General features: G+C 35.8%; 1 protein-coding gene across 1 annotated transcript; it reads left to right on the top strand.

Moving 5' to 3' along the window:
- The first annotated feature begins 51,452 nt into the window (after positions 1 to 51,452).
- On the top strand, positions 51,453 to 98,036 carry LOC150100893 (glutamate receptor ionotropic, kainate 2-like). Its single transcript, XM_090401927.1, has 16 exons — positions 51,453 to 51,509; positions 79,349 to 79,504; positions 86,745 to 86,999; positions 87,100 to 87,278; positions 87,401 to 87,454; positions 87,560 to 87,715; positions 87,797 to 87,946; positions 88,211 to 88,315; positions 89,177 to 89,290; positions 89,641 to 89,844; positions 92,769 to 93,130; positions 93,210 to 93,408; positions 93,571 to 93,796; positions 94,735 to 95,003; positions 95,747 to 95,793; positions 97,712 to 98,036. Exons 2-15 carry the CDS (start codon positions 79,390 to 79,392, stop codon positions 95,768 to 95,770), a joined length of 2,412 nt encoding a protein of 803 aa, XP_090258053.1. The 5' UTR covers positions 51,453 to 51,509; positions 79,349 to 79,389; the 3' UTR covers positions 95,771 to 95,793; positions 97,712 to 98,036.
- The last annotated feature ends 46,143 nt before the right edge of the window (positions 98,037 to 144,179 follow it).

The raw sequence follows: 144,179 nt of genomic DNA, 5'->3' as shown, positions 1-144,179 counted from the left end.
ATAATCCCACAAATGCTCGATGGGATTCAAATCAGGAGAAGTAGGCTGCTGCCAAGGAAACACACAGAATGCTTGGATACGCTCTTTGAACTATTCGTGTACAATGCGAATCTGGTGACCCTTTAATGTTTTGACGTTGTCTTGTCGGAAGAGTCCAGCTCCATCAGGCCACATTGTCACAAAAAATAATTAATGATAATTATTTTTTTGCTGATTTTTCAATTGAATATCGTGAATGCTGAAAGCATCAGAAAATGAACGACATTTGACAAAACTGAAATTATTTCATGACACGTAGAGCACGCCGAGCTAGTAATAAATGTTCTCTACGTGAAACAAATCTTTTCTCCATAAAATACCCTACTTCTAAATAACGACAGTGTGATTGAACGAACCCGGAGAAAGAGTACGATAACCTATGTGTGTGTTCTCACACACACACACACACACACGCACGCACGCACAACACTGACCCACTTGGTTAATACTGAAGCGCCTACAGATCAAAGTTGCAAAGGAAAAAAAAAAAAGAAAATGCAACAAATCTTATTCAGTGCACGAGATTTCTTTATCGAAGACGTCTTTTGAAATGACGATCAAAAGACATGGCGAGCAGCTTTTGTGAAGGTCCCCCACTTCTCCGTGTAAGATTTATGTCCATTTCCGAACACTTGCGCGTTATTACCATGACGACATATTGGATCTCGTTTCTTGTCACCAACACCGTGTTCAGACACGCGCGCAACAATGGTTTTACACTCGTGGCTCGTGTCATTTGTTACTTTCTGGGGAGCTCAAAGGTAGAGAAAAAATGTTTTTGTATACTCTTTGAGAGAGAGAGAGAGAGAGAGAGATCATACATTGAGGTTACCAGTGTATGAAATGTAAGTCATTTTTTGGTTACGTTACGCATTCAGTGACTTTAAAATGTCCCACTTAAGGTATTTTCCTTTGAGGAAATGTTTAATGATAAGTAAGCAATCGAATGAACGAATGCCCATTGAAAAGATTGAATTTGAAGAACTAGAAATTTAAGCATTGAGAAAGTATGAGAGAATTCGTTCCATAATATCTCAGCGAACTGCAAAAGTCCTGGAAAATAAATATTTTAATTGGCTGAGAAAAATCGTCTATAACTCGAAATAAAGCTTGTACATCCGGAGACTAAGGGAGTGTGAAAGACTACACAGTAGATTGTGGGAGTTCTCTTCACGCATTGGTGTAGAAGATGACGTAACATTACTTTTGAGCCAAGTTTCATCTATAGATGATTATTACGACAATCTCATTAATCTATTTTCAAATCTCATATAACAAAACAAAAGTTAATGTAAGGTGATCGCCCATCTTTTTTTCAGGATCTATTAAAAAGGCTTTTTAACTCTTTTATACGAATCTTCTTAGACAAGATTGAATTAAATAGCTCAACTGACTTCGACAGATCTTTCCCTCAATGCTAGCGATCGCATTTAAAGTTTTAATCCCCATTTTAACAACGGCAGAGGATTTGTTTCCACTTGCAACACGTGCATGCATTTACCACAGTGACAGTTTTGATTGTCGTTTGTCTGTTCAAGGTCTCTAGATAGTCTAAACGAAGCTTTTGAAGTAACATCTCGAGCATCATTCTGTTGCTAGGCAACAGAAAAAAAAAAGAATTCATTTTGCTTGAAGTGAGAAGATGTCTGGCTAGTTGACAGTCTCGACTCAGTTAAGATATTTTATCGCTCGTTCGGTGAATTATTTATATCAAGGGTCCAGCAAAGGGATACTGAATTTAAGGTTTATTTTCAATAGACAATGCTAGATAATAAATAGATAATCCCTAGTGGAGAGATTACCTTTTGCTGTATAAGCGAGTCTAGATATAGCGACAATATAAAATATAGTCACGTGGCTCTCTGTAGGCACTTTATTTGATTTCATGAAGTTAATTTTCTGTAGAGGGCGCTCGCGTACTTATAAAGTTATACGCTCTCCTGTTAGATGCATCATCTCCGTCGTGATGGCAGTGGATCAGCAAAGTGAAAGCAGGACACGTGATTAAAAATAATTCGGTTTTCACTGTTTCAATCACAGCAACGGAAATTGAAATCCTTTCCATGTTTCCAAGCGTTATTTTTGAATTTCCGATAAGGCGTTTTTTTCCTACATGAAAGATAACATGTTTATGCCATCGATTTTTTTTTTTGCCCGTCAAGAAGGACGGTTTATGAAATGTAAAATTCCGAGTCGTTTGATCAAAGAAACGCTTGAAAATCCTTCTTAGGTAAACATATTTTTCAATCACATATTGCTGCCAAATGTGTTTACGTAAGAAGCAAGAAAGCATAAACAGCCCAATGCAATTTAACGAACACAGTTGCGAACTCGTGCTTGGCTATCGAGAGAACATCACAAATGCATCAAAACAGCGATCATTTTGAATTTCTGAGGCAATTTTTTGCGGTCTTTTTCTGTGCATTACCGGTAATAATCCAGACCACACAAGAAAATATTTTTCTCCTTAAAGTTACATCAACACCCACGATGAGTGCCTTCTCCTTTGATCAATTATTAATGCTGTAGTCCTCAAGAATCCTAGAATAATAGTCTCGCATCCGGGCTAGCATTCATAAACCTTTTTAAACTCATCAACTCTGCACAAAACAGAGTAATTAGGTAAATGTGTGACCAACCGCCCCGTTCTTTTCTCTAACTGATGGATTGCACTAAGCATCGGGGATGTGAACATCTATGGCATAATCATCACCGTAATGATCTTCACCAGAGTTTTACAGTGACTGTAAAACTGTATACAGTGATATTTTTACATTTTACAGTGGCCCTAGTCACTGTAAAAATTCTGTTTTAATTGCATCTGAGAATGTGACTGTAATGAATATGACCACGTTGCCACCTATTGGTGAGAGTGATCATAAGGTCTTGACCTGGGAGGTGGCTAAATGTGTGGAATTTTCAATTAAGAAAGGTGCATGCGGAATTATCGGGCTAGTAAGTATGACAAGCTTAGCAGAGTGCTTGGTTCAGTGCCATGGCATGTAAAACTGCAAGGGCTGGAGGTTGATAGTGCATGAGAAGTCCGAATAGTGAATCAGTGGGGGTTAAATGGATGAATTTAAATGGACACCATTAATCTTGAGCTGCAAAAAAGAAAAACAATTGTGGATGAAATTTAAGGAGAGAGGTGACCTGTAGGCACATGAACGGTATAAAGCCCAGGTCAGAAGGGTAACAAGTGCGGTAAGAAAAGCTAAAGCATTTTATGAAAGTAAATTAGAAATGAAAGCTAAAGTGAATTCCAAACAGTTCTTTCGATATGCTGCAAGGAAAAGAAAAAAACTGTACATGGCAGAATGATTTTAAGGAATGCCGACGGTAAGGAGGTCATTGAATCAGTCGATATAGTGGAATTACTGAGCGAGCACTTTGCAGGAGTATAGCATCCAGGTGGTGATATTGCAGGAATGAAGGAACCAATAGCTTATACGGGAATTGTAGTGAATGAAATGAAGGTGAATAGTCTATTACAAAACCTTAATATGAATTCATCTGTGGGATTGGATGGTATACCAGCTCGAGTCTTACGTGAAGCGGCTAAAGAATTGTCAGTGCCTTTAACCATTTTGTTTGGAGTCTCGGGTCTGGTTTAGTCCAGAAGGTGTGGAAAGAGGGGAAAATAGTTTCCACTGCATAAAGGTGGTTCCAAGACTGCTGTTGCAAATTACCGACCGATCAGCATATCAGGAGTCGTTGTCAAGGTTTTGGAGAAAGTAGTCAAGGAAAAAATACAGGAATGAATAGATGAAAATGGGATACTGTATGGAGGACAACATGGTTTTATGAAGGTTAGATCATGCCTCAGTAACCTGCTCACATATTATAACACAGTGACGGCTGAACTGGATAAGGGTAATGGGTTTACAGTGATACTGCTGGACCTTCCTAAGGCCTTTGATAGGATACCACATGGAATTCTAATCAGTAAACTGCAGCATATGGGGATGGATATAGGGTTGGTGAGATGGACAGGAGTGTTTGATGGAGAGATGGAGAGATATCAGAGAGTAGTTTATACGGGAGTAGAGTCCAAAAGACGGCCTGTGACTAGTGGCGTGCCGCTGGGTTCTGTTCTTGAACCACTACTATTTAATTTGTTCATTAACAATATAGGAAAGGATCTGAGAGGAACAGTTCATTTGTTTGCTGATGATGCAAAGTTGGATATAGCAATAGTGAATGCACATGATGTCAAAACTTTGAAGGATGATTTGGATAGACTGGAAGACTGGGTTAAGGAGAATGGATGTCAATCTAATGTGGAAAAGTGGAAGGTTATGCATTTTGGGGTGAAAATATTAGCAGCAATATACCACATTGGTGGAACCGTACTCCAGGAGATTGACGAGGTCAGGGATTTGGGAGTGTTGGTAGAAAGGGAGTCGAAGTTTAAGGGAGCATATTGCAAAAGTGGCTAAATCAGCTCATCAAATCACTTGGTTACTGAAGAATACTTTGACGTGCAGAGACAAGCAAGTTATTGTTCCTCTGTATCGAGCCTTGATAAGACCCCATCTAGAGTATTGTGCCCAAATTTGGGCGCCAGGGTTTCTTCTTGATGGGGAGGAAGTGGAGAGGATCCAGAGGCGAGTGACTAAGATGATAGCAGGTCTATGGAATGAACCTTATGAGAACAGGTTGAAGATTTGTGGGTTGCAGAAATTGGTTGATAGGCGGAGGAGGGAGATAGATTGAGACATTCAAATTACTGAAGGGTTTCTATAAGATTAATTCAGAAGATATTTTTGAGAACAGGACTGGTGGTGGGAGGACTAGGGACCATCCATGGAAACTGGGAAAGAGTGTGGTTAGCAAGGGTGTTAGAGCTAGGGTTTTTACTTGGAGAGTGGTGAATGAGTGGAATAAGTTGCCAGAGTCTGTTGTAGGTGCCATGACTGTGAATGAGTTCAAGGCGAAGTATGATATGTACTGTGTGAATGTGGAATGGTTGTGATGGACATAATGTTTAGGACCTCCCTTGATGAGTCTAAGGACTCCTTGGAGTTGCCCGTAATCATAATAATAATAATAATAATAATAATAACGAGAAAGAGTTTGAGAAAGAGTGATTATACATACAAATTTCTGCATTTGCTTATAAGGATTACTTGCAGATGAGTGAGGCAAGTTAATCCCACCTACTTCGAAGCTTGGGTTAGCGTTTATGAAAAGAGTGGGATTTAGCCTTCACTGTTTGTGTTGTTGCTACTGTTTATGTATGGGATGTAGGCATTGGATGCTAGTGATTTGTGATGTGTATATTAGTGTTAATGGTTTCTTAACTTTGCTGGTATATTTTCCAGAGTTCGTTTTTTAATGTTCTGTAGTTATCTACGGGTTTTAACTTTCTTGGTAGGTTGTTGAGTTGCGTGGGTATCTGATGTGATCTCACAAAAGAACTGTATGAGTTGTTGAAGGGTGTGGGGATGTAGAGAGCTGTTGTAGATCATGTTATACGATATGTGTCTCCGTTGTTTCGATAGGTGATGTTGAAGTAATTCCTTGTTAGTGTCATGTAGTGTTTCAGGTTTTTAATGCAAAGAATTCCGTGTATCGCCATGTGCTTGTCGGATATTGGTTGTTGCGTGTAATGTGTCCAGATCACTGTTAACACGATTTTCCTGTGTAATGTTTCTAATTTTGTTAGGTGGCTGTTTGATGTATTTGCATAGACTGTCATTCCGTATCTGAGTAGGGATTCGCAGATACCGTGATATAGGAGTTTTTTTTTTATGTTAGGTGGAATAATGTCTTTAATTTGGAAGAGTTTTGATGCGATGATCCGGAGTTTGGTGTGTAGGTATTCTATATGTTTTGTCCATTTAAGGTGGGAATCTCTATAGAGACCGAGGTATTTTGCGTGTGTTACAGGTTTGATTTCGGAACATTGGCAGGTATTTTTGTTGTTAATGCAGCGGTATGTGTGACAATGTATCGATAGTGATGCAGGGCGTATGATTCTTGGGTTGTGTATTATCAACATCTGTGTTTTGGTGCCGTTGATTAGAATTGCGTTTTGCGTTTTGGTGGAAGTATGTTGTGATTTCGTTTAGGTCTTGTTGTGCTTTGCAGAGAGCTGTGTTAATGTCAGTGTGGATTGCTAGTAGTGCAGTGTCATCTGCGTATTGAAATATTTGACTTCTTATGGATATGTTATGAACATCGTTAATGTATATGTTGAATAGAGTGGGTGATAATAATAATAATAATAATAATAATAATAATAATAATAATAATAATAATAATAATAATAATAATAATAATAATAATAATAATAATAATAATAATAATAATTATTATTATTATTATTATTATTATTATTATTATTATTATTATTATTATTATTATTAGAACGGCAAAAAGAAACTATTACAGCAACAAATTAACAACAGCGCAGAATGACATAAAGGAAACCTGGCACCTGATTAATGAAATGCTGGACAATATACACAGAACCACTGCCTCAGAAACAATAAAACACAGCTTTGCCTGCGACCCCAAATCCCTCAAACAGTTGGCAAACAATTTTAATCAGCACTTCGTGAACTCTGTCCAAAAGCTACAAGAAACAACCTTTCCTCACACAAATGAACATTCTCCACTAGGTCCACGAGCAACCCAGTCGATGTGGTTCCCTACAGTAACAAAAGAAGAACTATCACTGGCAATTCAACAAATTAATCCTAACAAAGGACCGGGAATAGACGGAATCAGACCAAAAGACATCAAGAAACACTCAACCGACCTACTTCCAGTTATACAAAAACTGTTAAATAAAATCTTCGAAACGGGACACATACCTGAAACACTGAAGACTGCATTAATCACGCCCATACACAAACAGGGAAAAAGAAACATAATAAGTAATTACAGACCTATCGCCACGCTGCCTGTAATCAACCAAATCATGGAGCGCATTGTACATCAGAAACTCTCCACATACGTTGAAAAATTTCAAATCATACCCAAAACACAATATGGCTTTCAAAAAAATAAAGGAACAGCAACACTCCTGGAAGATTTCACAGATCTAATAAACGCTGTATTGGATAAAAACAGAATAACATTAGTGGTCTTCATTGACCTAACAAAAGCATTTGACACACTAACACATAAAACCTTGTTAACGAAACTTACCCATATCGGAATTGGAGGTCGTCTACTCCAGTGGTTTAAAGCATACACGAAAAACAGAAAGCACATCACACGTATAGGATCAGCACACGGCAAAGAGGTACATGTAACCTGTGGAGTACCGGAAGGAGCTGTCCTATCTCCCATTCTATTTAACATATACACACACGACATAAGCCAACTCCTCCTAAAAAGTAAAATCTTCCAGTATGCAGACGACACGGCCATAGTATCCATTCACAACAATGCAAATATCGTTACACAAATATGCAACACGACATCAATCATATCACTAACTGGTTAACCGAAAACGGCATATATATAAACCCTGGAAAAACAAAGCTAATGATATTCAAAAACCCCCAAACCCTGCCCATAGAAACTAAACATCTCACAATCAAACATTCATCATCCTATACACAAAGTGCAGAACCTAAAGTCACAACCATCACACAGGTGAAAACAACACGCTATCTTGGACTTCACTTCGATGCTGATCAAAGTTGGAATAGCCATACAAACTACCTACATACCAAGCTTAGGATAATAGCAAGCAAACTATACAGATTAAAAGACATTGCCCCAACCCACATAAAAATACTAATCTATAAAGCATTATGGGAAAACATTTTAAGATATGCAATCACATCATACGCATTCTGCGCAGACTACAGACTTAACAGGCTACAATGGTTGCAAGATAAAATGATAAAACTGATATTCTGGGAACAACCCACTCTTATGCAGGAAGCACGGACAAAACACAAAATATTTAAGGTGAAACACATACGCCACTACACAGTCATGTTAAAACACTACTACAGCCCAACATATAGAGTAACCAGAACAACACATCAGATAACAAAACCACAGTCAACAAACTACATAACATATAAGTACAACAATCACCACGACAAAGCCACCCGAAACTTCTACGTACCTGACATGATAAACAAACTGCCGTTCGACAACAGAAACCTAGGAACATACAGAGAGCTGAAACAGGCACTATATAAATATTATAGCGAGAATGAAAATTAGAGCAATTCCTGTTTCTCTCTCCCCCACCACACATGCGCACGCACACACACACAAACCTATGACAACCCCCCTCTCAAAAACTATCACTACAAGAACACAAAGAAACAAACGCACCACGTTTAAATCCAACCCTATTTGCACAAAAATAAAAATTAAAAAAAAAAAAAGTTAAACTGTAATAGCAGTCGAAGTCTTACAAGCACGTACCAACAAACAGTAAAATCAACACCTGGCTTGTGACCAGTATAGGAACACAACCATGAAACCACCACCCTCTGTCATCTATTATCTTCCTCAGATAAGCTCTGCTAAGCTTCGAGGAAGAAAATTACCAACTTGCAAGAATCTGTTATACACACTTGTAATGCGTTATAAATATTATATATATATAATTACTACAGCAACTATGTATGCAATTCATCTGAGACATAAAAAATAAATAAATAAATAAATAAATAAATAATGATAATAATAAATAAATGAATAAAATAAATAGACTATTATTATTATTATTATTATTATTATTATTATTATTATTATTATTATTATTATGCATATGTATATTCTAAAATCAAAAATTCTGCATAATCCTTATAGTAATTACTGTAAATATTATTATTGTAAGTAACTTATACTGAGACATAATAAATTGTTGTTTTTTTTTAAATAAAAAAAAATTATTACTAATATACTCAAGATAACTATTGCATATATGTATGTGTAAATATTTTAGCAGTGAACAAAAATATTATTTATTTAAAAAAAATTATTATAATTTAAAAATAATATTAATAACTCGCCAGTATTTGTTATTTACAATTGTAATGTATTATAAATATTATGTATGTGTATATATATATATATATATATAATATATATACAGGTATATATATATATATATATATATATACCTGTATATAAAACTATTGTTGTATCTATGTATGTAATTTATCTGAGACAATAAAATGTTTAAAAAAAATTATTATTATTATTATTATTATTATTATTATTATTATTATTATTATTACAATTATATAATTGTAATTTTTAAAAATAATAAAAAAAATTATATACAAATATAATATTACAAATATTATATTTACAAACTACCTCCAAAATAGAAAGCATATCACACGTATCGGATCAAACCGAAGCAGAGAGCTACCAGTAACCTGTGGAGTGCCACAGGGAGCTGTACTCTCCCCAACTCTATTCAACATTTACACTCACGATATTAATCAGTTACCACTCAAAGGTAAGATATTCCAGTACGCAGACGATACAGCAATAATATCCATCCATAATAACGCAAGCATAGCCCAAACAAATATGCAACATGATATAAATCTGATCATAGACTGGCTCACGAAAAACTCCATACACCTAAACTCAGAAAAGACAAAATTAATGATATTCAGAAATCCACTGACTCGACCAGTTGATAACAAATATATAACCATCCAACATCCACTTTCCAACACAAAAAACACACAGAACAGCAAAACCATTACAATCACTCAGGTTGAAACAATACGATACCTTGGAATTTACTTCGATGCAGATATGAACTGGAATAGCTACATAAACCATCTACACAACAAACTCCGAACAATAAGTGGCAAACTCTACACGTTAAAAGACATAGTTCCCATACGCCTAAAAACACTAATATACAAAGCACTATGCCAAAATATACTAAGATACGCTATAACAACGTATGCTTTCTGTGCACCCTACAAATTAAATAGATTAATGTCGCTACAGTACAAAATGACAAAACTGATCTTTTGGGAACAAAGAGAAAATCACGACCTTATAAACATTGCAATGTCAGAACACAAAATACTGACAGCAAAACACTTATGTCACTATGCATCTTTGCTAAGACATTATTTCGATGCCAACTACAGGACAGTTAGAAATACATACAGTATAACAAGACCTCAGACTACTAATTATATCACATATAAATACAATAATCACTACGGAAAGCCCACGCGAAACTTTTACATCCCAGACACGATAAACAAATTACCTTTTGAATACAGAAACCTTACAAACTACAATAGCCTGAAAAGAGCCCTAAGGACATACTACGAACAAGAAACCCGCACCCAAAATACCATACAAACTTAATGAAACACAATATATTCGCTCAGGCTTCCAGTTCAGCGACGCATCAGTACATTCCAATTTATTGTGGGTGTGCGTGCGTGCCTGTGCGTGTGAGTGCGCGCGAGCGAATTTCTCAATCATAGATTCCGTAGCATCCTAACACAGCAAAAAAAAAAAAAACAATACATAATAAACAACTGGTGTCATCCTCAGATAAGCTTACATTTAAGCTTCGAGGATGAAAGGGAAAAAAAATTAATTCTCATCCAAGATGTATCATATGTAACGAAATGCATGTAATGTACGTATCACAAGAAAACCAATGTATATATTATATGTAAACCGATGTACGTACTGTAAATATCACATGTAAACAAATGAAAGTAATGTATATTATAACTGTATCAAATGTATGCAATGTAAAAAAAAATATTTTAAAAGTAAATCATGAGTTTACACCGTATGTTTGTGAAAATAAGGACACATAATATTCAGATTGCATATCTGTAAATACTGTTGTATAATCACACGTTTTAAACTTGAAAAAAAATAGTAGTAATTATTATTATTATTATTATTTTGACTGCATGCTTGACTCAATGTCTGATGTAAGATGATCGCTTTACACGAGGCATTCGTCTGACTCAAGTTCTGTCCGTTAGACATCTCACACAATGGAGAGAGAACCAACAAGAAGCAGAAACATTCTGATGCTAATGAGATATTAGAATAAAGCATCTCCAAGAACCAACTTCCTTATCTTTCATTCATCTTATAGAATTGTGATACAAAATAAACTGGATCAGCATTTTTAATGTCTTCGTTTATTAGTAATCTGTTGAGTACTGCGCACGACTAACAACTGAGCACAAATGTGCGAAAGAAGTATGACAACAAAGTAACGAGACTGATTTTGTTGTGGGGGTTTTTAAACCCCGATCATAGCCATTCTGTACGTAGACGTGTTGGAAAATGTTACAAATTGCAGTAGATATAACCACAAAATAATTAGATCCGTCTGCTGCCAAACCATAATGGAAAAAAAAGACATTATGGTTTATGGTGAATAAAATTATAATTAATTTTATTGATGTTCTAAATATTTTTAAATTTATTTTTATGTTCTAAGTAATTTGACTAATTCATTTGTCTGAAGTTGATCCCATCAAGCCTACGATGATGAAATAATGTCGCAAAATAGAGATTGGAATAAAAAGTGAACGATGGGAATAAATCAATGATCCACAGTCATCCAGCAATCTTAGAGGACCAGTCGAAATTGCTGAATTCAAATAAATTTAATTTATTTCGTTAGATGGTAAACTATACGATTGTCCATCATATTTTCCACTAAGAACACTGAACAGAATATTTCAACATAAAGATAATGCGGAAACCTCAAAGATGCGTGTTGTCTCTGAGGTTTCGATACATAAAACAGGTTTCATGTAGCTATTCTAGATTACTTTTAGAGCTTATCTAAACCTTCCAGAAGTCTTTAAAGGAAAATAGATTAATAAAATGATGGAAATTCCAAAGAAAGTGAATCAGACTTTCAAATAATAATAAATGAAGTGTTGAGAACTGTTTTCGGTCATCACTGGATTTAATGTAGTTTAAAAATAAAGTTGTTGACTATTTTGAAAGGACAAATCAGAAGGCATCAACGAAAACATGTTAACTCATTACTTTATAGCAACACTCTGTGCATATTCTCTCTCTAAATATGTACCTTGATTCGTAATATAACATCTGGTTTAAACTCCAGAATAAATTTCATTTTAAGCCCTGAAAAGCGAGCCTGTTACGTATCCTGAACCCAACAGATTCGGAATCATTTGCGGGTGGATGTGCTTCCCTGATGTAAGTTAAAGTAAATTGCATCTTTCTTTATCGCTGGCTAGCTATACACTGTCGCCACTGGCGCCGAATTTTTAATGTTATTCAGACAGACCTGAGGGAATGCGGATGCAAAGGAAGGAAGGAAGATTCTGTCATCCGATCAAGGAGTAATTTGAGTGAGTAGCAGACATGTGTGTGATTTATTCACCACGCATACGAAACCATCTATCTGAGAATGAGAAAAATCGATAAAATAAAAACATGTCTTTTACAGTTTAACAATAATGTCGTGGCCCGAGGGCCAGTTTGTCATACTGCTCTTGGAAGATAGATTATAGATTTCTTATCTGAAGTCTTCTCTCTTTTCCCGTTTTCGCAACCGTCTTCCTTTTTCTTCTGCCACTGCTGTGAGAACCCAAGAAGATTGATGAGTTCTCGTTGTGTTGGATGTTGGTCGAATCTTGACGTGTAAGCGACATTTAAAAATGATTCGCTTATAAAATTAACAGCCAAAATATTTCTCCGAAGAAGCCTTGATAATAATGAAAGAGTAATTATCAGTGGAAATTGAGATATTCTTTGGGGAATTCGTTTTAGGAATTGGCCAATAAGTTTGAGTCGAGATGTCATTCACTTTATCCACATTCAAGGCCCGAAATCTAATAAGAATTATTTCATTATCATTTCCCCAATGGTTTTAAACAACACCTAATTCTCCTTGCGAGACAGATAACTGCTCCTTAGTTTGTTCTCGAAAAATATCTATTTGCAAGCGAAACAATTTTGTAATTAAAAAAAATTAAGCTTTTGGACTTTTTAAAGAATCGAGTTTAAAAAAATCTAAGTAAATGTTTCAGAAAAAAATAAAAGATTTTTTAATAATCTTACTAAAAGAAGAAAACAAATTCATTAAAAATCGTTCTTCTTCGAAATGTTAGAAATGAGTGGAATATCCCTTGGTATAATCATTTTTCTTCCTATATTGATTATATATCACTTTTTATCATTACGAAATAACGAATATTTTATAAGACTTAAAGTAAACTAGGACTTTCAAGTGAAAATACAGAAACTCGCAGCCGATACATTTTACATTAGATGTAAACTAGAAAATTCTCCATTCTTTGGTAAATAAACTTAGCAACAATGCACCTCAGAAAAAGTTTAAAAAATATTTACTGAGATTGACGTCAGAGGTCGCTCGTATGCTCTTATAAACTCAGCCAACAGAAAGAAACATTTTTCTTTCATTTTGATTTGTGTTCCTCTCCGTGACAGAGGTGCGGAGATTGATGTCCTTGGAGTATTCACTCGCTCCCTTCTGGAATCTGCGAGTCGGTGGAAATTATCTGCAAAAAAGTCGATTTCTAAGGATAAAAAAAGCCCTTGTTGACAATAGGCTGTCATAAGTTTGTTTTTTGTATCCATTTAGTTGTCTGATTTAACAAGTCTTTGCGATGGTGTCAACATATCTTTTAAGATGTGACATTTTCTTGTTTTCAAAGCAACGTTTTCTTTTTGCGTCGAGTACACAGAAGCCAATTAAATTTTACGATTTGAAGAATTCTCCCACAAGACAAGAAAGAGTCGTTTATTTTTCGTTTTAGGTGGTCACTTTGGAAAATAAAGTATCAGCGTTTTCGTAATTCGTCTTTTCTGTTAGTTTTTTAAGCTGGTTCGGTTAACCGATTGTTAAAGTGAGTTAAATTAAAACTCATTAGAATTACGTCGCTTTATGTGTGTGTGTGTGTGTGTGTGTGTGTGTGTGTGTGTGTGTGTGTGTGTGGTTGCGCGCACATTTTTTTATTAAAACTAAATTGTTAAAAAATTCATTCGGCAATGTATATACACCACTGTCCAAAAAGAAACCGAACTTTTCGAAAATAGAAGACACTAGTGGCGCCACCTGTTGTATCTTTTTATAGTCGAAAGCGGCAACCTTCATTAGTATAGTGTCAGCTGTTGACATTTGTTTCAATAGAAGCCGAGTTATAGTGCCAAGAGTGACACTATTTGGTAAACGTTTTACCGAAACGCATTAAATGCTACAAAAAAACCATACGGTGATGAATGTTTATCCCGTACTCAAGTTTACGAGTGGTTCAAACAATTTCAAAGTGGTTGTGAGACGCTTGAGGACGACGAAAAGCCGCGCCGCCCAAAAACTAGACTGAGCGAAGTTAACATCCAAAAAGTGCGTGATTTCATCAAAGAAAATAAAACTCGAAATCGTCCGTGAGATTGATTGAAGATGAATTGGGGATTCAAAAATCAACTGTGCACAACATTTTGACCGAGAGTTTGGGCCTTCGTAAATTGAATTCGCGATTTGTTCCCCACAAGTTGACCGACGACCAAAAAATGTATCGAATTGAACACTGCAAGGACCTTATTAAAACCGCTCGTAAGGACTCAAACTTCCTTGAAAAGATCGTTACTGGTGACGAAACGTGTGTTTTGATTATGAGCCCGAAACAAAGCGCCAGAGTGCTGAGTAGAGACCACCAGAAGAGGGGCATCCGAGAAAAAAGTCGCTTGGAGAAGTCAAAAGTAAAGACAATGCTGATTTGTTTCTACGATTCCAAGGGCATTATCTACAAAAAATTCGTTCCGCCTGGCCAAGCGGTCAATGGCGAGTTTTATCTCGAAGTTTTGAAGCGATTGATAGCGAGAATTCGTCGCGCACGGCATGAATATCATGACGACCGACCGTTCGTCAAAACACACTGTCACTCTTGGCACTATAACTCGGTTTCTAATGAAACAAATGTCATAAACACTTGACACACAACACTAATGAAGGTTGCCGCTTTCGACAGCAAAACGATACAACAGATGGCGCCACTAATTTCTTCCAATTTCGAAAACGTTCGGTATCGTTTTGGACAGAGGGTGTAAATATATAATAGCTCTGCCTCCGTATTAGGCAGGTTAAGTTAACTAACATTTGAGTGAAGGGCGTGACAAAGGTTAGCGTCATGGTCCGGATTCGAATCCAGGTTGTGAATTTGTGAGAAAATACGAAGCTACACGGCAAAAATCTTATCCCATGAATAAAAGATTATTTCTGTATTTGAAAAATGACCATCGCTGAAGACATTATAGGGATTGACTCATTACTGATTGGAATCACGGCGAAGGAACCAAGGCCATGAACCTGGAATATTATAGCTGTTATTTTGCATTCATCGCCACTTAGTTACGAGACCAACCCATCCCTTCAAAACTGCGCACAATCGAATTCATCAACTGGAAATAGAATATTGTTTCGTAATGCTATTTATCGAGCAATTAGTATATTCTAGCATAATGTAACGTTGCCATGGAAACATAGATGCACCGTATTCATAGGTCTCAGTGTACGTCCAAAACAAACACCAACCACCTTACTTCCTGTTATATGCAAGTAGAATTTATTCCTGCTTTTTTTATTAGAGAAAATTCCAATCTATGAAGCTCACGATGCAACGATTCAAGAACGTACTTGTATGTAATTAGCGTAACTTAATGCGCATTTGTATTTCCCTCCTCTTAAGTCATGAGTACGCAATCTAATTTAGTATTTTCCTGATAAGAATAAAACTTTATCGCACGAACACTGTGTCCACTCGAGGTAATTCTTTTCGAAGCGAATTACCCAAGACATTGGAATCAGATTAGCCCTCTTCTCTTCTGTCTCTCACATTAAGCAGTAAAATGTTATCTGTAATGAAGACCTAAGACATTTTGTTACGCATCTAATACTTAAATTTAAAATTAAGTCGCATTATTAAACTGTGGGGGGAAAAAAGCCTCACACTTTCGTAATATGATAGAGCGATAAAAACAGATGTGCCTACAAGAAATAGTCGGGAACATTAACAAGAAGTTAATGTTCTCGCTTTGAGTCAAGTTCTCTATCTTCGAATAAAAAATCAACAAAAAAAAAACTAAGAAGATTTCGGGTCTTTCGCCCCATTAATCCACTTAAACGATTATCCAGGCTAATGATTTCATTAAAATTCTCAAAGACTGTTATCTCTTCATGGCAAAAACTGAAAGATTTAAAAAAAAAAAGAAGATTGAATGGTTCATCATTAAGTTCTTTGAATGAGTATCATTGGTAGCGAGAGTATCTATACGTTTATCTGCACTAAAAGACTATGCTATTACGATAAATACACTTTAAAGGCTTTGTGATGCGTGTGTTCGATGTATTTATGTAACGCAAAGACTTTTCCGTTTACTTTGGAATAAATCTATCTTCAACAATAAAAAAAAAAAGTTTTTAGATACAAAATCACCAAGGTGGAAGTCTTTGCAATCATTTGTATTCAAGCAAATTTCTTTCCGGTAGAAGAGCGCCATCTATTGAGAACTATCGAAACCTGTATTTTATAAAAATATTTTGCACTTATTAACGCAGAGAATACAATCTTCAAATAAATATTAAAAAAAAACAACAATAACTGAAATTAGAAACTTTATGGTGTTTTTATCATTAATGTGATACTTTTTTAAATAGCGCACAAATAAATGCATCTCACTTAGTCCGTATGGTGTCCCCGAGTAATAATTTTGAATCCATAAAATTATGTGGATATAATCGTGAACTTCGGGTCACTCTGAATAGTAGAGTGAAGTTACGGAGTTTATTTAATCCGTTTTAGGTTAAAATTAATACGGATTGTTTTAAGCAGGTTAAATGATTGAAGGTTAAGTAACACGGGGTTCGACCGAGGCGTCTCTTGCCACAAAATAAATGGAGCACAGGAAGTCAAAGACAAATAGCATCGCTCAACACATTATTCATTTCACTGAAACTGCCGACAACCGGGTCAAGATACGGAAGATGTGGACAGGTTGCTGCCATTTGTCCACCCTTATCTCCCATGATAGTATTGTGGGACGTAGACCTTAGGTCATTTATCTCCGGATCATGCTGCCGTGGTGTCCACCATACACTATATCCCGTTTGTCTTCATTTGTATCGTACAGAAAGTGGCTTCTGAAATGAGTTTCTTGCGATGATACAGTTAGGAAAGAAAGAAAGAGTAAAAAGAGCTTGATTAAATGGGAAGGAAAGATAGGGCGAAAACAGAGAATGAAAAGAATGAAATGCAAGGCCAGAGCGAGGCAGAAATTGGGATCAGGAGTCTCACCACTAACAACAATACAATCAGGTTTTGCTATCTTCCATTTTGTTCTTGACTGCCATCGCTACGGCGAAAGGTCTCAAGGGTCCTATTAAAACGACCCCAAACCCACTACTTATGATAATTGAAAATGCACACAGCACTGGTAACGTTCTTTCTATTGCAGTTATTATCAAGCGAAAGACGAGCCTGGAACGGCAGTGCCTTGCTTTTGTGTTTCTTCACGACTGTACTGTTGGATAAGAGGGAGCAGTTTATTGGTCATCAGGAAAAAATATTATCTCTTTTTTAATCTTTTTCTTTACTTTGCAATCATAGAAGGGTATAATAATCGGAAATGAAGGCATTTTTTCTATGAACATTATAATTACTTCTTTTCGATATTCTCTCTTTCTTTCTCTTTTGGTATTTACAATTTTTTCTCTTCTTTTAAGTCTTAAATAAGTGACCTTTGAACAAATCATTTTCATTTTATGCCACCCAATATCTTTTTCCCCAGATTTTTATGGCATTGTTCACATATTAAAAATAAACTTTATGCTGTACGTATTGCACACCTGCTTTTTTCCTATTTTCCTTTCTTGTTCACACTTTTCATCATAACGTACTAACATTGTTTATGAATCTCGACGCGTTTAGACATGTCTTTCCAATTTACGTGGAAAATAGGATTATAGATAATACCATGATATCTATTATCCCTACGCATAGTTTGCATTTATTTTTTCAATTTCTTTGTGTGCATGAAAACATGCTTATAGTTATTTACCAAGTTTTAATAACGATTCGATCAAAACTCAAACCCCGAACATTTTCAATGTGTGCTACGTGCATGAAAGCAACTCACAGGCAATTTACTATCGCGAAATATAAAGTAATTTTCTTTATTTGTTCTTAATTCTTAAATGTGTCCTAGGTTCGTGAATGGTCGATGAAGAAAACATTTTTCCCTTATAAACTGGAACGCTTCTATTGGCAAAACAGTTCGAAATTATGATTGGCTTGATAAAATTTTATGAACTTTTACTTACCAACTATTAAATGGGAAAGATAACAAAGCCCCTGTAAATATGTTTATACTGCAGTGCTTATCTGCAATCCCAGTATTGCGAATATACAGATATCTCCCATTGAAAGAGAGCAGGTTTCAATTTCCTGGTTTCGGTACTTGGACACTCTGGGTAACTCCCTCATCCCTATCACACAATTCATCCTATTTATACCATTTAAGCCTTATATTATGATAGCCACTGGGCAGATAGTGTATTATTATTATTATTATTATTATTATTATTATTATTATTATTATTATTATCATCATCATCATCATCATCATCATTCTGTGCACCCTACAAATTAAATAGATTAATGTCGCTACAGTACAAAATGATAAAACTGATCTTTTGGGAACAAAGAGAAAATCACGACCTTATAAACATTGCAATGGCAGAACACAAAATACTGACAGCAAAACATTTATGTCACTATGTTTATAATGAACATAGTTCATTATAAACATAGTGACATGTCCTGTAGTTGCCATCGAAATAATGTTTCAGCTTTGCTGAAACATTATTTCGATGGCAACTGCAGGACAGTCAGAAATACATACCGTATAACAAGACCTCAGACTACTAATTATATGACAAATAAATACAATAATCACTGCGGAAAGGCCACGCGAAACTTCTACATCCCAGACATGATAAACAAATTACCTTTTGAATACAGAAACCTTACAAACTACAATAGCCTGAAAAGAGCTCTAAGGACATACTACGAACAAGAAACACGCACCCAAAATACCATACAAGCTTAATGAAACACAATATATTCGCTCAGGCTTCCAGTTCAGCGACGCATCAGTACATTCCAAGTTACTGTGTGTGTGTGTGTGTGTGTGTGTGTGTGTGTGTGTGTGTGTGTGTGTGTGTGTGTGTGTGTGTGTGTGTGTGTGTGTGTGTGTGTGTGTGTGTGTGTGTGTGTGTGTGTGTGTGTGTGTGTGTGTGTGTGTGTGTGTGTGTGTGTGTGTGTGTGTGTGTGTGTGTGTGTGTGTGTGTGTGTGTGTGTGTGTGTGTGTGTGTGTGTGTGTGTGTGTGTGTGTGTGTGTGTGTGTGTGTGTTTAAGGCCTTCTTATTCAAAGTCTTAGGAGTCGACTAGTAAAATGCGTTTGTGGTTATATCTGGAAAACTCAGCGTTTTATCCTGTTTCATAAATTATTTTGGTATTTCTCCTACTGCTTATTGGTATTCAAAAATTCCAAAAAAAGGGCCTTTCAAGCATCAGATTATTACAAACGAAAATGGACATCGAATGGAACTATATAACATTTGTAACGTTTTCAATTTACAGAGCAAATTTTGAAATAAACCTATAAGAAAATGGACCTGAGAACATATAAATGGAACAAGACCACAAACCGATCCCATTTTAATCAATAGAGAAAATGAGTGAGATCAACTCACAATTGCACATCTTACAATAGCGCAGAACTACACTTTGACCACAGAACACTAAATGTATATATAGAACATTTCTAAACCTAAAACAAGAATAGCAAATAAATATTGTTGGAAAGATCAGCCTCTTCTTACTATACAAACCCAGTAAGAAGAGACATTGCAAAATAAACTAACTGATGGTTTCAATGCTTGAAGATCATGCAGAGATTCGTTTATATTGTACAATCAATCCACGAAGTAGGAGCAAAAACTTTGGTCACCAAGACCTCATCACCTTAAATGAGTGGTACCTACTACAGAAGAAACGGAAATGCCATACGATGGTTGTACGATATACATAATCAGCTGAATGAACTAAACGATCGACTATAAATGGCCTTTCCAAATGACAAAGAAAAACCATGCCAGACTATCTGTCAGAAATTAGAACTGCGTCGCAATACAATAAAACCAGGGAAATGTACTTGATAGATAATTCTTTATGGATCAAAAAAGGAAATCCAAAGACGAACTATTATTTTGCAATTATGCAAAAAATAATGTCGAATACGTCCTCTATCTTAGAGGTTTGTTGGAAGGAGCAAGAGAGATAAAAGAAGCCTTTAATTTAGTCTTAAATTTATAGATCTCTTATATCCAAAGGAGGTTAAAAATTCACATTATTACGTCATACGCTTGAAAACAATGAAATCAATAGCCTAACTATACTGGAATTACCACGTGAGAGTAATGGTTAACTAAACAGAGGGATGACTGAGAGCTTTGTTATTTTCACTGGAATTCTTCAAGGAGATTCTTTAGGTATATTTTTATTACTATCATTATCCTAATCCTCTAATACACAAACTGCTTTAACATACCTGGATAATGTACATAAAATGCAGCAGTAATTGGACGGAAGTCAAAAATATCGTAAAACCAAACCCCTAAAAACAGAATAGCAGGAAATATTAACCTAAATGACCATACACTTAAAGAAATAAAAGATTTCGTTCGTTCATCGATATTCCAACTAATATAGTGAAACAAAGAGCAAAGCGCTTCAGTTTTATAAAAGCCTAACTTCTTCTTATTCTTCTGGAGCTTTTCCCATTTAAGTAGGGTCGCTGTTTGTGGCGAGTCTCCTCCACAACCTCCTGTCTTGGGCTGTAGCCACATCGAAGTTATTCATCCTCAAGTCCTCCTCCACCATCTCTTCTTTCGCTGTCCGCGCTTCCTCTTCCCCTGCACATCCATCTGTATGACCTTTCTTCCCACATAATCTTCCTCCCTCCTCATTACATGACCAAACCATCTCAACCTTTCCTCCTGTATCTTTGCTCCTAAGTTCGTAACTTTCATTGTTCCCTTTACATAGTCATTTCTCAGACGATCCTTTCTGGTCACACCGCACATCCACCTAAGCATTTTCATCTCCGCTACCTCCATCCTGCTGATGTTATTTTTTCTCAGGACCACAGTTTCCATAGCATACGTCATAGCCGGTCTCACTACTGTCCTATAGATTTTGCCTTTTAGATTGATCGGCACCATCTTTTCGCACAGCACTCCAGCCATCTTGCTCTTCAGTTCCTCCATCCTGCTTGTATCCTCCTGCATCCCACTTCCTTCTCAGCCTCACCATCCTCTTTCTTTGTTGAACTAAGTATCTAAAGTGACCTTCCTGATGACATTTCCTTTTAGCTCCAGATCTGTCTCCTGGCTGCCATCCACTTTGCAACACAGATACTCGGTCTTACTTCTGCTCAGTCTCATACCATTCTCTTCCAGTACTTTCCTCCAACTGTCCAGTTTGGTTGCCACTTCGTCTCTTGATTCTGCACACAGCATGATGTCATCTGCATACAACATACTCCAAGGCGCGTCTTCTCTCACCTCCTCCGTCACAATATTAAACAGAAACGGACTGAATGCTGGCCCTTGATGCAAGCCAACTGTCACTAACTACTATCTGGAAATCCAAACTCATCACCACAAATATCAAAATCCGTCCTTGCAAAACCAAAATGGTTTCCATACATAGAACATCACCACTTGGCAAGCAGTTAATATCATCAATCGCTTTGGGACAACGTTTTTTCTTCGATCAATACTACGATATGCATGGCTGGCAAGATCACATTCCTAATACACTCGTTCTTAAAGAAAGCCAACAAATTGCTGAATTTTGGTAGAGAAGTAAAATATCTCTACTAAATACAGAATCTATAAAAAACATTGAAAAAAAAACACAAAAGACAAAATGCAGAAAAATTATGTTTATGGATATAAAATCATTCATTTATTATTATTACTATTAAACTATAAGTTGTATTACTGCATTGTATAGTCAACTGTATGCACTTCCGTGCCAATCCAAATGTAAATATGGAGGATAAATATTTAGTTAGTTTTAAAAATGTATATTTATATTTATAAAGAATTAAGAAGTCTGCATTTTTTGTACTGTACAGAAAATATCCCATTGGATACATGTGTCAATACTCTGTATGATAATAAACTTTGTAATTTTCATAAAATAAATTATATTCAAAAATCGAATCACGGCCATAACAACCAGCCAACAATTTGGTGATACAGTTCATGTCAGATTCTGCTGAAGAATCTTAGAATAGTTTACTGCCAGATGCAGTCTTAAAATGTGGACTGTTACAATAACGCCATTTTCGCAAAATGTGTTTAACTCGTTGATGTTTAATTCTTATAAATAGATAGTTTCTTTGAAATTGCACCAATAATAAATAGGGTTATCTTCATCTGTTTAAGCCACAGCAGCCAACTTCGATTGGTGCATTTCGATATTTAGTAATTTTTTCAAGTTCTGTGTTGTTGATGTTGTCGTCGCTGGGTACTGCATCGTCAGTAATCAAAAGCTATCGATATTAAATAATTTCGATGTTAGGTGTCTGTTGTGTTCTAAAGGTCGATCAGTTTGTATTCTAAAGTCCCAGAGAATTTCTGCTGTTTCGTTTCCCAATGCAGTCTCTATTTTATGCTGTCACCAGTTATCAGAAGTAGGAAAGCCATATGTTTTGCATACATGCCAATGAACTATTTTGGCCACTTGATCATGGCGGTATTTATAATCAGTTTGAGCTATCTTGCTGCAGGCACTGATTAGATGTTCTACAGTCTCATCTTTCTGATCACATATGCTGTTATTATTGGTTTTCGATTTTTTTTGCCTTATTTGCATCTGCAAACGTTTTCTCTTGGTAGATGGAGTTGGTTAATATTCCTCCTTGGATATAATGTCTGGTATGATGCATAATTATTAATTATTTAGTTATTCAATACAATTTGTCCAGATTTACTTTTTTTTCCAATTTATCATCTATCGTATAATTGGTACAGACCCAAGAGTTCATGGCTAGAATTCTTGCTTCATATTGTTAAAGTGTCTGTACGGTGACAGCAATACTTTCCTTTAATTCTCCAATGACTTCAGCTGTCCATTTTAAATTAAGTTGCTGAGGTCAACAAGAAGTTTGTTCACTTTTCAATACCACTGGATCTTTTATTGTCCATATTATTTCATGTTCTGCTTCTTAGCTTCAAATTTGCAATTATGCTTCATTGTAATGACCCCGGCGGTGCTATACAAAAGCTGTGCGTTTCCTCTAAACTTCCAGTTGTGATTATTTATTTCTATGCCTTTATTTATGTTGCATTTTTGTGGCTCATTTGTGTAGTTCATACATGGGCCAACTTCACTTCACACCGTAATTCTGTCAACACATCCTGAAGTGTGTCGTCAACTTGGTGATGTTGACTTGAATTTGGAAACTGGATGCAACTACGTCTAGATAATTTCTTGCTACTGGAGCTATTGATTTATTCTTTTGGTCTGTAAAGTTTCGTTTTGCTATTCCAGACTCTAAAACGTTTTGTTTCTAAATCAGGTGCATACGATTCCTAAAACTTCATTTTTTTCTGACTGACTTAAAATATTTCATAACTTCCTTTTTTAATGCAATCCGTCTTATAATATAATTTCTTCAAGCCAATTTTTATCTTCCTGTTCTGGTTGCCCATCAAAAAGAGATAGGACCTCTACCCCAAACGCCTGATGCACAAGAGCGATCATCTGATGATTTATTATGATTGTTGTGGTCGCTTACGAATTTTTCGAAGTAAGCTATTCACTGAATTTGTATTTCGTCAAATTGCTTATGTAATTATATGTAGTCAGTTAGAAAATCAAATTACTGTACCAATGAAGTCTTTTGCGAATCCATGTACTACATTTTTATTTGCATAATTTTTTCCAAGTCTGATTTCCTTATTATTTCAGCTGTTCTTATTATAGAGTAGATGTTTACCCCAAAATAACTTGAGTATCGATTCTGATTACTATCAGGTGCGAAGCAGGTTATTGAAATTCAGCAAAGGCAATCCTCAGTTGGATTAAACATTCAGTGGCCAGTGGCTATTGTTTTGTCTTTACTTTCTTTCACTTATTATGAAATCGATAATGAGTTGCACTAAATGAATCGTAAATGTTTCATAGCGAGTGATGTTTCTAACCTTTTGCGAATAAAATATAAAACCAATCACAGCTATAAGAAGTTATTTTTGTATAAACATTCAACAGTTTGATAATCATTTTTGGTTGAAATCCTCCGGTCTGTCTCCATTTTTCTCTGTTGATGGCTTCCGGATGCTAACATTCTGCGACATTCCAGACTAACTCATCTTTCCATCTTCTCTCTGATAGTCCACACAATCGTCTTACTTCACACGGTTGCCACTGAGTGATCGTCTTAACTCGCCAATCATTACTTTTCAGTGCAATGTGTCCTGCCCATTTCCATTTTAGTTTTAAAATCGCATCCACTATATCCACCACCTTTCTTTCTTTTCTTATTTATTTATTTTGGAGCGTAGTCTGGAGTTTAGCTGTCGTCACTTTTACTTCATATTCTCATTCTGTCCAGTATGTGTTTTGTCATTGGCTACGTCAGGACTGGAATGACTCAAAGGTTGAAACTTTGAATATTTTCAGGTCATAGTTTACTGCGCACAATATTTGTAAACTTGCTGATTAAAATACCAAAACATTAAGAATATTTTAGAGCTTTCTTAAATGACGAGCGATAGATGAACTTCCTATTAATAGCTGGATTTGAAAGATATAAAAAAGTAAGTTTTAATAAGACTAGAAAATGCATTTCAAGATGCTCTGTGAAACGATTTTCTTTACTTAAAAGCGCACAATGAAAAAGCCTTCAATAACTTTTGAAAGTTCTTTTATGATTTTAGAACAGTGCTTTTAAAAATGGAGGGGGATAATAAGTAGAACGCATAACACTTGATAAAAGGAAGAAAAAAAAGATATATGTTCTCCCCAAAGTCTTCTCTTTTAAAAGAAGGGAATGAAGCCTGATGTTTTAATCATATTTCAATAAAACGAAACGATAAATGTCTCAGAATAAGCAATTCTAATTCGAGATGAAACCGAATCTGTCCCAGAACCGAGTCAATGCAACGGAAATTTTTATAGTTCTGAAATGTGTCGTAAAAACCAAATGACGTCAACTGCAACGTACATAAAAAGTGATTTTAGTCCTCAGCAGTTTTGATGCCAAGTGTGCCGTCCACTTCCCTCTGTATGACGGTCGGTTGCTGTATTAAAATGATTGGGACTCATCAAACCGCATGAGAAATTAAACACACACACAAGAATTCCAATTAACGTCAAAGAAACTATCTCGTACTTAATTAAACACTCGTACACAATAATAATTTAGAATCTCGGTATTTATCACTCTTCTCTTCAAGTGAGTTTGGAGAGCTCTTTTTTTAGCTCCCTCACTGTAACGTGATTATTCCATTTGCTTCGGTCATGAGCTAAATGGGTTCATCACTTTTGATTTCATTTCTCATTTCGGTAATTAATTTTCCAGCTGTCATCGTGGGTCTGCCGATTATAATTTTATTTGAGTTTTAAGGCAGCGAATGTCCTTTCTCATGCCAATCACAAACGAGTGTAATTCGCAACATAAATCCTAATGTGCATACTCAACCTACTTTATTAATGATCACGTTGTCGTTGATGGATTCAATGAATATTTATCTCAAACGAGGAGGTATAATAAGCATATTATCAAAGAGAAAATTAGCTAGAATACATGGAGAACATACTCTAAGCAGGAATGGTAAAAATGTGATTGACTTTATAGTTTATAATAACCTAAAAATAATGACTTCCTTCTATAAACATAAAGACATACATAAATATACTTGGGCAGCAAGAGGATGGAAATCAGTATTAGATTACTTCATATTAAATGAAAAGACAATTTTCACTAGATGTTAGAGTTCACAGAGGATATGAAATAAGCAGTGACCACTTCCTTGTTAAAATAAAATTAAGATTACCACCTAAATGGCTACAAGTAACAAGAACAGAAAGAAAATTTAAAACATTTGTTTATAAAGCTAGACTATTCAATGACACAAATGTACAATGCCTATATGAACAAAGAATTAACCGGTATCTAGATAAAATAAAACAAAATGAAGAAATAGAAAGAGAATGGCTTAATATAAAAACGATACTAAATGCAGCAGCAAATGAAAGCTTAGGAAAGACCATAAAATTCAATAAAAGGAAACAACTGAAGATCTGGGATGATACAATCAAAGAAATAATCAGAAAGAAAAAAGAAGCCTATCACAAATGGTTAAGCAGTAAAAGATTAGAAGATGAAATAGAATATAAAAGAATAAGAGCCATAGCTCAAAGAGAAGTCAGAAAAAGACATAGAGAATCATGGAACAAATTTGTTTCTAATTTAGAACATGATTTATATAAAATAAGACCCAATGTATATAAGATTTTGAAACACTTAAATGCAGATACCAAAGAAAACATTAACAACGAATTGAAATTAGAAGAATTTCTAAATTACTTCACAGAATTGTGGACAGACAAATATTTTAAAAAAGACAACTAGCAAACAATTAACGAAAATGAAAAGGGAATAACTAAATAAGAATTAGAAATCAGCCTGAAAGAAACAAGAAACGGAACATCACATGGAGAAGATAAGCAGGGTTCAGAACTATATAAATACGCAGGAACAAGGTTCAAAGAAAGACTCTTATTATTTTTAAATAACATTTATTCAACTGGTGTCCCCCCAATAGAATGGAAAAAAAGCAATTGTGATTCCTATTTTTAAAAAAGGTAATAGAGATGACCCTAAAAATTATAGAGGTATCAGTATACCAAATTCCTGTTGCAAAATATATAGCAGAATCTTAAATAGCAAACTAATGAAATATTCCGAAAACTTTATTTTAGAAATACAGAATGGATTTAGAAAAGGACGATCATGTATAGACCCGGCCTTTTGCCTAAAAGTAATAATAGAGAAAAGAAGAGAATACAGTTTAGAAACACATATTGTATTTATTGACTTTGAAAAAGCATTTGACAAAGTTAAAAGAAACATATTATTTAACATATTAAAAGAAAGACAAATACCAAATAATATCCTAAAAGCTATCACAAGTATATAAGAAAATAATCAAATACAAATAAGATTAAAACACGAGAGAGATAAACCAAGGGGTCCGACAGGGATGTCCCCTCTCAGCAACTCTTTTTAATATCTACTTAAATGAAATAATAATAAAATGGAATAAAAATTTACATCAAGGAATTAAACTTTCTCCTACAGTTAACTTAAACACTCTCCTCTTTGCCGACGACCAAATAATAATTACAAATTCTGAAGATTACTTACAGAAAGCTATTTTAGATCTAAACGAGATATCCGAGGATTATGGTATGATAATATGAACGGAAAAATCAAAAACTATGGCCTTTAAAGGACAAGATCCAGCAAGAACTAAAATAGTAATAGATAACAAGATCTTAGAACAGGTGAATTCATTTAACTACCTAGGGTGTATGATCACATATGAAAATGAAAAAGATATAAACGTAAAAATTGCAGAATATTTAAAAATAACAGGTGTAATTAACTCTATATTTAAACCAAACCTAGTTCAAAAACAAACCAGGCTAAAAGTATACGATACATTAGCCCTACCAGTCTTGATGCATGGAAGCGAAATCTGGACAATAAAACAAAAAAACAAACAAAGATTAACAACAGCAGAAATGAAGTTTATGAGAAAAACTGCAAAGTATACCCTATTTGATCACAAAAGGAACGAAGAAATTATGAAAGAATTAAACGAAGAACCAGTAATTGAAAAAATTAAAAAATATAAACATAAATGGATGGAACACGTTCAAAGAATGAAAACAGAATGATTACCAAAACAAGCCTTAAAGTACAAGCCATTAGGAAAACGAAAACCAGGACGTCTTCTTAAACGATTCAACGATGACTTCTAAGGTCGGAACAGGCCATGCTAGGCCTAAATCCTGGATACGCATGATGGTGATGATGATCAAAGAGAAAATTAGCTTGTGAAGTGTTGATGCAGGTCAATAATGTGCTGAACCTCTGCTTTTTACCATAACGTGTATTTTCCGTAAAGGCACAATAGACAAATGAACCGTCTACGATTATTTATACTATAGCTCATTAGCTTTATATTTTTCATTATAATAATTAATGTAACTGAAAATAATAGATATTTTATGTTTTCCGTTCTTTTGTCAATACCATCCAATCTTTTAATTACATGTTTTTTTCCAATGTTTCTTAGTACTGCACATGCGCGACAATTCTGATGACGTAGTAGTTTCCCATTATATTCGAACATTTCCAGGTATGTCAGAAAGTCAACTAAGTGATTTCTCTCTCTCTCTCTCTGTTTAAGCTGCAAATTTCAACTGTCAAAAATTCAATTATTTTACTTGTAAGGAGTTCAAGACACTTGTCTTTCGACGGATATCATCTTAAGAAAAACACGCCAATCTGGGAGCATCACCAAATGTAATTTGCATTAAATCGCGTGTTTCGATTGATGTCATCCGGGACTTCGTAGTCAAAATTAATGAGGCGATATTCCTGATTCTTAGATCTCTCCAGATGGGAGCTACGATAATCACAGACTGACTTTGGATGCTGACCACGAACTGCTGAAGTAGTAGAGAGACTTTAACTGGCCATCAATAACAACTTGTCAGAAAGATCAATAATAACGCTATCAGGAAGTGTAGTTAACTGGCAGAAGGGAGTTCACCTAGAATTTTTTTTAATTACTGCTCGCATCTGTAGGAGCACAAAGAAACGTCTTTTTTATGACAAGTGTTTTTTTTTTTAATCTCTTTTGAGCCAAGAAGAGAAATATTATTTGCTTCTTGGCTATAAAACAACGACCATTTGTTATCCTTTCGTTTAAGTGTTATCAATGTCAAGATAAAAAAATATTTGAATTCTTTATTCGATACATCTCTGTATATTAAAGTGCTTATTTGAAAATTATCAAATGTTGCAATGTTTTATGTCTTGACTACAGAAAGAGTGTGTGTGTGGTTGTTATGGTTGCCTAAGATCTTTCCAGTCGATTTGGTAGTTCGTATCAACTCTCCTCTTTTTTTGTAGTTTCTGGTTAACCTCACTAGAGCAGCTGTTTAAAGTAGTCAATCGATACAAAATATTAAGATAAAAAAAACCACAATTACAACGACAAAATTAGTTCATTTATTAGATTTTCTTTTCAATTGGATACCTTGTAGATTCCCTCTTGTGACATTACTTAATTAGCACTGCAATGTTTGTAACTTCTCAAAAATCAGTTTGCAAACCGTGCCAGCGTTACACAAAAATGCACCGCTAATTCTTTGTTTTAAATAACGATCGATCATTTCACGATAGCGTAGAATACCCTTCTTTCCTTTTCATCAAATTACTTAGGTTACAAGCAGCAGATTGATCGCATTAATACAAGACAATTGATGGAGTAAAAAAAGCATTTAAGAATATGTTACAGAAACAATGTTTCTGATATGATAGTAAGCAACCTCTCTCTCTCTCTCTCTCTCTCTCTCTCTCTCTCTCTCTCTCTCTCTCTCTGTCTCTCTCTCTCTCTCTCTATGTGTATGTGTGTTTCTTTCAGTTTCTTTTTCCCTCTATTTTTTGTTTGTTTCTTGCCCTTCTTTCTTTTTTCAACAGCTCCATTCATTCTTTCTTTTTACTTATCTATTTTGATGTTTATGTTTCTTTTAGATTTTCATTTCTTCGTTTTCTCTCTCTCTCTCATTCCCATTTCACCTCTTTTAATTCCCAAGTTTGGCTCCTTTTATATGCACGCCCGTTTCTCTGTTTACATTTCCTCAACAACTTTCGCGTTAATCTGGAGGAGAAACAGAAATTCCTTTACAGCCCTCGCGAATACAATTACATAGATCTCCAATCGCGACTTCGTTCTCGGTGTTTATATTAACATGCACACGACATAGAGGAAGTACGAGATAATTAAATTTATACCAGGAACAACGCTTTGAAGATTTTCTCATATTTTCTCCTGGAAAGAAACATCTCGTCGAAGCACTTACCAGGTGTTGTGAAAAGCAACACAAAATTTCATCGATTAAACCTTAGAGAGCGCTGCTGGTAAATATAACCACTGCTAATAACTAAAAGAATAACCTCTCGAGCCTTATTAAAGAGATTTTTGATCAACAAGTCACGCGCACATGTTCTGAGTTACTTGTTACGTCACGTGAATGAAACGAAACAATAGAACTTTCTTCATATTGTTCTTTATCTCCTTCGATACTTTATTTTCAGTACTAAATTACTTCAATCCCGATGTGAATTCATGTTGATTTTTGTTTTAAAAAGTCGCTAGCAAGATAAACAAATAGATAAACAAATCGTCAACATAGCTTACTTAACCCGATTTTAAAATTGAACGTCAGAATACAAATGGTGGTCTCAAACAGAAATCATTCAGCTGGATTCTCTTACTCGTGGATACCCGCAATGCTTTGAAGATGTCTCGGAGGGGCAAGGCAATCAAGTATTTCCATCCAGCATTGAATTAAAAATTAAAAAAAAAAACTCAGTCTACAAAAATAAATTTGATAGTGTATCGAAGTTCTTATTCTATGTTTTAATAAACTTAGAGTTGACTCTGTCCGTGCTGATGGCGAATAGTTCTCAATTAATTTAGTATTCATCTCCATTGTGCACTCACAGTCTCTTTCGCGTTCTAACATCTCCACGATGATATTTTTGTTCTGATAATCATATTCGAATATGTCCTACATAGAAAGACTAGGATTGAATCCCATCCCATCTAGGATTATAAGGGTTTTTTTTTTTTTTAGTCGAAGGTGAACTATACTGTCTCAATCACACAGAGGTAGCAGGATTTTTTCGTGTCTGAAATTTTGCTTTTTTAATCCCGCAAAATAGACAAGCCGGATTGAAAAACACGAATAACAATGCAACAGACTATGCAGAGAGGGTTATGGAAACAAATTTCAATGCAGTCTGAAAACCGAATCTTAATGAATGAGTCACGTGTCCCACATCACACACACACACACACACACATTAACAATTTAAATTTAATTTGTTTGTCTCGTTTTGTTTTTCCAGATTATCTGTAATGATTCGCTTAGTTGAAAGTTTTACCGAAGTTCAAACGTTCTTGTCACTACGGAGCACTGCTATAAGATTAAAATAGCGAGAAAATGGGGAAAAGTAAGGAGAGAGAGATAAATAATTAACGAATCAATTAATACTAAGTAAGTGAGGGAATTAGAGACGCTTCGGTTAAAGTTGGAATAGAATGCTAAAGTGAAAAGGAAAGCTCAAGTCAGTTAGAGCAAGAGATAGGAAAAGTTAATCCCACAGTTAGAATATTTAGAGTAATTAAATTAATAATAAGAAAACGGGAAGTGAACATCATTCGGAGACATGTCCTAACCTGGCTGAAACAAGTTCGTTGGAATTAAATTATTTGGGATTTACTAAATGTTTTAAGAATTGGAAGGAACCTGGTTTTTTAAAGGGACAAAAAGACTACGACGGGTGAATAAACGAAAAGGTTGGATGAAGTAGCAGACGACTAAATGCGTTTACATCTTTTAGGTTCACCGTTCAACCTCAGCACGCATGCAACCTAATTCTCTAACGTCGACAAACTCGCAGGTTGTTCGTGTACCCCTGTACAGTTGACTTCCCCACATGACAGAGCAGTTATACACGCCTGCATATAACAGACGAAAACGAATGTGCAAGAGATGGGATGATTCTACCTACTTCTTTCTTAAATATTTTTCGTCGAAATTTTGTTAGGTTGTAAAGATTTGTCATCGTACTATTTTTTCACAAACTGAATAAAAAGTAGATGCGATACGCAGCAAGTTCAATGACGGAGTCATTTTACTCGGTGTCATCTGTTACTTCTTCGCTGAAGAGTTGATGGAGATTCGATCAATCATTGAACAAATTGCAGAGAAATATGATTTAATACTGTTGATAAAAATTCTCCACGCTTGAACTCATTGGGAAATGCTCGCTGTACTTATTTAAACCGTTATATAGTGTCCTCTCTCTCTCTCTCTCTCTCTCTCTCTCTCTGAGACTCCCCTGGTCGGATTATTGTGAGTATTTTGTTTCTGCTTTGATGTATTTTTTTTTACTTTTTCTTCCTTTCTTAATTTTTTTCTTCGCTTTCCACTGCGTGTGAGGGCATGGTCTACCGTTGGTAGGTATCTGTAAGAAGTTTGATTCATTCGATCTATCTTTCTTCTTTCTTCTCTGGAACAGTCTTCTTCGTACTATTTTCGTGAATGAGCACAACCCTCAGCTTTTCAAGAAAGTTGTTCGTTCTTTCTTTTTAAGCACTTTCCTATACATGGCAACGTTTTGGTAGTACAGGTTTTGTGACCACCTCGTGTGTGTGTGTGTGTGTGTGTGTGTGTGTGTGTGTGTGTGTGTGTGTGTGTGTGTGTGTGTGTGTGTGTGTGTGTGTGTGTGTGTGTGTGTGTGTGTGTGTGTGTGTGTGTGTGTGTGTGTGTGTGTGTGTGTGTGTGTGTGTGTGTGTGTGTGTGTGTGTGTGTGTGTGTGTGTGTGTGTGTGTGTGTGTGTGTGTGTGTGTGTGTGTGTGTGTGTGTGTGTGTGTGTGTTTTAAATTTATAAAAGTTTTAGAATTTAAAATAAACAAATTGTATTTTACCATCTATATAATTTGAACTTGCCAAAATCATTCTAATTTCTGTCGGAAGATGGCAGGACCTGTAACGACAGCAGCGGAAATCTATACTTGACGGCTGTGCTCCATATTCATAATATGTAACTGTGCATAATAATAATAATAATAATAATAATAATAATAATAATAATATAAAACATCTCTAAAAACAATTCAATCTCTTTCTTATTATTAATAAAAAGAATTGAATAAGTTGTGTAGAATATAAAAAAGGGGAGCAATTTATTTATTTAAATAGTCTTGAATCTCTGATTTAAAAAAAACGGTGATGACTTGCTCCGATTAATGTGTTTGAATTACAAAAATATTTGAAAAGTACAAGCCATCCATAGACAGAACATCTGAAAAAAGAAATTGGGATTTATCTTCCAAAATAGACATCTGCTTCATGTCTCTCAGCGGTAGTATGATGACATAACATTAGCACCTCAGACACGTGCATTGCTACACATCACTGGTTATTAGAGGCAGAAAACCCCAAGGGTGGAGGTTAGCAATGCGATACCTGCTGCAAAAATGAGAAAGTAAATCACACTGACAGTGAAGAATTTTCTTTTCCCATTAAATAAACGAATCTTAAAGAGATTTCGATCCTGGGAGACTTCTCTCGGCATCCGAATGCAGTAAAAGAGCAAATGCTTCCTTTTTTTCAAACAGGACACCTCCCAGATGGAGCCATTAACTTCTGTAATGTCCTTGGAAGCTTGTAGGAATCATTCTTGTTATTAACTATCATCTGAGTATATTACAACCGACAAGAGTGCGCGCAAACACATATTTTTAACATCTGCAGTCATCTGTTCTCATTTTGTTTCTTTTAATTACCTCTTTACTCTATGTTTTATTTTTTTGTTCAATTCTCTTATTCTTGTAGGCTTATTTTTTCCTCATTGTTACCATTATCCCTAAATCGAATGCTCAAATTAACCGTGCCTTTGTCAAACAATCGAATAGCTGACGCAACACACAGAATTCCAAATACTAATCATCATTCTGAAATGCCTTTGTCTGTGAAAAGACAAAGGCAATTTACATTCTCTAACTTCTGCCAATTCGCATAAATGGATTTAATAAAGCGTTGCTACGTAACCATTGTATTGTTAATATACTTTTCTGCCTTTCGCGTGCAGCAGCGTTTAATTCGAATATAATCACATTGTTGCTTACGTCAATAGAGGTGACACGTTCCGAGAACAAGCTTGCACGCTTGCAAAATTGGTTTCTTAATTGCGTATTTCTGCTACCGTCCTGACATCTGGTGGCTATTGTAAAGAAAGTTTTATTTGTGTTAAACTAATATTTGACCACCAAATACAGCAGCGAATATTTGAATGTGTTAATTGGAAAATTGTAAAGCTTCATGAAGAATTGAAAATAGGGAAAATTATTGTAACAAATGGGGAATAAAGTAATTCAAAATTTTAAAAGGTAAGTTTTATAATATTATAATATATTATGATCTTTACCTGGGCTTTTATTACACTTACTATTATTTTCATTTTCGCACGCACGCACGCACGCACGCACGCACGCACGCGCGCACACACACACACACACACACACACACACACACACACACACACACACACACACACACACACACACACACACACACACACACACACACACACACACACACACACACACGGAGAGAGAGAGAGAGAGAGAGAGATTGCCCTTCAGAATAAGAGGAAGTTCAAGAAACTTACCAGAATAAGAGAGTAAGCCCTCTCATTGCTATAATGAAAGATGAACGAAGTGTAAATACCTCACTCTGCGACAGAAAGAAAACTACTTGTCCAAATTATGACGATGTCCACACTGTGGAGTAGCCGGGAAGGCTTTTATCCATTAACTTACCTATTGGTGATGTGCGCTATTGGCTATTGCCAAAATAAACTGTGTTTCGTGACTCTGCAACTCTTTCCCCCTGGAAGTTGCGTGAGCGGAATGGGGGGATGAGTAAGATGTTGGATTTTTAACGAGTCGGAGAGGTGGATGGACTTGATGATTCTTTATAATCTACTTTGATGACCACCATGCCCTTTTCATCTTAATCTGGCATTATTACGGTAAGATATCCATTTAATTCCATTATCTGTTTCCTTTACAAGTAGTAAATAATGGTGTTTTATTTCTTCTCTGTTATACTCTCACGAGCGCATCCCCCTTCTCCGAATGATTTGATTTTTTTTACCACAATTAGATTTGGAAATATATATACAAGTCGTTTCTTGAAAAGTTATTTTAAAATATCTCGCGTTAAATTCATCTGATACTGATTCTTTTTTTTTTTTTTTTTGAAATGTGATGGATGAGCGATGACGTCACTGAAATTTATGGTCACGTTTTATTTTCACAAATGTCTCGCGACAAGCGTGGATTTAATTGTTGAAAGAATAACACGGTTTACGTAAAGAAATACAGCAAACTTCTGCTTACACAAAATAAAGAGAAAAACCGAATAAATTTAAAAGCAAACATAATTCAAGCAGATCTTAAACGCGAATAAGATAGGTTACACAGGCGTTTATAAATTTCTTAGAATATTAAAAGTAAACGAGCACTGAATGAGGGAGAATCAGAGCACTTGAATTGTCACTTCTCCCTTTGCATTCGTGCAAAGATTTTTAATCGAATTACGAACAGATTTGTATCCCTGAATTTGTCCAAGCATACAAATCCTACGAGAAATTTTTATTTCCTCCACAATAAAATAAGCAAACTGGAAGGAAACCCAATTTTCGACATTCTTCTAATGGTTTTAGCTACGATGGTGCATAACAGCAGAGTAGCTAAGTGAAGAACAGGGGAACAAATTGCACATAAGGGGGTGGGACAATTTATCGTCTTCCTTTGACTTCAGGATTTATTGTGTTTCCAAAAATAGCAAATGCGAGTAATATTCCCACGATAATTTGTGAAATTCACAAAGAAAATGGTTACACATTTATATCTAAGATAGCATTAATTGCCACCATAGATGGCCGAGTAGTTATCACTTCCCTTTTACAACCTAGAAGATGTGAGTTCGAATTTAAATATTTTTCGTTGACCACCTCGTTTGCCGGAGTCCTCAAGTGAATGGAAAAAAATGTTTCATTTTGGCTTCTGGAACAGGTTTACAGATTAAATAAAAATATAATTAACTCCGCTAATGCCTTTTATTCCTCAAAGGCAGTGGGAGAAGCCGTTGTGCCCTAACCTTTGGAGACTACCTGGTGGCTAACTCTACCCTTAGGTAATCAAAAGAAAGCTGATCCAAGTCTATCAATAAGTTTTTAATTAGCATCCAGAGAGAAGAGTATGGCGGACAACTGTCGCCATCTTGTGGTCTCTAACCCTAACACTGTATATGGTGTCAGTTCGACGGTAGATTTTCTTGAGTTTATGGTTTGAAACCCTACTTGCCCTTTCCGATGATCGACGTACCTTGGAACCGATCGAAGAAAGGCTTAGAAAAAGTTTGATAGTAGTCAGGTACTAGAACTCAACAGACCTACTAAATAAAATATATTAATAAAAAACAATAAACCATCCGCAGTACTAACGTGCTGTAGGTTTACAAAATTTCTTAGGTGGAAGTCACATAAAACAGTATGTGTAACTATGTGGTTAATGCACTCTCTCTCTCTCTCTCTCTCTCTCTCTCTCTCTTTCTATTTCAAAATGAAACGCGAATCTTAATCGCCAATGTGATTTGATCCACACTTCTTAACGCTACAACAATTGTTAGCGATGAAATAATGAAAACAAAAGAAGATAAAAAAAATAAAGACAGAACTTTAAACCACAAGAAGGATCGTGCTTTTATAATAAATGCAGTTATTGTTTGTTAAATCTTTATCACGAAGATTTTATGCAAAAGCATTCTTTAGCTTCGCAGTTTAAACACGGAATCTCTTAGATTCAGAAGTCCAAATACTTTTAGCAAAATCTGACGAAAAAATAGAAGAAAATATAGAAGAAAAAAAATTTAGACTAACTTTCTTTCACTGATCGTACGAGGGGGGGGGGGGAAGGTCTGGAACGTTCTAATACCTTGAACAAAAATGCTTTTTCATAAAAAAAATTTCTTTCATGTAAAATATATATATATATATCCATTTTTTATTTTATAGTCAGATTATATTTCGTTGAAAGCTTATAACCTTTAGCATGGGAGCTGCCTTTGTCTTTGCACTACTTAAAAGACATAAACCTGGCCCTCGAGTTCACATATTTGCCTTTTATTAGTGCACTTAAGCTTCACTGGCCTTACAGCCGTTTCGAATTGTTGGTTCTCATCAGAGAGCAGACAGAAACCTTAAGAAAGTAAAAAACTCTCTCAAATCATAGCAAGCATGTCATGTCAGAAAGTTATATCGTTCATAAATGAACTCACGTTAAGCGCATACAAAAATGAATTAAGCCTTTAGGCTCTTTATTTCAATAATTTTTTGGAATATTTTGTGAACAGGAAGTATTACATAACAATTGTCATTCATTTTTCCCCAGCCAACTACATATCTCATAGTTAATGTCTCCCTTCCAATATATAATAATCACTTCGTTTTATTTATTTTTAATATCTTTCTTTTTTTTTTTTTTTTTTGTAGAATTTCTCTTAATTTTTTACCTTAATTTAGCTAAAATGGATCATCAATTTTCAGTTGAGAAGTGATGAACAACGACTTGCAGTGGTGCTGCCCTCTACCGGGATAAAAACAAAGTACATTATTTGTAATAAAAGTTTATATCCAATAAAATATTTTCATTATTACTATTAACCTATTTAAATTATAAAAATAAACGATTGAGAATTCGCATTCCTGATAAAGTATTGTATATGTACTGAACAGTTAGCACTGGTTTTTGATTTCTTTCTTTCTAAATAAATAAATATCAGCGTGCTAATACTCCGTGTGTATGAATTTCACATCCGGAAAACTTGACAGTTTGCGAGTGGATTTCCGCTGTTTTGACAGAGCTCTGAGGCGCACATCCCCATGTTGTGTGCAGGTAATAAATTCGGCGGACTTCCTGTTTACACACAGCACGAGAGTTGGCCGATGCAATGTTGTCATGCGAGCAGTTGTCAGATGTTGACATATGCATTACCACAATGTCCCCCCCCCTCGCAATGTAAATACGGTGAGACCATAGCAGATGTCCGTAACAGCACACTCGGAGTAGAAAGATGTCGTTCACTCCGTCAGTTGCATTGGAATGTTTGCGATTCGTTGTTCGTAATGTTCGCTAAGTAATAGCTTTTAGTAGACATCCCTTCTGGCGTCAGCAACCAGAGAGAGTCGGTCGCACTTGACGGAAGCAAACGCTACCCGCTCACATGATTTGTAAAGAATTCGATGGAATGAAAAGTAAAGGAGAAATGCGCCCTTTAAGAAGACGAGCAACAACACACGCGCATCAAGGAAACTGGGGAAGTGTGATGTTTATTGTAAATAGCAAATAATATAGAGTTATTTACTATTTCCAGAATAAAGCACCATAAAAAGTTATTAATATTAATATACCGAGGAGGAATAATAGAATTTAGTGGTTTAAATGTGTGATAAATTTCTAACAAAGAAATTTAAAATGCTTATAATATATAATTTGTTTATAATAGAATATCAATGTCCTTCCGCTCCCATAAAGTTCATAGTCCTTATCCTTATAATTACTGGCTTAAAGGGACGAAGCAAGAATGCTTTTCATATTCCCCGTTATCTGTAGAGGACAGTGTAGGGATAAGGTGTTATTGAGCAATTAAAGCTCTGATCATGGCAGGAGGGTAACAGCAATAGCCGACCCTCAGTTAGAACTTCATTGGCTACAGCATTGCCATCCATTGCCCTCCAAGGGTATTGGATTGAATGAATCAATCCTCCAACTGTCAACCCAAAGTTCATAAATATATCGAATGTTGTATTTTGTATATTAAGTATGTGGGTAAATATTTGGTGTCTAAGATTGTGTTCCTAAAAAAAAGCAAATATTTTTGTAACTTTATATTTTTTAATTAATTAAAATAATTATTTTAGTTATAATTATTTTTTATTAATATATAAATGAATATTTTTATTTAAAATATTCACTTTTAAAATAAAATATCTTAAAGGAGACATGCTTGAGGATACTTGTTAAAAACGATTAATTTAACAAAATGGCAAAGCAAACTGGCTCTCATATTTGTTAGTTTAATCGAGTAAAACCTGCTATATTCTGTGGCATTTTTTCATAATATCTAATTAAAATAATGAACTTTAATTGATCAAGAGAGAGAGAAAGAAATACAAAAACAGGCAAGGAACCAGCTCCATGTAAACAATGTCTATATACTGCTGCCATCTAGTGAAAGAAATAATAACTTTTGATTTTGTCAGTAATGATATATAAAAAAAGGTTTGTTTATTTTTTAAACATAAAACCTCACAGAAAAGGAGGCAAGTAGTTAACTTTTATTAGTAACTATTTGGTTACCAATTTTTCCATATGCAAGAAATAGCAACCGTAATGACATAGTTCCGCTATTGTTTCGTGCAGATTATTCTTTATGCGTTGGCTTTTAACAGTTGTTATTACAATGCCGGCAGTCCCCATTATGTGTGAAATATTTGCAATAATTTATCAACAGGGTAATAGCAATTAATCTTGGAATTTTTATCCTTCCTTCCTTCCTTCCACCAAGCCTCGGAATGAAAGAAGGTAAGAATTGGTGAGTTTGGTATTTTGTGGCCAATAAAAATAAAACTTGGAAGGTCTTTTGCTAACTAATTAAGCCTCGATGCTTGAGTGAATAGCCGCAATGTGGCAAATCTAATTAACCTATAGTTTAAAGCATAGCCACGTGCAGGCGCATAACACACACATACTTAAACAAATTCCGAGACTCAATAGCCGATGAATTAAATAGAAGGTTTTTTTTTTTTTTTTTTTTTTTTTTTAGGGAACTACATACTTTGTTCGAAACATATGTCCGTTAATACACTATAGCTTTAGTATTTTAGTAATAAATATATTAAGATGAAATTTTTAAAATTATATTAAAATAATATTAACTGAATGAGCATCTAAAAATAAATAAATAAATAATAAAAAACAGAGACGTCGTGAGGAATTTTGGCGCCTATGGCCAGGAAAAAAAATTGCGCCGTTCTAAAAAAAAAAAAAAAAAAACTTTAAAAATCTCAATTTTTGCGCCTATGTAAAATTAGCGCCTATGACCGAGACCACATTGGCCATAGCCTCACTACGCCTCTGATAAAAACGTAAATAAATTGCGAAAGAAAATTCTGCAATAACTAGTCTAGAATTTTATATATTATTCTTAAATATATCTCAAAAATCAGTTTAGCTGGCTATGTTTATAATACACCAATTTATATAACTAAATAAATTTAATATTTATTAAATTTAACAATTAATATAACTAAATAAATAATTCACTAGTGCTATACAATCACTTCAGAATAATCTCGATAGATGGAGCCACACTATAAAACGTTCCCCTGCATGAATGTATGTCGATACTACACACGAGAAGCCTCCAAAACATTTCAACAAAGCAGTGTCGTGTATGGGAAAAATATTAAGAAGAAAGAATGAACTAGGGTTGTACTCCATTGGTAAGACAGTTTTGGGGAAGGCTGTATCAAACAGCAGAGAGAGAGAGGATCATTTTCTTACAAATAACACACACAGTACTCTACGTGAATTAAAAGTTAGATAATCTGAAAACCTGTTTTAGAAATATTTTTTATTAGAAATAATAATGCAAATTATATTCTACTGCTAATTTCTTTAAAAAAATAAAACTTTTTAATATAACTTTTTAAAATATATAAATTTTTAATACACCTTTATACTTTTCGTATCAGAGTAATATAATTTATAATGGTTTATTTATTTGTCAATTATGATGTAGTATTTGTTATATATCATAATTGCATATATTTTTTTACTGCTATTTTCTTTAAAAAAAATAATTTTTTTTAACGTGACTTTTTTTAAAAATTATATATATATTTTAATACACCTTTATACTTTTCGTATCACAGTAATATAATTTTTAATAGTTTAATTTTGTTGTATCATTTATTAGTCAATTATGATATAGTATTTGTTGTATCATTTATCAATTATGATGACATAGTATAGTATATAGTTTATCCTTTGCACGTGTGAAGTGTGGCTTATGTTTTATGTATAAAATAAATCAACATTGCAATTCCCAAAAAGTATTTCACATTTCAAGTCATGTTCCATTCCATTCCATTTCAATTAACAGTAAATATATTCTGGTCTAGAAAAGAGAGTTTAAAGAATTCAAATAAATACAGGAATTTATTTTATTTTTATTTTAAAGTTTTACAAACAGATTTTTTTAAAAAAAACTGCAGTTCTTACCAAGATGAACAATTGTAATATGGATTTATTATTATAAATCTATATAAATGAATATTTAGGGTAATTTTTGAATTAATCATTACGATTATTTTTTTGTTATTAAAATAGATTTAAATTGTTATTCCTGCAAACGAATTAATTATTTTAAATATTTTAGGCGCTTGAAACGTATTTGATCATTTGCATATAGTATTCTATGACTCGTTACAATCATTTTTAGAAGGGAAAAGGTGACCTTTAACATTAAAATGATTTCATTAACCAACTGTTTACAATGAAACTCCTTCGGAATAGAAACCAAATAAGGAATCTCGTAGTTTCAAGGCTATCTAAGTAATTCTGAATAAAAAAGACAGGTAATACTTAAGAAGGGTTGCTAAGCAACTAATGGACCGGTGAACATTACTACCAGTTGCAAAACAAACTACCGAATTTGTTTACTGCAAAATAGACGTTAGTACTCTGTGTGAGCTGAGAGTTAGATAATCTTAAAACCTGTTTTAGAAATATTTTTATTAGAAATAATAATGTAAATTATATTTTAATGCTAATTTCTTTAAAAATATAAAAAATTTTGATGTAACTTTTAAAAAAATATAAATTTTTAATACACCTTTATGCTTTTCATATCATAGTAGTATAATTTATAATGGTTTAATTTTGCTGAATGATTACCAGTTAATTATATGTTGCTCATCCTTGATCGTTTGATGTGTGGTTTATGTATAAAATGGATGCATATCATCTAGTCGCGTTGGTGTATCTGATTCTCCGCTGTTTAATTTTATGCAAATTTTTGTATAACAAAAGAAGAGAAATTGGATCTGCTAAGATGTGGAAATTTCACGAACTGTAGAACACGTGCATGTGTGCTTACGAAATATTTTTTTTAATAATTAGGAGTAGTTATCTGTTTATTTCTAATGTCTACTATAACAATGAGTTTCCCAGTTGGCACGCTGCCAATATATACGACTATGTAAGGTTTCTAACAGATACAGTGGCTTTTAAATTGTTTACCATATACCCTATTTGGACTTGTGTCATTAGGTTTATTAATAGCCAAACCATTCAGAAGCTGACGCTAACTAACGCTAGGCCAGCAAAAGTTAACCACCTGAGCTTCAGTCGTTATATCATTGCAGGTTGTTTATCGGCTATTAAGATAGAGCTGCGCTATGCAACTGTATCGTGTCATAAATCACGAGCTCTGTGGCATCACTGGCTTTGTAAAACGACTGTTCGCTATACTGGCTTCTCTGACTAGTAGCCGGCGTATGGTAATTAACTACATACAATATACAGGGTCATTAAGGGAAGGCTGGATTGAACTTTTGTACTCCAGAGTCATTTCTGAAGCGTTTAACCACTGTAAAATTAAACGAACAGACAGAGAATCACTAAAGTTGGCAGCTGTGCCTCCCTGGAGAACTAAACTGCAATCACATGGAGAAGCACTTGACACTATTGCACTTGAATATATAACTACAGACCGTCAGAGCGGTGATTTCTACTTGTAAAACAGATTATATGCATCTGAAGAGACGGATAATGCAGTTGGGAAGCCATGAGTGACGGAAATATTTGTGGGTTTGAATGTAATACACCCCCACGGATGGCACAGATGTGCTATACGTTCTTCTATCGCTCGTGTATGGGGTAAATATAAAAAATACTGCTAAAGCAGCTGTGGTTATGAGGTTCGTATTATGTCTGACAGTGGCGCACTCAGAAATTAATCTTGGGGGTGGGTGGGCCCGAGTTGAGTAGACGATTTGAGAATAGACACTGCACGATCTATGACTGAGCATCTGCAGTGATCGCCAATACATGATTCCCGAGCCGGCTCGGGCAAACGAAGTAGTGCTCGGTCCTGTCCGCCTGTGCACTACTTCGTTCGCCTTGCGTTCACAGCGGCCGTGATTTCCGAGAGCTATAGGGTATTCCCACTTTATGTGACCGCTAATTCATAAGTGGTAATAAAAATATAAGGCACAACATAAATAAATAAAAAAAAATGAATTTTAATTAAGAAAAAATTTTTGGAAAATTTTCTAGTGTTTTTTTTTTTTATTATTTTCTTTTGGGTTGCAAGGCGCAATGAGACTGGTCAACTCATCTCAAATGGCACGAAGACCTTGTAACTGATCAACGTAGGTGCTGTTTACATTGCAGGCGCTGGTTTATCTGAACTGGCAATCCACAAATAAATAGTGTGCTTTTTAAAATGGAGGATATTATGGATCCAATCACATTTTATACCCACAGTTGTTTTGAACTGTTGAGTTTCATCGAATACGTTAGATATCAACATAGATAAAGTGCAAAAATCCTCTCAATATAACAAATTTATATTCATCATATAAGTCAATTCTGGATGTTAAAAAGTTATATTCATCATAAGTCAATTCTTGATAGGTGTCTAATAAAATAAAATATGCTGTCAAATTGTTTTATTTTGGCATAAAGCATAATAAATAAATAATATTATTTTTCTCAATATTTTATTTAATATAAATTGAAGTCTTATAGCCCGTATTTCAGTAAAACAGGTTGTATTTCTGTTACTGTTCATATCCTAATAAAATATGAAATACATTTCATAATTTCAAATTGATCACAATTATGTTTAGACGAAATAGGAGAAAACAAAAATAATTCCTTTTTAGGCCTTAAAGGAGCTCGAGTAATTTTATTTAGTTATGCAATATGGTGATCGAGTAGTTCTTCCATGAGTATTGATTAAAATTATAAATATGTATCAGAGGTAATTTGTAATCTTCCTCTGAAAACGCTTTAAGCCTTTTTCGTGATCGATCATGAGGTTTTCTTCCTTCCATTTATAACCACGTGTTCATACAGAGCAAATAAAATGCTCGCTGAAGGGAAAAAAATTGTCCAGACACGTTTTCATCAGGGGATTCATATGAGTGATGAGACTTTTCCACAAGACATTTGCAGTCAACGAAGTTTTTTTTTTTTTTTTTTTTTTTTGTGAATTCGATGCAGAATTCACAAAAAAAAAAAAAAAAAAAATGCCTTCAGTTCATGCCAAATGTTGACATGAACTGAAGGCGAATATTTTCTGTTGGAATAATAATAATAATAATAATAATAATAATAAAACATTTTTCAAGAAGGCTGAACATAAATATTTCGCTTTTTTTCCATAAAAATTTTTCTCCGAGTAAAACCGATAGACAACACATAAAGGGGTTCGACTATAGCTAAGAGTGGATTTCAAAGAAAATTCTGAAATAAAGGCTGGATTCGAACCCACTTGTTTCCAACCCAAGGGAAACACATCATCATCTTCACCGATTGATCGATGGAGACTCCACAGTTTAAAGACACAATTCGGGCTTTGAACAACAGAGTCTTAACACAAAGCAGCAATGCTTAATACTTAAGCATTCCCTGCTTTGTTTTATTTATTTACTTTCTATTCTTATCTTTAAATCATTCCTTGTGTATGAATACACGCTATGTCTGCTTACGATATAATCTAAATGTCATTTCTTTCTTTCTTTTTTTTTTTTTAACCATGCCGAAATAAATGTTTCTTTTTGGAGCATGCGCAGACGTCGTACATAACAAGTGACTTCAGAGACGCAATTTGATTATCGTAATTCCAAGAGTTTCATTTTGAATTCTTCGAAGGAAAGCCATTAAACGTTCATGGGGCAAACGTCCCTTTTCAGTCTTCTTGAAGGAGCAATTAAAGAACGTCTTTTAGTTCCATTAAGGTTGACTAGTTCTATTAGGGAAAAGATCTTTTATAAGATGTAGTTAAATAAGATATTTCCGATGCATAGTAAATTGTTGTGGACCGGTGTCATCGGAAAGGAGATCTTTGTACTCTTTTTAAAAAATATGTTTGCATATGAAAGAATATTTATCGATCTTAATAGACGCATTTTGTTCGTTAGCAATCCTGGATTCGAATCTCATTAAAAACACATTTTTTTTCTAGACATTTCAATGGACTCTGAGTTACTTAGTCTCAGGCTTAGGATGTTAAACTTTTCATGTGTTAGTCGGGAGTATTTAAAACAATCCTTCCCTTCCGACTGTTCTGTAGAATTCATGAATATCACTTTACGAGATCTTAACTATAACGTATGAGTTACTTGAAATGATTTAGTTTGCGTTTCAAATAAACTACATTATTATAACTACTAAACAAAAAGTTAGTTAGGCCTAAGCTAAAAAAAGATTCACTTCGGCTTAAACTGTAATTATCTTTCTATTATCAGCAATGAATCCTACAATCTTCATCTATCTGAACTGATAACAGATATTTTTTTTTTTTCAAACGATTTCAATCCTGGATTATTATCACTGGAAATTGGCGAACAGTGCAGGAACATCCGATGAAGTACAGAAGTTGTTCATTTTATTGTCTGAGGTATACGATAACCAGAATCATCACAGCTGTGTCACTTTTTATTAATTGCTGACCACACGAATGAAAATCTGGTTCTATTTAAAGGTAGGACTTCTAATTAGAATCCCGCATTGAACGAACATACTTTTTAATGAGCATCGTTGTGAAACCTTCTGAGAACGAGTGTTGTGGGAAGCCTATTTTTCTTGGAAACCCATCTTAGAAGACTCCCATGACTTTATTAGATAATAACAAAATCCTTAAGAAACAAGACCGAAATAATAAAGTCCTTCAAAGGAAACTATCAACTCTCAGCAAGGTCTCTCAAAAGCCCAATAAATACTTCAGTGATAAAAAAATTATTTCAATTATTTGTGTGGCTGCTGTTGTCATCAATAATTTCAACTCCATTACTATAACAGACCGGGTATAATAAAAAAAGAAAAAAAATCTTACTGATAAAAAGAACCCTGATTTCTTGATATTTTAGGGACTATTGATTATTAGTCAGCAATTTTAAGTGGAAATTCAAGTGATCTAGAGAATGTACATGAAAATCAGTTGGTTCAATCACTACCGGGGCATGCGTGTGTCATTGCCAAGAAACAATAGGGAGAGGGGGGGGGGCTCAGTTATTAGATTCTACCCTTAACTAATTCTAAAAGTCCTTGGAATAACTGCCTCTATACTGCATCGAGGACTAGTTGTCACGTTAAACAGGAACGCCATCTAGAACCGACTTACCAAAACTTATAGATCGCTTTTCATACATACCACAGTTTTTAAACTTTTGGATGAGACTGCTATTACGTTCCTCTGAAGCCTTTTTTTCAATTACTGGCAGCAATTCTCATCCTTTAATACAGCGTGGACAGGCCAGCGCTCATCAAGTGGTGTTCAGTGGCAAACTGCAAGCCAGTCCTCACATCAACTGCCTGGACCAAAATATAATCGCTACAGCACCCTATTAACTCAGAGAAAAAAAATAAAAATAATAATATCAAAATAAAAATTTGGAATACGTCAAAAACATTTTTATAGCCCATCAAATTAGTATATCAATTTTTTTTTCTCTTCTTTCACTGTCAGGCCTAGTTGCTTGTAGTGTTGCTCTTTTTCAAACCATCTTCTCCGAAATCTCCTTCTACTCTTCTTTACTTGTTATACTTTACTTCGGTATTCAGTTCTTTACTTTCTTTAGTCAATGTGGTATTGATGAAAAATAGTGATGAAGAATTGATTGCATCAATCTTCCATCATTATTTTTCAGTGGATCGTTTCTTCAATGATTGGAGGAACTTCATCATTACACATTACACGATGAAGAAGTACTTCGCCAACTGGAGGTTCTTCATCACTGTTTATCATTAAGAGAACCCTTCGGTCACCTGATTTAGAAGAACTCCAAGTGCTCATCTCTTTGGATAAGTATTTGGAATATGTAAGAACATTCTCTTATGACGTCATGCGTGTTTGAGTGGATCCAAATCTTAGCAAATACTTCTTAACCGCTTGATCACTAGCCACGTAACACAAGAATATTGATGTCTTGAAGGTCGATTTGCGGTGACACTTCACTCACATCTACGAAAATGCAATCAATAAAATATTGAGCAGAATATTCAGCCACATTGAAGGCAGATTTAGCTTTACAAGCAACCGGATTACGAATAATCCGGTTGCTTGTTTAGGCGCAAAACGCCAACAGTAATCACAAAGCTGAGTGATGGGTAAAGAGGATGCTGGTGTGCTGACGTTAAACAAAGCAGAAGGTCAACGAATTACAGGGTCATTAGGTAAATGAAATCCATGATGCAGTGACTGATGGCAACAGAATTATACGGTAGATAAACGTGTACAAATATTGAACGTTTAAGGGGGAAATTAATTGTCTTGTCCCTGTCTAATACTCGGAGAAGAGAAGCGAAGCTAGTTAATAGCAAACAATTAAGCTAAGTTATAAATATCGCCGAGGTAATTGTTCTAATGAGAATTAATCTATTGCGGATATCTTCGGTTATAGTGAAGAGTAATTAATTTTCAGTGACAGAGAGAGAGAACGCATGAGTTTTTTTTTTTTTCTTTCCATAGATAAACTAAATTCTACAGCAACTCTGGGAAAAACAAATATTTCGCACGGGTTGTGTTTCCCACTACTTCCAACTAGTTGCTAGGCAACGCCTTCTAAAGAGATTTGCCGAATACGTAAAGATGTGCCTACATCGAGATTAAATATTTATGGGGATAATCCCATTGTCTCATATTCTATTCTGAAACTTCCTTTAGGGGAGGGGTGTATGTAGAGAACATGAGCGCCCTCTGGTCATATGCGTTCGTATATATCTTATAATGACATTACTTTATGGATCTAATTCTATAAACCTTGATTAAAACATAAGCCTAGTTGATATAAAGTCGTGAACAGCAAGATAAAGTTTATAAATAATTCAAGAATACTTTGGATTATAGACGGTAGAGGGCGCATCGGAAGATGCGTTTGCTTTCATACTGGGTATTTGATATTAAGAGGATTTTTTTTTCTTTCTTTTTTTTTTTTTTTTTTTTTTTGTTAAATCATACATTTTATCCTTTATTTGCATTTTATTATTTCTTTTCATGATTTTTCTCCTTTATTTCCAAATTAAATTAAAAATCGAAATAACAAAGCACTTGATTTTGATGAAGACTATCAGAGTATTGTCGAAACGTTTTCCTTTTAATTTTAAAGCTTCTTAAACAAGAGCCATGTGAAATTTCTTGCAAATGAAAGAACAGCCCCATAACGATGGGAGTGGGTGAGTCATACGAGGGGTCATTTCCTTTCGAAATTTATTATGATAACAGCATTTTGGCATGTTTGTTTCTGTTTAATTTCTCTCTCAAAAGGACGGTGTTTTACGGCACTCCGTAACGACCCCGGTGCTTGCTGCGCCGTGATTTAGTGTCTCAAGTCCACAGATTAGACACGCGGGAACAGCACATAAGTGGATGAGGAAGGAACAATATTTCAAACTAATTGTGCCGTATATGCGACGCCCATCTTCCCTGTTTTCCGACGGAGGGTGAGTAAAAATCGTTATCACTTTAGTCAGGGAGTTTCATCATGAGACGGAAGTTCATTTCACCAAATGCGAACTTATTACTTGGTTAAGACAAATTATCTTTTTAACGGGTGACGTCATCGCAATGGTTTGAACTGTTCGCACTAAAATATTTTAACTTCAATTTTTTCAGTTGCTACTGGGCCTTCTCCTCATAATAATCTATGCGGGTAGACTGAAATGAAATGTAGATTTCATGAGGCTTTTTTTTTTTTTTTTTTTTGTATGTAAACTGTGTGTGTACGCTAGCCAGTTACCTGTATATAGGATGAAAAAAAAATGTACTTTCCGGTAAAAAATGCCTGCTAAACCATAAAATTGAAAGTGGCGAATACAATTAATTTCTATAAAACTAGTGCTAAGCTGGAGATGACATTTACTTGAAGTTGGAATTCATGAGCCTATCATTGAAGCTGGACGTGATGAAAATTCCTGAAGTTCAGTTCCAGTCTTGATGAAGATGTTAATTTTTCCAATGATGATAATATATAATTACCACTAATCAATATGTTAATACTGTTTTTATTGTATACATGTGTAAAAAAGCTGAGTATCGAATGCGAGGAAGTTCATACCACCCTTTTTCAGGTCGTGAATTGAGAACGATTCTTACAGAGGATGTTTCTTCAGCCAGAATATGGTTCGACTATCGACATTATTGTCCTTGGTTTTCCTCTGACTACACTGCAGTTTCTCGCTGGAAAGTAATTAGCCCACAATAAAGGAACTGTGTTAATGGTGTTATCGCCTTCGATGGACTTTGGTTTCGTGGTGGAAGGCCGATAATAATAAAACGAAAAAGGGAGATGACGAACATTATCTTTGAAGATGGAAGACGAACGGTAATCGAGATACCAGAAAGATCTCAGGAGAGAGAGAGAGATAGATAGAGAGAGAGAGAGAGAGACCTTTACTAGTCACCGACCAGTAAAATGAAATCATCGGACATCCTGAAGACAGTAAAACAGAATAAGGAAGAGACGAAGGCAATAAATAAAGAAGCCAAAGGAAACGAGGTAAAGTAATAAATTAATATGAATGGAAAGAAGAGATAAGCATCAAAACAAAGAACAGAAACAAGGAGAAAAAGAAAGAGATACGTGGAAAGATTGGAATGGAAAAGAGGATGGAGAGAAGACAGAATCATTAATTAAACACGAAACATAATTCTACCCAACATTCTAGCATTACACACCAGTAATTAGCAGACAAAACAATCGATGACTAATTAAAGGGGGGACTCATTTAAGTTACTTTACCCCCTCTCTCTCTCTCTCTCTCTCTCTCTGAGCGTTTTCCCGTCGTTAGTCGCCTGTTACTCTTTCTTTTCATTAAGCAGTCTTCCGATTCACGTGTCGACTAGCAAGTGGCGCATTGTTGGCGAGGTAATTATAGAACTTTCTTATTTCGTTTTGAGTCTGATTTAAGCGAATCTCTCCTCAGGTGGCGCCCTCCTTATCGTCTATTATGCCTAATACAAGCACTCATTGATTTGACTTTTATTACTATAAATTCTCTCACGTGTGAGTTTTAAAACTAAATTGAAATGACATCCATACTTTGTCATTATTCACTTCTGCGTTGAACCTTTTCCATTTAAAAAAAAATTGCAATACCTTTGGTTTATTGGGTACACGATGTCTTTTTTCCTAAACTATACTAAAGCAATCCATTTTCCCTCCATCGGACTCAGAAATAATCCTCAAATGTGTTGGTTCTTGTGCGGTGAATTATGAAAGCCGAGCTAACCTCTCGAGACTTTCAGACGTAGCCAAAGCTCGGATAGAGTCAGCGGCCAATATATCTCAATGGATGAAGTGATAAAGATTTCATTGCACCACCAGAAGGAGAAAACGATTGGCGGAGGGATGTAGAAACCCACCATTCTAATCTAGTAACAATGTTTGTTATATTAATACATAAAATCAGTTCGCTGAGCGGATGTCCTCTCTTTTGTGCGAATATACGCTCCAGGAATCACGTGACCAGTTCCAGTATCCGTGTTCGCGCTTTCTACATAAAACAGATTAAAATTTAAGCTTCCGAAATCGCAACATACACCGTTATGTGTACCGAACGGTGCACGAGATTTGTCTCCGAGCGTCATGTCTTCTTCGGGATCTGACTCCAGCTGTTGCTCTCTTCTCATCCGACCTCTTCACTATAAAATCCTGATGTTTTAAGTCGGCTATCGCTCCGTAGCAGCTCACCACGCTCCTTACTGCTGTCAAAGTCGATCAAGTGCGCGCATGCGCACAACGGAACAATTCGGAGGCAGTCACCAGAGTGAGAGAGAGAGAGCTCTAGCCGAGGCTACTGCACGAGCCTAAGGAAAAGTCCTTCTGCATTGAACCTACCAAGGAGTGAAGTGTAACCGTTCGTGTCATTCGGGTGGTCATTTGGAACTACCCGTACACACAATCGCCACTGTTTGGTTCGTTTTTTATTTTTATTTTTTATTTTTTATATATTTCGGATGAGAAACGAAAAACGGTCGGAAAGGATATGACAACCCCTTTGCTTATTCCGGCAAGAAGATTTGGATGGAGATGACAGGACTGTGCTTCAGGCGCCAATATGAAATATCAATACCCGCGTCCCTGGGTCAACATCCTACTGGGAGCTATCCTGTGCTGCCACCTGGTGGCTATCCGGGCTCAATTACCAGACGTAGTCAAGATCGGTAAGTACAGTTTAATCTGACCTAAGCTTGTAGAGCTTTTAGGCCTACTGCCGCCGTGGTTGTGGGTTTCCTCCGATTTGCACATCGCAGCAAACTCACTGTTGAACACGCTTTTCTCTTGTTTCTCAAGAAGAGGAGGTTTAGATGACCGTAAAGATAATTGAAATGAATACAAATGCGGGCTTACGAAGGCCGTTTTCTTGTTGCTTAGATTCAGATTTGCCTTAAATGGTTCTAAATCGGTGGTCATCGCTTGTATTCCCATTAATCCCTTATCCGCCCTGACCTCATCTATTCCTCTATCCGTTTATAAGTATGGAGAGAAGATTATTAGGAACCCAAAACCGAATTTATGTGCTTTGGACATAGTTTATGCATTCACTAAATCTCCTTTCCAAAGTCTTCTTGTAGTTTTTACGATAAATGAGACTTTGTTTCCACCATTACGCTCATCCAAATCTTCCATCGGCTACTTCAGTCGTTTAATGCGAAGTCTGTCGATAGTCGTAAGTTATCGAACTCCCAATCGATTGGTTGCGCGACAACATAGCTTACACTAACACGTCGGAGCATCCGGAATACGAAGAAGAAAGAAGAAGAAGAAAAAAAAGATTAAAAGCATCCTGGGAGGTGCCAATAGTGTGGATTGCCGTTTCGTTGTAATCTCCTGTAAATCTCCTTCCCCTTGCATTTCCCGTTCGGAGTCGAGCGGTGGAAGGCACATCTGGGCGAGTAACACGAGTAATTGATTGCCCCTCATCTCATTCAACCCGTCCGTTGTCGTCGTGCTACGGACACTGAAAAGGTCAACTGAAGATAAACCGAGTTGAAAATAGTAGGCAGACTTGGATGGAAGCGAAAAAAATCCGACGATTCTTTCTTTTGGCGATAAAAGAGTCGGGTCAATCATCTTTCACTTCTCTCTTTATCTGTTTTCCTTTCTCGTGTCTTTTCAGCTTCTTACTACAAGGTTTATTCTGTTTATTTTTATCATACCGTCACCGGGGTTCTCATCTGTGTGTTCATTTTTTTCTTATTTTTTTATCGTTTGACCCGTTTTCTTCTTTCAGTGCGCTGTTTCTTTTCTTTTTAGAATTCAGTTTTCTTGCCAGCTTTGCTTCGTCTTTAGACACATGGCTTTTGCAAAGATTCGTAAATCCAGTTCAAAACGCGATGTTCTTAGTTGAAAATTTGAAGAAATTTTTGTCAACTTGAACTTAACTACGAAGTTTTCTTCAACAAGCAATAAACAGGAACAAGCATATAATAAAACTGTCTAAAAACTGAAAGAAGAACGAAATTATTGAATGCATTTGGAGATATTCATGATTCTCCGACTTCAGTATAGATTTCATACTTCTGAATGTGGATCGTTTAGGCTTTTCCTATCAACTATTAGATGGGTCATCAGTAGTGCGTGGGAAGCCTTGAAAATATGTGATATTTGAATGTGTCTCTAGAGTTCGAAGAACAAATAAAATACGAGTGAAAAACGTTTAAATATTTAGAATGTTTCAAATATTGACGGAGAAAAGATATTATTTTCTAACAGGATCTCTCTACACTTTATAGTATTTGACGTTGAACCAAATGGTAGACATTTCACATGAAGGTGGAGGAAATGAAACTACAAATTCGCATTAGCTTTGAAAGTAGTATAACATACATCATGACATCTTTCAAGATATAACACCAAGTTTAAACACTTAAAATTATTCTAAATTTAAATTCAATTGGCAACAGTAAAATCTTTTTATCTCATTTTACTGCTTTTGAGTGATAAAATACCAAACACTTTGAGCTGTTGAAGAAATTTCGTTAGTTCCTATTGATTCTTACGTGTTGTATCAGTCATTTTAAGAATTTAGAGCGAAGTATTTTAGTGGAGGAGATTGGGGGGGGGTGTATAAGCGTGACGTCACTTTATCAGCTTTATTTTTTCAATTTTATTTTAATTTTGAAATGTAATTGGCTAGATTTAATTACCCATTTTCCCTGTTTGTTAGATTATTTTTAATTGATTCTGGGAATGAAATTCTAATTCTATTTAAAAAAAAAAACAAAGGAACGTGATGAACTTACATTGTTCAAAAAAAAGAAAGAACATTATCAGGAATATTTGAACACGTGTTTTTTTTTTTTTTTTTTTTTTTTTTTTTTTTTTCATTGTTGTGGAAGAATGTTGGAACGACTGGCATCACGACCGAATTCGATTCGTCCATAACAAGTATAGAAAATAATTGTTTGACATATTAAAACCAAGAAATTCACAAATTCTGTTCATCATACCAACTATCACGTCTTAACAAACAAACAAACACATGAACATAAGTTAGGCGTTGGCCTAATTTTCAACACAAGAACCTTACGGTATGCAATGCCGTCATGGACCAACACAGTCCCTAAAACGATTCATATCGTTGTTTGCCTTAATTGGATGTGTTGTGGAGCACACAAACCATTTCAGAAAACTGGAAATCAATCTTAATTCAATTCCGCATTCATTCGATTCTACTTTTTTTCTTATCAATGTGCTAATGTTAGGGGAAATCTTTATCGTGTATACCGTTTATTAACAAAACGCCCCGTCATGTCTATTAAGTCTCTTCTTATCTGTTTCGGTCTCAGCGAGAAGGCCTTTCAAACAAACATCTGGTTTATGGCTATTGGTTGTCTTCTTTCTTTTCTGGGCTTATCGGAGATTAGCTGACCATGTTAATTTCATCTTTTGCTCCGTCTACATCTAATCTAGGCCGCGTATTTTTTTTTTAATTCTTAATCGCAGTAACAAAACATGAGCTGATTAAAAAACTAATTCTATAAAAAACCAAAAGGAACGTAATGAACTTACATTGTTCAAAAAAAGAACATTATTACGAATATTTGATCACGTGTTTTTATTTCATTTGTTGTGGAAGAATGTTCAACATTCACCAGAATTGTGTTAACATTTTTCTACTGCAGTTAAATATTTATTAGTGGTTTTCGACAACATTATAACACAATTAAAAGAATGGTTCTCCTTTAATGGGTACAGCTAGAATATTGCATGTCTGATTGCTCTTAATAAATGAATTATCAATGTTCTTATTTTTTATTTCACATGTTTCCTGTTTCCTCCACGGGATATTGCTCGAAAGCTTTATTCTTGCATATGATAATCGATCTTTGAAATTCCTTCATTTAATAAAAGAGAAAACGAATAGACGACCAATCGAAATGATTTTATTGCATACCTTTTCTACGTGCATTTTTCCCAAGAATCCCACAGAAGGGCCATTCTTTAAAGCAGGTGAAGTAAGTTTCCTATAGAGCTGACACCTCGTTAGGGATGACTTTTCTAAGTTGCTTGCGTGCAACTCTTTTAATGAAGGCAAAGAAAGTGGTCCCAAGAATAAAATATTCTATTGAAAGACATACAAGAAGAGCACTTTAAGTGTCTCGCAGTTACGTCGTAGGCCACATGAATTAAAGATTCGATGCAGCTTTTGTATGCACCGCAAAACAGAAAACGCTTTTCGGTTAAATTGAGGGGCGCTATATCACATTTAATAAATTAATGTGTGTTTATTAGACGTCTCATTTGTTTTTAGCCTTTGCATTTGTTCAACCTGAGTACGAATTTAATGTTCAATAGTCTTTGTCCTAAAATGGATTTATTTTTTACTCCTGCGTAGTGTGACTTTTGCTGATTTAATTTGTTAAACAAGTATTTAAATCGCTTGAAATAAGTAAGAATATTAAGAAAAATTACTTTAATAGGAGTGCACAATTTGCACAACTCTGTTTTTTTTTTTTTTTTTGGCAAATTGATTCAGAGCTATTAGTGAGATAACACACATCCTTACAATCGATTATAACCAACATTCTTTTATAAAACCTATTTTTTTGACTAGTAAATTCCTATCTTAACAGATTGCCGGACTTTATTTCTAGAGTGCACTTTAGTTTATCATAGTTCCGCAATCTTTTATCCCATGAACGGCGCCCATACGGAGAGATGAGATAGTGAAGGTTTTCCTATTTGATAAACGCACGAAAATGCTCAAGGGATGAGTGTTATATTAAAGTGCTGTTAGTGCTGATCTCAGCTACACCTGGGAATAGAGTTCAGCGCGAGTAGACCCTGCGGGGTACTACAAAAATATTCCGTGCTAATCCTAGCGTGATCAGCCAACTCCGCTCTTTGATTCAACTCAACAGAACTGCATTTATTAAGTGCACTTGTGGTCTGAATGGAGACTGCCCAATTCACTCTGAGATTTTAAGCTAAGATGGATAATTCTTCGTACAAATCAATCTTTATTTCACGTCCCTGCAAATAACCATCGCATCTGAAACGTATTGAAGAGAAGACGCGTAAAATATATAACAGTTTTGCAAAACATTTGCAAAACTTCCAACGTCACTAACAAGAACATTGAATGTTCTTGTTAGTTAAGTTCAGAAAACTCAGAAAGCTCAGAAAATATGACGAGTTCATCGTTATTTATATAACATGTTTTTTTTTTTTTTTTTTTTTTTTTTCGCGAATACGTTTGTTTTAGACTTCGGTTCGATTGTTATTCTGCGCAGCAAAATCTTCTGCAAAACGAACACAAAAGTCCAAGTAGGCGCTTGACAATACTTGCTTGCTTGTTCGCAACAATAAAAAATAACAAGATGCTAACAATTTGAAACACACACAAAAAAAACTAATAATAGCAGAGTAAATAGGAACATAACGGGATTACGAACAAGTCTGTTGATTGTGTGCGACTCTTAATAGCGTGGATAGATTGTGGGTTGGGAAGAAAGATGAAATTTAATAAATGTTTTGTATTCGCTTATTTATCAACCGATACCGAACTTTAGTTAAGAGGCAAGCAGGAAATTAATAAAAACGCAAAGTAACTCCGTCGTAAAAAAAAGGTTGACCATCCCCTGCTGGATGATATTAACTTTGACCTCTATTCTATCATCGTTTAATAGCCATTCCACAACACCCCATGAAAAGCAATATGCTCTTGAATGATTCAAACCTCACAGTGCCACCAGATGGTGCCCAGGTCGATGTGCAATCAATAAATAATTGTTATTTAGTGGATTTAACCTCTGAAGTTATTCTTTGTGAACTACTGTAGCAATGACAATAGTGATTTCAAATTATGAATGAAAACAGCAAAAACACAAAAAAAAAGAAATAAAAATAGTTTAATTAGACGCTAGATATATAGAGTTTGCTTTGAGAAAGACAGACGATGCTACTCCTCTATTTACGGGAGTTCTCCCACTATTCTACGCATTATCATAGAACAACCATTAGTCTCTGGTGAATGGATTATATCCTTGAGGCCAGTGCCTGCTGTTGTTGAAGGAAACAGAACATGTGCTTAGTCCCGCAGTGAATTCAACAACGTACACAGTGATTATCCCCAGAATGGAATGTGACGTATTACACATTGTTGACGTAATAACAATGTGTACGCTAAGTTAGCGGAAGATGAATAAAATAGCTTTATAGAACGACATTCAGTTAAACAATACACTTCTGTGTGTACATAGCATTGTTTGCATAGGTGCAACTTCCGGTAGTTTATTTATTTAATTCTCATACGCAAATTAGTTAATAAAATGTATATGTTAATCCACTAATGGGGGTGATTTATGTGAAAAAAAAAAGTAGAATATACTATTTTAGCAACTTAAGTATTTTTTCTGATTTTTCTAAGCACTTTCGCTTAGTGGTAGAGTTTTCTTTAGATGTAGGTTGGCTCATTGCGTGATACATAATGCACTAACCTCCTCTACCACCCAGATAACTCAATATATTACTCTCTGGTTGTAGCCTTTTTTTTATTGTACCTCAGATAGAACTTAGTCTTCGTTCTTTGTTAGTAAATTTGCGGCTTCGGAGCCGTCTGGTGCAGCTGTATTCCTCTAGCATCTGGCGACCTCCCAGATTATTTTCTTTTATTATGTTCCTATGTAGCGTAACAGTGGCCTTCATTGATCTTCATTTTCAGTTGGGAATTCCAACCGAAACGACTACACACAATTTTTTTTTTCTATTTCAACATTTCTTGCAAGATTTGTTAATGCATATTTAATATTTACATACCAATGTAAATATTTCATTTTCGGAATAATTTCTTGTAATAGAGGGCGCAAGGGAGCAGCAGTTGAAAAGAAATTTCCAGATAACTAGAATCGCCCAGGGAATGCGGAAACTTTGCACGTGTGTGTGTGTGTGTGTGTGTGGCAAGCTCGATTAAAGACATCGCGTTACGAATACCCAAGTTGCAGGGTGGAGGAGGTGCACGTGTTCATCTACATCTATTATACGGGACACATCACTTCGCTTATCACTCTCTCCTTTCTATTAGTTAGCCCACTCGGGCTTATCTAGAATCGTTCTCCTCCCCCTTCTCTCTTTTCTTCTTTAGCTTCTCTGATCTTGCTTCAGGCAAGAAACTAGTTCGTACCTTTTCTTCTCTCTCTCTCTCTCTCTCTTTCTTTCTTTCTTTCTTTCTTGTTTTAATTTTCATTACCATTTCTGACTTCGTTGTTAATATTGCATATTTTTACTTCCTTGTTATCCTGATTTGTAAAAGTGTTTTGAAGTTCTTTTGGTTGAAATCCAAATGACAAGGAAAAATGAGAGCTGCTAATAACGAAGTAAATTTCTGACTCAATTTATATCCCCAAATAATCAACTTAACTAATTTTAGCAACGTTTTTAGACCTACCGATAGCCCTTGAGTGTATTTTATCGTGTAAAGATATTGAAGGGTGTGTGAATGCAGAGTTACGATGTCTTCATACGGTTTAAAATTTATTTAATGCGTGTATTGTAAACGGCAAAAACAACACGGTTTACAACAGTTTTTTTTTTTTTTTGGTGCTCCTGAAATTCTTGTGTCTTGTTTGCTAAATTCGTCAATAAATTTAAAATCTAAAATCAACTAAAATAAAATTTAAAATGAACTTTTTCATTCGTCTACACTTCCATTGGAAGTGAAATTATCTCACTTTGCAACAATTCTGGGATTAAAATTACAAAAACATTTTCAGGATTCGAAACGGAAAATAATTCAACGCATTCACTGGAGGGGCAGTTTCTTGCTCTACTTAGCACAACATAAAATAAAACCCTCAGCCTACCGTGAACATAGCAAACAAGGAAACCCGATACCATTCACCCATTTATGGTAAGCACTTTAAAATTCTTGAATCCAGCAATGTTACGAACAACATTTCGCATGGGCGCAATGCATGCTATTATTAGGAGATCGCTAACTAGGTGGGGTTATTCGAGCTCACTAAAATCTTTAATTTATCTTCAAAAGTAGACATTCCATCTTTCGATAAGTATAGGGTTATTAAAAGGGCGATATACACTTCCTTAAAAGTCTATAATTTGCTGCAGTTTATGAAAGAAAAAAAATATGAAAAAGTCAAACAAATATCAATCTAACGTTCGGTGTCATGTAAAAAATGTTTGAAAAGAAGGACTGTGTTGATATTTTTCTTGAAAAGGTGAAGGTTGTTCGGGGACACTTCATAAAAAAGGCTGATTTCGAAAATGCACTTCTCGACAAAATTAATCCACCAAAATATTTTTCATGAATATTTTATTTTTAAAAGTGGGAGGTAAATGCCAGTTCAAGTAGATAGATCTGATCCTGTCTGGTGATTTGTGTATTGTCAAAGGCAACTGAAGATGAATTGAGTTCCCTGTTTTGAATGAAAAAGATATTACCTTATTCTGGAAGGATTGAAGATGAGGACGTTATTCTCGCATTGAAGAATGGCACGTCATTTGTTTAAGGCATTGTTTGTAAAAGAACTTAAATCTAGGGATGTTTGTGTAAAATTTATATGAAGATCATTCCAGTGAGAATAATTTCCGTAACATGTTCCGAGCAGTGTTGACATCAGAAGAGAAGAAACAGTAGATAGTTTGACAACAGAGAGGAATATTAAAAATCTCGCAGATCTCTTGGCACCCTTATGGTGGTGAGGAACACGAATTTCTGAATGATTGAGAGGAAAAATATTTTGCGGGTGTGGAAAGGCACAAGATTTCGGTCTCGGTTGCCGATGGTATCCGGAGAGTTCATCGAAAAACAGTTTACCGAAAGACAATTCATCGAAGGCAATTCATCGAACAACAATTCATCGAAAAGGCAATTCACCGAATAAACAATTCATCGAAAATCAATTTATCGAACAACAATTAATCGAAAAAGCAATTCATCGAAAGATAATTCCCCGAAAAAGCAATTCACCGATGAGCAGTTAATCGAAAAGACAATTCATCGAAACGCAATTGATCGAAAAACAACAATTCATCAAAAAATCACAATTCATCGAAAATACAGTTCACCGAAAAATTAATTATAAGGCGTGTGGGGATGAAGATGTGTGTGCAATTTTTTTTGGTTTGTTTTGGATTATTTTGAGAGGTATATATATGTTTTTATTATCCTACTATTTATAACTACTATTTACCCTACTTCGTTCGGAAAGCGATTTTTGGCGGGGCATATACTCGTTGCAGTGAATGATATCCATTGAGGCGGGTATAGTTGAGATGTTAAAAGAACATTTCATAAAGGGATTTCATCCTCGTGAAATTTTTTAGCTCATATTCTAACCGTTGATGAAACATGGCTTCGTCACTATGACCCAGAGAACAAACAACAGTCAATGGAGTGGAGACACAAAGGTTCTCCATGGCCAAAGAAGTTTCGAACCAAACAGTCAGCAAGGAAAGTTCTTGCCATTGTCTTTTAGGATATGGATGGTGTAATCCTTACCTTACCTCAAGAAAGGTGAAACTGTTACAGCAGCTCTGAAGGAATTGAAGGAGGTACTGAAGGAAAATCGGTTCGAGAAACTAAGCAGAGGCGTGTTGCTTTTGCATGACAATGCACCTGCTTATGAAATCCAACAGACAATATACGACTTGGGATTTCAATATCTACCTCAAACACCATATTCACCAGGACTGGCCCCAGGGCCGGCCCTAGAAATTTTGTCGCCACGTGCAGTAGCATATTTTTCCGCCCCTTCCCCTTAAAAAAACTCTTTTACTTAATTATTTATACACAAATATAAATATACGCAAAAGAAGAAATCCATCGGAATCAAATAGGGACTGCACGGTGGCCACAAGCAGTGGGATACGCGCAGTCGCCATAATGTGGAGTTGCTCCATCATGTTGGAAAATGAGGCCCTACACACATTCTCAATCTGGCGAAACACAGATTTCCCTAGCATATTTAGGTATGCCATTCTCGTAATCGTCTCCTCATGGAAAAAATGGCTCAACAATGCGATCATGCATGATCGCATTGTTGAGCCATTTTTTCGAACCAACTCGAAAATTCCAAAACAGAAAAATTAACTTTAAGAAACATCTCATCTCTGGAAAATGGAAGACTACAAAAAAACTTGGCGTGAATGTATAAAAAAATGTCCTCCATCCTAAACTTATTTTCTACAAAACTGCAGAAACCGAGAAGAGAAAAATTCTACAGCTCATTTAATGAAACTGCTGAAAAGGACTTCAGAAACCTATGTTTTTCAAGGATTCCAAGATCCTTTATCAGGGCATTTAACCTGAAGGTGAGTTAGCCTGTCTCATACGAGGATGAAAGGTTTTTCCTCTCTGAAACTTGTTTTTTTTTCTTGCCGAAAAACAAGCGAACCGAATTGGAAAAACACGCAGGGATTTAAGGCCAGTTGCTTCTTCCTTAATTCAAAACAACTCAACCCAATTCCAATTTCCTTTAGCACAGTGTTTTCTAACTGTGTTCTGCACCACTGGCATCCTTCTAAAGTCGAATAAAACTTCCAACCGCTGCTCATCTAAATATAACATCAGATGAGTATGCTTCTAAAAGGTTTACAGGTTTGTTTTTTAAGACTCTTTATTCATCATTCCTTATTTTATTATTTTCCTTTCCTAGAGAATATTTTAACCTTTTATTTATTTTTTAACAAACTGCACCGATCACCTCCTCAAAACCCAGAAATATACCCACACATATACTGATCAGTATTCTTAGCCTAATCCTCCCCTTATTAACTGCAATTACTTGCTTTCGAGGTTATTCGGGAGATAAGTGTATGTGGCACTCCTGTCGTTGAGGAATAACAGAAACAGGAGTAAATAAGTGAAATTCCAATATTTTTGCTCAGAATTCCTGTATATTTTATTATTATATTGTGAAAAATATTTACATCAAAGAATCAATTTATTATTATTAGTAGTAGTAGTTATAATATTAATGATTAATACTATTTTCCCTCATCCTCCTCAATATAATGATTGTTGGTATAGCAATGCTGCTTTACTAACGAATAATTACAGAACAATATCGATTCTCATTGTCTTTCTTGTCCGATTTGCCTATTTCCAGGAGGAAAAGCCTAGTCATCTCAGTATTAGGCCTACTAACTTACGTTCAGTAAATTTATTTGTTTATTACATTTATTAATGAAAAAATTTCATTTGGATTCCGTATTTGAAACTTTTACAAAAAATGTCGAACCCTTCCAGTTTTCAGTTCAGCTATAATCGGGGCTATAAGGAATAGTGTCGAATTATGTATACAATAACTCGCAGACTTAGCAGAATTCGCAGAAGTTTTCAGAACAAGAAGCTGAATGCACGGTTCAGTTTTAGTTCGTAATGGATCACTTTTATCATGACATTTCCGTAAAGAGGTTCCTAAATGATATTAGCAATTTCGCTCTGGATGGATGAAATTTAATGAAATTTTAATTTCAATCGACTAGACTTATTGTGACAAAATTTGGTAGAACGCATTTCTTAGCCTATTCCCCCCCCCCCTTATTAACTGCAATTACATGTTTTGGAGGTTATTCGGGAGATAAGTGCATGTGGTACTCCTGTCTTCTCTACAGATAAATCGCTAACTGTACAATGAAGCAGGATGTACACTTACATTAAATGCTCTAAAATGCAAGAAAATAATTATTATGTTTCAATGACCACTTAAATATGTTGTCTGTATCATGAGTAACGTTCCGCATTGTTATTGAAGATTTTTAAACAATACTTTGCAAGAAAAATGGCTTTTCGATGAATTATGAAAGAATTCATCGAAAAACAATTCATCGAAAATTTTTCGATGAATTGTTTTTTCGATGAATTGCATTTTCGATGAATTGTCGTTCGATGAATTGTCATTCGAGGAATTGGTCATTCGACGAATTGCCATTCGTTAAATTGTCGTTCGGCGAATTGCTTTTTCGATGAATTGCTATTCGATGAATTGTCTTTCGATTAACTGTTTTTCGATGAATTTGCCTGTAACCGTTGCCGATAGTAGCGGAGACTTTTGTGGTATTCTCTCCATTTATTGTAGGTTTGGTTAGTATTTTGGATGTACATGGGCAACTCTTAGGTCATTGCTATATCAAATGACTCTTGATTTCCTCCATATTGGTCGATGGAAGTGAAAATATGAAGCCAGAAGTGGGTGGAACCAAGGCCATGTAGGAAGATCGATTCACTGCTTGGATAGGTCCACTGCAAATAGTCAAGCTTCAAAGATAGAATGTTGAAACGTCAGAGTGGGTTATGGAAATTTGGGAGAGGTGAGTGCACCATATCTTACTTAGTGGAGCCAAGATCAGAAGGATTCTCAATTTGACATTATTTGGCGCAAGCAATGTCAGAGATTTATTAAAGGCACGGGAGTCAATATAGTGTCGAAAGAAATCAGATTTTAACAGGGGACTGTTGTTACCATAGCTAGAATCTGGGATTCAAGTTTCCAAACTGACCCAAGAAGACTGTAAATTTAAGTATAAGAAAAAAGCGAGGAGGTAACTTGTTGTGTCTATACTCAAATACCCAGGGCATTACAAACAAAATGGTTGAATTTGTCGCATAAGGAAAAGTACTATTAATGATATTCGATGAGTGAAATTAGGACAGAAACGCAAGAAAGCATTAATAATACTAATTTCCTGTATAGAATTGAGTTTCAAGCTAAATGGTGTGAAGTGGAGGCCAATAGGATGAAATAGATGGTAGGATGTTGCTACAGATCTGGAAGGTCAGTTGCCGAGGAAGAAGAAATGCACCGTCAAATTAATTTGATCAGTATTATTATGGGATCTTAAATTATCCGAATATTGATTGAGTAGCAGAGGAAATTCACGATAAGAAAGAAGAGGAATTTATTAAATTTGTTGCGAGAGAACTTTCTCAAGCAGCATATGAAAGAAGGAACTCGAAGAAAGAGTGTTAGATTTGCTCACAGCATCATAAGTAGTCTTAATTAAGAATATGACTATTTTACCACCGGTTGGTGACAGTGACCATTCCGTGCTTTCTTGGGAGATATCTAATTGTACTGATGCTCCGATTAAAGCAGGTTACATGCTGAATCACAAGGCTGGAACTAAGAAGAATGTTATCTTTGGTCCCATGGTATCAGTTACTGAATGGGAAAAATGTCAGCAATGCATGGGAATCTTTGAAAAAGTGCTTGAATGAGGCGGTATCTCAAGGTATCCCTAGCGTTCGAAGAATAAGTTGGGAGTGAAATGGATGTGCAGCCTTATTAAGCAAGAGATCCAAAAGAAGAAGATAATGTGGAAGGAATACCATGAGAATAAGAGTGAGAGGAGTTATGAAATATATGAAGCTCAAGTATTGTGAGAAAAGCTAAATCAGATTATGAAAAGAAATTGGCCATGCAAGCTAAAGGCAATCCAAAAGAATTTTATCGTTATGCAGCAAAAGAAAGAAAGAAAGAATGTAAAAGATGTGAACGAATAACTTTATTGAATGCAGACGATATATCAGTAGATCAGGCATTTCAAACAATGAATGCTGACTTCACCAAGATTTATAAACATGGAATGTGTAACGTGGTGCACAGTGCTACTGCTCCATTCAATGAAGAGTTAGGCGGTGAATGAAAATGAGGTTGAAGAGCTGTTGTTGCATAACCTGATTAAGAATTTGTCTAGAGGGACAGATGGAATATCAGCCCGTTTGCTAAAGGAAGGTTCAGCCGAATTGGCTACGCCTTTCACATATTTGTATAACTTGAATCTCAGCTCAGGAATGATACCACAGGAATGGAAGGAATGTATGAGAGTTCCATAGCACAAGGGTGGTGCAACAACTGATGTGTCTCACTACCGACCTATCAGTATCTCTGGTGTGGTAGTGAAGATTTTAGAGAAATTGGTAATAACTCGCATACAGAAATGGACGCCGCAAGGAACAGCACGGGTTTACTAAAGGAAGGTCATGTTTTAGCAATTGGCTCAGACATGCCTTTACCTAACCTAACCTTCCTTATTTACACTGTAATTCCGTTGGACTTTGATAAGGTATCTGATAGGATACCACATGAAAGGATGTTTCACAAACCAGAGAATATAAACTATTACGTTGGATAAGTGGGTGACTGACGGACAGATGTCAAAAAGTGTATACGGTGGATGTGGATCTTTCAGATTTAAGATGGCCAGTGGTGTTCCCTGGAGATCAGCCCTTGGCCTATTGTTTAATCCATGCTTTAAAGATATTGGAAAGGGACTGAAAGTTGTTTGATGATAATGATGACGATGCAAAGATAGGCAGCATAATCAGGATGCTAATAAAATACAGCATTTAGAAGGTGATTTGAATAGGCTGGAAGTGTGGGAACACGATTATGGTTATCAATTAAGTGTTAGTAAGTGTAAAGTTATGCACTTTGACGATGCGAATCCAGTGGCCTGTTATATTGGTGGGATTATGTTTAGAGTAACTGACGAGACTAGAGATCTTGGAGTTATGGCTGATAGAAAGTTGAAGTTCAAAGGTCATATAGCAACACTTGATACGACAGCACCTGAACTACTGTGTGTGAATTTGTTCTCCTTGGTTCCAAGAGGGATAACGAAGCTGTGGAAAGGTGCAAAGAAGAATTACAAAGATGATATTAGGATTATGGAATGTAGAATACGAGGATAGATTTCAAGTGTATTGATTACAGACACTGGTAGACAGAAGAAAGAAGGGAGATATGCTGGAGGTCTATAAACTTTTCAGAAGACATTATAGGATACCGGTTGATACAATTTTTCATTATACAGAAAGTGGGGAGAGAATACAGTGGCATTCATGGAAGTTAAGTTTCTTCGCAGTCAAGAAAGGGGTAAGAGCTAGGTTTGTTCTCCCAGAGAGCAGTGAGTGAGTGGAATAATTTGAAATTAGCGATAGTGAGTGCATATAGTGTGAAGAATTTAAGGGAAGGTATGATAACTGGGTTCGGTAAGTGAGAGCCTCCCTCGATGAATCCTGACTTCCTGGAGGTCTCAGATAATAATAATAATAATAATTTATGTAAGTGTTCATCACTTACATAAATTATTATTATTATTATTATACATAATTTATGTTAACTTCATGATGGTGCTAAAGCAAATGTGAAAGTGATATTTGGTAGGATTTTTCACATTTTTAGTTAGGATTTTTATTTTATAATTTTTATTTCCGTTAGGTTTTAGGGAGGCTTTTTTAATCTCAATGATGTTATGATCATTTGTAGATTTCTTGGTTCGTTATTGAGAATAGCTGAGTAGAGTATGGACATACGTTGAGAGTCGATAGACTCTTGGGCACGTTGTCAATACAGAGAGCGATCAATCTCGCCATCAGGTGCCTTAGAAGTGCCTCCCACATACTACTTAATTCCTTAGCATGAATTGGTTTCGTGTTAGTGTTCTGCACGTTTTTCTTCTCATTGTGTATTCGTTTGCGATCTTATACATTTTGAAATCTTCACGAGTGGCTCTTGAATGACATGCGGGATATTTTTTATGGGAAATTTGAAGCTTACTTTAAAATAAAAATTCACTTTGAAATTTTATCATCACTCGATGGTGGCGCTTTGATCTTATCGCTTTAAAAATGCTCCTTTGGCAGTCTATATTTTATTTCTTACCTCCCTCACACACATACACACGCTGGAAATTAAAAATAAATAAATTAGGACCCACTTTCTGGCTCTCAGTGTGTGTGTGTGTGTGTGTGTGTGTGTGTGTTTTCTGTTCTCTTAAAGTTAGTTATTAATTGAGCGTCCATTTTGCAGTATTAAATTCATTCATGCACATTAACAGTTGAAAATATTTTTTTCCCCTCGTGCTATTTGTATAGCCTCACTCATAATAAACATCGTCATAATTTATCTGAACGAAACGTACCGAACATAATGAATAAATTCAATCAAAGAATGAATCAGACCGATCGATCCAGATAATTTATTTAAGATAGTTTTGTTGCGTGTTATGATTTTCCAGTGGGAGGGGCCTTATACTGTAAAGGAAAGGTAAGTTTAAAATATTCATATCCTAAATTTATTTATTTATTTACTTAGAATGATTTTTCAATTGAAGGTGAGTTTATTGATCTCTTACGATGGCAGGGGAATGGTTTTCGTCCCTAAAACTTTGGAATTTTCATCCTGAGAGAAAATTGTCATGGCCTTAGTTGCGTTGGCGTATTTTCGAATCAACCTTAAATTACTTTATTCTTTCTGAATATTTTTTATCTTCTGCCTTTCGTGTAATATTTTTGGCAGATCCGAGGAAAAGATTAGACCAAACACGTACAAGACAGTATTTTCAATATTTTTTTTCATATTCTCTAAGCCTATTCCTATATGTTTTAAACGTATAGAATCTAGTGCACACATTGTTTTTGAACTAAGACAGATGTTTATCACCTCAACTGTCTGATATCTTCATACTTAATGACCGTTTTCCCCACACCTCTATACATGCTACATTCACCTTTTTCATTTCGACTGCTATCACAATTAAATCTTTTATTCTTTCAGCTCAGACAATCTTTTCCGCTAATATTTTTTCAATCCCTAAAAGACAGTCTCATTAGTTTTCGTTCGTGTTTTAACAGAAGCCCCTCATTGGAATTAATGTCATCTTGGTCAAACGATTTTGTTTTTTACGTATACAATTCTACTTTTCATTTTATTTCAAGTGATCACCTCTTTCTACTTCTTTTATATTAAAGCGTAAACGTCCTTTGATTTAAATATAGTCCTAAAATAAATAAAAAAAAAAGTGTACATAAGTTGATGGACATACTACATATCACTGTTTCATTCACAAAATTCTTATATGAATTTTTTTTTCGTTTTTTTTTTTTTTTTTTTTTTCCATTTGACTCATCACTCTCTGTACAATGAAAACATGAACGCTGACCTTTCTATTGGCGGAGCAGAAGAATGGATTAATATTATTTATAATTAATGGTCAGGTTTTCAAGGCTGTAAAGGAAGAGAATTTATCTCTCTCTACTGTGTGTTATCCATTTCCCTGAGCAAAAAAACTGAACTGGAGGAACGATCAAAACAGTCCACAGATGAAGATTGTTAAATACGAGCTAGAGCTAAGAAAAGCATACCTAAAAAAAAACAACACGGTTCTTATAAGGAGACTGGCTTAAAGGGGCGAAGCAAGAATGCTTTTCATCTTCCCCGTTATCTGTAGAGGTCAGTGTAGGGATAAAGTGTTATTGAGCTATTAAAGCTCTGATCATGGCAACAGGGTAATAGCAATATCCGAGCCTCAGTTATAGGGATAAGGTGTTATTGAGCTATTAAGGCTCTGATCATGGCAAGAGGGTAACAGCAATAGCTGAGCCTCAGTTAGAACTTTATTGGCTACAGCATTGCCATCCATTACCCTACAAGGGTGTTAATCTTTAATCACCGCATCTCGTGGCCTTCCTCAAACCAACAACACGGTTATCCTTAGTCCTTATAAGGACTGGCTTAAAGGGGCGAATCAAGAATGCTTTTCATCTTCCCCGTTATCTGTAGAGGACAGTGCAGGGATAAGGTGTTATTGAGCTATTAAAGCTCTGATCATGGCAGGAGGATAACAGCAACAGCCGAGCCTCAGTTAAACTTCATTGACTACAGCATTGCCATCCATTACCCTCCAAGGGTATTAATCACCGCATCTCACGGTCTATCTCCTTCCCTTCTTATCTTATAGTTCTTAAAAGAACTGGGCGATGGACTGAGTCACTGACTCTTTATTTATCCCGCATCTGAATGAAGTAAATCTGTGTGGATGGAGTGTTATTGAGCTAAAAAGCTCTAGTCATGGCTGGGTAACGGCAATAGCCGAGCCTCAGTTAAAACTTCATTGGCTACAGCATTGCCATTTGTTACCTTAGAAGTCTCTAAAAGGGACTTTTTTTCTCCCACTTCCTCTACCTCCTTCCCTTCTTATATCCTTATAAGGACCCACATACTTTCTATATACAAGAAATAAAACGGTGCATTATTATATTTTTAAAATATTCTAGAATAATTAAAACTAAAGAAAAATATTTAATCAGTTTTACATAAAATGATAACTGATAATGTTATATTCTTAATTTAATTTAATAATCAAAAATAAGTAAGTTTCCATTGGATGAATCTTCACGACTACTTATACACTGCATATCAATAGCTTTAGTATCCCATAATGCAAATCATACTGAGGCTTCCCTTCATATTATAATCCACAGATGTTCAATTTAGACTAATACGTTTCTTCTCTTATCTTCAATCCATCCTATACGTTAGAAAAATATAAACCCAACACTCCTACTTGTTTAGGTCTGTCATAAAAAGTGGATTTAAAAACAGCAAAATTCTCAAACTCCGGGAACTCGAAAGAAGCAGTTAAAGTGTCATTTGCTTTCAAGTCTCGCCAGAAACCAGTCAATAAAAATCGCAGAGCTGTAGACTGTCTTTTAAAGGGCGGACATTTCTTTGCAAAAAGCAAAAAAACATCTTGGATAAAAAAAAAATCTAACGGGCTTTGTCAACGTCATTCTGTTCATAAATTTTGCAATCTGCTATTCCTGAGATGAATAAAACGGATATTTGGAACAATTCTTACAATATTTTTTTTTTAATGTTTACTGTTGATTGGCAGTGTTATTGTCTTTTTATCGAGGATCATTTCAAGCCTAAATAATAACAATACAAGCCAGGAAGACCCATGCCTGCAATGCTTGGATAGCTTTCTTTAAGAAGTAATTTTTAATTATTTCTCTTTCTTTCTTTCTCTCATTAACAGAAAAAAAACTACTTCCGCATCATTCTTTACCACCGGAATTGTTTTGTTCTATTGCTTTTCATTTTAATGATGTTTCATTCCATGCTCTCTCTCTCTCTCTTTCCGTCTCTCTCTCTATCCGATTATGGAAGCAGTGTTGTGGAAGTTCCTCTAAAGAATTTTCAACGAACCAGAGAGACAGCAATTTTCTCTAACGTGAGGTAACAATATAAAGTCTGTACTATTAGCACTTCCGGTTATTGTTGTGCTTAATTTATTTTCATTATTACCACGAACTAATGATTTTTGGCTCTTTCTTCATCAGTTGAAGAACGTATCCGTTATGTTAATTTGTATTAGTAAAATTTAAAAATAAAAAAAAATTAAAATTATATCATTTATCATTTTTAAAAGCGGTAGTCAAACTTCAGATATTCGCAAATTTACATCATTTACATTTGAGGTAGATAAAAATCCGTTTTACAAGTAAAAATCAATTAATAAATTTGATCTTAAAAATAAACATCGAAATTGTATTTTCAGGCAGACTCACGTAAAAAAATGTTTGAATTTTTCTTTGTTTCATTTCAAATGTTGTCACCAGAGGTCGCTGTCATAGCAAGTGTAAACCGGAAATGACACATTTCTTTAAGATCAGAATTTAATTCATTTTATTTCAAGATTTCACTCTGATGACTGCCACCAGGTGGCATTACAAACGAATTCATTATTTTCCGAGTTCTTTTTTTAAAGTCTCATATCATGAAAAATTATATTTATTAGATTGAAGATTTATTGAAAGTTTAGATATCTAAAGTAATGAATAGAATCAATAACTTTTTAGTTTCGGCTTTTATCTGATTTCTGAGTGGATAGTGGGTAGCGTTAGTGTCTTGTGTAGCCAAAAAAAAAAAAAAAAAAAAAATCTTTCCTCTTAAGCATTTGAGGACATCTTGCTGATTTCTATTTAAATCGATCCGTAAAAAAAATCAGACATGGAATTTTTTTTTATCATCTTCTCTATTGAGTAACATACACTTGTAGTTAGTCGTGTGTGTGTGTGTGTGTGTGTGTGTGTGTGTGTGTGTGTGATTACTTATTTATAAAAGGGGTTCCTTTGAGAAAATTTGATTGGGCTGAAGTTCATCTATGCATGACAAGAAACGGAAACATACGAGATAAGCGAAAAGAGCTTAATGTCAAAATGGTTTTTTTTTTTTTTTTTTTTTTTTTAAATCTTTTCTCTTGAATCTCGCGTTTCTCCCATGAATGCTGATTAGGACGAACGCAGTGTTCTTCTAATATCTAAAAGAGAATCAAAAATTGCTATTTTTTTATTAAAAAAACGAAATAAACACATTTTTTTCTTCTACCGTCAGGAGTCATTTATTATGCTTTATTTGTATTTATTTATTTATTTTTTTTATCCAGAGATAAAAAAAATCATCTCACATGTTTTCATTTAAAAGAAATTTGTTTATCCAAACGATTAGCATGAGGACCTAATTAAGATAAAAAAAAAAGAAAAAGAAAAATGTTAATATAATTTCACTAAAGTTATTCGCTAAAACAACGAAAAACTTTATTTTATATGAGTATATTTATATTTATTGAAATATAAGCTATAATAATCTTCTATGAAGTCGACTGTTTAGTTTCATATATGGGAACTTTATTGTTAAATTTTATTTCCATTTTTGTTAGAATCGCAACAATAGCAAACAACTTATATTTATACTCGTCTATTATTTCAAAGGGGGGGGGATTAACTTGGCACTCTTCCTGGTTATATCTAAAAGCTTTGTATTCCTGCCTTTTTTTAGCATTCTGTATCAAATATATTGATATAAATATTTTAAGAAAATCGTCCAGTTACTAACATTTTTTTTGTCTATTTTATCGAACCAATTTATGCTGATGACATACAGAAACATGCGTTTTTCTCCAAATAAGGCGACACTATTTCAAACTCGATAATAAATAAGTTCTACAAGTATTATTTATTGATTCGATAAAATACAGTAACGTATTTTATCTCCTTCGCTTTCATCTGTTACGCAGCAATCAATTTATCAGAATGTCTGCTGGTAAATATTTATTTGAACTTAATGATAGAGGGCACAGACGTGCTAACTTGTGAAGTTAACAAACAATATGGAAATACGAATTTATTTAAACTGGAAATCGATTTTTCTATACGTTTACGTAATATGGAATCCACGTACCACACCAAAAATGCAAGTGAATATTAAAATTGATCATCTAATCAACTTTCGTATTGTCAACTTTCGTGTTGATTGGATTGTCATATTCTGCTATCCAAAATAAAAAAAGGTGTATTGCTGTTTAATGCATTAATAATGAAATTTTGAAAAAAAATGGCATATATTAAGTAAATAATTAGAAATATTAAGAAAACATATTTTTATATATTAATAATATTAAAATTATTATTATTATTAAATTTACTCATTACTCATGACGCTATCAGTAGATCTCAGAATACTTCTGGTAATCTAGGATAAAACGAGTTCGCAGTCTAATAGTAGAGTTGTTTTCATCTCCCAAAGCAGATAGAAAATTTCAAAACAACAGCAGCAATAACTGTTTTATTAATGGTTATCTTCTTTATATATATATATATATATATATATTTTTTTTTTTCCCGCCTAGAAAAGAAACACGGTAAGACTTGGAAAGCTGACTTGCAAGATGCCAGATATAAGGAGGGGGGGTTCACTAATCTGAAGGGAAGGTGGGGGTTATGACACAAAATCCAGATGATGTAAGGGATACGGGCGGCTCTATTACAGCAAGAAAAGCTCCGTCTTGGCAGCGAGTTAACGCAGAGGGTATAAATTCGATTGGAGTTGAACCAACGTGATCTGTAGGTGATTGATGATTCTCCGCGTGGAATGTAAGTTGCCGCACAAATAGGCTTACGGTTGCCCGAGGAAAAAGCGCTGGAAAAGTAACGCGGACGGACAGCAGACAAAAGTATTATGACAAAGACGAAACAGGTGGAAATGAAAGTTGACACGGAGGAAAACAAGAAGCGATCCTGGCACATCGAAAGTAATCTTATCGAGCCGGCTCGGAGTATAACACGGATACGATAAACAGAGTCAAGTTAGAGCAATTTTGAAAAGAGAACCTCCTACGAGCAATGATACTTAAGAAATGTGGGATTTCTCGCCATTCGCCAATAAACCATCCACAAAAGATATCATCCTGGGATCAATACGATGGGTAATGACCTCACATATGATTTGGGTGTTTTCTGTTGGCGCTTAGAGGGTGTTTGTTACGTTTTTTTCGTCTGTCCGTTATGTTTTCATCATTATCTTCACCACACTCTTCACTGTCATCGCCTATTTCCCGCCCATCATCAATATCTTTGTTTTTATCTTCACCACAATCTTTGATGCAATCTTTTTTCATTATCCACCTACTATTCTGATCACTATCTTTGTTGTTCTATCGTCACCACCTTCTTCAATATCGCTAGCGTGTCCCTATAGTCATCTACTCCTCTTACCATTGACTCATTACTAACATTAAACTTATTTGTTTTTTAATTCATTCGCTAAACATTTATAATCGAGGCACAGTTGTTGGATCTACCTTTATCATTACAGCGGGAGAGACCCAATGAATAATAATATCATTCTACATTAACAGATGGCAAATATATAGCGACCATTTATGTTACTTAAACCATTCCTCTGTGTATCAAATCCTGCATAATCTCTTCTACATTCTGAGAAGATTCTTGGATAGAGTTTAATAATACCGCGATGTTTGGGTAATTGTTGTGGATTAGCCCAAAGCTTTACTGCATTGTGTTTGCCATTGGAGTGTTATTACTTCAGAGTTTATGTTTAGAGTAAGGAAAACCCAGTTTTACACAAAAAAAAAAAGAAAAAAAAATGTTATTTTCGTCTAAAAATGGCTGACTCTTATCTGGTACATTTTTGTGGTTTTCGATGAGATTTTTTGCTAAAACTCTGTGACTTAGATATTGTTGGATTAATTAGATTACGCAACAATGCTTTGTGCATTTATTGTAGTAAGATGTCACGTGATTTTCCATTTTTCATTCGGTAATAATTGTTTTTTTTTTTTTTTTCCTTATTGCGATAATTTTAACGAATTCAGAAAAAATAAAATGATCTTTTAGGAAAGAAAACTACAAAAGGTAGCAGACATTGACTTAAAGCATCGAAACGGAAACTAAATTAGACCACTCGTGTTTAAAAGAGCTCAAATGGCCGACAATTTCTATTGGGGGGGGGGGGGGGAGTAGGCGAAGAGAGAAGACACAAAAGAAAGATGCTCACTCTCGAAGAAATAAAAGAAATAGCTCTAGAATTAATGCGCTTTAAAAGAAGGATGGGATAGTGTGTTAAAGATGGAGAGCAAAATATTCTCTCCTTTCCTTACACCATCTTTCTTTTGTCATCAAATGTATTTTTTTTTTATTTGTTGCTATTATTCTTAGCCATGCTGTGTGTTTTCCCTGATGGACGGTAATGGTGAGTACAGAAAATGGGAGGATCCTAGAAACTTGGCGAAATTCCAAAAAAAAAAATAAATAAAAAAAAATAAATAAATAAAATAAATAAATAAACAATAAAAACAGAACTATTGGGTATACCTTAGAAAAGGGTACTTTGTTCGTTTCGTGTTTAATCTCGCCTGATAAACAGAAAGTATTCGACCAAGTTTGAAGTATACGGTAGTAAATATTTGAAAGAAGGTCCTGCATTAGCAACGTGTCTTTTTATTGTCAATTTCATCTGTTTCCATGGGGATTTGGACGTAAGTAGTTTCCAAATTTCCTTCCTGTTAGGCTTAGGGTTTTTTGAGTGAGGGATTTCAGCAGCGCATCCAATGGTCGGATTATCATCTATTATTAAAACTAAAAAAACGTTTTTTTGTAGCCTACAGTTTGATTGGCTTTCTGTTAAGAGAAAAAAAAAGAAATTGTAGCAAACTTTTCAAAGTCTGTTTGGTGGATTTAGGTGATTAATTCTATTAAATAGTCATCACTCTAATGAGATTCTCAGTCGTTTATAATCCAAGGGCTCTTTTCATTCGTGGAGAAAGGACTCAAGGGATGTTTCTGCTCTAAAAATTAGTACGTGACGAGGTGATTTTCTTTCTTTTTAAAAAACAAGTGAGGAGGAAGAAGTAGTTTGTGCTTATACTAAAATATTCAATAGGATGTAAGGAATTATCTTAAGTAGATTTGATTAAAGGGATGGAATTTGTGATGACGATGTTGTTTTAGGTTCGCTAAACTCGAACGTTTTTTTTTCTCTTTTTGATTTACGTAAAAGATAAACTTCTCCAATGAACGGTGTTGCCTTTAACTTAATGATCTGATTGAATGATGAGTAGTTTTTTTTTTTTTTTTCCCTAGAAATTATTCGTCTATGAATAGAACATGTAAAGTGCTCGTAACGTTTTTCTTTTGATTGAGAATTCTAAATTTTACCGGTAATAGGAAATATCGCGTTGACCTTCAGGGATTCTTCCGTTTCCAACGTTACGAGAATAATTCTATTTCTGTCCCATTCTTACTGAAAATGTTTATTATTACAATTAGTATTGTTAATCAGATAGTATTTTGATAATGCACAGTGCTAAGCGGATACGACATCTTGTCATCTTAGAAGAATCACTTCACTTGCATGTCAGAACTAATCAATAAAAGAAAGAGAGAAAGAGAGAGAATGAGAGAGAGAATATTACAAACAAATTCCACTGTCGAACTTGGAAAAGTTCACTCTTCATGAGAAGAACACCGACTTGGCGACCCTTCTTCACTTGTCATGAATAAGCAGAAAAACGCATTCGTTGTGGTCGATGATTTCATCAATTAAATTTTTTAGCTGATCAAAATGCATTCACGTAAAAATATGCATACATAGCTTTACTTTCCATTCCATTACTCCGAATAAGTGCAAGTCCGCTCTGCAGATGAACAGTTTGGTGTCTCGAGGCTACACGGAAGCAATCGAAACGTTTCTAAGTAAAACGCGCTTGATTTCTGCGAGCTATTACAACCCTAATAATACGCGAAGAACGTGAGAGAGAGATAGCCTGGGGGGGGGGGGGGAAGAGAGCCTGTGAACGTCAACAGTTCGAAGATATACCTGCGTGTGTGTGAAGAAGATCCAGCAACCCGTAAACCTTGTTGATTCTCTAACTGGAACTTGAGCTTATTTCAATGGAAGCACGTTATTTTCATTGGCATCTTTTGCCTGAAGTAAATTCCTTCCACCTTATATCAATGTTTTGCTGATGTTTAAGAAGGGAATGTTCCGACTTACGTACCATCTCAGTCGTCAACACACGCACACACACACACACCAAGTTATCCTTCAAAAATATCGTCACACTACTAAAAAGTTTCGATCGCAATGTGTGTTTATTTATGCATTTAACAGATCTCCCCAATTCATCCCTCATTTGCAGCCTCTTGACGAAAACAGAGCACAAACAGGTCGTTGCTTTCATAGACTAATAAAGGAGATCTGTCACATGACCTGATTGATCTTTCATGTTACCAAACCTCATTATTGTTTTCCGTTTTAATCACAAGTCTTAAAGGCTAATAATCCAATAGAAGCATTCTCGAAATTTTCTCGTGTGTGTTTGAAGCACGCGGTGTTGGATAGACGTTGTCGTGCACTTTAAAGCGAAATGTTCTTGACTTAGAATATGTGAGGAAATTTTAATGGCCGGGAGACATACAGTGCGGTGATTGGGGGATGTGCCGTTAGTGATGTACATCGTGAAGCGAACGGTGTATTAAAGGCTTATTCCAGCGTGGATTTTCTATCTACGTGGGGGAGTTGAGCGAATGTGAATGACGAACGATTGCCAGTGGGTGTACGCTGTTATAACACATTCACGTAGATATTAGGGATCCGTGACCGAAGCATATCAGCCGAATCAAGTGAAATCCTAATATAATGGACTCCACTTAAATCAGTTCAGTTATATTATAGTCAATTATGGTCAATTATAGTCTGTGATTTTTCGTTCCACCTCATTTGTATTATATTTTCTTTTATTTATTTATTTTTTGTCATTTAAGACTTTTATACTTTCAAAACTCCGATAAAACGTCATCTGTGCTGCCGACTACGCTACTAAAGTTATCAATAAGTATTAATTATAAGAAAAAAATACTTGAAAATGATTATCAAACTATTATTTCGACTTAATCCCTCCATATAATCTTCAGGTGTCTTCTCAAGTGTCCAAACCAGCAAACGACTCCGTTAGCTCCAAACTTCTGCTAAGGCAGTGCATAATTATGGACTGTCCGTAGAAAAATTTATGAAGCACACTGGAGTTAGTAATCTTATTAAATATTAGTGCGTGTGTTGTCATTTTTTATAATCGTTTTTTTCCCGCTAGGAGGCACTGGCGCACAAGATTAAATTGGCACCGAGTGTGATAGGAAATTGCAGATAAATTATAATTACCCTCTAATATGCACATGGAAAGGGACGCAATTACTTTCAACTCGGGGACTCTGCAAAGTGGCAAAAAATATTTATTTTCAAAATCGATGGTGCCGAGCAACCAGCGTGATGACGTCAAACCACACACGGAGATCAACGAACTTGATCCCTTGTCAGCTTCACTTAATCCTTTTGCTTTGCTTGGAAGTTAGATGGTAGCAGAGAGAATGGAAAGAAATAACTTTAATTTATATTTCTTCTTCTTTCATTCTTTGAGTATAAAAGCATAATATTTTTGAGAGGTATATCCCTTGTGAAAAACAAGGCAATTTCTCTAAAACAATACTTTACGAGGGAAAAAAAAAGCTTTGTTATTTGTCGGTGAGTTGATACACGTGCTGAGATTTTTCTTGTGGAGAAGGTATTAAAGAAGAAGGCTTAGGAATAATTCATATATGTTTTAATATTTTAACTACTAAAAATAAACTATAATAGATCTTCCGAATGGAACTCCAAAATTACGTGGCTTTTTTTAAAAAAAAATTCCTGTAGATGGCGCTGTTCGGAGCAAATAGATAGCGCAAACTACGTCCATGATGGCAAACTAAGAAAATATTTTACCCCAGGAACCAGCGAGCCTCTGTAGCTCAGTCAATATAGACGAAGCTCTTTGATCGGAAAGACCCGGGTTCGATTCCCGCCAGTCACGTGAGGAACCTTTATCTGGTCTCTTTCGACTAAAGGTGAGTTAGCCGGTCTCATACAAAAGTAGGGTTATTTTTCACCCGGAAACTCGGGTTTTTCGTCCCCCCCCCCCATGAACAAGCAAACCAGACCCGTGAACACACACATGGATACAGTCATGAATACGTCTCAGCCCAATGCCGGCCCCAAGCCCGGATAAAATTGGGGGGATTGGGGAAAACAATGGTGAACTACCCTGTAAAAATCTCATCAGGAACACTTTGGGGTAGATATACATTGCAATCCAACTTCTGAGCATCTGGATATCAATAAAGAGTTTTTTTTTTTTTTTTAAATTAAAATTCGTTCCACCAATGATTCTAAAATTGCATCTTCAAAGCCCATGCATTGCATTTTAATACTAACTAATTCGACTGGATAAGTTTACTTTTCTTATAATTTCCTGTTATATTTGCACTCAAAGTGATATATTAGTTTTTTTTTAGTAAAATCCCAGTAATACGAATAGCGTGCCTCCGGAGTTCAGTTAGTATAGGCCAGACCTTAGGTTAAGAAAACCCGGGTTCGCATCCCTTCTGTGATGTTAGAAACATTTATCAGGCATGTGTGTATTTCCTCTCTATACATATACGAATTAAACACAGCAATCCAAATATCTTTTTTGTTCCCTCCTCAATTTATATATCGCATTTTTACAACACGGTAAAAAGCAACATTATCAGAATTAACAGATAATCAAATTTTGCGCTTCTACAAAAAAAAAAAAAAAAGAAGCCAACTCAAATCACGTCTGCTTTCTGCTTGAGTCTTTTGGCATTTTGCCAAACTTTTCCCTTAATGCACTTGATTGTTGCAACAATGGGAAATATTGTTCATTCCATTCTTATTCCAGATGATTTAGCATTCCGCCAATGTACAAGTAAAACATTTGAAAATAATATTTATTCGACATTTATTACTTTTCAGACATACATTTGTATGTATAAATTCAAATGTTTTGGGTTACAATCCGAACAGAACCCCCAAGTAGACGCCATTCGTTTTAAGGAACATCTTCGAGAAGATAGAAAGAAGAAAATCAAATATCACTTATGGAAATTAAAACAGATGAGAACGACGCGAAGTATATTTCTTTTTCTTGCCGTCTCTGTAAAGAAAACGTTGGCAGTCTCAAAAGATTTCCAAATTGCGCATTTCTGAAACGCAAAGGACAAAAACAGATCCAATCACACTTTTCTTTGAAGATGTGCGTGCCAAATTGCTGCATATATATATATATATATATATATATATATATATATATATATATATATATATATATTTTTTTTTTTTTTTTTTTTTTTTTAAATTTTTTATTTTATTTTTTTTTTATTTTTATATATATTAAAAAAATTTTTTTTATGATATATATATATATATATATGTATATATATCATAACAACCCCTTGTTATGAATTAGAAATTCATAACAAGGGGTTGTTGTTTCGTTAAGAGGCCCTCTTAACGCTCTCTTCTCTTTAATCTGCGTTCGTTGTGTTCCTTTGCAGGCGCCCTCGTGGAAAATAATCGCCACGAAGTGGAGGAGGAGATGCGTTCCACCATTGATCGCATCAACAGCGATGGTAGTCTTTTGCCTCGTATCCGTCTCGTGCCTAGCGTGCGCCAGGTCAATCCCCAAGATGTTTTCCATGCAATGAAATCAGGTATGTAAGATAGATTGCTTGAGAAATAAAGAAAGATAAATAGACAAAGATAGATGTTTTTATTTGAGTAATCAATAAACGTTTTTTTTTTTTTTTTTTTTTTTTTTTGTATTGGTATGGGACGTTTATTTTTCAATGTATTTGCATTAAAATGTCATTTATGAAGAGAAACAATTTTTAATTAAAATGTCAATTGGGTTTCATCATTGTTCGCATAGTGTTACTAATTTTCGTACAGAGAATTATTTATTAATTGGAAACACATTAATTGAGGAACACAAAGGTTCCTATTGCTGAGCGAGATTCTGCTGAGAATAAATCGGCCTCCTGCTGAGGATCTATCCTCTTACTGAAGATTCTATCACACTGCTCAGAATCATAGAATAACTCAACAATATTGCAACAATGATCATTACAGTTTGTTGCACGTTTCAAGAAGAAACTTATTTCAATGGAGAACAGTGATTGATGAGCATCAATCAGATTAGCCAGTAGTCGAACTAAAATTTACAGCCTCAGTTATGCTGGCGATGAAAATAGGGAAAATCTAAATAAATTTCTTGGCTGATAATTCCTGTTTTGACATCTTTTACTCTTTTATAAGATTAAATCTTTTAATTTTTTAATTTTTTAATTTTTTTTTTTTCTGTGTAAAAAAAAAAAAATCCTTACCAGTCTTTTACACTTAAGACATAATACCATGATTATGTTTATTTATCGCAGAAGCTTAAATTTAAGTGTAAAAGACTTAAAAAGGTTTTTTTTTTTACCCAGCAAAATGAAAATAAATAAAAAACACGAGAAAAAGCGGTTGTTTACACAAAATAATTTATATGCACCAACTCTGATTAACAGCGAAGAATTGTTTTACAACACTAACTCCGACAACAAGGGTATTCGCCGAAGAATCGAAGCAAGAATATACATCCTTTGGTGTGTATATTTAAGTTACGGATTTCATATTGTTCTGTGATGAAAAAAATGCAGACGGAAGATCAATGATGAAACATCCGGGCACATAATGGAAAAATTTCAGATAATAATTAAGCATCATTAAAGATGTTTTTAATACATATTGTCATTAAAATGCATCCAATAAATGATTAACAACTACTAGTAGTTGGATCTAAATCTAGAACATTTTTCAATACCGGAACCCGCTTTCTCTAAAAATCAGAATTTATTCTAACAAAATGCTATAATTCCTGTAACTTGGAAATATCCCAATTGTTAATCCTCTAATTAACTGGGTTTTGAGTTCAGATCGTGCACAGAATAATAGCAGGTTTCTTATACGTTGGATTCTTTTATGGAGATTCCGGTAATAAGAAGCGCTGTAAGCACTTGCGCGAGATGTTGGCTGCCGCACATTTTTAGAAATCTCTACATCGATTGGAGAGACAGACTGTGATCTCGAAGAGCTGGTAAAGAACTTATCCGTTGGGCGAAGTGAGTTATCGGTGTCCACCTAAAATAAGCGGTTTGTACCCCTGATGTCGGGAACTCTTATGGATGTTGTCAACGCTGATATGGTCACTTATCTTTCAAGGCACCAAATTAAGGAAATTATAAAAATCCTAACGTGAAGAGAACGAAGTAGCGCTAACTGGATTGAACAGCTTCTTCAGGAAGATCGGTGGCGTGGTACTTTGCCGGAATACTTCGAACAGGATCAGCGCTATGGGAACTCTGTTCATTAGTAAGTCTATTCTGGTGAGGATGGAAAAGGATGCAGTAGTGATCATGGGAAAATAAATCCCGTTTATCTTGGAGTTATAGGATAAATTACAGCTGAAGGAACTAAGGCTGTTGTCAGACTAGTTGGTCCGTTTCGCGGGATGAAAAACCAGACTTTCCAGGAGGAAGAATCCTATAACCTCCGTACGAGACCGGTTAATTCATCTAAAAAGTTCCTCGTGTCCTAGACGGAATTTGAACTACGGTATTTTCTGATCGAAGGAAAGATATTTTGCACGTGTTACGGAGGCACTAGTGAAGAAACCAGATTCAACAACTGACTACTGATTTTACTCATATGAACCGTGTGTGTGTGTGTGTGTGTGTGTGTGTGTGTGTGTGTGTGTGTGTGTGTGTGTGTGCAGTTTATCAATCGAATCTTTTACATCGAATATTACACACCTACGGAAATAATTCTGAATAGCATTGAAAAGTACCACCAGAGGGCAGGACCAGCACAATACTTTCTAATGTCCGCGTTAAAAAGCAGTTACTTGTATCACATTGCCTGTTTGTCGTTAGCTAAGATGGATGCAACACAGTGCTTTCATAACGTACTAATTCAATAACGAAATAGACAAATAAAATCCGTAAATAAAAGCGGTAAGAAGGTCGATGTTACTCGCAAATGCTCCAATCCAATCCTAGTTTCTACCACAATCTTTCTTTTAAAATGGAGGAAAAAGAAAAAAAGAAAAAATAGGTAGTATTTCAGCACGTCGATTGGCTACTGTTTTTGAATTACGTTTTAATGAAATTATACTCTTCATTCTCTCGAGAGTGGAACAAAATAACATTGTTGTTCGCTAACCACTCTGCCAACCTGTTTGGCCAAGTGGTTAGCGAACTATTCGGTTAAGAAACGATATGGGATGTAATATCCCTTAACTTAAACAAGTCATATGTCGCCGAATTGAAGCCTTTGGCTCTTCGTATATCTAATAATGAATGTTTGTGATTGTCTGTGAAAAAATACTGGTGGTGGGAGGTAGATGGCATTGGTCTAGTAGGTGGATTGAGTGGTGGAGACAAAGAGCTGTAGAGTAGGTGCCTTTCCTCGATGAGTCTTTGGACTCCCTAGAGGTGTCACGTAATAAGAATAATAATTTTGCTTTCTGTGTCCAACAATAAATACAGAACTATTACGAAACTGCACGTGGGGGAGAACTCTCTGAACTTTTTTTTTTTGTCGCTAAAAATTATACAAAGTAGAGAAGGTTACCAAGAAATTCGAAAAATATCGATCGGATCACCTTAATTTGCATTTTTATTCAGCTAAAGAACGAAGGTGCAGATTTCTTGGACGAACGGAAACATTCCAAGACAACTTGAAGAAATTATCGGCGTCATTTAATCCTTCTAAGAGGATTAAATCATAAACTCTCCGATTTAGAAGTCCTAAAGTGAGATTTAGCGCATGTCCGGGAGCACTGCAAGCTTCGCTATCCATTCTCGCAATACGGACTCGAAACCGACGTTTCGCAAGGCTTACGTCGTGCTAAGACACGAAGGCAAAGGATGAAATTCAAGCTGTTTTTAGCAGCTGTTTCCGCCCCCTCCGTTTGCTCCGACTAAAGTACGGCATTGTTCGGAAAGCACCGTGTCCGTTTCCGTTCTATTTGCCTTCGAACGTCGCCTTTTTACGACGGTTTCGGGGATCGCCTGCGGTCGAATGCCGGGCAGTGTTAGTGACGGAAGATCGTTCCACGGCTACAAATATGCGATTGCAAGTTTGGCGGTCTTCCTTTATGTGCGTGCCGAGATGGCCGTTAGAAAAGACGTCGCCACCGTTTGATCCTTCGGTTGACACAGCGTTCGTTGTAGGTGTGGTGAACGTTCGTAAACAGCATTACTCTGATAGCCGATGCAATGACGGGGTTAATGAAATTGACGGAAAGACTTTTGCTGTAAGTCAGGTAAATGCGTACGACGTAGGAAAGTGTGTGTGTGTGTGTGTGACCTCATCGGCTACGAGGTGATCTCGGATTAGTACGGCAAAAGGAGGGTAAACGTTGCTCTGTTAATAAAGGCATCGGATAATACTTGTATAATCCAACCATTGATTCCTCGTAGGTGAAAAAAAGGTAATTTCAAGAGTTCTACAAACTGCGCATGCGTATCCGGTGGGATGACGTAATACTTCCCACCTTCGCATCAACTGTAAGGCAGACTGCTTTTTTTATACGAAGCTCATGCAAGAAAAGTTTGCAAAACGTGCAAACACATCATCGACCGTCCGTAGGTGCGTGTGTATGACAGATGAAGGAGAAAAGATGGAATCTGTGGAGTGTTTGGAACAACCGGAGTTCGTAATCTTCGGGGAAACGACGTGTGGTTAGGGATGGATTGTTTTGCAAAACACAAAAAGAAATGCTGACTTTTCATAAAAAGAAAATCCGTTTTTATACTCTATTTGTTAATTATTATTATTATTATTATTATTTTAAATATGATAAATTTAGTTTTGGTTAACAGACAGATCAAAATGTTCGTTCTTATTTGACCACAATTGGTCAAGAATGAGCAGACTTGATTTGTAAAAAAAAAAAAAAAAAAAAAAAATGCAACAATGGACTTTGGATGAATTATTGTTAGTTATTTTAAATAATGAAATAGGAACTTGAAGTACGCCACCTATGGTTCATTTTATGACATTTAATAAACAAATAGGGTTAATTTATGAATTATTGAATAAAGTCGAATAGATAAGATTGGGGAAGTTTATCTTTGAAAACTAAATTGCAGTTTTGGATCTCTTATGCGGCTATTCCAAAGTTTGTGAAATAAAAAAAATCATTTTGACTCTATTTTTTAAAAAAATAAATTAGGTACATTTTTGAGGGGGGGAATGCGATCACTCAAGTTGCCAGCCCCCTATCGTTCTAGATAACTGACCTGTGAAATCAATACAGTTTTAGGAACGTAATTGAAAACAAAAAAAAATCCCTTGCCGAAACGCACAATAATCAAAGGCGACACAGATTTGCCGTTTTTTTCAATTACTTTTCGTCCACCCTTCAGTGAGGGAATTAGGCTGATGCGACAGAAGTTTAGTTTTGTCATCGGTCGAGAATTTTTGTGAAAGAAAGTTGTCATCTGAACTAAGTCCGGCGTGAAATCATTTTGATCCCACGACAACTTTAATTTGTTCCTGTCTCTGTGACAGTTCCGGCCAATGCCATCGAGTGCGTGTGCGTGTTCGCTGTTGAATATACATCGTGTTATTTGGAATTATGTGGGCTTTGTGATATAATTAAATTGGTTCCCCCAAACACTCCTTCAATCCTGAAGATTAAAAGAAAATTGTCAAAAGTTTCTTGTTTTTTTCTTCTGTAACCACAAAAAGGTATTAATTCTGAAAGATGAAAAAAAAAAAAGCTCCAAAATCAACGCTTGTACACTCTCTCCATCCCATTCCTTTGTCATTCACTGAACACTTCTAACAAGATTTACACTTCGGACTTTTTTTTTTTTGGCACGTGATATTTGTTTCTCAACTTTCTTTCCGAGTTTAATTAAAGCGAGGATATCCTAGCTTTGTTTACGTTAAATAGCAAAGAAAAAAATATATAAAATACAAAGAAGTGCTGGTTATCTCTGAATGAAATCTCCTTAATTTTCTACAAATAAGTCTTTTGAATTTGCATTTGTATTGACAAGTTGTTGGTCGCGTTTGTTCTTTGCACAAGATGCCTGATTTCTGTATGCATTGCTAATAGACTAAGGGATTCGTATGTACTTCTCCCTGTTTTAAATTTTAATTTAAACGAACTGCTTCTTACGGTTATTTTTCTTTGTATGCAGTGGAATAATAAATTGAAAATGGGAGGGGTTATTCTGTAGTCAAAACTTTAATCAGACATTTTGGGAAGATAGGAAGTGTTGTGGTCATACCATATAAGGTCATCCAAATCAAACGCTTCTACAAATTAACATGGACCATCTCCAACCATCAACGAGACGCTCTTGTAAAAAAAAAAAAATAAATAAGACATACCTACCCCCAGATACGTGTATTTGATGGCCATATGTCTTTCAACTTAAAGAGGAGGTAAACCACATTTTTTGGTTCCTTTCCTGTCCATTTGTTTCGCTTTATTCAAACCAGCAGAAGAACATGCGCAATTGATAGTCTTTCGTGATAGTAAAAACCCAATGATGTTGCACGAATGAAGTGTCAGTAGAGTATTGTTTGTAATCATGTGTTGACTGATATTGTTAAACCTGTTGGCATGGTTACTGAAATTGACTCTCGTTAACAATGCTAGCTATAGCAAAGTGTTAAGTGGCTTTGTTTATTGGCTAACAATATTAACAAATCTTTGGCTTTGTTAGCATTGTTGCACAAACGTAGCTGCTGATTTCAACACACAACAAAAATGCCTTTTAAAAAAAGGATAAAATCAATTATTTCGTCTGAGTTTAAATTGTGAGGCTACTTGTAAACATCCCCTCACATAATAAAAAGATAACCATAAAATGTGATGGGAAAGAAAGAATAAAATTATATTTTCCTCGAAATGTAACGCTGGATAAAAAGGAAAACATTTTAAATTCATTTACGTGTGGCCGTTGAATGGTCCAACGCGCATCCATCATGCCCCCAACGAAGGGTTGTACCAATTAACAGCGAATCTTGCATTGCTTGAAATTATTCTTTTCATCTAGGGAATACGTTCGAATATAAATAGCATTAAAATTTCATTTCTACTCGAATGAAGTAATAAGGTGTAAATAAGAGTCTGCGAAACGCGCGTGACTCTTAATTAGGAAGTTGATATCTTAGATTGGATGAGCTCACTACGTACCTACTCCTACTGCAGATAGCTATGCAGAGAGAGAAAGAGAGAGAGAGAGAGAGAGATGCACTTTGGTTATAGGAGTAATGAAAATAAATAGCAAACAACTATCTTAATTCCCTCGCCTCTTCGTTCAATAGCGAGCGAATGATATCATTGTGTCAGGTAATTTTAACATGACAAATGGGAGTTTAAAGAATGTTTCGTAAATGATTTACGACCTGCTAAAACAGAAGAAACGCAAGCTCTTATAAGATGTTACACCTTGTATTATATCGCCATATATTTTGCTTACTGTATGTCAAATTAAAAGCAATTGGCAAATTTATCTTCGTATGTTGTTCATATTGGATTAGTTACTGATTGTTTACCATATATCAATATATTTCAGCAACAATGTAGCGCCTTATATTGTTGCTTAGCACCAACAATGAATGAGAAGCACGTGTTTTTCACCAGATGTACATTATTACCTTAAAGCCGGACTCTCATTTTTTTTTTCAAACTATTATTAATTTTAAAATTATTCAGCTGGGCGGGGGCACCTCATCTTGATGAGGTTCCCTTCCTAAGTACACCAAGAAGTGTACTTAGGTAAGATTAGGGAAATTTTTGCAATCCAGTATGGAATGTATTAGTTATCTGTAGTAGTCTCAATGAGGTCATTTGTTTTCTTGTAATAATTATTAATATTTTTTGTGCAGTTTGTTCTTTGCTGGAAGAGGGTGTGGTAGCAATCCTTGGTCCACAGTCCCCGTCCACAGCAGCAGTCATCCGCTCCGCTAGCGAATCCCTCCACGTACCTCACATCCAGACCAGTTTCGACATGTGGCCATCCTCCACTCCCAACTACTCGGTCAACACATATCCCCATCAGAGCACGCTCAGTAAGGCCTACCTCGACTTAGTGACAGCACTCAACTGGAAATCGTTCACCTTAATTTATGAAAATAACGAAAGTAAGTTTGGCAAACTAAAAAAAAAGAAAGAAAGAAAACCCTCAATTGATGGTGTATCGAACCCATGCTTAACTGACGTTTTATCGATTTATTTTCACAGGTTTATTGCGCCATCAAAGTCTTCTGAAAAGTTCGGTGAACGAAAAAGTCAAAGTAACTCTCCGACAATTGACCGCAGGTCAGACGTACAAGCACGTGCTCAAAGATATTGGCGGAAAAGGAGAAACTAATATCGTCATGGATATTGGAATAGATAAACTACACAGCGTCCTGAAAGATGTAAGAATCAGTTGGTATTCCTAAGAATTTTTTTTTTTTTCGTTCTTTCTTTATTGTATTTCACGCACATCTAAAAGGTGAGCTGGGAATATCTTATAAGATTCGCTTGTTTCTCGCTTCAGGCTCAAGACGTAGGGATGTTAACTGAATATCATAACTACATCATCCTTAGCCTGGTGAGTAGGAAACTAAGTTGAATTTTTTTGTCACGTGATCCTTCGTATCGTTCACGATACATTAAGATAACCTTTCCATCACTTAAGATTGTTCTATTTTGTCAGGATCTGCACACCGTCAATCTTGGTTATTTTCAACACGGAAGAACGAATATTTCCGGACTGAGAATTGTGGATCCAACCCATTACCGCAGTGCCGATTTGGTAGAGGAAACATCCCCTCATTATAGAAGAGCTAGTCATAAATATGCGGTGATGAAGGTAAGTGATAATTAGAGGAAGAAATTATCATATATGCAAGTCTCATTTGACTCCCGACTCATCATCTGCTTTTAATTACAGACGCAGATAGCCTTACTACGTGATGCTCTTCATTTAGTGGCTCATGCGCTGCATAATATGATGGACACGCAAACAAAACCAGCGAAAACATCGTGCAGAAATCCCAAGCCTTCATCCGCAGGCATTTCGTTAGTCAATTACTTAAAAACGGTAAGCATATTGTTATAATAATGTAACAAACCTAATTGTTGACATCAGTCAATCTTAACAATTGTTTCCCGAACAATGACGTCATCATCTGACAGTTGTAAGTTTAATTGTTTATAACGATAGTTCAAAATGCTCTGTGTTACACAGAAAGGTACTTATTGAGTATTTGATTAAATGGATGATATCTATCCAAAAGCTTGCTATTTTAAGAAAATATATTCTAGTGCCTTATGGTGGACGACATATTTTTGTTTCGTTGTGTAGATTCACATTGGAGGAATGACTGGTAATGTTAAAATTGATCCTTGGGGGCATCGGACGGATTTCAAGTTGGACGTGATTGAACTAAAGAAAGAAGGATTTATCAAGGTAATTATTGTTCACTGATATTAACAATAGCCATAAAGAGACAGATAGCGTGATAATGCCTTCTGTCACTTTAACCGCGTGGCTAGCTCTTCTTATTCTTCTCATACTTAAACTTGCTACTATTTTCTTGTTTCTTACATTACGATATTATTATTATGACAAGTTGAAGACATCAAGTTAGGAAGGAAAACTTTGCTAGCTAAGATACTGTAATATTATTGTTTTGGGTAATACTATTTTATTTATTTATTTATTATTATTTTTTTTAAATTGGAAAGATGTCAGTGCAAGCCCTGACGCCAACTCATTCAGCATTGATGTCTTTTTTGGCCGTTCGTTCGGTCTAGGAAGCGAAGAACCTTTATCAGAGTGGACTTTTCAACTGAAGGTGAATTAGCCGGTCTCATACGAAGGTGGTAGTTTCTATTTTTCCCGCATGGAAAATCAGGATTGTATTTTTGTGCAACAGGTAAACCAGCCAAAAGGACAGAGAGATATCATTTTCACACGATACTTAACAGTAAGTCGATAAAGCCATCCAAAGTTCCATTTTGTTTTCTGGATAGAGTAATATACAAAACCATAAACACAAAAAAGGAACCTAGAAAAACTGTGCAGTAAGTTTCGTGATGTTATTACTTTCTTAACTTATTAGTAAGGTAGTGCTGCTAAGTTCCATAGTCAGCGTACTACAGTATTTCTATGGTTGCCATATTTGATATTTTTATTACAAACAGAAACACTCAAATCTCAAAAATGACAAAACTTATTTTATCAAGCTAACGATAAACCAAATTGGAGTTTGTTTATCCACTTTTAAAGAAATTTTTAAAAAATGCATTCTTTTTTTATTTTGTCCAGGTAGGTGTTTGGACCAAAGACACTGGAGTTTCGTTCATCAGAAACTACACCACAGTCTACCACGAAGTAATTGAGTCGATGAAAAATCGAACCCTCAGAGTGACAACCTTGTTGGTAAGAACAAACTCAATAATAATAATAACAACAACAACAACAACAGTGTTTTACTTTCTACATGTTAATGGCAGTTCGTTAATTGAATATAATAGTGAGTTTTACACATAACAATCAATACTATTTTCGCTTTCTCGTGACCTTTGACCTTGATGAATCGCGGACACTTTACTTGATTTCTTTCGCACCAAAATTTCAGTTCTTTTTTTCTTTTTTTTCCCCCCTCTTTTTTTGTTTCAAGTTCAAACACCACGAGAAAGAAAGATTAAAAACAAATCCTTGTCGATAATTGAATCAATGGCATCACGTCTTCTGAAAGTTATCTGAGATGACCTTTTATTATCTTCTAGAATCCTCCTTATTCGATGCTAAAAGCTTCGGCGGATAAACTCACAGGCAACGACAAATACGAAGGATTCTGCGTCGATCTGATTTATGAGATTTCCAAAGTGTTTGGGTTCCGATACGAGATTCGTCTGGTGCGCGACAGCTCCTATGGAAGCAAGAACGAACTTGGAGAGTGGAACGGACTGATCAGGGAACTGATCGACAGGGTGAGTGAAGCTTAAATGCTATCAGCAACTAGCAGTGTTAGTCATTGTACTAATCACCTGCTTCAGCGCAGCGAATTTTTGAAAATGTTCAGACACACTCGTGCGAGAGTTTAATATGCATCACAATACGCCTTCAGAGTGTCATTAACATAATATAATTAATACTCAAGTAGAATGGCCTATGATTTTCGTAAATAGTTTTAAAAATGGGTAAAACTTTTAGTTCTATAAAATGGCTTTCAACTCCACTTTTTCTCGTTTCTTGATGCAAGTTCTTCCAACTCTTTTTGGAGCAACAGAACTAAAACGAACGCGATGTAATACTCCTTTAGGCTACCCCGAAACCTCTCTCTAACAAAAATTTTAAACTTTTCAAGAAGAATACAAAAAAATAAAAGAAAATCGGAAGACTTTTTTTAAGAGCTAATGCAGCCACTGTTTTCGTCTATAGATACGAAGTGGAGTCTCCGACTTAGATGAAGTTAATGGAATAAAGGCATTAGCAGAGAAAACAGTGAAAGGCATCCTTCGAGAGAATAAAAAAATGGGAGGCTAAAAAATGGGTCTACGGTTTCGTAAAGAGATATCCTGTTTCTGTTTTTACTTTGAAGTAATTGGATGAAATTTTGGAAAGGAACTGACTGAACAAGATTGCCAACTAGATGTCTTTGAATTCTTGATGATACTGTAGACCAATGGCAGCTAATCCCGAGTGCAATGACTCGCATTTTTATTCCAAAGTTACGCAAGGAAAAATGACACTTCTTGTCTTGTATCATCGCATTAGGTGAGAACGGCCTACAAAAGTAAAAAAAAAAGGGGGGGTGTTGATGTTGCGATCAGGGGTATCTTCTTGGTCATGCTGCTCTACCTGACTCGTAGTATTATTACTACTCTTTCCCCCATCATAGAACTAATGGAGGTATTCGTTAAATATATGACAATCCATAACCACAATCGGAAGCTCTCGGGCATCCTCGGATCTAATCGAAGTGGCAAATTCCGCAACATCTGCCATGCTCTCTGGACATCATCTCATCTGTTGCTTCTCCACTAAATGAGATTCGTTATTATTACCAATAACTATTTTTTTTTCTCCAAACCATTTTTTTTAAAAGTAAACATGGGTGATTGCCCTCATCAAAAAGCTGCCTGTCAAAGGAGAATGTCTTCATGTTCTCTTATGATTGCATTTTCCCCATGTATTCATTATTTTCTCCTCCGTTTTGCTGTCGTTCTCTCTAGCAACGATGGAAGAAATTATTTTTATGGATGTACTACTGAATGTTATCACCCTAACGAGTGTAATAATCTTATTATATCAATAATTCATAACGCAGATCGTAAAACGTGATTAATTAATTCTCCTATCATCCAACTTTTTTACGTGTTACGAAAGAGCCTTTTAAAGAATGCGGTGTCATCGGCAAGTAAATTGCCTTTCACAACCCCACTTTCTCTAAGATAATCGGGCGGTTAATTCTTCCCCCGTATAATCCACCACATTTCGCAATGATGTTGGTGATTTAGGGATCGTTTAGGTGATTTTCGTCCGAAAATTTGTTTTTACAGTTAACCCATCTTCAGTCAGAAACTCTGTATAAAATATTCGAATATTTATTGTGTTTTAGAAGGGGTTCGAACCCAGAATGTTCGGAAGGCTTTCCTGTAATGCAGAAGGATTGGGTCTGCTTCTTTCGTGGTGATCCAATCCATCTTGGAAGAGTGCATTTTTAATGTACGTCGGACTTACATGTTCAATGCTGAATTCAAACCATTAGTTTATTGGCTGGATAGCGAATACACTTAACTATTTGGCCAACCAGACCGGGAAAAAATTCACGCACCCACACGCTTCCATGATGTAAGTTTTCCTTGTGCTATAGAGTAGATTCTATAAAGGTTCTGTTTAGGGAACCAAGCAGTCAGATAATCGGGGAACTGGACTCCAGAGATGAGGCGAATATCACACTAGGATGAAACATCATCTATCGACAAAAGAAATTCACAAATATTCATGGTCGACTAGAATTCGACATGTAGGCAATTAGGGTGAAAAAATGGAGATGCTATTCACTCAACCAACCATCACCAAGACGGTTGGTCAGTGTCAAATGTACAAGCGCGCGCTATGAGCGCCGAACTCTAGTCTAAATACGAATATACAATTCCATATATAAAATCTCTTGGCTTAATTTATATTTTTCGATTATGAATTCAACAGCGGCTATGTATTTATATCTAATATTGTGTTGGACTTGAGTTGCAGTTCTCATTATTACAAGGCAGAAGAATCTTAATTCGTTGACGATAATTTTCTGATCATTTTACCTGCTGAGTATGCAAATGAATCATTTTTCTGGGTGGTAACGAAGCTGATACTCGAGTGATTAGTTTCCAACCGCATTCGCTTTCCCCAGATAAAACGAATTAAATCTCGTAGTTAAATGAATTCTGGGATTGTTAAATCCCCTAATTAAAAGCTATAAAAGTATTATTAATCTGTTTGGAGACGTAAATATTAATAATGGCTGCAATCTGTTCCTCAGCGTCTCGGCTTTATTGTGTTAATACTCGTAATGCCAGCGAACAGATATTGAACTTCGTGGTTGTTCCGTCATGCGTCGATCACGTTGATATCTGCGTCCCTGTAGACGCTATTAAGTCGGCGATGATTACGACCGAATAGCCGATCGTTGCTTTATCGTTCTACATTTGCAGAAAGGCTTCCAAAGTTTATTTTAACCCCCCCCTTTCCCTATTTGATACTAGTGTTGCATTGAAATAACGATCGCCCACCCTGTTCCGTCGAAATAGGGTGGGTAATCGTTCCAATGTGCGCAGAGTATTGATGGGTCTAGCGTAAACGCAAAACAGATAGACGTTTATGCATTTAATTAATACGAGTTCAAACTTCTTTACAGGAAACTGATGTTGCCGTAGCTGACCTCACCGTCACGTACGAACGTGAAGAAGTTGTGGACTTCACCATGCCTTACATGAACCTTGGAATTAGCATTCTGTTCAAGAGACCAACGAAGAAAGTGCCCAAACTGTTTTCGTTCTTATCCCCGTTTTCATCAGAAATCTGGCTGTACACTGCAAGTGCCTACATTGGAATGAGTTTATCCCTATTTGTCCTGGCTCGTTTCTCCCCTTATGAATGGCTTAGCGCACATCCATGCAACCCCAATCCAGAAGTGCTGAAGAATAGATTTACCTTTTTCAACAGTCTGTGGTTTACCATCGGATCGCTAATGAAACAAGGCTCTGATATTTCTCCCAGGTAAGCGGTGTCTTTTATTCTTTATCCCAATCTTCTTTGGCATGACCTTCTATTGACGTTAACTTTTGTGTTGTTCAAGGGCCCTGTCTACTCGGGTGTTGGCCGGTGCTTGGGGTTTCTTCACACTCATCATGGTCTCATCGTACACCGCCAATCTAGCTGCCTTCCTTACGGCCGAAAGAATGAAATCTCCGATAGAGAGCGCTGATGATTTGGCTAAACAATCAGCCATTCGCTATGGTTGTGTTGCATCAGGTTCTACGAGGTTATTTTTCAAGGTACTGTGGAGAGATGAACATTACGTACTTCCCATCTCTTTTATAAACCACTTTTTGCTTTTAATTATTATAATTATTACATCAAATTTAAACAAAACAGAGAACTAAAATCTACTAGATTTTATTTCTTTCTCATCTTAACAACGCATTTTTCTTATTCAGGATTCAAAGATCCCGACTTATCGCAAAATGTGGGCCGTGATGGAAGCTTCTAAACCGGGGGTGTTTGTCTCTTCCATTGCCGAAGGGGTGGACAAAGTCAGAGAAGGAGATTATGCCTTCTTTATGGAATCCACCAGTATCGAATACGCTACAGAAAGAAACTGTGACTTAATGCAGATTGGCGGACTTCTTGACACTAAAGGTTATGGAATAGCGACACCTAGTGGTAAGAAATGGATTTACTTTTTTTTTTTTCTCAAACTTAAAATCATTTTATTCTTAAAGAGTTGTTTCGAGTCAAAGGCTACTGTGAAATAAAGAAAAAGTTCTTGCGAATACTAAGGGAAGGGTTGTAAGAAGATAACGCAAGAATGACATAAATCGAAGCCTTTTTTTTTATTTATTCGACACCGCAGTTCTCTCTCTTCTCGTTGATGTCCTGTAAAAAGAAATAGTAAAACAGTAATGACTATGCTCATTAATGTTTAAATCAATTAACTGCGAACTATCTGCTTTGATAACGAGAATAGACTGGATAAAAGGCCTAAAATGGGAATTACGATTCGTCATTGGAATTAATTTAGGTGGAAATTCCATTTAATAGTTCTTATCAGCAGTGGAAAACTCAACTTTTGGAGTCATTATGATGGCTAATGGATGTAGAACACAATTAACGACACTTCTTCAACAGAATCTGCAAATACGAAATGAGTTTGGCCAAGGAAACTTGTAACAAAAGGATAAAATACGCTCTCTGTTCCCTACTGGCTGTTGCATGGCTGCTAACATTGAGCAATGCACAGAAACGCCAAAAAAAAAAAAAAAAAAAAATCAACCACTGTTGCGATATCTGTTTGTGTTCTTTGTGACGTAGCAATGTCACATGACAGTAGAACGTTGTGTAACAGACTACTCAGCGCGTGCCTTACATTTCAATTGTTTCTCTTCGAGTTAATTTCAGGAGTTCTAAATTCATAACTAACAATACTGGAGTCACATGACTTAAATGTAACCATTGTTGATTTCAATTCAGCAATGTTCTTACTTTTCTAAAATTTAATTTATTGAAATTATTTTTGTGATTCTTTTTTTTTTTCTACTCGTATTCAGATTATTTGTTCTAATCGCTTTTATCGATATAATTACTGACATGTTCTCTTTTAGGGTCTCCGTACAGAACTCCGTTTTCTAGTGCAATGCTAAAACTACAAGAAAATGGAGTCCTTTATGAGCTCAAAGAAAGATGGTGGCGTAGGAAAAGCAGAGAGAATTGTCTTAAAGAAGACTTAAAAGTACAAATTTCCGTTAATGAATTGAATTTGACTAAAATAGGAGGTGTGTTTGTCTTACTTCTGGCAGGTTTGGGGATTGCTTGTGTGCTGGTTATTATCGAGTTTGTGTGGAAAACAAAGTCCGTTGCAGAGGAAAAAAGGGTGAGTGGAATGTGGACTCACGTTGTATTCAATATACAAAGTTACGTTACATTACGTACTGTAATATTTTAAAATTTTAATTTTATTTAAAAATTTTTAATATTTTAAAATTTTAAAATTACAATTAATTATAAAAGCACAGAATAAATTGCAATGAATACTTTGCATTCGCATTATTTATTATTGAACATCAAATAAATGAAAAAATAAAATAAAGCGAAGTTTCGGTTTATTATTTCAAATATTATTCCAAATGAATTTATTATGTTCGACAAGGATGTTATCCCCCCCCCCCCTCACTGCAACAATCATTACGCTAGCATTGTTCGAACTGAAATAGTAACACGTGGAACACATATTGTTGTACATTACATCAGAATCCTAGCATGTTCACCACGCATGTGCGTACAGGGTTAACAAGCTGTATCTGTTTTTATATTTCCTTTGTATGATGATTTGCCACCATCAAAAGGCGCAGACAAAAAAATTAAAAATATTTGTTTTCTTTTATTTTCTTTCATTATTTTAACACATTGTTAAATAAGTGAACTTTTAACTTATGGAAAATTCTTTCTCCAAATAGTGTCGTTTCCTTAATTTAGATTGCAATGTTTTGCTAACATCTCGATGTCAAGAAAATGTCACACAAAACTCCGTCATGCTCACCAGCAAATGCTTTAATATCTAATAACAACCTAACATGTTTTCTGTTAACTAACCCAATTTTTTTTTCTTCGTTGCAGCAACTTGAACCCGACCTGCGTTGAAAGGGAGAGGAACTATTTTAAAGGTAAGAATGATTCCTTTTTATTTTAGGATTAACTAAAACTGAAAAAAAAAACATAACTAAGTTGTGGACAGACAAACTAAATTCCAGAATATCAAGTATTATGCTGACATACCGCATTAGTGCCAAAGGTTAAAGGTTAGCTCAAGGAGAGAAATTTGATCGTGTCGAAAAACGTAAGGATTGCCAAAGATAAGAGGAGGGATCCTTTCCGAGAGAAATAAGGCAGTGCATATTGTCATTTTAATATCTGGTGTCAGACCGCCGGTGTGGAGGTCGGAAGTGGTTTGAACAAAGTTCCAAAGCTCCACTGCTGACCCTTAGACAGCACACGGGAATCTGATGTACTGTAGATTAATCTTCTCTCTCTCTCTCTCTCTCTCATAATTCAGAAAGGAGCAGTATAATGCCAATAAGGAAGATGATCTGACTTTGAAAGGAGAAAAAATATTAATAGAAATTACGACGATTGGCTCAATTGCAGTGGTGAATGGCACGAGGTCAAGAGTGGTAACAGAGCGGGAATGCTTCAGGAAAGGATACTTACATCACGTGATAGGTTTATTGTAATATTCCACTGCGGTACTCAGTGAGATGCATGTACAGGAAGAATAAAGTCTAATATGGAATTAATATAGAATAATATAAATTAATGTAGAATTAATGAAAAATTAATCCTGTGCAGAGAACAAAAGGACAAATATGACAAGAAGGAAAGTGAATAAACAGACCTTAGTGTTTAAGACATCAGCATTTTCTTCACACTGTTCATAACGAAAAGTCTTTCGGATCCAATAACTCATTTATCATTGTTATGGATCAGATGGAAGGAGGAGAATGGCAACAAGGAGAATGAGTTTGTTGAATTTCTGAGAGATACATTTCTTAAGCAGCATGTGGCCAACGCAACTAGAGGCTTTAGTGTGTTGGAATTGGTGATCACTTACAAGTTAGTTGTTAACGAGGTATTAACATTGTCGCCAGTTAGTGAGAGCGATTTTCTTAAAGGGGGGGAAATGAATGATCACACGTGAAATTGTCCCACCATACCCCGCTTCTAACGCTTTCGCTATCTGTCATGAAACAGAACAATCTTGGCCAATCTTAAGGCCCTTTGGGAAGGCAGCGAAGAAGAAGGGCCAAGCGTATTGAAGGTCGCTCTCTCCGAGTTCGAACTTGATAATCTTAAAGAGTAACAGGCCTTTCTTCCATCTTCAGAAATCGAGTAAGACCAGCATTGAACAGAATTTCAAATTTCAGCAATAGTCGAAAATTATTCGACACAAATTTTAAATAGCTGAAACAAACCACGAATGACACTTAAAATAAATGTCCAAACTTGTGAGAGATCCTCTCAGAGCCATGGGATAACAAAGCGACCCTGACAACTTGTTAAGCGAGTGCTGAGTAACGGAACTTCAATATCCACTTAGCCTAATCGATATTTCCAATATAAACCAGGCTGCTATTCAACAAATTCATCGGCTAGCTACTAGCATATCTGATGCATCCAACGACACCTTAGTCACATGTTACTAGTTGATTCCATTAAGCACGAGGATGTTAGTATTATTTTAACCAATGAGTGTATTGCCTAATAAGATAAATATGATAGTTCATCGTAGGCAATGAATTGAAAGTAAACTACAAATAAAGGGGAGCATTTTAGATCATATGGAGACAGGGCTGGTTGTTTCGGGCGGATGGCAACGCTGTTCTCTGGAGACTCCATTTTTTTTGGGTTCTATAAAAATTGGTCCATCAATATACAGTGTTATTTACTTCTTATCATACAGTTCATTATTACTATGTTGCTTATTCCATTACTAATTAAGGTCTTTCTGTTGAGTAAATAACCATAATACGCTATCATACGATTTTATATGAAATATCCAATTATATCCTTTATTTTACTTCGTAGGTATGGCGATGTCCGAAAGTCCTCATCCATGGATTTCTCTAACAATGGGGGAAAAAATAACTGTCAACACATGGTGCCACCTAGCGCTCAATAAAGGAAGCTACTGCCGTTTTAAATAACACCGCTCAACAGAAGCATTGAGAGAGACGATAGATTAAAAAGACCGAAATACGTGCACTGTCGGTGTTAGTGGTGTCGTAAAAGTAATCTTGTTGTGGACACGTGATATATGGGAGCAACAAAAGGATGGAGAAACCTTTAAAAATTTCATTTACTTCTTGGTCATATATTTATACAACTTTCGTATGTCCCGCATCTTGTAACTCGTACAAAGAAGAAGAAAGCGATTTGAGTCGTGACGTTTCATATTCGTTGATGTGCTCGGAATGTGTCAGTCCCCAAATGAAAAAAAAAAAAAAAAGCTTTTTTAAAAGTGGAAATATTTCTCTGTTGTTATTTTATTCACGCATTTTTCCAGCTGTATATAAAGAGCCATTTATTTATAACTTCAATAAATATAGACTGAAAATTACCAGTCAACAAAAGATGGATTCGTTTTTATTTTCTTGTTTTAAGATTTGTTTGTGTTGATGGCAAATAAAAACAAAAAAAGACGTAAATTGAAAACAAATTAAGACAGTGGAATTAATTTTGGGCGCTTTGACTTCGAATAAAAAGTTTCATGTCTTGTTTTTGTTGCTATGGTAACTGCACAAACGATATTATGGTGCATTTTATGCGTCACTATTTTGCATCAAAAATTTCATAATTCGTTTTTGTCGCTATGGAAACTAGATGATCATATTATTGCGTAAATTTCTTGTTTGAAAATATAACGCGAACCAAAAAAAAGTTTTCTCTATCCTCGTTTAAGGTAAATTCTTTTGTGAATCATCCACTGTGACCTTTCACAGATCTTCCATAGAGTGAACCAGAAGCGCAACTATTCTAAGTATTTTATTTCCAATCAACATGGCTCTAGCACAAGGCGATAATAGTGCTGATTCATTCACGTGATGTTTTCATCATACTATCGCAGTAAAGTCAAATTTCTTTTTACACATTTTTAAAGGGAACAGTTTAACTAGCGAGATTCAATGTCTTTTCTTCTATATATTAATGGAAGTAAAGATTATCCTAATCCCATCTGATCATCATAATAAAACACTGAGGTTATTTAGTAACTATAAGAACAAATACATTTCTTATTCGCAATCTTAAACATCCCTAAGAAAATAAAGACTATTGTTTAACAATATTTACTTAACAATCATGAATTTTAGGTAAATGTATTATTAATAAGTTGGTCGTCTCATCTATCGATAGTCTTAACTTCGACAAACTTAGCAAAGAGATTTTCATTACTTCAACATATCATAAAATCTACAAAGAGTTCTTTAGGTTATTACAAAGTAAAAGTATAAAACGAATTAAATAGATCTACAAAAAAAAATAAATAAATAAAGGGATGTTAAGGTATCCCTGATCTCATTAAGGTAACGGGAATAATTTTCTTCTTCACCAGCATTATTCATTTCAAGAAACGGTTCCCTATCAGTGTCCTAAGTGATGAAGTTTAGCAGCTGCTAAAAGAAAAAAAAATCTTTCGATTAAATGAATTCTAAGATCAAATCAAAGCATAAAATGATTATATATATTACTGATCCATAACAAAGAGAATGAGGCCTTTGATGACTTCACAGGTGACGTAACATGACGTCATGTGTTTTTCAGCGAAAAGAGAGGCGAATATGCTTCCTCTTTTTGTTTCCCAAGAATCAACTTGGAAATACGCTTTGAACTCTAAGAATCCTTTATGAGGCGGAGTAAACATTCGCCTAATTTATTGTATTAATTTTTATATCAGTCCCGCACACGTAAGGCTGTACAATCTATAGAACATTGAATACCATATTGCTTAAATTATAAGGTAAAAATGAATTAGATTTCCAACACAAAAAAGCTCGCTATTTCCCCCCCCCCCCCCTCCAAAAACGATTGCATCCAATTTTCTTACAGCTGTAAGATCATTTGTTTTCGTATGAGGTCTAGAATACTTTTCCGATCTCTACACACCTTGCTTGTATGTTATCGCCCACGCGAAAGTGTTTCTTTTTAATTCCGCCCCCCCCTCCATGCTCACCATTTTCATAGCACCCGCTTTTAAAATGCTATCCATTTTTCCAGCGCAACATTATAGATTTTGAACAACCCATCCGGGAAGGAAATAAAAACGTGTTACTTGGAAAACCAATTTCAAAGGATAAGCGTGCACATGCATGTCTTTGTTATGGGTCGTAAAATAGTGTACACGATATCCAATCTAAGGTACAACACACTTTAAAATTTCGTCTTGTTTTGGATACCACAGAAAAAGTATTTAAAAAAAAATAATAAAAATATAAAAAAATTACAGATACTCGAAAATCAGTTGAATATAAAGATTTTTATTTATCGCACCAAAAATACGGTACTTAAAATACTAGATGGAATTTGTCGAGTACTGACTTCGGTTTTACAGTTGTCGAGTCAGCAATAGTACATTTTTAGCTTTGAATGGAAATCGTGGATAAGCAAATACAACAATCATAACAAGGCTATAATTGTTGTAATAACTGTAATTCTTACGATTCGATTGTTGTATTTAACAATAGATTCCAATTTGAAGTATTTTTAAACAAGATTGTTGCATCTGAATTCAAAGCAATATTATATCATTAAAATATTAAAATCATGCTGTGATTTAAGTTTGAAAATCATGATGTGACATTTTTATCTTCTTCATGTCAGGTACAATAATTATTATTTGTTTCCTACCTATTGTACACTTACCTGCAATAATCAAGTGGACGAGCGGATATTTGTTTGAAGTTCCGACAGTCACCATTTATCCTACAAATGGAAGAACGAACATCCATATTCATTATCTGAAGATCATTTGAACAGTGACGGATCAAGGATTCTGCCTCTCATTATTACCATCCCATAAGAACATAACATAGCAATTACGAATTGAAGTGAACCCAATATAAACATTTAAAAAAAACTCATTAAATGAATTTATATAATTTTTATTTTGTATCAAAATATTCATGTATTGCATAATGTAAGGGGAAACCCATCACAATATTAAATAATAACGGCAATTAATTAACTTTAAGACAAATTATACCGTTCAAAGAATAAACTTTGTTGGCTTAAGGGATTGTACGATATTGAGGGGTGTTCATAATCCAGGATTGAATCCTGTTTGAAAAGAAAACAAACTGATACGTTTTGTTGACGAAGCTAACTACATTTTCTGACAGATTATGTTTATTTTTTCCACAAAAATGAATATTTAGACCATCTAAGAGATTTTTATATGCTTATTAGTAGTATCAGGCAGTATCTTGCATCTTATATCGATGCACCATTAGAGACTTTGCATTTTGCATTTCCAACCTGAATACGCAAAGAAGTCTTTGAATACATGTTCGAATATATAGAATTGAGATCTACAAAGAGCTTTCTATTAGCATAAACGAAGTTTCTGTATTGATCTGTGCATCTTTTCTGAGCAAACACAGGCCTTCATTCTTTTCGACGGTCATCACCAAAGTATTTTAAAGAGCCTCAGGTGGGTTCTGATCGCTTAAGTGTCCTTTCTGGATTTTCTTGATGTATTTTTCTGATTGCCTTTGCTCGTAAAATTCCCAAAAGATTTCGATTCAGAGCAGTAGAATTTAAAGTACACAATGATGTGCTTTTCCCTCTTCTGATGTTGAAAATTGATCAGTTATTTTTAAACGCCTGCGTACTCTTCTGTTCTTTCATTTTCCCCGAATGGATTTTCCAATCACATACGTCTCTATTGGTTAAGTTGTCATTTGTGGTTAGACTATTCATTAGTTGTCTTTTTTGCTCCGTATATATTTTACATTAGGCAGTAGCTAAACTTGAAAAACGGAGCCTTAGCCAGTTAATCTTCGAGATGGTATAAATTTTGAACACGTGCTTGTGCTCTTTAGAAATCTTTGAGCCCAAAACATTCATTTCACTTGATGTCCCAAATGGAATTTATGAGCAGCTGCTTTTCAGATCGTGGTGGTTCGGCTTGATTAAAATTCTAGTGTTTATCGGTGTCAGCTGGAATTTCTCACAAAACTGGTACTGTATTTCTCTAATTTCGACTGTGTTTCGCTTCTGAGCTCTAGTATTTCTCGAGAAATATTTTTGTGGTCAATTTTAATGTCTTCCCAATAACAAAATGTTCTCATTACATGTTTATCAGTTCTATGGTTTACATTTAATTATGGAATTTACCATCAGGTGTCGCTATTCATGTTCTTGTAGTGCTAGATATCCTGGTACGAGAAAATGTGATAGCCAAATACACATACCGGCCATTGAATTAGAGACTTCTATTTATATACGGTGTTGGACTCTTCCTTTAGCCCGAATCACAGCACAGATGCGGTTTGGTAATCCAGCACACCACAAGATGTCCGATTGCATCTACTTCTACAACATACATACCAGGCATCCGCCAGACCGTCCTTTAACTGGCTCAGACATGAAGGATGACTTTCCTCCCGAATCTGTTTATCTAAAATATCCACACATTTTCAATGGGACTTGGATTCGGGCTTTGTGATGGCCAGGTAAGATGGCGAAAGTCGCTGACATGCTCACTGAACCACTGCTAAACGATGGACAGTAGCATTGTCGTCCATGAAACAACCGTTACTTACTGGATAAAAAGTCAACGTTGCAGGATGGACTTAATCGGCAACAATTTTCAGATGTCCCTTGGAAGACACCCCATCTTCCAGCAATATCAAAGGACCCATTCGGTATTAACAGAACATTCTCCTCCCACACCATGACACCACCTCCGGAACCTTGAGTTCTGGTTACAAGACAAACTGGGTTCTGCTTCATGGGACTTCCGCGAAACTCTCTACGTACCGCCTGAACAAACGGTAGCGTGACTCGTTGGATCACATGACTTTCTTAAAGTCTTCCAGTGTTCCTGATACCACAGTAAATGAGCTTTCCCGTTTTTAACGGAAACCAGTGGTTTCTGTGTAGGGTTTTTGATCGATTATTGCCCACAGGGAGTCCTGTTTCGCATGTACAAGCCTTCTCAGATGAACGACATCGTTGCTGACAGCTGTCTTAGGACCACAGACGCCTCTTAGACAAGCAACGTGGATTATTTTTCCACTGATTAAACATTAGAGATATCTCATTTTTTGAAAAACCAATCAGTTCTGATGATTTTAAAATCGTGACTCCAGCCAGCCAGACACACAATAAGTCCTTTATCGGCCTTCGAAAGATCCTTTGTTTTTCCCCATTGTGATCAACATGACTGACAGTTACTGACCGGCAGCATTCCTACGTAGTTATCAAGAACACGTGGGGATGCACTTCACCAAGTATTTCGGCCGCATGCATAAAGGTTTCTAACACAGTGGTCGATTTGTGTATGTCAGTTTGCAAAGGATTGTTTTTAATTTAGACATTTATAAATATAATTTAGATCAATTTAAAAATTTAAAATTATAGTTTCTGTAATTTTTAAAAATATTGAACAGGAGCGAAATGATGGCGATCATCATGAAGAAATCACGTGACATTTTATTATAAAAAATTTCGATATAAGGGGCATTTTCTTTGCTGTTACGTAAATTATAAAACAACGACGCATAACTAAATGTCTCGTAATTTCTACGGAACATTCTTAAAATAAGGCAGAATATTTGTGCACAAGAAACATTTGACAAAGCAAATTCAGTTTTTTTTTTTTTTTTTTTTCAGATTTTCAAAAACGTTTTGCATTTGTTCACATTAAACTTTAAGCAGTCCAAAAAAACAAAGTATTAATTTTCACTCCACTTCCGCATCTTTAAAGATGAGAAAGTGGAATGAAAATCTACCAGTATCTTAAACGGAAGATTTTAAGGTTGACCTTGTGGATTGAGTAAAATTTAAAATTCCTAATTGAGCCTCATTATGGATTGATATCCAAAGCAGCTGATTGGTCAAGTCGATTGCGAAAGCGAATCTTTCATGATTCGCTATCGAGTCGGTAGCGAAGTATGAAACATTTTTATAAAAACAGATTCCGTTTTTTTTCATTCTTCTATATATTTTAACAACAATATGCGAATAGAAACGACGTTTGAATAGTCTGAGGGTCAGTAGTTTAACAGACTAAATCGAGAATCAAAAACATGAAAGGAAAAGGCCAAACATGAAGCAAAACTCGAAAGCAAAATTTTATTGAAATATCTGAAATGTAATGGTTGACAGAAACAAAAATAAATTTAAATGATATATGTACACTGCTTGGAAAGAAGTCAACGGAAACCCCGTGGGCAAGAAACATCGTACCATGTAAAGAGTCCAGTGTCTGTAGTCCTATAAATTAGAGGAGTATGATGCTCCGAAGTCAGCGCAACCGTGTCCAGATGAGATGGGGCTGCGAGAAGGCAAATAACGGAATTTGAAAGAGGCGTCGTGATAGGATGTGTTGCAGGCCTATCTGATCGGCAAACTGACAAAGTGGGCCATCCCAAGTCAGCAATCAGTGATCCCATACTGAGATGGAAGCGCAGGGCGTCAACTGCAAGTGTCACCCGCAGTGGATGACTCACCAAACTCATCGAACGTGACCGTAGGATGTTACGAAGGATAATAAGTAAAACTGGGCAGCGACAGGAACACGAATCTGCACAAAAACATTCAGAACCGAAGCGCACAATATGGGTTTCCATGGGAGGACCGTAATATGCAATGCCACACACCACACGAACCAACATGCAGCACCCTCGTTAGTGGTGCAAAGAGCGTGTGCAAGGGATGCGAAAGCTTGGAAAGCGGTATTATGGAGCATGGATTCCCGCTACACCCTGTACCGAGCAGATGGTAAGGTGTGGGTATGGCGATTAACTTCTCTTACTAGAGTGCGTTAAATCCCATTGAACATATGTGGGATAAACGGAGCATTAGGTGAAGTCAAAGGACGTTCGCCCCACAACAGTCCATGACCTCATTGCATGCCTACAGGAAAGCATGCTCCAAATTTCTCATTGATTGCTATCGTACGCTTGTAGAAAGTATGCTCCGTAGGAATTGCTGCAGTCATAGCAACGAAAGAGAATCCTATATCTTATCAAGGTGGGTGTCATGGATGCTTGTTCCTCACACTGTGGTATCTGCTGACTGCTTCTTTCCAAGCAGTGTATAATAGTTATTTTTAAGGGAGAAGGAAAAAATCATACCCATGACCTCAAGAAAATTGAACTTAAGTTCAATAATATTCAGTGACATTTATTTTCTAATGTTTGTTTCATAATATTAGAAAATAAATGAAGTGTAAAAATAAATAAATCCGCCTTTTATTCTCTAAAGGGAGTAGGCAGGACCGTTTATCCCTAATTAACTTTTAAATTTGTAGATCGGCATCTCTGTCCTTATGCAATCAGCAATAGCTAGCTTAAGACTAGCAATGATTTTAACTCGCTTCCGTGGCAGAGAGTAAGGAAGACAAGTGCTTCCATCTCGTGATACACTTGTCACTAATACTGTAATTATTGATAAAATAGTGTTAGTTCTATGGTCTATTTTCTTCAGTTTGTAAACTGAAAATGCGACTTTCTGAGAGAACTCGCTTGCCAATGTTAAAGATTGGCTAAAACTAGAAATAATCAATGCAAGTCTTACAATCATCGCAAGAGATATACTCACCTGCAATACACTTGAATAGAATGAAATAAAATATCTACTCTGTATAATGTACAGTGTATTTGGTCTAGCACATTTGCAAGTTGGATTATTATGGGAAAGAAAACTGACTTTGGTTATATAAAAATTTACTTACAGGATTATTGGAAGATGGTTTAAAAACAAAGAGAATAATTACTTCGAACAGAAAAACTTCACAAAGTCCATCAAATATCGCATTATTGCAATATCGCGACAGCTGATGGCTTTGTAAATATTTACATTAATTAAACAACTCCTATTGTTTGAAGAAATTTATTCTTAATGATTGCAACAATTAATCCTGTAAGCATTTCTCTCATTAAAAGCAATAATGGAAATTAACAATTTAGTAACTACGTAATATCAGCTTTTTTTTTTTTAATTCAACAATCATTGTCAAACACTAAGCGTTAAAATGCAATCAACAATGTTTTTGTATTGCGAATTATTATCTCGAAAATGTCTATTGCTACAGTTTTCTGCAATCATCGTCTGCAACCGTAAAAAGTGTTAAAAATATGTTAATCCTTTTAATACCTCGTAATATCTGCATAATTACAGTACCAGAATTACATATTTTCTCTTATCTTTCAAATCTATTGCCATTCCAAACACTAAAGTTGTATTTTCTGCTATTTCTGATTGTAACGAATGGGTAGTTCAGAATTAATTAGGTGCCTTTCGGTATCTGAAAACTTCAAGCATGAAGTCGTTTGGTGGATTGAAATAACGATGTATTTCCAGTCGAAGTAAAATTTTTAAACTCTTATCATTAAAATGAGAAAAATTGTTATGTGCCAGACAGAGCAAAAGAGATCAAGATAAAGATAATGACTACAGCATACGGTTATAAATTTATAATTAAATAGAAATGCAATTTTTAAGAATTCTCGTTTGGAAGGAGTTCCACATGAGTTATCTTAATCACAGAATTCTAACATGATGTAGAATTCCCTCTCTTTAATGAAAAGATACAAAAAAATCTTTCGATACAAACAAGGAATTGATAAAGATGTCAAGTATCTTTAATATGTACACTGAGTGAACAGAATATTAACATTTCATTTTGAATTTATTCTGTCGCATCGGCTATGGAACAAACGCAATTTAGAATTGACAATTGACAAATTTCCCAAGCTGTTAAATCTTTCCCGATCGAGGTTCCTAACTTATAAAATTTCAAAAAAAGATGGGGGGACGTGTGTAGACAGAGAAAAACCCATTTTTTTATTCTTCGACGGAAATGAAATCTCGTCAAAATTTGAACACTCCCCGCATAGTAGATGGTCTTTGAAACTACGACTTTTCCCCCCAATGGACTTCTCTTCAGAATATAAATAGGGACCTGTCACAAGCAGAAAAGATGCCTTTTCAGAAAAGAGGACACAAATTTATATTTGTCAGTGGGTGGGAGTGAAAAAAATTATATTCAGACAGCTGAATACCCTGGAACCAAATTGATATATGGAAGAAGTGTGTACTCTATTTGAGAAATCTTCGGAGCTTTTATACGTGAACGGAAGATGTGACGAATGTCTCAAATATATTTTTACCTAATTTACAAAAACTTAAAATTTCTCTTGATCGATAGTTGTTGTTCTCTAGATTTTTTTTTTTTTCGGATGACACGTTCCCATGGTAACAGGATCAATGGATGTTACTAGCAAAAAAAAATGTCAAAAATGATGTATTAAAAGATGGGACGTCAATTTCTTTCAGGTAATTTATTTTTCGTTGTTATTTTTGATTTTTTTCAGCAAATGACTACTACAGTTTCTACGAAGCGTGCTTAATCCTATACAAAAAAAGCCTCCTACAAACGAATTTAATATAGATTTTTTTTTTTTTTTATCTTTTAGCTTAATATAGTATTTCTTTGTTTACTGATTACGGATTTGTTTTATAAAATCATGGAAATTTATGTTGGCTACTTACTTTGAATACATCTATCAAAGCTAAAGTCAATGCTTTTATTCATAACGGACGAAATGGTGCTGTAACAACTTGTAGAGCGACAGAATGCAGGCCGAAAATAGTTAATCAAGAATGCGACATTGATTACTGCTCACAGCAGTCCGACCAGATTGTTAAAGGTTCCGAGGAATATTAACTTGCACAAATATGAATCATTTCGTATTGGACTGCCAGTCGTACTCAAGATATTGCTTTTCTCTAAGTCGAGTAGTTTTCGATTAAAGATAAGAAACTTTTATTTTTCTTGGATTCGTACATTATAATATTATATAAACAGTTAAAGTAGTTCATCAATAATAATAGTAATAATAATAATAATAATGAGAAAGAGTGATTATACAACAGTATTTACACTGTGCAATTAAAATATTATATTTCCTAATTCTCACAAACATACAATGTAAACTCATTATTTATATTTTTTTTAATAGTAAGAATAATTTATTACATTATTTTTTTCATGTTACATAGTAATATTATATTAATGATGTTATCACATAATAATCAGTATCTTCTTTATTGTTATGTAATTTACTGACTGTTTTGTTACATTTCTGCATTTCATTATATGGATTACGTGTAGATGGGTGAGGCAAGTTAATCCCACCTACTTGGAAGCTTGGTTGGAATTTTTAAAATTTTTTTTATTAACACACATTGTTACAGTTATTACATAAATTACATACATTTGATTACACGTGATACATTACTTACATTTTTTTATATATGATACTTACATTACGTACATTTGTTTACATATAATACATACTTTACATACATTGGTTTACATGCGATACGTACTTTACATGCACTTTACATAAAAAGTGATACATAATTTTTATTTATTTATTTTTTTTTATCTTGGATGAGATGTAATTTCTCACCTTTCATCCTCGAAGCTTATTTGTAAGCTTATCTGAGGATGACACCAGTTGGTTATTAATTTATTGGTTTTTTTTTGCTGTGTTAAGGAAGCTACAAAATCTATGATTGAGAAATTCGCGCCCACGCAGGCACGAACACACACAGACACACGCGCGGGCGCACACACACACACACACACACACACACACACACACACACACACACACACACACACACACACACACACACACACACACACATAATTAATTTGGAATGTATTGATGCGTCGCTGAACTGGAAGCCTGAGCGAATATATTGTGTTTCATTTAGTTTGTATGGTATTTTGGGTGCGTGTTTCTTGTTCGTGGTATGTCCTGAGAGCTCTTTTCAGGCTATTGTAGTTTGTAAGATTTCTGTATTCAAAAGGTAATTTGTTTATCGTGTCTTGGATGTAAAAGTTTCGCGTGGCCTTTCCGTAGTGATTATTGTATTTACATACGATATAATTAGTAGTCTGAGGTCTTGTTATACGGTATGTATTTCTGACTGTCCTGTAGTTGGCATCGGAATAATGTTTTAGCAAGGCTGCATCGTGACATAAGTGTTTTGCTGTCAGTATTTTGTGTTCTGTCATTACAATGTTTATAAGGTCGTTATTTTCTCTTTGTTCCCAAAAGATCAGTTTTATCATTTTGTACTGTAGCGACATTAATCTGTTTAATTTGTAAGGTGCACAGAAAGCATATATTGTTATAGCGTATCTTAGTATATTTTGGCATAGTGCTTTGCATATTAGTGTTTTTAGGCGTATGGGAACTATGTCTTTTAATCTGTAGAGTTTACCACTTATTGTTCGGAGTTTGTTGTGTAGATGGTTTATGTGGCTATTCCATTTCATATCTGCATCGAAGTAAATTCCAAGGTATCGTATTGTTTCAACCTGAGTGATTGTAGTGGTTTTCTGTGTGTTTTTTTATGTTGGAGAGTGGATGTTGAATGGGTATATATATTTGTTATCAACTAGTCGAGTCAGTGGATTTCTGAATATCATTAATTTTGTCTTTTCTGAGTTTAGGCGTATGGAATTTTTCGTGAGCCATCATAGAAATGATCAGATTTATGTCATGTTGCATATTCGTCTGGGCTATGCTTGCGATATTATTGCTGTATCGTCTGCGTACTGGAATATCTTACCTTTGAGTGGTAACTGATTAATATCGTGAGTGTAAATGTTGAATAGAGTTGGGGAGAGTACAGCTCCCTGTGGCACTCCACAGGTTACTGGTAGCTCTCTGCTTCGGTTTGATCCGATACGTGTGATATGCTTTCTATTTTGAAGGTAGTTTGTAAACCACCTGTGAAGAGGCCCGTCTATTCCAATATGCCTCAACTTTTCTAACAAGGTTTGCTGTGTGAGTGTATCGAATGCTTTAGTTAGATCAATAAAGACTAACATGGCAATTTTGTTTTTGTCTAAGGCGGTATTAATTACGTCTGTAAAGTCTTCCAAGAGAGATAATAATAACAATTTACTAAAATAAAGAGCCAAGCGACTTCAGTTCGGCGATACAAAATTATATAAATTAAGTAGATATTAAATCCAGCATTATTTCAAATCCGAATGTAGAAACAATTAAAGTTTCGTTTACAAAATTTGACCAGAGATCTTACGGGGGGGGGATACGCTCGCCGGCATTTTCGAGTTGCCCTAACACGGACCTTACAGAAAATATGCTTGCTTGCCCAAGCATCAATAATGAAACCTTATCAAAATGGACCAATAAAAGGCGAATATATGCTGCTGCTGATGATGATGATAATGATAATAATGATAATAATAATATTTTTTTTAACATATTGAGTGACTTTATTTACAATAAAGATTATACAGAATAATCTTATTATTTATATTAATAATAATAACAATAATAATTTATTTATTTATTTATTTATTTTTATTTTTTTTAACATATTGAGCGACTTTATTTACAATAAAGATTATGCAGAATTTTTGAATATAGAATATACATATTCTATATTCAAAAAGCCAAACGGCTATTTTTTTCTGACGAGGTTGATAAGTAAAGGGAAGGGATTTTTGAATCCCCTTTACTTAAGCTGGGACCTTTTTAACCCAAAATTTTAGAAATCCGTAAGGAGACGTTCTGCGCTGATAAGCATAAAGGGGAGTACTTAAGTTCATTTCTAACTGATGATTTATATAGATTTACGGACGATGAGTGTGAAAATAACTGCTGCCATCTAGCGTTCCTAATCCTAACTGAAATTACTGTCTTTAATGCTAAGAGTTTCAACCACGAAGTTTACGCGGTGAAAACAGAAAATATTATTCCGCGAACATATTTTAAAACAATTTAGTACTGTATAGGCTAAGTATGATATAATCCACTCTATATAACTCGTCTATCACCTAAAGATATTCCCAAACATCCCTATCCAAGGCAGCGTTGAAAACGTGCAGTCTACTGGTTTGCGAAGGGGAGTCGCCATCCACTCGGCCGACGTCTACCGTTAAATTCATAGCATAAAAGCATTTTTATCAAATAAATACCTCCTTTCGCTAGAATTGATATCATACAGTAACCAGGGCACAAAAATTGCGTATCTGAAAAATTATTTCGGACGTTCATTGAATTATGTGACGTCGCATTGCACCTAGAAACTCCCATCCACCGCGAACTGTCATCTTTCCTAAGTGGTTTGTTCATAATGGATCACGCAGCCTCCACTATTATTATGAATATTGTGTCAAGGGGTTCAGAAAATCCAATGTTAAATACGCTCTCTCTCTCCCCTCTCTCTCTCTGTCTATCTTTTTAAGGGGGCTGGTTTTTATTCCGAGAACATTCAATAACATTTATTGGTATGACATCTGCTTGTTTAAATCTATTTGGTTTTGTCTCGGTCCCGTGTTATTAATCCTCTCGTCTTTCCAAGGGAGGTTCGCATTAATCTGAACTCGAATTATATTACGTTTAGAACGGTTTATCTTAAGAGAAAAAAAAAAGAGAGAAACAGTTTTAGACTATTCGTTTTCTGAAATTTAATAACATTCAACATCCTCGTCTGTAGATACGTGAAGTCAAAAAAAAAAAAAAAAACAGACGGAGGTACTTTGTAAAAGAGAGAAACGGACGTAAAGAATATTCGGTATGAATAAACATGCACGCATTTAAAATATTTTTTTCCTTCGAATTCCGTTATTGTTGGTTATGTAATTTAGCAGCATTTAGAATGCAGACTTTTATGAATTTGCTTACGTAACAATGAAATTGGAAACATTAAAAGCGTGTGGATTTCCTTCTCTTTAATGACTGTTGCCATGGCGCTCGCGCGAGCCTTTGACAATGAAATTTACACTTCATGGCGCGTGCGCTATTGAATGCAAAACACATAACAGGAAGGTGTCGATTTTATTCCGGTCTTTAACCCTAACTAACAATCTTTCGGGGGGGGGGGGGAACTCCGTTCAAGCTTCTCTTTCTGTTCCCACAGATTCTAGCATTAAATGTGGCTCTATTTTCCACGCATCCTCATAAAACACATCTGCATGGACGTAAAATTGTTCTCTCAAACGTTACTGCGACTATCGATATCTCAGGAAGGCATCTTTTATGGGTTTCCGATGCTGACTCCCGTTATGTCCTTTAGGGCTCGTATTTCTTTTTTTTTTTTTTTTTTTTTTTTTTTTTTTTTTACAAGTGAAATATTGATTCTGTTTTCTTGTCAAAGGCATAGAGATTTTTTATGACGAATTTATCGATTTATAGTCGGTGTAACTGTCAAAGTTCTTCCTTGACACATCTGAATGCTGATCGGATAAAAGTTTTTCTACTGCTTATTTTGACAAGACAACTGGATCTTTGTTTCTATTGTTTATCTTCGGATTTTTCACAACACACACACACACACACACACACACACACACACACACACACACACACACACACACACACACACACACACACACACACACACACACACACACACACACACACACACACACACACACACACACACACACACACACACACACAGTCTGATGGCTAGTATTTAAAAAAAAAAGAATTTACGACTATTTTAGTCCATTTTTTTATTTCTATTATAATTACGAAGATTGTCAAAACATTGTTTGTGCAAAACATAAGATATTTTCGCTTGGAATGGCTTCGGCATTATTGCCACAAAGTACTTCTAGTCGAAGTGAGAAGTGCGCATGCTCATAATTCATATTTTCTACTAGATATTTTAAGGCGTCTGCTCAAACATCTGCAATCAATTTGCTTGTTTATCACAACAATGAAAATCATTACGCAATTTATATATTCTCAAAACCATTATGACTAAGACTGCAAAGCCAGCTAAAAAAATTGTGACTGATTTTCTAATAACAGGTCACATTCGCTTCTGATTCGCCCTGAAATGCAGTTGTAATGATTACGACAAATTAAATCAGTGCACAAGTTTACCGATGAAGGCTGTAATCAGAAAAGCAAAGAACTGACCACAGCAAGATTCGTCGCGATCTTGCTCGAGGCAAACAAACATCCCCATTAACACAATTTTCGGATAAAACGCCTAATCTTGTCCGTAGAATATTAAATAAATCGGTTATTGCAACATACTTCCATAAATCTTGTTATAACTAACCCATAAGTTATCGTTACAGAAAGTTTATTCCGAGAAACAACGATTGGGTTTAAAGAAATGCCACATAATGATGGTTCGAATCCCGAACACTGTACCTAAAGAGAGCTTTGCAAAACATGCAAGATTTCCGCCTGTTAGCAAAACTATAAGTGTATTTGACGAATAAACAGGTTATATAGACAAAAATGTTGGATTTATGAGCCGTTTTCGAGTGTTATAAACCTTACGTACCCATGCAAGAGATCGAAGGTCGAATAAAGACTAAGGTGAATCGCTTTAACTAGATGCCACCAGAATAAACTGCAAATTCGTTGACACAAACATAGTTTTCATCAAGCCACTTGCTTTGTACCATAAAGAAATACAACTTGGAACTTCTTTGGGAGATGGAACGAGTCCTTGACTCTTCATCCATTCATCTGATTTTTGCTTATGTATGAGGGGATTACTGTGGGTAATTTACCCGCTCATTGTGAGCATTGTAAGCTGTATCAACTTTCTCTTGCGATGACGGATTTCGGTTTTTTATATTTGGAACGATCTGAGGGTTTGTAGTCCGCTGCCTGTCGAATTAGCTGATTTAATGGTTCTCTGTGTTTGTGAAGAATTTTTCTGCAATGCCTGTCATGTAGGTCTTGATATCTGGAAGGTTGGCTTCTTGGTGTAACTGGTGAACTATGGATGTTCACCAGTACACCTATCTATGGATGTTCTGTTTAGCTGTGTGTCCCCATGTTGGTGAGGCGTAAGTTATCTGAGGTCTTATCACTGATTTGTAGAGGAGAATTTTTTTTTGGTTATGTTTAGGAACCGGACACACTATTTATGTGTGTCTTGAAAGTTCGGCGTTTATCCAGATGAACTCCTAGATACTTGGTAGAGTTGTGCCAAGGGATGATTTCTTCAAACATTTGTATGCTTGTGTTCGGTCTGCTTTATGTCTGGTCAAAAGTACTGCAGAGCATTTTCCTGGGTTGATTGCGATACACCATTTTTTTTTACCAATTCTCTAATTCGAGGAGGACTGCTCTCTGTAGCTTGTTTGTGGCCAGATGTGGACGGAGGGATCTGGCTATGATAATTGTGTCATCGGCATAGAGAGCGGTGATGGATGGGGACAACTTGCGAAGATCTGCCATGTATATGGAGAAGAGTAGGGGAGACAGCAGAGAGCCTTGAGGGACTTCAGCCGTGACTCTCCTCTCTGTGGATCTGATTCCATTGAGTAGTCAGATGATTGATTAATTGTGGTGAATGAGTATGGTCATTTGCCTGGTGAGTATTAAGATTATAAAATAGTGAATTACGGATTGAATTGTGAGTTGTTAATGATTAGAGAAGTGGTTTGAGGACGTTTATCGGGAATTTATCCCTTTGGTGAGGTGCTTAGTAGTAGGTGGGGGAAAAGTAAAACTCTATGACATGTTCCACCCCCACCCTCACCACACACACACACAATTGTCACAGACGACAGTCTGGAAAACGTGACGGCAGTACACATCGGACAGCGAAGCTCGGGGCAGTCACTAGATCCTTAGGATGCGCAAATATCCCAAAACAATGTCCACCATATATTGGATACAGCTGACCTCTTGTAGAATTCCTCTTGTAGTTAAAACTACAAAAAAAGAACATTTTCGTTACTAGAGAATCACCAAAAACAGTAAAAATGGAGACTGCTATTAATACAAACTCAAACGAATGAATACCCCAGTCATCCTATGGGATTAAAAAATCATTGGATATCAGTTGCTACTTCACTCCGAACTCTAGAAATATCATTTACGAAAGCCATTAATACAAAAGGAGGAATTCGCATCCAGCCAAAACTTCCACCGATTACAGACAACTAACAAAATCTCTGGATAATAGCAACCTTCCCTAGCACACATTTGCACTCAATAGTGAAAAGAACCTTAAAGTTGCGCTCAGAAGGGTAACAGAATCCATTACAACAGACGAAGTACAAGCCGATCTCCAAAACAAAAGCTTTAGACCTACAAAAGTCAGCCGTATGCGTAGAGCTGATAAAACCCCTCTAATATTGGAGATCAGCAAAGACCAGAAACACATCTACGATCTTCAAACTATTTCTGATTTAGTTATAAATACTGAATCGCTAAAACATAATCAAACAACGACAATGTCATCGCTGTCAAAAGTTGGCCACTCGCAAAGCTGCTGCAAAGGAGATTTCCGATGTGTTAAATGGGGTGGCAAACACGCAACTAACGAATGCCCAAAACCCGGCACACAACCAGCAAAGTGTGCAAATTGCGGAGGCCCACACCCCGCAAAATATAGGGGCTGCATAGCATTTTCTCAAAACCCAAAGATACAACTTGACGAAAGGAAGGACGTATGCTGAAGTAACAAGACCAACCTACCTAAAAGACCCAAAGCCAAAACCAAACTAGTCACAGCAAACCAACAAACCTATACTACAGAACATAACAATCCACATAGGAGAAATGCTTGCTGAACTCCAGCAAACCAACCCAAAGATATCATCTTAAGACACACAGTTACTACTTGCTGAAATCCTTAATGGATAAGGCTAATAGAAAACTTAAATCATTACAGATTGTCAGCTGGAACGCCAACGGACTATCCAATAAAATAAAGAACTACAGGAGTTTGCAACAGAAACCCAAGCAGACATCATCCTTATAAATGAATCACACCTTCGTCCAAGTGACAAGGTCAGAATCAACAATTATAGCACTTATCGTACAGGCAGATGCTATGCAAGAGGAGGAGGCACTGCCATCTTTGTCAAAAGAAACATAAAGCATAATACAATAGCCAAACCCCAAACAAAACACATGGAAACCACAGGAATAAAAATACATATGGAAAACACAAACAGTATCAGAATATTCGCAGCCTACAACCCCCCAAATAAAACACTCCTAGATTCAGATCTGGATGAAATACTAAATGCAGGTAGAACATTAATCAAAGCTGGTGACTTTAATGCCAAACACTCCACATGGAACAGCATAAACTCAAATATCAACCGTAGACTACTGAATTCACACACCACTACAAGAAACATGACAGTAATAGGACCCACAGAACCCACACACTATAGAGAAACCGGCCGTCCAGATTTACTTGATATAGCAATACTAAAAACATTGCACACAGCTATCAAATACAAGCAGTTAACGACTTAAGTTCTGATCACAACCCCATCACATTGCAACTAGGCGCCATACAAGATCTAATGGAAAATGCCACCACCTTTATAAACTGGAAGCAGCTACCCTCAGCTTTCCAGGATAACATTGGCTCAGTTCTACATATAACATCCACTGAAGATATAGAAAACTCAGTGAAATCCTTTGAAAAGCAAATACTAACAGCAATATATCACAGGTAACAAATATAACCAAGTGTGCACCCGCCAAATAAACTCCCAGAGGACATGAAACGTCTTATCCGTGAGAAAAACAGATTAAGAAGACAATATCACAGAATAATGGATCTCGCAGATAAGCAGGCAGTTAACAGAGCAACAAAACAGGTTCGGTATGCTCTAAAGGACCACCGAAACCAACTTTGGAATAACAAAATACATCACCTAAACACGGAGGATCAGTCATTATGGAGAATGATCAGGTCACTTCGTTCGAAGCGTTACACACTTCCTCCAATCCAAGGTGAATATAGAGTCGCCTACTATGATGAGGAAAAAGTAGAAGCATTTGCAGACAGCTTAGAAAAACAATGCAGCCCCAATTATAGCAATGTAGATATAAACGTCATAAGAAAAATCCACACACAAGTGCGTAAAATTACTCAAAACGCCTCATTACAATCCAACAACAAATCCGTGTCACCGACAGAAATATATGACATCATAAGAAAACTAAACAACAAAAAGGCTCCGGGTCCGGATGGAATAACGAACAAAGCACTTAAACTACTCCCCCGTGAAGGGGTTATGCATCTGGTAGCCATCACTAATGCCATCCTTCGGCTAAATTATTTTCCAGAGCGATGGAAGCTTGCGGATGTCTTTCTAATTCCAAAAGCTGAACAAAATACACAATTTCCTCAGAATTATAGACCGATATACCCACACGGATTCAAGAGGCAACAGATATCAACCACGACATACAAGACGAGCAATTCGGCTTTAGGAAATATCACTCCATATCACTCCATAACGCTTCAAATTTACAGTCGTTGAATACACATCAGAGAAAACAAGCATTACGGTCTAACTTTTAATCTACACCAAGTAGGAATCTTATTACTTAAGTTCTTAAAAGAACTAATTTTTCTACCCCTAATTCTACTTAAATCTGAATAATAGCTATATTCATAAATAAAAGGTGTATTTAAATATCTTATAATAATATTTAAAAATACCTAATTTCTTAAATATTTAAAAATATTCTATTAATTTATAAGGTAATCTAAAATTATATATATAAATTATTATTTTAATAAGTAAATAATAATGGATATCATTATTTATACAGACATTCTGATAAAGTGTCTTAATGCAGTGGCAGATAAATAAATATTGGAAAACATTGTCATTTATTCTGTTTTAATTAATTCCAACTTTGTGAAATTCATTTGAAATACATACCTGTGTATTTTGAAGTTAAAATTAATAAAATAATAGCATTTAGGAGAAATAAATTTTATATGCCATAAATTTCGATTGTGGTTCGTACTTTGGTAATGTTCGACAACTTTGCTCTGCTTTTAAAAAAGTGTATGCTAGTGTTTACTTACGAAAGTGTAAAAGGGTTAAGAATCAACGAACTGTTAAGAATCAAATGAAATTGTGTCACATAATAACAAAAAAAGTTTAAAAATCAGCAGCTTTTAAATATGTAAAAGATTAAAACGAAGTGAAGAAAATAGTTTATGAGCAACATGCTCGCCCTCAGAGGGCAAGGGGATTATAGATCATTTCTTGAAAAGGATGGCTTTAGGTCTTTTGCGTTTGTACAGATCATCATAGTGAGCAGCTTGTTGCACCAGTGGATTGGGAGGTGTAGACGTTTTTAGGGAAAACTTTGCTGCAAGAGACTGAAGGAAAGAGTAGATATAAGGGATGTCGGTGTCCCGTTGAAGTCGAACAACTCTGACAAACCATGGGACGTTCAGAATCATACGAAGGCACTTTTTTTTTGTACTGCAGTTTGAGGTTATTAGTATCAGCGGTGTGCCTCCATGCTGGCGAAGCATATGGGATTACAGGACGAATCATCAGTTTATAGAGGAGCAGTTTTGATTCTGGTGTGTAATTTACTGTTTCTGTTTATTAGGGGATAGTGCTGGGCGATGGCTTTTGATGCCTTTGAAACAGGTAGATGTCCCCCCTTGTAGGAGATACTGTTCTGGAGAAGAGCATGGCTATTCTCTTCAAGGGATTTACTTGTAATCTCCAATTGGAGAACCGTTTTTCTAATTGTAGGTTTTCTTGGCGGTTTTTGGTGACTAGGTGTGGGTAAAGGGATGTGGTTAGTATCGCTGTATCATCAGTGTAGAGGGCCAAGATAGATGACATTGGATTGTGTGGAATATCTGCCATAAATATTGAGAAAAGAATTGAGGCCAGTAATGATCCTTGCGGGACACCATCCAGAATGGGGCGCTTGGTGGATATAGTGTAGTTTATCTTGACCTGCATAAATCTGTTGCCGAGATATGATTGGATCAACTGTACCATCTGCAGGAGGATGTTAAAGGCGATGAACTTGTGGAGCAGACCATAATGCCACACGTTATCGAAGGCCTTGGCCATATCCAGAAAGACATCTCTGGTAAGTTGATGCCAATTATAGCCTGTGGTAATATATTCAATTAGTCTGTGGATCTGTTGAGTGGTGCAGTGATGTTGACGGAATTCAAATTGTTCATGTGGGAGGATATTAAGCTTATTTACTATGGATTGGAGTCTGGCCTTTTCGGCAATCTTTCCCAGGTTTGAAAGCAGGCTACTGGGACGGTAATTTTGCGATATATGTCGGTTTGCCTGGTTTACGAATGGGAGTTATATAAGCAGTTTTCCACGGGGAAGGGAAATATCGGAATCTAATAATCGCGTTGATTATGTTGGTAAAGTGCATGTTGGTGATGCCACCTGGACTAAGAGCTTTTTTTGTTGTTAACATTCTTAATGATCTCGTAGATTTCTGCTGGTGAAGTAGGGACGATTTGATTAGTACAGGCATCAGGACGTTTTAGTACATGTCTCACATGCCGATGAATTTTATACAAGAGGTTGAAATTTAAGTTTTCATAAGCAGGTCGAAACTGCCTTTCTAAATTTTTTTGCGATGGTTTCTACCTTCTCTGCATCCGTGTGCACAAGGCCCAGGTCCGATTGTAGAGGGGGAAGAGATTTGTTTTTGTTTCTGAGATTCCTCAAGAGTGCCCAAATAGAGTGATCCGCAGGTGAGAAGGAAGCCAACTTATCCTCCCACGGTAGATCCCTGTGGACTTTAAGAGCGTCTCTCAGCTCCATTTAATCTGTTAAGAATTCTTTTGTATTGAGGAGCGGAGTATTGTGAAACCTTTTTCTAGCTTTATTTTTTTATATCTTCTCAGGTTCATAATATCCTCCGGTAACCGATTTGTTGTGGAGCGAGTTGTGTAAGAGATAACTGCAGTTATGACTGCATTGATTTCCTGAGTACATTTTTGACTGCAGTTTCAATTTCTTGCTTTGATCTTATAGGAGGAACAGGGCTAATGAACTCTGGTAGTGCTTTTGCTAATTTTTCCCAGGATGTGAATGAGTGTGAGGGGGAGGGGTTGTGTTGGGTTCCCAGCTGTAATAGCACTGGATCATGGTCTGATGACAGCACGTTTAATGTTCTTAAATTATATTGAAATTCAACATTTTGCAGGATGGTTATATCCAAGATGCCAGCATTGCCATTCGGGCTGTGATGAGTAGGTTCAGTGGGGCCTGCGACGACCGAGCAATGTGGACTGTTTTTCAAGATGGCGAATTTGAGTGGTGAGTTTACTACGGTTATGAATTGTGAGTGAATTTGATCAGTATTCGTCTATTTCAGTTTTATTTTGTCAAAGATTTGGCCATGCTCATAGACTGCAAGGCAGAGTATAAACGCCTGAAATGTGCCAAGAGCCACCCTACTAACACCTGCACAAAGCCAAAAACCACCCCAGCTAGTTGTGCAAACTGTGGTGGCCCTCACCCAGCTAACTATAAAGGAGTGTTCAACACCCGAACAACAGACGGTCCGAAACAAACAGACAATCACCTGCCTCTATCACAGGGGCGCGCCGGCCAAATGTGCAATGTGTGCGATGCACACAGACGCCAGGATAGTAAAGGCGTCAAAGATTGGTATGATATTTTAAATAAAGTGAATTTTGTCAGCAAAATACTGCAGTCTTCATCTATGAATCTCCAACTTACTTTAGATGCATTGAATGATCTAAATCAATTTTTAAATGATTATAGGTGATGAAACTTTTAAAGAAACTGTAGAAGCTCAAAATTAATTGCAGCAATATTTGACGCACAATCTGTATTTTGTAGTAGTAGACCACTAAGGCGACGTAAAAAGACAACACAATTTGATTACGAACATTAAAATGAAAATATAGTAGATCCTGAAATTTCTTTAAAGTAATTTTTTTTTCTTTGCATAATAGATCAAGCATTACAATCTTTGCAGGAAAGATTTACTTTATTAAAAGAACATATGAATTCTTTTCGGTTTTTGTTAAGTACTTCACGAAATAAAGAATATTTATTATCTTGTAAAAAGTTACGACAAAAATTAACACATGAGACTCATTCAGACACACAGACAATTTATGCGAAGAAATTTTACACTGTCAACCATTTATTTCTAATTTTAAAAACGATAAATATCAGATAATTCAGTATATACACATGCGAGAATTTTCTTTAATGAAAACTAGAAAAGTTCAATTCACAAAGTGATTAAATATTTAATTAACTATTTCTTTACCCAATAATGTTTAATATGTTCCTATTTTATATACTTGTAAGTATATAAAATATATAAAATATATAAGTATATAAAATTTTATTTATAATAAAATAAATAAACAATAAAATTATTTATTTATTTTATTATTTATTTATTATTTATTTACTTTATTTTTTTCCGAATTATTTTTGTTGTTTTTGTACCTTTCTTGTCTGTTTATTGTTTTTTCATACAGTTTTTTTTTTTTTTTTGTAATTTCTGCTTTTTGTTCAATAAACGCATAATTAATATATTTCGTATTTCATTTTAACTCACTGATACGTTTTTATAAAGTGATTTTTCATTGGGGGGGGTATAGGGGCGCCAACTAGAGTTTTGCACACAGGCGCCGGACACTACTGGCCCGCCCCTGCTCTATCAGCTCACGAACACCTACATCTCTGGCACCACAGTCTCCCAGTGTTCAACAAGATGTTCACATATTGTTGAACTATGTGAACGGGCCACGTTCTATGCGGACATGGCCCGTTCCAAAACGAAAAAAATATAAAGAAATTAAACTAAAGCCAAGTAATTTATTAATGAGAAGTGTGATGCTGTTGTTTGTTAACTAGAAACTTCAGGTTTGGAGGAAAAGATGATAACTTTATTCTTAAATCCGGTTCACCTTTATTAACCAATTGACATCATGAAAACTGGCTTTGAATTCAAATATTATATCCCTAGCCGTTGGGGGATGTTGGTCTAAGAACATTAAAACTTCATCCTTCATTTCAATAAGTGTTCTTAAAACATTCCCTCTTCACAGCCATCGCACTTCGCAGTGTAAAAGAAGATGTTCAAGTTCATTCCCCATTTCTTTGCACAACGCAAAGAATATTCTTGAATTCAACGGACGAGCTTTATAAAGTTTATAGATTGTACACACTCTTGCATAGTTGCATTTAAAAGCAATGACATTCTTTTGACGGCCAATGCTTCTCTGTGAATGCTACAATGCACCCATACACAATCTGGTGCTACGGCTTTGATCTTCGGAAAAAGTCCAGTGCGGCGCCTGCCACTGCGCGGACTCCATCGCTACTCGGTGCCACACATTTCTTCCATTCAATGCCCTTTTCATTGATGAAATTTGCAATCAAATTAAAAAATTCTTGAGCTGTTGTTCTTGTTGTCAGAGCTTTACAAAAAAGAAATTCTGTGTGAGTGACCTACGACAGTTTCTTCGATATTATCTGCCATCTCCATGATTCTACGATTCACTGTGTTATTTGATGGCGTCAGCATATTTACTTGGCTCTCCTGTTTTTTATCGCGTATTCGAGATGCTAACATTTGTTAGTGCTGTTCTCAGAACTCGTGACCGGCTGCACGTCACTCGATTATTCATTGGTGCTAATCGAAGAGTTTGTAACCGGCACGTTGTTTGTTTGTGGTTTTATTACCCATTTATCCATCGTTCAATGGGTAATGGCAAGCGAGATGAAGAAAGAATGAAATAAATTATTTAGAAACAATTCTAATAATTACGGTTGTTCAGCCGAATCCACCCCACTGGGCAAGGTACACGTAATCAGTAAACACACCAAAAAAAAAAAAAAAAAAAAAAAAAAAAAAGCCCTTTCTCGATGGTTAACGCCAGACCGCCAAACGATTCGGCTGGTGGCGCGGTTGCCGCTGCGCTGCCTCGCCATTAGTTGAGATACTTTACCGTGAACAAAAAAGACTGTGAAATGGCGACGAGGACGGAGCGCGATTTTCGTCTCTATTAATTAAATTATTTATTCATTAGTCTCGATTAAACGCTATTTACTTGTATTTTACAGTTTTATAAAAAAAAAGAAAACCCAAAAACGAAACACCTAGAAACGAAAATACACTAGGTTTTCGAAGAGTTTTTTTTAGGCAACCGGACATCTTGCTTTCGTGACTCGGTGCCGGGTCGTGACCCACCATTTGGGAAACACTATGCTACAGGCTTCAGCAGGTCCAATCCTTCAGCAGCTACTAAAAAAAAGATTTCTATATGAAATTCGATCAATCCTCTCAGCACTTATTGATAAACAGGAATTAACTAACTCCGCATTCTTTACAGACTGTGATGTGGATGCCAATGGCCTCAAACACAAGATGATGGAGCTCCAAGAGTTCAGCCAGACGTTGGTTTGATAAGTGAGACACATCGGAGGCCATCGGACAGCCCCAAATTTAGGGGATATCACCTCTATAGAACTGACAAGCCAAATTACAGAGGTGGTGACACTGTAATCTTCATTTAAAATTATATCCAACACCATACAGTGAACAACCCTCCAACCACTGGCAGACTGAAAGTTTAGTGTTACTCGGCTGGCAGACTGAAAATTTATACAGCATACAACCCACCGCAAAAAAAAAAAAAGAAACACTACTGTACACTAATCTGGATGCCATCCAAGATGACAGAAAGCCCATCTTAAACTTCAAACACCCAGCATGGAATTGTAGAGCACTTTGAACTTAATTGGTTGATGGACTGAGTCCTTGACTCTTTATCCCTTCATCTGGATTTTAGATTGTGGGTGATGAGATTATTGTGGGTAATTTACCCGCTCATTGTGAGCATTGAGGCTGTATCAGCTTTTTCTTGCGATGGAGGATTTCGGTTTTTTATGTTTGAAACGATCTGAGGGCTTGTAGTCCGTTGCCTGTCGAACTAGTTGATTTGGGTGATTATCCGTGATTGTGAAGAATTTCTCCGCAATGCTTGTCATGTAGGTCTTAATATCTGGAAGATTGGTTTCTTGATGTAACTGGATGTTTTTGATGAACCATGGGGCATTAAATGCCATTCTTAGGCATTTATTCTTATTATCTGAAGTCTGTTGATGTTGCTTTTAGTCGTGTGACCCCAGGTTGGAGAGGCGTAAGTTAGTTGCGGTCTGATTACCGATTTGAAAAGGAGGATTTTGTTGCTTATGCTTAGGAAGCTGTTCCTATTCAAAAGTGGATACAGCTGTGCTATAGTGTGACTTGCCTTAGTGGCAACACTATCCATATGTGACTTGAAGTTTAGACGTCTATCAAGATGAATTCCCAGATATTTGGTAGAATTGCGCCAAGGGATGATTTTACCAAACATTTGTATGCTTGTATTCGGTTCTGCTTTGCGTCTGCTGAAAAGTACTGCAGAGCTTTTGTTTGGATTAATTGCGATACGCCATTTGATGTACCAATCCTCCAATTCACTGACTGCTCTGTGCAGCTTGATTGTGGCCAGGTTTGGACGGAGGGATCTGGCCATAATGATTGTGTCGTCGGCCTACAGAGCGGTGATAGCTGGAGACAGTTTGGGTCTGCCATTAGATCTACCATTAGATGCATAACCCCTTTGCAGAGAATTGTAGAGCAACGAACCTTTATAATAATTTATATTAAAACTATAATAATAAATAAAAGGTATTTTAAAAACCTTATTAAAACTTTTAAAAAGGTATTTAAGATTTCTTAAATATTTAAATAAAACTTATTTATAATAAAGTTCCATTAAATTTCTATAAGTAATAAATCATTATAATGCATAAATAATTATGTAAATGCGTGTTTATACATCGAGCATATACGAAGGGATGTAGGATATTGGACAGAGTTTGTAATTCGTATATGTTTCCCTTTATATTCATTACTTCTATGAATCTGCTTGAGTTTTGTACCGTACTTGATAATGTTTGGCGAAACTTTGAGTAAAAATTAAAAAAAAAATGTTAGAGTTTATTAGCAAAAGCGTTAAAGGATGCTGTTTAGATTTTTCCTAAAATCTAAAAAATGTATCCTTTGAAGAAATTTGAAGGAAATTTTTCCTAAAATTTCCTTCAAATTTCCTAAAAATATTTTAGGAAATTTGAAGCGCATTGTAAATATTAAACCACTATTTCTATTTCCTAAAATCTTTTTAGAAGTGGCGTCAGTTGCAAGCCTGAAAATCGGAATTATTATAAAAAACATCGGTGTTTTCATTTTCACCGCACACTGTTTACTTTCAGCCTTCTCATATTTCACTTACATATGATAGAGGGTCGTTCCTTCTGCGAGCAGTCGGACTACGGTTCCTTTTGTGTCACATTACATGTTGACCTAGCCTACTTTCCACCGTACATTGTTCACCGAGCCCCGCCTCTCCAGTAGACAGATAGCAATCACCTTCTGAAGCGACAGCATTGAAGGAAAGTGCGTGACGATGTCGGATAAATCTATTTTATTTTCCTAGCAAAGACTCTTCAAGATGTCTATTTGTAATGCTTTCCAACCAACCAACAACAAAAAAAAAAAAAAAAAAAAAAAAAAATTACATAGCGAAGATCATTTTAGTGAACAAAAATGGCCTTCCGATTACCTTCAATTATAAGAGATTTCCGTAAATAATATTTATATAATAATTCCCAATTATTTGGAGATCTTCGTTTACTTCTTCTATCAACGCACTCCATAGGATTAATTACGTATCGTTGTGGGAGGAATCAAGAATTTTCGGCCACGCAGTTCGTGAGATTGAGTCAGATTTACTGTACATGGCTGTAAGATAGACGTGCAATAAACTGGGAAGTAATGACATCCCAGAATCCCCCTGAGCAGCTCTCTGACGACTCACAGCCAACTATAATATCCTTAGCCTTTAGTTTGGTAATCAGAGCTCGTGGATGTCAGCGGTAATCTGTGTGATGACGTCTGCATGGAGGATACATAAGAGCGAGATGCGGTGTTTATCACTAACGCCAACTGCAGACAGAAATCTAAAGGGAGAAAGAGAAAGGAAACACAAATAAGAACATACATTACGAGCAAGAAAAACTCACGAACTGCCTCAGAAGACAAAACTATTAATGGGAAAATATTACCAAAGTTTTCCGTGTACTTCCACACCTAATTACAAGCCACAGTTAATTCCCAGACAATACATTGGTCATTTGGAACAAGTTAGTTACGAAAGTGCCACCTAGTGACAATAACACGAACTAACATCGAAACCAAGCCGAACATTCCATTTGCAATTATCTCAGACAAATATTAAACTTCATTATTTTGGTGACTTTTACACACATGCAATCGCCACCTAGTAACTAACTGGTGAACTACAGGGAAACATAAAGCGAATAAACATTGTTATTCTATGATGTTAGCGAGTTAATAAGATCGCCATGATTTCTACTAATAATTGCCTTGGCGATCTTATTAACGCTAATAACATCCGCTTCTGTAATTATTATACCGATGACCTCGCGAGAGGGCTATGTACGTGCATGGCCACCTTGTTATTCATCACGTGCATTTGCAGTGAAACGCTGCAGCGAGTGCCCGGGCTTGTGGTAAATTAGATTTTCGCGGGGAGGTTCAGTTTGACAAGTATCCCTTTCATACACTTATCAAATTCCGATTAAACTTAGCCCCCGAATATGAAGTTTAGATTGCTTTCGTAACTACGTTTTGTAACAAAATGACGTCAGCGGCTTATAAAGAGACGTGCAAGGTTTTATATTGCCGATGGCACGCACTCAGTTATTGTGTATTTATACTTGCACGATCTATCTAAGCAAATCTTTAGCAATAATACCAACAAAATGTTAATTTCATATCTACGCACGTGAATGTGCGTACATTGCCATAGCGATTAAAACAAAATTGTCAATTTCATATCTACGCTCGTGGATGCACGTACAGCGATTAAAACTACAAAAATGTCGATTTCATATCTACGCGCGTGGGTGCACGTACATTGCTATAGCGATTAAAACTACAAAAATGTCAATTTCGCATGTACGCACGTGGGTGTGCGCGCACTACTTTAGTAATAAACATAACAGGATTTGTAACTTAAAAAAAAAAGTTAATTTCATATCTAAGCAAGTGAATGCGCGCGCATTGCTCTAGCAATAATAGCAAGAAAAAAAGCCGTCTAGTTCTTTCGCCGAGCGCCAAACAATGAAAAAGAGAACAATGCTAAGAGAAAACAGATTTGAATACAAAAGGGAGGGAAAGGTTAAAAGTTAGCGACAGAGCATTAATTCCTCCAGTGATTTATTTACAACCCTAATGCATACCAAATCAGGCATGCTGTGTTTTGTTTCGTTTGGTTACACCGTTTGAATTAAGGCATTCATAATTAGTTTTCTTAAAGAAACTCATTTGCTAAGGAAAAGTTTTTTTTTTATTTTTATTTTTTAAACAGTGCATGCAACTGACATGTACAGCAGTTTATTTGTTTTTAATTTAAATTTTCTCCTTCTTTCGAGAATAAAATTTAAAAAAAAAATCTTCAGAAAGAGCAGTCCAAGTATTTGAGAGACGAATACTCAAGGGATGGAAGGTAGAATACCAAAACAGAGAAAGGATAACCACGTGATGTCTGGCAACTACCTTTACGATACTAATGTATACTCTGTTCAATCTAATACCCAAAAGATAAGGCCACGTGCTACCTTCGGGTTCATCGAAGTGCCCGAAAGTCACCGTCATCAAAGTCGTAATTGATCTGCGGAAGTCACCTTTGCTATCAGATACTTTGCCCTGTTATGCACCAAAGTTCCAAGGTTGTTCCCGATATAGTATCCCCTCAGTTGTGCCCTTTTGCTCTTCGCATTCTGAGCGGAAGCTGTTTCCCTGACAACAAAGCTACGTCATGATCTCTTGAGGAAGACTTGCCGGAGGTCAGGATATCAATCTGTCATTCCTCTGGCCGCAAGTAGAATCCTGTCATCTTTGGTTGAGAAGCATCCCACAGAGAGTGAGAACTCATTTCCTTGCGTTCCCCCCCCATTTCCCCCCTTACGCCTGGAGATCTGAGGAAATGTGCAGCGTTCTTTGCTTGACCTTCCCATTCGAGAAGGACGGTGTTTCCTTTTTTTCGTTTCGGTCAGAGAAGTTATTCCGATAGAGACATATCTTGGCAAAAGGACAAATCACATGTGACACGGAGAAAAAGAAAGTGAAAGGTTGTTTAAATGTCTACTATGCAAATTTCGTCTGGCTACAGGAAGAGGAAGGAATTTCCATTACAAAGGTCCTTTCAGGGCAATCTGATGCTGAAGCTACGATGAAAAAAAATACAGCGAAAGAGAAACTGTATAAAAAGGGGGATGAACTGCAGCTATTAGAAAAGGAAGTAATTCAGGAGATGTAAGCGATATGCAAAAGCAAGTTTTTTTTTCTTTGCCTGAAAAGAAATTTCAGTAAACTCAGCAAGTTTTCCGAAAGCGAATTAAAGGTCAGAGTAGATTTCGTAGATTTCTGTGTTCATTTGAGCTACTTTTAGGGAAATAATCTCTCCCGAATTATTTATGAAAATTTGTATACGGACGGACAAATGAAGAGATATTTATATGACCCTATATATACGAGCAACAGTCAAAACAGTGGACAGAAGCCGGTTGTTCAGCGCCAAAGAAGACAAAGTCGGTTCCATCAGCAGGAAAGGTCACGGCATCGGTGTTTTGGGATGCTAAAGGCATTTTGTTTATTAATTATCTTGAAAAGGGTAAAACAATAACCGGGGAATATTATTCCCATCTTTTAACCAGACTAGATGAAATAATTCGTGAGAAAAACGTGGTTTGCAGAAGAAAAAAAAAATCATCTTTCATCAGGACAATGCACCTGCCCACAAAGGTGTTTTGGCAATGGAAAAATTAAGGGATATTCACTATGAATTGTTGGAACATCCACCCCCATTCCCCAGATTTGGCTCCCTCTGACTTCTGTCTCTTCCCAAAACTAAAACTCTTCCTCGCTGGTCAGCGTTTTTCTTCGAATCAAGAGGTGATTGCAGTTATAGAGGGTATTTTGCAGATCTCACTGAGAACCACTACAGGGATGGAATAATGGCGCTGGAATAAATGTCTTAGTCTTAAGGGAGATGATGTTGAAAAATAAAAATAATTTTTAAATTATAAATTCGTTTTTTCATTGTTAGGCAGAGAACTTTTCAGACCATCGTTGTAAGTGTCGTTTTGCGTTAATTTTCTTTTTACCTCCGGGAAGTTAAGCTTGCAACCCCCTCTGTTAGCTATCAGTAGGAGTTTTCCCTTCCTTTCTCTTCTTTTCTTTTTTCTTTTTATTTATTTATAATCGATAAAGGTTTATTCGATCTAGGAGAGTGAAGTGAAAATAAATCGCTTACTGAAGGGCGAGATTTTTTTTTTTTTTTTTTTTATCCAAACAAAAACATAAATAAACACAAATATAAGAACATGCAGAAATAAAATGTGCATGCTTCGGATGGCTGTTCTAAAATAGAGGCATTTATAATTTACAGTGGTTTCGTTAAATACGAACTTGCCATTGGTACATCAGTAATTGCATTTGCTTCTTCACACACATAATTTTATCTTTTATTCTCACTCGAATCCCTACAAGAGCGAAGATAAAGAAATATGACAGTTAATTTACACGAGGTATTCACTTCGCTTTCCGATCTTAATTTGGACGATGCGAACTCAGTTAAGACATTTCATTCGTTGATCATTCACTCGATTAGTCACGTGACTCCAGCGAAACGTATTGAAAGGACAGTCGAGAAAAATTTTTATTATACTCGTTTCAAAAGGAAATCTACACGGAATATCGACAACAATCAAGTCTCGCGCAAGCACGCAACAATATCAAACACGTGTAAACAGAGAATGGTCCGATGAATAAAATGAATCCAATGGGGATGACGTATGCGCGTTAATCAAGTTGGACTCTTTAAGAATCGGCAGCGCGATTGATTTGTTACAGCTGTGTGTATGTCCGCACTGATTTATTATTTCTGCTTATGTACATTGCTGAACAAACAACGTAATTGTGTGTTTGTCCAAGAACTAATCTCTCCTAAAGCGATACAAAGTGTGAATGTTTCTTAATTTGACGAAATTTTAATTAACTTTAGTAATCCAACCATGTTTTCCTATTCACTACCTGATCTCTCAGTGCAACGCTCATTAGTAAATGTGCCGCAAGATTACACGAAGCGTTCTGTATTATGCTCAGCAGAGGGCGCTAGTGTAAAAGAAATGCATCTGATATGAATAGCATCTGCATACAACTAGACCGATCGTGAGGTTTCGCCACGCTTATGCTTAATCATAAGAATAAGATTAAAATTAGAATATTTTTTGTCAAGTTTAATATACGTTATTAAAAAAAAGTAATTTTTTATCTTATCCAGATTGTTAATACCAGTAAAGTAAGGTAGGGTAACACCCCTTTTTTATTTACACAGAAAAGATGTAGAGAAGACAAAAGAATTTTAATTGTAGGAACAATATCATATCATTGTCCGTGCATTTAGACAAGTGGCTATGCGCTTCTCAACCATATGTCTAGGAAAGGAGTGTCCTGGGTTCGATTCCCGTCGCCGACGTGAGGAGCTTATGGATCTTCCTCAGCCATAGCCAAGTTAGCCGGTCTTTGACGTGGACAGCAGAGTTTTCCTCCCAGTTTATCTGGGGTTTTTCATCCCGCAAGCAGACAAACCGCCCCAGTGAACACACAGGGATCTACAGCCATAAATACTTAACTCCCATGAGGGGGCTCAACTCGCCCCAATAGGGACGGGGGAGAAAAGGGAGGAAACTCCATATGAATAAATAAATAAAATAACTGTAGAATTATAAGAAAGAAGTCAACGGACACCATAGTGTGAGGAACAACCAGCCATGGCGCCCGCCTTAATAAAATGTAGGACCATCTTACGCTGCGATGACTGCAGCAATCCTACGGGGTGTACTTTTCGCAAGCGTACGAGAGCGATCAATGGGAATTTTGGACCATTCTTCCTGTAGGCATGTAATGAGGTTGTGGGACGGACGCCCCTTGACCTAACCCAACGCTCCAGTTCATTCCACATATGTTCAATAGGGTTGAGATCAGGGCTCTGCAGAGGCCAGTCAAGTGTGGTAACGTTCATGTCTACAAATCACGCAATTTCAGCATTAGCTTTATGACCTGGTGCATTGTCTTGCTGAATGAGACAATGGTCAGTTCCGCAGAAACGCCACAAAGTAAAAAGCATTGCATTGTACTTAATGTTCAGATACCTCTCGGACTTCAGTAGTAGTAACACCACAAACAAAAGTTCATGGCCAAACCAGGAAAAACAAGCCCATACCATCACACTGCCACCTCCGAATTTTATAGTTGGGTTAACGCATTCTAGCAGGAGACGCTCACCGTGCATCCACCACACCTACACCCGTCCATCTGCTCAGTAGATAGCGTGATTCGTGTCTTCATAATACAGCTTTCAAAGCTTCTACTTCCCACTGCACGCGCTCTTTGCACTACTCAAATTGACCCTGTATGTTTGTTCAGGAAATGTGCAACTGGCATATTGCAGTCCTCCCATGGAAACCCATGTTATATATATATATATATATATATATATATATATATATATACACACGCACATTGGGAAATGATTCTAGAATTACTTAGATATAGGCATAAAGCAATAACTTATTGTACTTAATTTACTAAATTCAAGTTTCTCCGCTAGATGGAGTTGAAAGAGGCGGATTTTACTTTGCAAAGCAGTCAATTTAGAAGATGCGCTACTGTAATAAGACATATTGCTATTGCATCTTTGAACATCTGGTACTACGGGAAGATAATGCCCACTTGCCATCAATAAAACGGAGCATGGCCGAAGCAGTGACGATGGAAAAGCTGTTACAACTCCTAGAAAAAAAAATCTTACTGGTAAAAAACAAAAGCTCTACTGTCTAACAACGATTAATACTTGTAAAGGTGGTCAAAACCTTTTTATAACTAATATAAATATTTTTCGACAGTTGTGACTCAAATAAGTAGTGTCTGCCGTGTGTGTGTGTGTGTGTGTGTGTGTGTGTGTGTGTGTGTGTGTGTGTGTGTGTGTGTGTGTGTGTGTGTGTGTGTGTGTGTGCGTGCGTGCGCGCATTCAAAAACCACCGACTTCTCGAAATGGTCAACTTGAACTTCCTCTAACAGGTGTCGCCACTGTCGTTTTTCAACGGAGCATCTGTATGGAGCAAAACAGTTACCTAATTTCATAATAGTGTGTTTAATCGTAGAAATGACCTTTGTTCGTCTTCTGAAAGAGACCCGTTTCAACGACCACGCGTATGCACCGAGAACCTCTTACATTTACTGCCACGATATTAATCCATCATTTAATCCTATCCTCGTTCCTTTCTTAACCAGCACATTTTCAAGAAAGCGCTTTCTTTAGAATGATTTTCTTTAATGCGAACGCTTTAGAGGTTTCTTTAACGAAGAAAAAATTAATTAGTCGCCGGATGTCTGCTGCCATTGTAAAGAATTTTTCCATTAATGTAACCGAGTTAATCTTTCCCTCCTCGTGCTCTTTGGAGAGAATTTTTTACGAAGATTAAGATATCACAACCACCAGACTAATGTGTAAGCGAACCGTTAAAAGTGAATATTTTTAATCTGAAAAAGTGCGCCCCCCCCCACACACACTACAAGTATTTTAAATAATGATCTCTTCTTAATTTGTTGACCCCTCCTCCCACTTTTCTTGCTTCGTATTCTTTTCAAATTCTCTTTTAGCTCATCCAATAATAATAAAAAAAACATAATCATTGTGGATGATATATTGCGTACGCCTGTCGGACAGTTCGGTAATTAATTTTTGCTGGGAGAGTGTTATAAACATCGCCTCTTTTCTGAAAATAAATATGAAAAAAAAAACCCACTAAATTATTAAAAAAGCGATTGGTTTTCGGTTTTGCATTACCTTTTACAAAGGTACACAAAAAGGATAATATATGGTACCTGTCTGCAAAAGAGTTTACTGTGAAGATTACGAAATTCAATATTTAAGCGTGTTATAGCGCATTTTCTCGAGAATATGTTTGGAGTTTGTTCCTATAGAAGCTGTTTGGGAAATTACTTTTGGCTAAGATGGTTTTTGGGTACTCTATTTAGGTGAGAATGCATTTTCGGATTCCCTTGATATGAATAGCTTTGTGTGTTATTTTTATTTTTATGTTTACACTGTTAAATTTACTGAATGTCGTTGACAGATGCTATAGTTTGATTTTAGTGATTGTAACAATGATGATTCATATTGTTACAATTTAGTAAATTTCTATTGTTGCAAATAATGCGTATGGTTTCTATTTCATGATAATACGAGGAATATAACATGAGGTATATCACTCCTCATGATTCATATCCATCATATTTCAATGTAATATATCAATAGTATTGCATTTATATTACAATATGCACTTCGCACACGCACACACACACACACACACACACACACACACACACACACACACACACACACACACACACACACACACACACACACACACACACACACACACACACACACAGGTGTGTGTGTGTGTGTGAGAGAGAGAGAGAGAGAGAGAGAGAGAGAGAGTTTGGAGATTATTTTGATAAATCTTAAAAGGGTTCTTTTTAGCATTTCAACTTAAGAGCGGCTAAAACGAAATTCCTTGGCCAAGTAGGCGAACTATTATCTACGTGAAGATAGTATGCACAACTCACCCAATATTCATTATGAGTTGCCTTGGCATTGCCCTTCTTCAAGGATGTGAGTTTGGATGAGTTTATACGATCTCTTTGTATCTGCATTTCCATCAAGGCCAAACAAGAGACAGCTGTTTCGAGCTAATAGGTCTCTTCAGAGACTAGCCAGAAGCCCCCAATAACATAGAAACACGTGAATATTATATTTCGGGCAAATACGGATATATTTCTAGAAAATATATCCATTTCTCCTTTCTTTTCTTTTATCAATTTATATTTTTCTTTTCTTTTTTAAATTTTCTCTTTAATGGATGTGAAGATCTTTAAGTTTTTCGATATATTAATAAACTGAAAAGCGAGTTTCGGACGTGTTAGTCTCTCTATTCTTCTATTCACACTTAAACATTTTCTCCATCACTGCGTATCGTCACAGTTCTTCCTCTTCTTCAATTTCTTTGTCATCCTCAACATCATCATCTTCTTCTTCCTCACTTTTTCACATCACCACCGTTCTGATCTTCGAACATCATCATCCTAATCTTTCGACATCGTGTCCATCTTTTTGGAAGTTTTACCACACCATCACATCATCATCTTCTTGGGCCGTTCATCATCCGCATCAACACCAACTTGAACATTTTATCGTAATGATCTTCACCATCATATTCTTCCTTTTCACTCTGCCTCTTCATTATTTTCTCATCATCATCGTCATCGTCATCATTATTACAGTTATTTTATTTATTTATTTATTTTTGTTATTATTATTGTTGTTATTGCGTTTGCCTTGAAGCACGGCACAGCAAATTAGAGTCTCAAAATTCTACGTTTTTGTAAGAGGCTAAAAAGAAATCTCAAATCGTGAAAGAACTTTCTTGGAAGCTAATGACCTTTAAGATGAAGTGGGCTCAAAGCGTCTTCCATCCCCATTCCGATATCTCGCGGAGTAATTCCTTGGAGTCTCCCGCCAGTATAGACTCGAATCAAACATCAAACAACTTAATCTATTCGAATGCGATTCTAAAATTTCACAAATTTCTGCGCGGAATGTTTTAAGCATCTTTACACTAAAGCCGAAATGTAATCTGCTTCGATTGTTCATTAGAACGAAATGCAGTCCGGGCCACACATCAGAGGCGCGCGCGCCAATCGCACGTGCCAGACGGACTTCATACAATTTAAATCCGAACGCAAGACAAGCGGGAATCTGATTTCGTTATCATTGCCTGCAATGGCTTTTCGTATCCATTCAAACAAATCCACTGGAGCGCTTCTGCTAACAACGGCATCATTAGCGAAGTCGGAGAGTGGGCTCTTTGGACGGCAAATTACACCATACACTCTCCAGTCACGCGGTTCGTTTATGAAAAGGATTACATTAGTAACTCGTTGCAGCCGTCAAGAGAACATGTACAGAAAGGCTTCGGAAACAGAAACGAATGGCAATAGCAAGTGTGTTCTGCATTAATCTGTATCTCTCTCTCTGTGTGTGTGTGTGTGTGTGTGTGTGTGTGTGTGTGTGTGTGTGTGTGTGTGTGTGTGTGTGTGTGTGTGTGTGTGTGTGTGTGTGTGTGTGTGTACTACTTTTCTTATTTGTGCATCATTAAGTTTTTTAATTTGTTTAGGATTTGTTAATAATATATTTTTTAATACATTTCGGTTTAAATCAAAGAAGAAAATAACTTGGTATATTTCTATCTCAACAATGTATTCAGTTACCATCACAACAATAGCGGTTATGCCAACAATTAATCTGGATGTCAAACTATTGGTCATTACGCAACAAAAGTTGTTGCCAAGGGCAACAAGCAAATGACTGTGTAAATTTCTACGTTCCAGTAATTTCCTGCTTCTGTAATAGTTCTAAAGATTACATTTTAACTTGAAAATTGGTACGAAACTACTACCTCTCTGTTCACGCTCGGCGAATGAGTGAAGATTTAAGTAATTGTGGCCATACATCATATTTAGGTGTCATTTTGAGAAAGGACAACTGGATATTAGGAACCATTCGCATTCAGCCTTGCAAGAGATATCATTTGTCAGCTGGGAGATAGTTCATTAGCAACACTGGTGAGTTCATGGTTGCTCGAGGTTCACCGACATCCCTCTAACAACAATGTCATTAGCTAGCCCGACAGAGCTGTTTAGAATTGTAATTACAGCAAGTGGTTCCATCACATGCACACCTGATGTACCGATGACTCATTCGCTGTTTGTTTATTCGTCTTGCGGATAGCGATAACGAGATGCACGAGCATCCCAAACAGTCCGTTTGTTTAAATGAATGCGATGTTCAAATAGACCCGCCGAATTCCTCACAAAGAACTTGAATCTCGTCCAACTCCAGTTTATATTGAAATTCGATATTTTACGCAAATATTTTTTTTTATCCATGTAATCCATGTTAGTAATAATAACTCAGACCTAATAATCATTAGTAGGTCTGAGTTATGATTAAAACATTTTTAAGATTAAGATTATGAAATGTGCGCTCTATATTACACAGCAGTATACCTGAGGAGTCGCTGATATTATTCTTTGACTTGCATGTTTTTTTTTTTTTTTAATTCGCTCCTGTGCGATACCAGATATAAAGCCAAATTTACGATGCAGATTTTATGTCAATGCTACGGTGATAACCCCTGCTCACCATCGCTGGCACTCACAATCCCGCTTCTCTTTTTTTGGGGGGAGGGGGAGGGGGGGATACCATATCTGTGGGATTCCTTGATCGTCTATGTTTCTATGATCAAAGAGGACCCTTCAGATGATTTCGATTTAAGTAAATTTCTTAAGCTTGTACAGTATTTTAAAAATATGTCTCTTATAGATTAGAAGACGTAGAGGGAAATGCATTGATTTTGGATCTAAAGGATTGATTAAATAATATTTCTGGTGATTAATTTAGCTTTTAAGTCTTTAAAATTTTGTACATTTAGCAGCAGTTACTTCCATTCAATTAAAAAAAAATCCTGTTTACTCTTTTATGGAGTTTAAAGCTATGTGGAGGAGGGGGGGGATACGTTTGTATCCACCCCCCGGTCATACGACACTCTAGTTCCAGACCAACGTCGTATAGCGAATCACTGCCCTTTTGTTTTTCACTTTTAGATGCATGTAGTGGTTTAGTTTAGTGGTTTAATATCGTTTTTAAGCGGTCATACACGTGCAGGAATGACGTAAAAAAGTAAACGAAAAAATGTGGAATAATTTTCGCAAACAAAAACGTTATTCTGAAAAAAATCTTGGTTTAAGGGAACAGCTAACCAGTTATTCATCAATTTGCATCGTTAATTTTTTTCCATTTTTGCAATCGGATTGTTACGTTTGCGGATAACTTTATTTAATCTGGAGGAAAAGCCCTACTGCCCGCGCCCAAGACCGGCTAACTTGGCTAAAGCTGAGGAAGATCCTCAAATTCCTCACGTCTTCGACGAGAATCGAACCTGGGACACTCCTTCCCCAGTCATATGGTTGCAAAGCGCACAGCCACTAGGCTAACCGCTCGGACTACAGATACCTGCAGTATTAACTAGTGTAGCAGTTTTCACTGAGAACTTTATTTTTAACAAGTTGTAACCATGGCAGTCCGAGATAAATTCAGGCTGCGGCCTCTTCGAAAGTTCGACATACCATCGACACGAAAAATTTCATCATTTTAATCTCAGCAGTAACAGCTTCGCTCCTTCTTTTCATCTCAAAATGAGTGACGTAGCGAGCATTGGCATTATAAACAAACACGCCACAAAAATTCGCGGGTGTCTCTCAAACCGTCATATGAATGGGTATTGGGCATGATTATTATTACTATTATGTGACACCTCCAGGGAGTCCAAAGAATCATCGAGGGAGGGCATCTACTCCACAATTCTCTGTCTCCACCACTCAATCCACCAACTACAACAGCTACTTCCATCTATCGCTGACTATCACTAGTATTTCCACAGACAATCACAAACATCCATGCCCATGGCGGGATTCGAACCCGCAGCCTTTTTGGCTGAAGAACAGATCCGCTAACCACTCGGCCAACAAGGCCGAGTGATTAGCGTATTCGATCTATTCTCATTTTGATTCATTCCTTGGATTTCTTCCTTCGAAGCTTCAAAAAATCCCTCAGTCACTTGGCATTACTTCAGACTTTCTCTCTCGAAGCAAGAAGTTTCTTTTGAGAAATGACAGATGGCGTTGGAGTAGAAACATTTTTCGTTTAGATCTACGAATAAAACTTCATCTGGTCAATTTCGTGATCAAAGAGAATTTTATTTCCGCTTTTTTATTTTAATTGTTATTATATTTATGGACAGCTGGGAAAGCTGTTTAAATAGCTGCGAAGATATATGAATAGACATTCGATTCTCTTCAATAATATTCAGAGTAGACTGCTATCCAGTCTCATATGGAGGTAGGGGGTTTGTTTTCTCTCGGAAACTCGGGTTTAACGGAACATCTCAAGAGAATCGACCATAGAACTCGTACCATTAGAGACAATAATACGAGTGTTGGGATTTAGGGACGAAATGATTGCAATTTTTTTTTGCTATACTCTCTCTCTCTCTTTTCTTTCTTTCTTTTTTTCTTTTTCCCCCCCAACATTTTGATTTTGATGTTCTCTACCTCTCCTCAAGGTAATTAGATAAGGTACGTGTACATGTACACGAACCTCATCTAATTACTAAAATGCAACAATTACAATTACATTTAATATTACATTAATTCCGAAGGGGCTCTTTCGAAAACATCCTGTGATAATATCAGCGAAAGAATTTTTACGACGTCAACAGATATCTTTGTAACAAGCTGTTGTTTCATATTTTTTGCGCGTGATTTGTTATTACGTTCATTTTAAATTAATTGGTTCGTTACGATGCAGTTCGAATATCGTACAACACCAGCGATGTAGATCTAATGGATGCCTAACTTTGTTCGAACATTTTCTCTAAGAGGAATATGGATCTTCTATAAGAAGCACGAGAGAGAAAGAAAAAGAGAGTAGAATGGGTTTACTCAGCCGATTGCTTGTTACAGAGACTTAGAAAAGGACTAATTGGCCTGTTGAGAACCCTCCATCTCTGCTGGACCACTTGTGTTGGATATGAGCCAGCTGAAAGGCGAAGGACAAATAATATTCGTTATCAGAAAGATATCAAACGACGTCTGTGACCTCCGACATAGAAAATACCTTGTAGTCTCACGAGTGCAAGAAGTAAGATATTTCTACGTAATTGTTTAGGTCCTCAGATCAATAGATTTGTTCCGTTACAGTCAGCAGGTTTTTAAGCCCAAAAGACTTTGGAAGTTTTTCGTTGCAATTGGAGAAAGAGCAGTTATACTCTCTGGAACAGGTTGGTTTTCGGATTCCAATTTTGGGGTCTGCTATTTGATTTATAACCGACATATTAGAATCGAAACTTCCGGTCACATCTAAATACTAAGACCTAAACTTCTGTGAACTAAATTAAATGGCTGATTTAATTACTGATGATACACGATACCGTATTTGTTTTAAGGAGCAATTCAAACAGCAGAAATTTACGCTGAGGATTTCGTTTCACTTATTTTGCTTGACAGAAGAATTTTATTCAAAAAAAAAATCTTTCTTCTTTCTCGCAAGTGTGAAGCTCTCTTATGAATTCCCGCATTGAAGAAAAAGATAAATTTTTCTGTGTCGTCTGATATATGTGACTGAATACGGTTTTGTGCGAGAAGGTTTTTTTTTTTTTTTTTTTTTTTTTATAAATTTCACGCAATTTCTATGGACGAAATCATTCAACAGAATGAATAATTTTTTGTGTCAAGAAAAGCCAACGCTCTCTTTTTTTAGACGAAATGGGAACAATTTAGCACACACTTCGCTTCATCTGAACTCTATCTGGAACTACGAGAGATCGATGGAGTGAACCTACAGGGAAATAATGTGGGCCACCGAATTATTTTTATCAATAAAGTGGCACTATAAAACCATACTGCTGAGCACTTGGAAAACACAAGTAAAATTATGATAATTTATTGTAGATTTGGGAAAGGCCAGAACCAATTTAATCATTGGGTTTGTTAAAGAGCTTAACTTACTATCACGATCGAAGTCAGAAACTAAAATAAAATAGAAAAGTTACGCGCAGAGAGATGATGAACAACCCACTTTGGTCTTCTATTTGAAGCGTTTTGTTATATTTCAGAAGGATCTATTAGTGCTATAAAGCATATCGGGCAACCGTGCATTTAAATGAAATACGGTGAATGAAAACATGCAAAGCTTGCATATAGAAAGAACTCAAACGTAACAACGTCATTAAGAATATTTTATTTAACTTTAGTATGGAAATAGAAATAATGGGGCCTCATTTTCGTCAAAAAATGACCAAATTTGAACTAGGCCTAATCATTTGTTATATCACGTAATTTGTTCTTCGGATATTTATTACATATATTGTCAAAAGATGGCGCTATTCTTCAAGATTCTTTTTAAAATGCAAACAAAGGTTGCTCCGAAACATTTAAAAAATTTATGAGCGCCATCTTTTGGCGATATACTTAATAAAATTCTGAAGACTAAATTACATGGTAGAAAAACGTATTAGGTATGAAGTCATCTAAAGATACAAAGTAACAGAATTGTCTTGAGACCCGAAAATTCACTTAATTGTGAGGAGGGGGGGTGTAACTGACAGACGCACAGCGCCATATCAATAATAAGTACTTACAAAGAGAAAGAAGTCATATAATGAAGCAGAATCTCATGGCTTATAATTCCATTTCCTTCTTTGGTGGTAACGAGCAGTTTGGAAACTCAAAGTAGACAGAAAAAGGATTCTTAGACGGTAAACAAAAACTCCTTAGTGGAGCTTGTCAATTTATCGCACTTCAGTCGTGAGGTGGGTGCAGCCAGCGTCCTGTCTAACTGTCACAATGTCAATTAAAGTAGCAAACACATAGCGAACCACAGTACGCACGTGTCAAGTTAGCGCCCACCAATGTCACATTTGCCATCTGCAGCACTGTCAACATAAAGGACCGATGAACTCTCCTTGAAATTTTCTGAGGGTATTATCAAGAGGGGGAAGTGGGGGATTGGTTTTATAATCGTCTAGAAATCTGTAAAGAAATGAAGAGAAGAAAAAGAGGTATCATTTTTTTTTTAATTCGTGGAACTCTTACAGCTAATTGATCCACAGATGAATTGACAAGGGACATCTCTAGGGACCTCCGGAGTTTTGTAATAATGACAATGTTTATTTTTCTTTTTAAAGGACGTTTCGTATGATCCAAGATTTTTTATAAGCATTGAAGTTTGTTGAAAATGTTAAATTCCAAGAAGTTCCGCAAGATGGCGCTGGCTATTGTTCCGTGGTCGTAGTAGAACGGTTGATTGAATGGCTACAGCGATTATATCAACCGTTTTTTCTATTTATATTGAAAATGTTTTTAGCTCTGTATTAGGAAAATTTACTCAATTCGCTAAATGAAAATTCAATGACTTAGTGAATTAAATCAGCATAATATTGAAAACTACGCACGCACGCACGGAAATGCAGTTTTTAATAGTTCTTGTATTAGATTAAAGAATTTATCGAACAACCTCCTCATATAATTCAGTATCTGAAAACCTATCTTAATTACTTAAATTACTCAAATACGAAGTTATTCTAAAAATTGTTTCCGGTTAGACTGCTCCTAAGTAGGGGATACACTAGTCTATTGATCGAAGAACTGACCTTTTTCTAATCTAAGTCGGATGTTCGCTTCCTCTTCGAAGAATTAGTAAAAGTGGAAGATGACCTCACTCTCTATTGACAGATGCTTACCCGCTACTATTAATCTTTACATGGTTTTTGCATTCATATAAGTAGATAATCAAATATAAATCGAAAAACGATCCACAAGAGGATGTAATCGATTCTTCTTTCAAGATGGATTTCGTGTTTTTTGTTTTAAAGAGAAATTCAGGATAAGAATTTCATCCAGTTTGGTAAGCTGAGTGGTGAAGTTCTTAAATTTCGTGTTACTATGATTCGCTTCAAATAAAAATAGAAATCTCATCTTCCTTTTACTGTCTTTTACCTTGCGGTGTCGAGGGTTAATTAATCATCGGACCTAAAACTGTTCACAGGATAAGGTAGTCAGCCCTACGCCCCGGTGTATCCTATGGCCTGTAGTGTTGAGTTCTCAAAGCCGGTTTGCCTGCTTTGCGAGATGAAAAACCCCAGGATAAACTGAGGAAAAACCCTACTGTCCACGCCCAAGACTTCAAACTTGGCTATGGCTGAGGAAGATCCTTCAACTCCTCACGTCACTGACGAGAATCAAACCTAGGACACTCCAGACATATGGTTGGTTGCGAAGCGCACAGCCACTAGGCTCACCGGGCGGACTATAAAATAGAAATTTAAGGCACAAAAAATCCCTCTTGGAGATGAGAAGCCACCTAAAGCTAATTCATTACTTTCAAACATCGGAATAATTAAATTTCAAAATAAAATTTTAATCGGTCAAGCTTGAATTGCCTTAGTTTAATACACACCCCCAAAGCTCTATATTATCTGTATGAGACCAGCTAACTCACTTTCGTCTGAAAAAGGTTCTTCACAGCATCGGACATAATAGAAATTACTAGAATTAAATTAAACATTTGCTCTTCTGTGAAAACTGTGATTTATAACTTTTCTTGGTTCCCCCCCCCCCTGCATACTAGACGGGTAAAACCTTTAGGAGGTATTCTGGTTTATGGTTTCATTTAAAATCTTAGTTATAACGGGCATAAACAACGAATGTCTCACCCAGTTGTTTTCATAAGATCATGAAGATGTATGCGGCATACAAAGAATTAGATTATGGAGCCATCTGGCGGTGTGCACCTGAAATTTTAGGAATGAATAAGTAGACTGAATCATAACATGTTTGAAAACTTATTTCTACCACATCGGAGGGTTGAATACAAAGAATCTCCCCTCCTTATACATGAAGTGTCTTGAAACATGAACAACAGGGTTAAGATGATCATCTCTAAGATACAAATGGATGCTGGAAATGATCGGGTGTATTGGAGGAAGGATGGAAATTATGTAGCTGACAAATGTGATCATCCAGTGTGATACCACCAGCATCATCGTTCTTATTGGAGGCATCAAGTGGCATAAAACGATTTCCGGTGTCCAAAGACACCGAAATAGTTTATAATGTTGCATAACTTTTTTTGCAGGACAGAAAATACTTTAAAATTACTTATTATGGGATTTTGGTTCGTATGTCTGTGGTCGCTGTAGACTACCGATGTCTGAAACTTCTGTAAACTTAGTGTAGGTTTGTGAAAAAAAATGCTAACGTGATTACCTACAATGAAATAACTTTTAAATACTCCCTTGTAATTACATTAAACATTCATCGCTCTCTGAGTCCACACCATCAACCATCTTGTTTGCTTCTTCTTGTAAAAAAGTAAAAAAAAAAGGTGTGTGTGTGTGGGGTGGGATTTCTCTTTATAAGATAGGCTAGCAGTTTTGTATTTTCCATATTTCCTGTTTTCAAATCCTTTTCTCTCTACCTTAATAATATTACATCATGGACCGAACAAATCTGTCAAAACAGATAATTTCCCCTGAGGAAGTAGGACTATTCTGAAACTGCTTAGCCGTTATCATGTGCCGTTCTTTATTTCGATAGAGTAAAAGAAACACAAAACAGAACAAAGCAAATAGCACGCAGGAAAAATTACCGTAAAAACAACAAACGCAACGAACCAAATTCGGAACAAAGTTTATGCAACAAATAGAGGCTCCATAAAAAGACAATTTCTTCAGTATTGAGTTCGTTGTCGGAACAAACATAAAGTGGAATGACCGATAAAAATATATATTAGGTCGAAAAAAATCAATAAGGAACAAAACGCCACCTATCTTGGCCTCATTTAAGCTCGACCATCTAAGAATGGATCGGAGAACATTAAGAAGTCTTCAAAGAATTAAGGTCTTCACAATCGCCATCATTCTATAACATATACACTACCCTATCAAAATATCAGGACCATCTCTTCCATACACATTCTGTTTTACGTTGCGCTAAGCGTGTAAATCCTTTACAATGTTTATTTCGTTTTTTTATCAGAGTACTAGAGCCCTCTACCGGTAGATGTAAATGGAATCCTGCCTTATTACACAAGACAAATGGCGACCTTAATAGTATGTAACATAGATAATTTTTGTTGTGTTCATAGCGTGTTTTTTTTTTGTCTCTGTAATTACAGATGTCACTGCGAGGCTTCCACCAAATTGGTGTGATTGATAGCGCTTATGATTGTCGCGATGTTGGTTCTTTTTTTAAGGGTACACTGCTCTGTCGTTTGGATTAGCTTGTACATTAACTTCGTGTGAATAGATTCGGTGTCATCCCTCCTATGTCCCTTCGATGACTTAATTGTTGACGTTCCTGGGATATTGTGGTATGCCAACGAACAAGCGAAGGATTTATCGGATACTGAAAAATGCATGTTGTTACTAGGGTAACAAGGGCTAAAAGAAAAGCAACATCGGTGGTGGAAATCCATCGTGTTTTCTCATTCGAAGACTCTGCTGTTATATTACATCAACATGAATTTAGATCGTATATAAACGTTTTTCTTTTATACAGAATAAAATGAAGATAATTGCTTTTACATACACTAGATATTCATGCGTAACTTGCATCATCAAGAACAAGACACAAATGAAATGTCAATTGGCTATCGCCTA

This window comes from Typopeltis vanoorti, chromosome 12 (assembly GCF_054136105.1).
Source record: "Typopeltis vanoorti isolate ZY-2024b chromosome 12, IOZ_Tvanoo_1.0, whole genome shotgun sequence".
Lineage (NCBI taxonomy): Eukaryota > Metazoa > Arthropoda > Arachnida > Uropygi > Thelyphonidae > Typopeltis > Typopeltis vanoorti.
This window is presented reverse-complemented; position numbering and strand designations above follow the sequence as displayed.

Excerpts from the sequence above, each read along its gene's own strand:
- LOC150100893 (XM_090401927.1), top strand. The coding sequence starts at position 79,390 with ATGCGTTCCACCATTGATCGCATCAACAGCGATGGTAGTCTTTTGCCT. Across the intron at positions 89,845-92,768 it reads TCAGGGAACTGATCGACAGG|GAAACTGATGTTGCCGTAGC; the intron begins GTGAGTGAAGCT and ends ACTTCTTTACAG. Across the intron at positions 93,797-94,734 it reads TGGAATAGCGACACCTAGTG|GGTCTCCGTACAGAACTCCG; the intron begins GTAAGAAATGGA and ends GTTCTCTTTTAG.